This window comes from Varroa destructor, unplaced genomic scaffold (genome assembly GCF_002443255.2).
Source record: "Varroa destructor unplaced genomic scaffold, Vdes_3.0 BEIS01000006.1, whole genome shotgun sequence".
Taxonomy (NCBI): domain Eukaryota; kingdom Metazoa; phylum Arthropoda; class Arachnida; order Mesostigmata; family Varroidae; genus Varroa; species Varroa destructor.
The window spans coordinates 10,573,522-10,717,700 of NW_019211459.1; the positions used below are offsets into that span (position 1 = coordinate 10,573,522).

General features: G+C 42.5%; 1 protein-coding gene across 5 annotated transcripts; it reads right to left on the reverse strand.

Annotated features, from left to right (window-relative positions):
- Positions 1–2,373: 2,373 nt before the first annotated feature.
- Positions 2,374–88,655, reverse strand: LOC111252724 (N-acetylglucosamine transporter UNC93A-like). 5 transcript variants are annotated; one of them, XM_086992544.1, is made up of 10 exons: positions 88,128–88,655; positions 72,113–72,182; positions 62,629–62,870; positions 53,586–53,832; positions 50,742–50,985; positions 43,118–43,337; positions 42,388–42,558; positions 18,542–18,697; positions 11,296–11,575; positions 2,374–9,925 (listed from the first exon to the last, which is right to left on the reverse strand). In XM_086992544.1, the coding sequence occupies exons 3-10, from the start codon at positions 62,866–62,868 to the stop codon at positions 9,696–9,698; spliced, it is 1,788 nt and encodes a 595-aa protein (XP_086848670.1). In that variant the 5' UTR covers positions 62,869–62,870; positions 72,113–72,182; positions 88,128–88,655; the 3' UTR covers positions 2,374–9,695. The 5 variants fall into 5 exon arrangements, with proteins under 5 accessions (XP_086848670.1, XP_022666782.1, XP_022666781.1 ...); XM_022811047.2 differs by lacking the exon at positions 72,113–72,182 and having other exon boundaries at positions 88,301–88,655; XM_022811046.2 differs by lacking the exon at positions 72,113–72,182 and having other exon boundaries at positions 88,128–88,652.
- Positions 88,656–144,179: the final 55,524 nt, after the last annotated feature.

The window sequence follows — 144,179 nt, forward strand, 5'->3', positions numbered from 1 at the left end:
AGCGCAAGGCGCGGCTCGAACAAATAGCTTTTATGCTGATGCTAGCGCCTCGTCACTCTTCGATATCGATTGGAAAGGTGGGCGGGGATGGTTGCTAATAACGTTCAGTATTTCATTGGCTGAAATTGTGCGGGCAAAAACTTGTTTTTATTCAAAAGTAATTGAAAACTCCACTGCGAATTTATGAAACGGTCCGTTATTACATTAATTTTTTAGTTTGTTTTCTACAATACTGTTGAGTAGTTTCTCATTGCCTTATTCTGGAATTGTAGGTAACAGCCTTTACAGGTTGTACGAATTAAATGACTGCATCCACAACTCGAATCTGTGGGTCAAAATAAAATCAAACCACTCCGTATGCGTGTACTTGTCTCCAACTGAACGGATCTCCTTTCTAAGATCGACATGTACATTGACTTAAACATGACCTGTATATGTTCTGGTGAGGGGCCGAGATTGAATCTGTTTTTTTCTAAAAGGTTTTAATGGACGACTCTCCTCAATAGTGTACCGCTGGCAATTATTGACCAATAAACTTAGCTGTAACTTAATTCGAGGCAAGCTTCGATCGAGGCACCCTATATAATATTCGACAAGCTTGCAATACAAGTGTTCATTAAGTGCCAACTAGATTTTAGACGAATGAATTGGATAGAATATTGATAAATCTTAATATATTTTCTGTGAGATATCGGCAATCTAGGATCAGGTAAGTTTCTTGGTTAACATTTTTCCTGATTCCATCTTATGCCCGGTATATGTAAATACCCAAACCTAAATGATACAATATAAATATTTAACAGGTTGTAATAAGATAGTCAAGCTTTTTTCATGGGCCTGAATTAGTTTTACCTACTGGTGACTCGCGGCAGTTACTGTTACGGAAATTTTGCCAGCGTCGACAATTCTCAGTTTGCAAACCCGCCTCGTATACATATAGTTAAGAGGATTGTTGTTAAAGAAAATTAGTTCGTCTACTGTGCGAGAAAGGCTAAACGTTAGGACCTATGCGAAATAAACTGTTCGTTTCCTTACTAATGTTTGTTTGAGTAGCTAGATAGATATCGAACCCATCAGAGCTTGTGGAGTCAATGGTATTGTACGGATGATAAATACATATAGTATACAGGTTTTTTAAAGCTCAAATCACTGTAGAACTGCCGAGAATAACTGTACGTTGGCCTTTTTTTTTTCGCAGTATTATTTTACCTTTCGATTAATCGACATACTGGACATTTAGCCATATCAAAAATTCTGCGCAATATTAAATAGCAATTGAATCTTGAAAGTAAATATGAACATATCTATATATAATGTCTCTTATAGTATGCCGAAACCCGAATTGCATGCGGTCCCATTGATTTCCCATCTTTGAAAAGGAAACGAATCCTGCAACTCCATTTAGCGCGGCATGCAATGTCCTTAACTAAATTCTCAAGGTTTGTCATCTAGAATAGGACCTCGGTTCTTCTCAGACCAGGAAATACGCGTAGACAGAAAAAGTGTCAGGCACACGTATGCTGTTCCGATTGTAAGAGGCAATGCGAGTGGACATCTTTCCCAGATGCTGTCTTGTGCTGGTTAGTATAAACGGGTTAAGAAGCTTTATGTCTCTAATATGGCATAACCTGTCATTGAAGGGGTATGTTCGTGGGCAAATTTACTGAAAACGATGGCAAGAAAGGCGTTTGCCCTATCAGCGAAGGGTAAGCCTTAGGAGGAACCATCTTCCTTTCAACTATGATATTTTCCGGATGAATGAACTCCATAGATGAACTGAATTTAGTGAATAATATGAAACGCATTCTATTACATTGTGAGTACGCGAAAGCAATCAAAAGAAGCCGTCAAGCTATTGAGCTTACAATACTTTGACAAAGACCTGCCGGTTTTATGAGTCATACCCTTTGTTACGGGTACAAAACATAAAACGCGAATACTCAATAATTCGTGCCTACGGAGCACGCTTGCGTATCTGCTAATGGTCCTAGTACTAACATCTCCTACATCATTCCATGGCCATCGCAGCCCTTAAACAGCATCACATGCGTACGCAGATAGCACAAATCAATACGATTTTTTGATAGAGGCATCCTACCTATCACAAAGACAGTACCTCGAAGCAATATAAAAGCACAGATTATCTAATACGACGCTCAGTTTGTGGCGGCCCTCTGATCTCTATGTGTGAATTTGGATTAATCAGACGCAGGAAAGATGGTAGTCATCCGCGTTGGGCTGATCAGAGGCCTGCATGAAGTTATCTGCAGAAGCAAGGAATGATTTTTAAATTTCTCGCTAATTAATGGACTTTCTAGTTAAGTTGCTACTTTGTACAGCTTATCTACATCAGTAATAAAGACAAAAAGTATATAAAGAATTGCTAGTACACAATGTATTTCACAAGAACAGGTTTAAAATTTTCTCTTTAGTCCTTTCAGTAGTCCGTTGATCGTAATCAATACATAGTTCCACCAACATTGTTGCAGATGACATTATATTGTATTATACATAGTCTCATGGTCTCTCATATATATATGAGAAGTTTTTTATGTGCTTTTTGGTTTGCATTTATATAGTACCCGACTCATCCTCTCATCATTTATGCGCCGCTATCTTCGATCTTCACCCTCGATCTAGGCATTTTCTTTGTTTCTATATTTCCACAATGAATAGACACACAGTAGAGCATATATACGCATGCCCGCTGTCCTTTTTTAAACACACAATCAAATAATTCATCGCCTTGTAGCAATTAGCCAACTCCTTTTTTCCAGTGCAACTATCATTCCCGTTGACTAACGCTACTCTTATAAAGCTGCTTCTGGCCCACGCAGTTCCGGCGAGCAATGTGTCAGCTCGATGCAGTGTTCTGACATGTGTCAGGTATTGTGACATCGCCTGTGTCTTCCTGGTCTTGTCGTTGGAACGGCGTCCGATCATCATGGTTCTTCTCAACGTGTACAAGACACGAAGCTTATCCCATACGGCGCCATGCTCGAAAATCATTGCAGTATTACCTAGCGTGACTGCCTCACAATGGTTTAATGTCACAATGTTAACGCCATCTGAACAAAATTTTGTATGTGTGTTTTGCTGCGTGTGCGTAGTGTGGGATCTGCACGTAGAAGTCTACATGTTTATATAATCTATCCATGTGTTGTATATTGTCATAAAGTATAATCATATGTTCAGCTCTCGAAATGCATTTATTTACAAGCCGAAATCGTCTGCATGCCGACGCTAGTCTTCCCTTTCTCGCTACGACCACCTGCCCATCCCCTCAATAGCAAGAGCCAAATAAGTCTGTCTGCTATTGGTTTACTGGTCTTATGATTATCTGCACATAGACTGCATAACGCTAAACATACAATAGATTCGAACCGTTACACGTGGCTACACTTTGCCGACACGTTTTCTAAACTATACGTTCTTTTGTTTTCTGTTTTGTTTCTGCTGCACCGTCAAGCTCAGTTCTAGCCGACAAATGAGATTACGACTGTGTATCGTTCGTCAGCACAAGACTTATCCAATGTCGACATGCGTAAATATTTTACAATAGTACACCTTGTATTTCCTATTACGCTTCAATTGTTTCCTATATACAATAGCTAGCTAAGATACATTCGACAGTCTTTATGAGATACAGCGGTAACACGGATCTGCCTGAAAAACAAAACTTCCTAATGCATAAGTGAATTTATTCTTCTATTAGGTAATGGACCCTGGGTCACTAGCAAAACGATGGCGACAACGATTGACTCAGAATGGTGCGTAAAATAGGTCCCGTAGTGTTTCAGTCATCGCTGCATTGAATGAAAGATATAAAAATTAATTTGAAGTAAAATTAATCTGTAAGTTTTTTTCCGATGTTACTTCTAGTGGACTTGTCCGCTACGGTTTGTCCGCTCAAATATACGGCATTAATACATACACTAAGAGGGACTCTCGTAAATGCATCAAGGGGCATCCCATACGTTCGTGACACTAACTCAAATACACGTTAGAACATAATACAAATCACATGGTAAGGGTATTGACCTTTCACAAAACACTGACCCACAATGTTAGCTAGCTATTTTAATAGCTCACAGAAGAAAGGCCCAACTCTAAGTCAAAAAGAGATTACTCATGGAGCTGAGAGTGTTTACTCGCCTGGGAGCTAGCTATATATATATATATATATATATATATATATAGTTTTATGCATTATCACATTTATGTGTTTTCCTGGGTTGGGCGGTCGCGCAAAGTGAAGCGCGTCATCGATCGTAGCGCACACGTCACGTTCTGATGGCCAAAAGCGGTACCTTAGGTATTCTCAAACATGTTTGCCGGGTCTCGTGCTGACCGTCCATCATCACGCGCTCACTTACCTTCTAAGCGTTTCTGCTGTCTGCTTGCGTATTTCTGTAGTTATAGACCGTTCAGCCGCAATCTTCGCACGTGCCAGTGTACCAAAATATAACTGCGTTGTACATCCTTCGCCATCACCGTACTGTGCCATATGTATAACCCTCATCCACACCATCATAAAAAGAATCTGCGTAATAATTATACGTTGTTTTTTTTCTAATATCCTCAGCATTAACATTAGAAAAAATCAGAGTTCATATTGGTGGCCAAAACATGTTTCTATCTGCGGTTGAAGAGCAAATCTGTTTGGCTTTTGCCTATTTTCAACTTTCCAAATGAGCGAACAAAGGCGTCGTGTCAGCATAATTGGCGCGAGCAGATAAAAGCAAGTTTCTTATCATGGCAACAGTGTAGGTAAACCACCATAGAGCGTCGGTTTTTCTCATTGTAACGGAGTTACTGCAGTTCCCTTCGTAATGGTTGTTTTCGCTGTTGCATCAATGTCTTGTTCTGCTATTCTGTATCTAGCATCCGGTAGTCGTATGCTGTGAACTATATGACCTTGCGCCACGTTGCGAGGGCCATTTCTTGTATTCGGTAATGAATAATCTTGATTGGAGGGCAAAAACTCTGAACTGGACGCGGTTTTTCGGTAGATATTTACAGTTTCTCAATTTCCAGATTAGAAGCTGTCGACAACATCAAACAGCTTTCGTTCGAACTCAAATAACCGACAGAGCCATTTATACGCCGTGCCTATCAACGTCTAGATCAAATTATCTAGGAAACATGATCGAGTCCACTTCGTGTAAAATATTGGTTCATCTTCGGATACGGAAAGGGAACCTGCATGTTCAGTCTGATCTGTTTCAGCGTTGACCGTTATTTTGCTATCTATTAGGAAGAGAAAACGGAAAAAAAGGAACAATTTGTTACACTAATGCCGAAGGTCCTTTGTTAGTTTTTCGTTGCGGCGCTTTAGTAGAAGGGGTTTACGTTTAGTAGAAGGGGTGTCTTGAATCAGTATTTCGCTGCGATATTGTTTCCTCCTGCTTATTGTACTGCTATTTGGTAATGGCTTGAGGTTTTGAAAGTATATCTCATGTATGTCTCATGTACAATTTAAGACAGTGTGTCGTAGAAACGTATAAATAATTGTAATTTTAGTCTTTGTTTACATATAATTCATATTTAATTTGCAAAATATGTGTACATAAAGCCTATATGTAGTGTAAATATCCAAAATGAATGATTAGGATTCGGGTCAATATACTGCTGATGACGGTGGGCTCTTGGTTCACAAACTTCAACAAAAACTTTACTTGCTTTTTTGCTCCATTGAGGCTTCCTGGTCTTCGAACATCGTTGGTTTTCAGACGTAGACTTCATCTTTGAGGTATTCCCACAAAAAAAAGGTTTATTGGCGTCAGGTCCGGGGAACAGGCATGGCATTTGATGAGACCTTTCCATTCAACCCTTCTGTTTGAAACATTCTCATCACGTCATCATTACATCACGTTAATAGCGTGCAGGCGTTCCGTTCTGTTGAAAATAAAATTTGCCATGTTCTCCAAAGTCTTCCCGAATACGTGGTATAATAGATTCTTGTAGTAAGCTCATTGGCGTTAATCATCGTACTACCGAAAAGGAATGGTCCGTTTCACCGAAAATTGCGGAACCAAACTGTGAAATTTACGTAAGGTTCGTGTAACGTATGAACTTATAGTTGCTTTCGTTTGCGAATCAATTTGAATGTAACTTGATATTCCAAGTAATCTTTCCCGAAAACTGTTAGTTTCTTTGGTCCGGATCATAGTTTTTGAAATGTAACTTTTCTATTCACAACGTCTTAAAACGCGATGGACACTTGATATGCCGACGCTAAGCTCACTTTGATTGTCTTACAGATTTTGGAAATGTCGCCGCGATAACTTTGCCGTAACTTTTTTTGCTCGTCGATGTTCTTGCTCTTTCGGGACGTTGGTTATAAACGTTCCGTTTTAGACTTGTCTTTGGTCTGATTAATCGTATGTGGATCTGCCTGAAACTTCTTGTAATATTGTCTTTATACTTACGCTACATGTTCATACCTTCAATAAAATAAATTTTCTTTTTTCAAAAGTTAATCTTGGTCCGCTCGTTATCTCCAATGAATTACATTCTAAAGAGAATGAACAATGAGAAACTTTTAACCCGTTAAACCGTATATATACATTTTGGGGCACTATGTATTCTTAATCGTATTCAGCCCACCGCGTTCGATTCGATGTTGTTCTACCACATCCATAACTGCACCAGGAAATCCAGCTGCTATATATAGAAGCTAGTCGGGCAGTTAATGGATTGAATTCTCATTTCCTTTGACCTAAATCCTTATCGTCTCAGTCATGATGCAGCACCCATCACTATATCGTTTACAAGATGCCACTGGCTTTTTCCGTTTATTATCATCATTCGAGTAAAAGAACCTGAACGCAGCAACGTAGAGTTCTTGATAAGGCTATTTCCGAATTGAGCAAAAAAATGAGGAGACCTTATCATTTACAGCCGTCAACCAGTGTGGCTCGTATTAAGACGCGTGGGCACGGGGGCGGGTCTCCGCTGTGACACTGGGACTTAAATAATGCATAAAAAAGAGGTTAGTAAACGGCAAGCCCCCCGCCCATTCTGTCGAGTCACATTCAGAGGAGCTACTCTCGACTCGGTCAGCCAGCCTGGCCTGCTTGCTTTTCTATCTTGGTTATTTGCGGTGGTTCCATGGGGAGCCGTAGATGAGCTTCATTCAATGTCTGCCAGTGTATTAGGCGCCGACCTTCGATGCTGCGCTGCGTCTTTCGGCTCAAGTACTTCTAGATTGCTTCTCCTCCATTTTTACGTCACTTGCTCTAGGACGCTCTTCATTTCTTATGTCTTTTTCATCCTTTGGCTGCCTCTGCCGTGACTGCCATAGCTACAGTTCCTGGTGCGGACAGCGCCTTTGCAATTTAGCACTCAGATATCGCGGCAAAAGTTATCAGTGTCATAGTAATCCTAGTAAGGTTAATAAATAGGTAAAAGGTAGTAACAGCGCCAAGCCCCAGGCCTATCTAGTTAGGACGGAGCGTCCATTTGCTTAAGCGTCCACCGACTATGACCGGACTACGTCCACGCTTCATCTAATGTTAACGAAACGGCCGGCGAGGTCGGTTCAGGCAGCAACTCTTGCGGCGGCTGAGCCATCACCTGCTCGCCAAAAGCCTCTTTCACTAGAGCTCTACAATAATGTTCTATTCGTCCCTGTAGACGCTCTGTGTCTGGTTGACTTTACGAGTGGAAGATGTCCATGTGGGTTTTCCTTGCTGTCTTTGAAAATATCGTCACCGAGGCCATGCGTTGGCCGGCTTCTGGGTTGGTTTTCTCTTATCGCTACCGCGAAGACTGCTTACCGCTTTCAACTAGCTCGCTCTGTTTTCCCATAGGAACGTTCCTGACTGTTTCCCAACAACTTCTCCAATAGTAACGTTCCTATGGCTGTTATCACTCGGCAGCAGCAGCCGCTTTACCGACTGCCTCCATGGGCTTTTCTCAGTCCCCCTTGCTCTTTACCCTTCTTTAATTTGCTCTCATCCAGTTCACTCTATGTACACATACGCCTACACAAAGAATCCTACTCTCCGACTGTCCCCGATTTCGTATTCTTCTAACCGTTCGGGCAGCGCTGCCGGTCTCGTAACCATACGACCGACGCTAGCGGCAAGAAAGCCACACGACTGGGGAGCACCGAAAGAGCCGGTCAGAGTGAGCATGATGCGACGTGGGTCGAATCGGCGATTCATCGACGTAAACGTCGGCTTCTTTCGTTCTTTTTTCTCTCTCGAATTCTAGTGACCATCCCGTGAGTCGTGGCGTTAAGGTCGCCCGGGAACGGACCCTCCAATGCTACAGATCACTGGAAGCTGTAGAAGGTGGCAGCAGGCCGCAGTTTCGGTAGCACCGTCGCTAGTGAAGGTCCGCTGCTCAGTGCTTGCTTAGAGACGGCCACGCACACTTGTACACGTACATACAGACAAAGACTCACAACCCCAGAGGCACACAAGCAGCTGGCTGGAGTGGGGACTGACTATACTACCGTCACACCATTTACCGTTCACATCCACCGACGGTCGGATCAGTAGCTCGTTAGTGTCACGGTGGTGCGAACAAAAGGACGTTCGTCAGTTTGCTCGTCCATCCCCGGGGTAGCACTGTCAGCTCAACTTCAATCCAGACTTCGAGGGCCAGAGCGCTCTCTGAGGGCGCCCTGAACCTCCTTCTACCAAAAGTCTTCGACCTTTTACCACTGTCATCAACCCGCAGTTTCTCTGGTACCTGCGCGAATCGGGGGTGCTTTTGTCCGCCATGCTCGGCCTTACTTTGTCTGCCATGCCCCTGACCGCCGTCATTGCAGCCTTCTTGCCATCACCGACAAGCCATTATATTCATAATCACATACTGTATTTTTAGGAGACTAGCTTTCGCTAAATGCCTCGTGAGACATTACGAGGTTTAGGGTGTTACTCCATTCCTTTTTCGTCTTCGTTGTCCTTTAAAGCTCTTCGCCGTTCTCCTTTTTTCCCGTTCCTTTTTTTCACCGCTGTCAGCTATTCCACCGTACGGCGTTTTCCGTCCGTTTGTTTCTACTTTTATGCATTTGATGTCCGAGACATTATTCGTCTGCGTTTCGTAGATCATCGCGTCGTCGCCAGTGAAGTAAATGCCAAATGTATTCTTCGTTCTCATTCCTTTGGATCGTGTCCATGGCAATGTTAATCACTCGAACAGACGTTTTTTTTCGCTATATTATCTCGTTTTGTCTTTTTTTTTTGCGTCGTGTTTACCTTTTTTTTTTTTACTTTTTTTATGGCAGTTTGGCGACCGGAGTCACAGAGAGGCACGAATCTTTAAACATTTTTCCTGACCTTTGCCGAAAATCATTGTCCTCATATATCCAATACCGTCCAATATCGTCAACTTACGTGACAGCGTCTCGACCGGTAGATTTTACCGTCGTTGAACCATTGACACGCGCCCTCCAAAAGCATCCTTCTCCCGTTAAGCTTTTAGAATACATGTTGGTTCTTTCCTGTGTTCAATATATGTGTGTACTCTGCGGTATGATTATCTGTTATGTGCCATTTACCATGAGAGTTAATCCGTAGCAGACTACAACCTAGACAAGTCTCTCGGCGAGACTAATTAGCCCTAAATACTCCTTATCTTGTAAGGTTAATTGTGTTGATGACTTTTATCTAACATATTTACGGTCGGTTACTGGAGCATAATTCATCGAGCAACGTTGAAAAGATTAGCTAGTTGTTGTTTCAAAGATGTGCCACAGTTAGCTTTGCCAGCATATCCTGATGATGCTTGTTCTCGAGCAGCGCATACGGTAACGAAGCGGCTAGCAGCACAAACGACAGCACAAGGAGCGAGAAGGAAAGGCACAACGTCGACGAGGCGCCAAAGGCGACGGTCATACCCACAAAATGGCTCATAAACATTGCTGAGAACGGCGCTTCCCAATGCCACTCAAATGATCCGCTTAGATACGCTGAAATAAAAAAAAAAAAAGAAGAAGAAGAAGAAAGAAGATAAGCAACGGAAAGGAAAACGGTAAAATAAGAACGGTTAGTTAGTATAGCGATTCAGGTCTGGTCGACATGAATAGACGGCTGCTATTAGTAATTGTGGTTAAGTTTACGATACTGAAACGACCCATCGCATGCACATGCACATTGCCATGTTAGCGGCTGAAACAGGAAGAGTGCCTAGAAAACCGATGAGCAGCGATCTATTCTGCGCTAAGTTTGATGGTTCGATAGTCTGACGGGTCCAATGCGGCAGTCACATAGTACAGAGGTGCACGTGTTTGTTCTTTATTGAGAGCAACGTGTTCACGTTACGAGCGATCACTTATGAAGTTCAAAGGCACTGAAAGTTGAACACTAAAGTACGTATACAGCAATGCGTCACAGGACGAACTACAGCCTGTTATCTGATTTGTAGAACACAACGTATGTATAATGATAATTGTAAGCGCTATGTTCGCAAAACAAGCATTGGATAGTGTTTCTAAGTGCCAACACGGCAAACAGGACGTGTCTCCCTGTCAATATACATGATCATCAAATCAGGACTGATTTACACTATTATATTTATTGAAAGAGAAACAGGATCGTAGCTTTGGTTCGGGTAAAAACTATCTCACAATAGCCACACCGCACTGTTGGCATCTTGTTGATCAGCAAGCTGCACAGGCAGACGAATTACATATCAAAAGATGACTTGACGACGATTCAACATGCTCCTATAGTTCTGTTTTTGCTTGAACACGGCTAATATAAAAACGTATGTACTCTCACATCTTCTCCCGCCCTGTGCCCTCCTCTCTCTAATCATACATGTGACGCCTCACGTCAGGAGTAGGTTTGCAGACACTTATTTGGTAGCATCTTCACAGCGGCATGAAAAAGTTTCCGCCTAGTTCTTTTTTGCCCAGGCCACATCCAAGGCCTAAGCCTGCACGCAAAACCCAACAGAATGGTAGCTCATCCCATGCGAGCCATGTTTCGCATCTACTTAGAGCTCTACAACCTCATATACATGTGAGGATAATCATGAAAAGGCCTATGCAAACAGAGTAATTGCACGTGTCTCGTACCGGTCGCCAATGTGAAGGTTGCCTATATACACATGTCACGGAGATACTGTACGGGTTAAGACGTAGCCCGAAGTTTACGTATAAGGTATACAATAACAGCAATAGCAACAAAAGAGTAGTGCTCTGCTTATATTGTTATAGTAAAAAGTATCCTGGTCTATAAGGTTACAGCCTCAACCAAGTATTGCAGGCCACGTAACGGGCATGCACAAGATAAGTTACCTTTACCGTCTGCATATCTACCTTTTCATAGTACTTACTGATCATAAGAGTCTCCCACACGCCCGAGCAGAAACCCCACAGTGACGAAACGATAAAGAAGAGCGGATTGCTGGCTGCTGTATGTTCGCTTGCTTGTGGACTCCACGAGGACATCAATAGAAGCATGAGTGCGTTGAGAAGGAGGGTGCCGAACACGAGAGCCGGCCGATTTAGGCCCGGACAGGATAACAGGACCAGCGACGTTAGTAGATGTAGAACAGCTGCTAACAGGACGACGAACGACAACGCATACAATGATGGAGCACATGAAATATACAGCTAATGTAATCATCATGATCATCATCACCGTGTTGAACGAAAGCAAATATTTGGTTGAATTCCCGCGTGTCAAGAAGCGGTAATGGCGTCAGCGGCGAAACGATGGTGAAGCACGCCGTCGGCGTGGTGAAGCCAGCAGCGTGAGAAGAATGGTTGATAAAAACGGGTAGATTATGACGATTCACACAGCGGAACCAAATAGCGCACGACAGAGGAGAAATATCCAAGGGCCCGGTGGAGTATGACGGAGAAAAGAAGCAGGGGAGGGAACATAGTGTTTAATAGGTTAGTTGATGTTATTAAAGAATAAAAATTGGTTTATTTCGTCGTCGTTATCACTGACAATTTCGGCTGTTGGCAGCGTAGTGTTTTCATTTTTCTCCTATTTGCACTATTGTTTAAAAGCCATGTATAAGCTTACGTAATAGACTTACTAAGCCACTAAGTGAAATATAAGCTAGTGACAATGTGGTGCCATTGTGCTCACATAGGACATCCAAGAGAGAACGGCAGTCTACAGCGTTAAAAGGTCAATACATTGAAAGCCACTAAAGCAAAGCTTCAGCAGAGCGCCCCGTTCGTTCTGCCGGTCACGTTAATCTGTTTGTCAACAGATGCCTACCATCACGGAATACTTCTGAAAACAGATCTACGTTTGATATTCGTGACGAGAACTTAGATACGCAGTATGCACAGCAAGCAGCTTTGCCATGGACTACTACTGAGACGCGCGTGATTTAAACTGATGAGCAACGGAAAGGATAGGGTATCGTCGAGTTGTCACCGTAAACAGGATGTTTGTCGGCGGGAGTTGTTCGGAAATGCTTTACGTTTCGCTTTGATAGTTTTGCGTCAGCGAAACGTCTGTCGTTTCGGCCTACATTGGAAACACGCTTTATTCTTGAGGTAATCTGAAATTGACATTATAGCCTGGCAGCATCCGAAGTTAGCTGAACGAAACTATTGAAAAGTTCATGCTAATGCCAACAAAATATTTAACTCATATTCAAATCTGTGTGTTGATCTGCATTTAGTTAATAATGGACCTAAGCGTTTTCTTCGATTTGCTACACATTTGCTAACTGAAAATCGTTATATCTAATATAGGCTGATACTTTCAGAGATGGCGTAGCTTTGAGGAGCCCAGTGACCACACTGATGGACCGCGTCCAAACTTGCCTATTACCACAATTGAAGTTCCTTTGAAATTACATAGAGACAAGTGACCTACTCGAGATGAGATCAGCAAATGTCGATTATTTGACTAACTTGAAATTATGTACGCTTAAAAATAATTATTTGCATTTTTAAGGACCCGGTCATTTATTAACCTTTGTACTTATTTTTGAATTTAACGGTAAGCTAACCGATTGGCATATTTAGCCAAAATGGCTATCAAATAGTTTGTAATTTTCAGCAGTACTAAGTGGACATATTATTTATACAAACGGAGCTGGTTAAGGCGATACCTAGTTCGTATCTGGGTTCTGCGTTGATGTCGACATAGCCCAGAATATATCCAATGCGTATTATTAATGTAGCAGGATCAGTGTCACCCGCCAATGCAGGTCTTCGAACTAAACACGTAAAGGGAGTCGGTAGAAATAGAAGCATACACCATACAAAAAAACAAGCAATACCACGCTATACCAGGCCGCTATAGCGATTCATACCTGTGCATTAGCCTCCTCACTAGCTACTGTTTTCCCCACAACAGACTCCTGTTATCCGACAGAAAGGACAACGACCACGGTATATAGCTAAGCTCCATGTAGGAGCCCGTGGACAGTTTTCGACTTTCATACCCCCCACACTGTTGCCCAGTGTGCTGAGTCCCATTCGTTCTGCTGAGGTGTCGTTTTCGGTCTAGCCCCTAAGAAACGCTTGGGACGTCTCCAGGTAGAACGGGCGACGTCGGCGCAGACGCCAACCTACAACGGGGACCCGCTTTACTGCAGTCTTAGCTTTGTGCCAGAGGCCATTGCCTGTTCGCATTGTCATAAATTATTTGCGTGTACACACGATCGCAATCATATAGCACGTGCGTGCATAGCCAGCACCGCCAACAGCAGGCACGATTCCTCTGCGCGGCAATTCCTCGACAACGGTTTTTCGTGCCTTACGTTGCTGACCGTTCCCATCTCGCTACTGCCGCCACCACTGCCGTTTTATTTGGCGTGTGTCATGCTGCACTCTTCATCAAGTTAAGGAACAAGGGAGGAAATAAAAGAAATGTAAAGAGAGGAAGAAGCGTGACACGCAATCAGTGCCACTGCTCCTATCCTAGGTAAAAGAACATGTCTAACTGGATGCATAGAACACCGGATGCGAGTTAAACGTACATCTGAGCAAAGATAACTGGCCAGTAAGTTCTGTCAGGGTCAGCAGTTCAGATTTGTTATCTGTAAAAACGTAGTAGCTACAAAAACGATGAAACACATATTGCGCGCACAGACATAGTGCGCGCATGTAAAAGGGCAACCTTGTCTCACTGTTACTGCATTCTGTGGCCCTTACTTCATTTTCAATGTCGAAGAAGGACTGTGCCCATTATTACTCACCCATGACTACGTTAATGCACGACATTCAAAGATAAATCAATCGTTGCCGCTCGCGTTCTTGCGATTCCAACGCCTCCAAGAACTATTCCTGCCAATACGGCTTCAAGCTTTGAGGTGGTAGGACACAAGAACCTATGTCCCCCAATTTTCGAGACAATTCTCATTCATCAGTCTAGGATGACCAAAGAAGCAAAAATTTGTTTTTTCCAACAAAAGAACATCGCTTCCTTTATAAATAGACATTATTTGCCCATTTTCTTCGTTCCTGGTAAAGCAAGCACTTATATCGATGGGTCCGAGTGCAATTGCACTTCCGTACCAGTTGTTTATATGCAGGTTTCAATGTTCATTTTAGTTAGATTCAATCAGCGACAATAGTTTGTCTCTACGAATAGCACATAACGCCGACCCAGCCAAAAGGAAACATCGTCCTAACAAAAAGGTGGTCCTATGCAGTGAATGAACGTATCCTTCATCGCTTTCTTTACCATCGCTTATCCAGCAAAGTGGAGCGGCAGCAGACTCCTGGAGGGGTTGCAACACGGCCTTGATTAGGCTGCCTTCTAGGTCTTTAGCTTCTGATTAAATCTGTCCTGTGATGCCTAATCAGAAAATAATTATGGGCTCATCGACAACGCTCTCTCCTAAGGCCTCGAATCTGAGTAAATCACTAACGTGGCAAATGCATAGAAACATTTACGAACCTTATTGTTATATTAGGAGAAAGAAAGAGAGTAGGGTCATGTTGAATATATATTATGTTCACAGATGTTGTCACCTATGGTCGCTGTTTACCTATTCGTTCTTTTAATGTTTTTGTTTTTTCCCGCCCACAGGTCGTGTTTGTTGTTAATTTCTCAAGTGAATCTGGTAAAATGACGATTGAAGATTGAGGTTATTCACAATCAATAGTTATGTTCTTGGAAATTTTAGGTATATAAGAGAGTAGCCTATAAGTCGAGAATTCAAGCAAAAAGGATAACGGAGCTGCTTCCTAGCGGCATACAAGACGCCTAGTGACGAGGAGGAAACGAAGGATAAAGATTCAGCTCAGCAAATAATAGCGAACATTTTAGTCTCGCTACAATCCAACACTAAAAACGTAGCAGACAAAACATAGTGCTAATATATATGATAAATGCTACATGGTAACAAACGTCTGCATAAGAACGATTGGAGCAATTATTTTCTCATAAAATTCTACTGCACTGCTTATGCCCTGTAACGTTGAGTGTTCCTGTCAAATTTCTTTTTTCTATCTACTTATGTTTGTTGTCCTTTAGGCTCTGTCGAATGGCTCCATGAGGTCGAATAGTTTTGACCTGTATTGACTGGCAGAGCAGTTCATGTTGGATGTCAATCGTCAAGGAGAGATCGAGCTTAACGGTTAGTTACAACTGACTGGATTGGCCAGCCTAGCAAATGGGTAAAGGCGCATCATTAAACGATATTGACAGGCCACTCTGCCTCGTCCACCCTCAGCTGTTTCACTTGATGCATGAGACGTCGCCCCAGGAGAGGTACACAGCATGCGCATACAGGTTCAAAAAACGCTTGAGGACGATAGCGCATGCGTTTCAGTCGTGCAATTGCACCATCTGCTATCCACTGTCGTCTGCTAGTGCACTTGCCTGTTCGATTGATTTCGAGAGGTCAAAGCTTCGGGTTCACCCGTGCGGGGCTGGACTCTGCAGCCGGTAGATCTCATGGTGAATTTGCCGAAGCGAGAGGCTACTTTTGAATCAGAAACGGCCAAACATCTCCTACGCTGGATATCAAAGGAGTCCAGGAAACGCTGAGCCGCACTTTAAAATCTCCCTGTCAAGTCCCGGACAGACTCCGCGGGAACGCTGCATTGTACTGATAAGGATAGCAAGCTCGAGATTGCCCAAAGTTCTGTGCTATTTTTGAGCAAGTCGTTAGTGAGCTTAAAATTGGGATTGTACTGTGGCAAAATGCTCAGATGTCGCATTATTTCGGACGGTTATATATTAGGTTCGGACGCACGACGTAAAAGACGCGTGACTCAGCTCGTGGCCGTGTACAACCATCAGGTTCCGATTAGAATAGAATGGATTGACTTATCTGAGGTGTCCAAGGCATGGCGCACGTGTTACACCAAAGAGTATTCTGCTTACGCTGATATTCACCAAACAACAGCAAGAAACGAATGGGTTGAGGGCTCAGAAAGTGGGAAATACGTATATTCTGGAAATGTTTCAGATCCCTATTTGCCGTGTCACATGCATGTTAATAGCAGTATGTAGTAACAAGGTAAATTGTTAATGCCTACTACTATTCTCTATTCTAATTCAGAAGACTTCGACGTAGAGTACGGATATCTTCTGCTCATATTCGATCGTTTTGCTTTAGGCTAGGAGTTTAATGTTAACCGTTCTTGTGCCATTATGTGGCTACAATGATACTTCTAGCTCTTCCGCTCGCTTCCAAATATTCGCGTGCATGCCTCGACTTTAACAAGACAGGATAACGAATTAAAGGTGCTGCTTGTCCAATCATCTGAGGTTCCTCATCAGTTCATTAGGTCTAGGGAGTTAAGACGGTGCAAAATCTCAGAGCGTCTAAAGAGGATGGCCCAGCAATAATATATCACAGACAAAAGACCACTGCTCGTTAGCCTTTAATTATTAATGGAATTCAGCAGCAAAGAAACAGACGAAGCGCTGGGCCCGACGGCTCTCCTATTCTGATAAATTATGGTCTTTCGAAAATTTGGTAGACCGTAGGAATAGATTAGAGGTTTTTTGAGGAGACGCAATCCGAGAAAGCCGTAAACGAAAGTCGATCGTGTGAGACAGGACTTGTGGACGCTATGACTAGTTCGATAACGAAAAACATACACTGTTTAGCGCTCATTCTAGATTTCGTTGGCCTCGTAGTAGTTTTTTAATTGCTTGCCGCTAATACGTATGAGCTGAGAGAAATGCGTTTGGTGCCTCAACCGCAGCCACAAGTCACGTTCGACTTTTACAAAAATCAAATATTGTCTAAAATTGTCTAGCGATAATTGTATGTCTCTCAGCAAACCCATTACATATATTCGTTTCAAGGTAACCAATGAACGAAAGTTTCTAGGCTGATCGCGCCAGTAGTTTGTATGGTCCTGTTCCTGGCAACTGGTCCGTTCGGACAACTACCTATTGCGATGTTAAATGTTACATTACGAAAACGAACACGCTTCCTTGTTCACACCTATGGTCACTTAGCAAGGTAGTTCATCTACGAACTTGATCGGCATGAAATATGTGCCACCTTCAAAGATGATGGTGGCTGGGGGTCCGCACGCGGTTGCAGGGATCGTTGCCCAGCATTGTTCCTTAAGGCAATTCTGAACGAATATTGAAACCAATGTAGGTGAGAGTGCCTCCTCCTATACGTCAATCGCAAATGAAGTCGACTGGAAGTTCGGGCTTTACAACAGCAGCCCAGTTTGCCGTCGCAATGAATCATAATACTTTGCCATGATTTCTGCTACCGTTGCTCGCTGGTCACTCACTGAACGCTGACCCGAGTTAGCCGCCATTTGCACTTGAATAAATACCAGTTTTAGGTCAGGGATGGCCGATGCTGGTAACAGCTCTAATGATATTGTCACCACCAACAACAGCAAAAACACAATAGAAACAACGATGCGCACGATAATGCAGCGGTTCTGATGGAGACAGTAGCGCGGTCATCTACTAATTTTTCGTTGACCATTAACTTGATGCTAGGGCAACGATTAAGTTTTGCAAAACGAAAAGAGCTGGTGGCTGACCCAGTCAGTCTCCATAACCCTAATAGACTATAGGGAGGGATTCCAATCGCTTACTCTTTATATATATATATATTTGTATATAATATTATGTGAATATGCAATAAATAAGAAAATTAAACATTATATTTAGCCAATAGCGTTAGTGCTTTATAGGTACATGTGTGTTCTATATGTTTATGCGAGTTTGTCATGTTTATGATTATGTGAGGCTTGAAATAAAAGAACCAAGCATATCATCGTAAGTGACCTTCAATGGCAACAGACTTGATGGGGGTCTTAAGGGTCATGCAGAATAATGCCAATTATGTATATATATATATACACTAGAGTAAGTAGCACTTAGAGACAGTACCGAACATAAGAATAGAAACACTTGGTTACATGTATAGACTTAGAAATGTAATGGCTGACCTCATAATTTGTGCATGAAGGCCGAGGTAAATTTTTGAAGGAACGTGAACAGTGGTTCGAATCCTGGCACGCAGAAGCGACTGCTATCAGAAGCAACAGTTTCAAAAGGCTCTCTACTTTATTTAAGCAAACGTTTGTAAATTATAACGATGTGAGAATACTATATATAGGAAGCAGCGCCTTTTGATCTATTGTTATCGTACTATAGAAGCACACCTGCGTGAAGTCAGCATTCATGACTCCTTGTTGAAGACCACTGAAAAATGCCATCGGTAACAGAAGTCTCAGGCGCGACTCTGTCAATGAATGTGCGACGGCGCGTAGCCAACGTCCACATACAGCGCGCTCCAGTGGGTCTTGATACTCGAACATCTACAAGCGGGAAAAGACACAGGCATTAAAGACAAGCGATCAAAAAAGCATTATATAACAGATCTACTATCACAACACACCCGTGCAGCTGATATAAGTGAATATATGTTCACTATGCTAATCACCAAAGGTAGCATAGAAGGATGCCTGCAACCAATTTCCTAATTGTACTGCAGCTTCAAAGTCCAGCGGCATTGTGCTGATTAGTTTTTCGTTTTTTTTTTTTTCCAATCCTTATTCTAATTCTCGCACTTCGAACTGCCAACTTTTCATCTAAAGATAACAGAGTTTTCGGTTGCGGTATTGAACGATAGAATCACAGGACCAAGAGCTAAGGACCACAATCATCTAACCTGTTGAATCCTCTTAGTCTCTCTTTAGAATCATCTGCAACTATAACTACTAGATAGCTGCCCTACTTAAGGCATTGTTCCAAAAATGCAAATGATCGTTAACTTAACGCACAGAATCGGCTTAACTTAGTTGGGTACTATAAGGGATATCTTGTGTGCCATAAGTGCATTTCTGAGCCCCGCTATCTTATAGCTGCTACAAGCGTCCTCTCGAAAAAAGACACAGCGCAAAGTTAACACAAAACGCTGTTAAAATACACTAAGACTCTATGCAGGAGCTGCTTTTTTCATTGGCGGTGGGAAAATTTGCGCCTGCGTTGTGTCTTACCCTCGTTACTAACACCACTTGCTGTGAAGCTGTGTCTTGCATCGTGCAGGGTACAGAACACCGTAATTAGTCGCGTTGTGAGATTTTCGCGTGAGTCGCGTAATTAGAAAAATCCTACAGAATACTGGGTTACACTGTACTTACAACCGTCGATTATTATGGACAAAGTCATGCAAGGGATCATTCCTGTGTTCTACCACGTTTGGCTCTATCCTTAATTGCCGACACAGACATATATATAGTATATGTAATGGTACAGCACGTATATATACATATATGTGGGGTCATATAGATTCGCGTTAGGTCAGTGTTGGCGTCGTTTGAAAGCTGAAGCCTGATAGTAGAAAATGTCCCAAATTGTTGCATTTTCGTCATTTAAACATAGAGTAAATTGAAATTTATGCAAAACCTTGCTATAACACTTGCAATTTACAATTTTATCACTATAAAGGCACAAATGCTGCTTCGGCCCGTAAAAAATGCTTTATGGTCAAGGTGCGCCCTCGAAAGAGATGGCTCGAGTATGGTTTTGTCGCTTTCATTCTGAAAATTTTCATGTAAAAAATGCTCTTCGTAGTGTTGTTTAATTACGAAGAACGCCGACAAAAACCGTCGCGTCAGGAGCCATGGTAAACTTTCACCGTTGAATAGTTTTAAGCCAGTTGAAGAAAGCTGGCTATAAAAAGAAAACTCATGTTTGGGTACTGATACAAAATAACTCTCACGATCGTTTTCTTAATCTGCCAACGCAACGAAATCGGCTTATTTCTAAAGTGGTTGATTATGTGTAGTAAGAAGCGGGTCACATACGGAAATTGTACGGAACTTATTATAAATCTGTGCCATTGTGCGGACTGACGCCAAGAAGATGGATGCTATGTACTCAGTAAAATTTGAAAGGAATCATAAATTAGGATTTGCTGCTAACTGGCAAAATGAGCGTTTCAGACTTCTATAAAACGTCATTAAAAATTGACCGGAATCAGTAATAGAAAAGGTGTCGTCTTCCACCATGTCAATGTTAGACCACGTATATTGTCCGTAGCTTGACGAAGATTGAAAGGACTTCGATGGGAAATTTCAATGTGTCCGCTGCATATTACACTTTTAGGCTATTGTTTCCTTCGGTTTCCATAGAACCTCGTTAACGGTGTCCATTTAGTTTTAATAGAGGAATTCAAAAATTATTCGTCACAACTTTTCATCTAAAGATCTTAAAATTTTTACAATGATTGGATTATAGTGTTATCAGAAAAATGGTAAAAGGTCATCACTTAACATGGCGTATATTTAGCTTAGTAATATTACTGTAAAGCAGGACAATTATATATATATATATATATGTTTAGTAGGTGGCCTTGTTAATGGATCTTGTTCCCTGCGACAAGCTAACTCCATAAATATAGTAATCCGTTGTCGAGTTTGTCGCTATTAAAAAAAATCTCTTTTTTCTTGGCTATGTTGTTTCTACATGCGCATCGATAGCTGAAGTAGTCTGGTGGGTCAACTTCATAAATGGCCACATCTAAATTCGGGGTCCAAATGGATTAATTTTATTATAGCATAAACAAATTACCTGTGTTTCTTTACATATAGAAATTTTTTTTACAATAAAATAAATAAGTTTGCCTGTTTTTATTAGGTAACAATGTGGTTTGTTCAGATACGAACTTACGAAATAAAGTTAAATATTGTGTTGCTTATTATTACAGATAATGAGTCGATGTAAGATATATTTTTTGTATTACGCTAATCGAGCTCTAAAAAAGCGTAGATATTCATCACTGCCCGACCACCTTCAGGTGTTAGTCGTACCGCAATCGCCTGCGTTAAATTGGTTTGCGGGTAATCTAAGTGTTCACGCATGGATCCTATGAAAGTTCGAGCTTGCGCGTAGAAAAATCCGCATTTACTGAAACTCCATTTCAATACAGTATTTCCTAGTGGTTAGCAGGCCATCAATGTGAAGGTAATACATTTCTTCATGGTTACGGCTCGGGCACTCAACCTGGCCAAGAATAGTCAGCTTTGATCGACAAGGGTACAAGAGTTCGGGAAAAAACGAATCAGTACTTTCGAAGGAAGGCCAATTTCTCGCCCACCATGTCAGATTCAGACCTATGCAGCCCTGATCCGACTTTAAGGCTAATTCTTAACTACATGAAATTTAATTGAGAGATAAAGCTTTTTTCGTCATCCACGAAAGGAGATGTTTGCATCTGTCACCTGTCCTATATTGTCTCGTACATGTAAGCCAATGCAACAAGTTTTGCCAAGTATTTTTTTTTTTTATCATATATGTGATATTTTATAAATTTGGTCTTTCTATTGTCGATTATCACAACAGTCTTTTGTTCAAAGCATTCATCTCGTCTACTCCACTAATTTAGTCTACAGTGGTAATGCAAGTCCGCTCTTTGTCCTTGCAGTTTTTACCACGGTTATTCTCCTTGCCAGCTACTGATTAAATAAGGTTGTTTTGTTCAGCCTTCTATAGATGAGATCGGCCCTGATCTACTATACTTCTTGATCAGCTAAGAGTCGAAAGAGCTACCAGGATAACGTACCTTGGAAACGCTGCACATGATACGAGGCAAGAACTTATCTTGCCTTTACTGTCGCTTTTAAGCCTACTGGCTCTTAACTGCCTTAACCCGTTGTATCTTTATACATACACACCCAAACACATGAAAGACGTTGCCTAGCCTGTTTTCCATGCATACACGAGCCGATACGACGGAGATCCCGGCAATTAAGCACAAGACTCAGTTTATCCCAAAAGTAGGTCGGTCGGCTTTGTGACGATGTCCAGAACGGGCGCATGCCATACCAAGCAGGAATGCTGCTCTGAATACTAGGCGCATCAAAAGGAAGGCAAAAGCACTCTCGAAACAGTTGGCTATAACGGAATTTACACCTCTCAGTACCAGGAGGCTGCATGATCTCTGCCACGTCTGTATACTGAGCACGCACAAGGGGCGTGAGACGCCGCCGTTGCAGCACTGTGGAGCACTTCCTTGCTATCTATATAAGTTCTTCTTAATTTTCTATGAAGAAAACGCAGCATGTGATACTCTGATGGTTCACGCCAGTGCAATTTTATCTCTGCCTCCTATCTCGTCACCTGGTTTCACCACTTTGTTCACTACTTTAAGAGCGCCAAGTTATTGTCGGGCAACTCTTAGGCTCTTTGCTTCTTTGTAGCCTGACACAGACGCCTGCTGGTTCGTATCGAAGTCTCCACAAGCGGAACTGAACGACACCGTTGTGCGTTATGCTCCATAAGTGATCTAAGATAATTTACTGAGGCGCCTTTTGCCTGCGTCACAAGCAGCCTCCTGTGTCCTTTGTGTAGCATGATACGAAAGCGTGGCCCCATGTTAGTTCACCCCTTAGTCGGTCGAGTCGATACTAGACAACGTTGACATCGACGTACACATAACGCCACAAAGCATCGTAGTTCCATAGATTGATCGCCGTCTAGTCATCTTTCTAGAGCTTTGTGTAGGACTTACTCTAGGAAGCTGCACAGAGTAGAGTACCGCCTGACGGAAAACGCGTAGGCTTCGTCGACCCTGACGTCGGCACTTTTGTAGTGTATGTGCGTTCATCGTGTGCACGCGACGGCAGCTTAATACCCCAACTACATCTATTGCTATTACTATTACTGTCTAGACATTTTCCTCTAGCGTGAGTCCCCTGCGTTTTTCTTATGGGCGGGCTCCAGGAAATGAATGCTGCTGGGAAAACTCTTATCCGCCTGACCATCCTATTATTATAGAAACAGCATACCAGCAGCGGCTGCGAAAAGTAAATTCTTTCCTTACTTCAGGTCCAGCGGTTCCGACGATTTTAAGTCCTGCAGAACTGTCAAAGAATTGTTGTCCTTGTGAGAACAGCACTAGCAGTTGTGTGGCCGTGAGAAAGATCAAGGGTCTAGGTGTCCTATTTACCGTTGGCTCTTTTCCCCGGTTCGTCGTTGCCTGCGTTCCGGAAAATGACATCCAGACATGACGATAGACGACCTCGACTTTTCGTTTTGACGCGGAACCGAATGACTCAATCATCAACGGTCCCAAAGGTCCAGTGCACAAAGCCTGCTCCTAGCCGGCCAGTAAGACGAGCAAGCCCACTAGCCTTTCAGCGCCCCCTTTCAACAACACCGCACTACCACGAAGCCGTTTGTGTCTATACTCGCTTGCTCATCCGGCCGTGTACCGTCGTGTGACACAAAGCACGGCTGCTGGATATGAGCCCTTTCCTTTGATACCATACAGACAGGATACGTCGCGTCCATCAACTGCCGGAAAGGCAACAGGGGAGGACTTTGCTGAAGACGAAAGGATGTCTTCTTGCGCAGTACATTTGGCCTCCAATCGATATTTAGTGCAGGAAAGCTAGGATCTTGTTGGTTAAACCTTAAATTAGCCTAGCTGGTAATAACGCAATCAACGGCCAATGGGAAAGGCTATTTAACGATCGATTGCAACTCGAGACATATGCGGGCAAGACAGCTATATCTAAGATAGTACATTAGTTTAGCTCAACTGTGTATAGCTTTCCCGATGTATGTATGGTAATAGCGGGTAATAGTGATAACGGCATGAGTTCAGATACAGACGCTGGCTTTCTTGATAATCAGTGTGGGATGTATGTCACCCTATTGCTTAATATCTGCTTCATTGTTTTTTGACTTAAGCACCTTTGTAGGTTACCATATGTCTCCCTGAAATTATGTATATATGCCGTGCAGCAAACCACGCGGCCAGTGAGAGGAGCCCTCGTGCCGCTTCAAGAAACAGCACGTGCAACTATATAGATTTAGACAACTTTGTGATTCTGTACTCGACGGAACGCGGGCCGAATCGTTTACCGCCGCTATAATACTAGACAATTGCGACACAGTTCGTGCGTTACATCATGACATTACCCTCTAAACTCTACTAGATTTTACTCTATGAAGCTTTATTTCGCAGTTACATTGGGTTTGTATAACTTATTTACCAACTGAAGGTCTCTCATATCTGTTGTATCAGACGCATTTCTTCGACCATTTAAACATTTTAGCAATACTGTAAGACTCATTTTAAGGTTGAAGTTTTTATTTCTTCATAGTTGCCTAGACTGGAATTTATTGTGGAGTCCAACCGTATTCACACAGACGAAACAACGCGAATAAATGTTCTAGCATTTCGAATTTGTAACGGAACTGTAGGTATTTTCGCGCACCTGCCCTCGAAAAATTGCGCCTCTTTCTTTTCTTCCGGCTGATAGTAGACGCCGTAATCAGTGTACGCGTTGACCTTCGTGCGCGCACGTCAGCACGGAGCCTATCAATGCTAAAGAAGCAAGACGCGAATTGATACTGACTCACATTACGACTCATCTTGTAACACACAGCAGGTCTACACGTGATTTGAACCTATGCTGTAAATACTCATTCAACTGAACCTCCTGGTCGAAAGATTAGAGGCCCTGCTCAGCCAATCAATACGCCTGTATGGGAGTGTGCGCAGTGAAAACCACGTACTGCATACTTTTAATAATATGTAATAAAAACGTGTGTATAGATCTTTTCTATGTTGAATCGCTCTGTGGGCCTATATCAAGCGATGCAATTTGTCGCTCTAGTGTAAGTTTTATTCTCCAGTGAGGTCGCAGTCAACGATTTTAGCCAAAGCTGTCGTTCACATGTCGATAACACGGTTAATTGACAGGCGGTATCTCTGCTCAGTGTTAAACTAACATTAAGAGAGCCGATGGTCGACATGAGTTGTATGCCCTTAGTATCTACAAAACTTGTTAGAACAAACTCGTAAACTAACATTGAAAACAGTCTAGTCTATACCTGCCGCAGCGCCTTGTGCCCAGATGGAACGAGCCGTCTTAATGAGTCCGTGAACCATTCTGCAATGCGGACTCGTCTAAGCTAGCTAGCATTCGTTATTAAAACAGCGGCTCAGAGTAGGGTGAAGCTGAAGATTGAGTTGATCGTATACAATTGAAGAAATCAAGGTGCTTTCATTAAAAAAAAAAAATTAATCGAACGACGCGTTCTCTTGTCGGCCTCAACGCTCCCTAAACCACCAATTAGGAACTTTGGCCATTAAATAATTCAACAAATGAACTCAGTGTGAGGATTTTTTTTTAACCTAGAATAATTATAGTGTAAACCTGCTCATTAACTTGCTAACGCAATTGTCAGTTTCCTGACAGCGAAAACAACCAGCTGCCGCAGATCGTTCAAAGGTGTTCTGTAGGTTCAAAGGTTGTTTAATGTATTTGAACATCAGCCATTATCCGTAAGCAAGTAGATCTTTCTATATATGTATTACATATTGCAATCTCCTGGCTTTCGCTGTTACTTGGATGTTTTTTCGTGTCAATCATGTTAGGACACGTTTGTATCATAATGAGAGGATGGTCGCGCATCGCCTACAAGTAGTAATAGGCCGTACGATACCGACCCATCGTTGTGCCGTACGGTAGTACTGGATGGGACACGCAGACAGAGCAACTGACTGAGCATTGTTCAGGCACTGTTGTTACTCGAGGAAATACAAGCCCAACAAACTCTTAGGTTAGCCAGCAGAATTTCGTACGGTGGTTCGCAACCTGCTTCTTTATCTCCCTTCGGCAAAGCCGCAAGCCTGCATGCGGTCATCGGTGAAGCTAGGTGAAAGGATGCAGCTCCCTTCTTTTGGTGGGGTCTGTAGGACAGATTGTTGACAAACTTGCCTTGCCTTGGTCCGGTTGTTTGGCCGACACCTTATGTGGCAATGCCCACTGAATGCCTCTAGCCGCCGTCGAAGCTAACTTCGCCGCTCCTACTAGTCCACTGTCGAATCGGGGATAAATGAAAGGCAAAAGCACACAAATAGTATCACGGTGGTTACCACAACTACTATTGTGGTTACCATAAGACATGCTATGCGGGCACCAATACCAACGACTGAACGGACAGACTGGTTTTGGTGTTTTTGCGAACGCTGGACTATGTTTTGTCGGGGCATGGTCTTGATCCTATACGAACACCTCTCTAATACAGTCTTTGGTTTGGCCACCCAAAATGCCAGCTGTACTCTATCTCCCGACCCTACTGTGTGAAGTTCTGGAGTATTCGGAGACCCCTCGTTTCCGACGTTTAATGTAAGTGCACGCAGAATCGCTGACACAAGGAGAACGAAAGAGAGAAGGCCACGAAAAGACATCAGATCCCTGACTACCTCGACGTCTGAGTCGACTGAAATGCACGGAACTGTATTACATCTTGGCGCATGCATCAATAAGCACACAAATAAACTTGCAAAAAAAGGATCTGCGAAAAGCAAACCGTTGCAAACGCACTGGCAGTGTCGTGAGATAGGACCCAGGTTTTATCCAATGACGGCAGACAACAACGTTCTATCCAAGATCATTACGGTTATTTCCGACGATAATCATCATAATGGTACTAGCACAGTGTCTCTTTGATAGACATTTCTACGTTTCCGTTCAAATGGAGATATATTGTATATTTAGGAATACTTAACGGAAGCTTTCGCTGGCATGTACCAGGATCATTTTCTAATCATGTAAGTGTTATTGCTTGCCAATTAGCGATTTTGAGGCCTAATTGGAGGCCTTGTCCATAAAAATTAGTAAATATTGTAAAGTAGTAAATTGTCATACTACTTCCCTCTATACGTCCTACAATACATCTCCAAATTGATCCACATCAGGCCACAGCTGCCGGGCATGCAACAGGGCTATTGACGTTGTCCTTTCTAATTTTTAATAAAAACAATATGCTATATGGCAAGGGTGATTGTCTCCAGAAAAAACGCCCATTATATGATGCATAGTGAAACAAACTTTATCTATTTTTATCACGTCTAAGCGTAGTGGCTCACGTATCCTTTACATAAAGCTTCTGAGCGAAGCTTTCTATAGATGACACACACCGCAAATCATATTAGTGATCGCTAATGAATTTATGCCATATTTCAAGCAATGCGTCTCGTCAGAATTCCAGGTACAACCGTGTGGCGTAGTCAAACACACGTGCATACATCAGTCTGTCACTAATATCAATCTACTCATGCCTTCCCATCGGACGTGGGTCCGGTTTATAAATTAAGCTAGGACTGCTTGAACAGCCATGGCCGTATAGGACTCCGTGAACCGTTTTCTTCCCTATACTATTTTTTTATTTTGTCCGCTCACTTTCCCGCTTTGTCTCTGTTGTAATCTTGTCTTCTACATAAGCATTTCAATTGAGCCCAGCGCGTTCCGTAGACTGCTTTGTCCTCAACGACCCACGAGCAACGTACGTATCTTCCTCTTTCATCCTCAACAAACGAATCTCACTGAATGAAGCTCCGAAACGCTAGGGTAATTTTCGGATGGAAACACCTAATGGCCAAGGAAAATGTCGATAGTTGACAAGCAAAAGGAACATCGAATCCTGCCGAGCTTCGCCGATAGTCGTCGCCGCCGTAGGATGTGTATCCAAGGGCGACTGCGCAAAGGAGCCGAGTAGAGAGCTACAAAAGGGAAGCATTCTTTCATGACAACACGCTTTTGACAAGATGATGAAGCTGACTTCCGGAAAAGCGGGTGTGTATCGGCACCAAAACGGCCATAGCGATGATAGTGGCCGACGGACAGGAGGTCCAGAAATGCGTCCGACGAGAACGAGGAACGATTTCAAATGAGGATGACTGGAAAAGCTGCTAGCCGCAAGAGAGCTTTTGCGCCTACAATCGCCGTCGGTGAGCACTGGCACGGCAATGGGAACCTGGGGACGAAGCCGTGCAGCGCTTTCAAAAGGCAAATCATTATATTTAAAGGAAGAAAGAAAAGCCTTTCTGCTTGGCTGAGCAAAAACTGCTACCAGTGGCCAGTTAAATCGACGAGAACAGTAGCGAAAAATGGGGGCTACTGGTGTAATAAATCAACTGCTGCACCGATACAAGGTTGATGGGGGGGGAGCAGGTTCGTCAATCCACTATACAGCTTATACCAGCCCGGTTGGGATAAATCTGTGAGCTTCTGTTTGTCTTAAATATTGATTCTCCAATCAAATAATGCGCATCGTACATTTTTTTGGATATTTTATATCATATAGAATAGCAGTATCATGCATCGTGCTACCACCTGAACATTCGCTCGCTTGCGCGACGCAGCTCATTCACGTAGTAGGAGCTCGCAGGGTCCGCAGGCAAACTGCAATCCGACTATGTACCTTTTTAAATATGCTACCACCATATACAATAGTGTGATAATTTTCATTCTGTAAATCACACGAAAACTGTGACATAACCAAGGGTCCTCCAAGCGTTTCTAGCGTCATGGGACATTAGCACCGCGTAGGGCTACCCATTGAGCGCACGATAATTTACCTATGTAATTGGAGTTTTCGAGCTACCGTTACTGTTAACTGCGTGACCGTGGCAACTGTAATGATGGTTGCGCAACCTGAAGAACCAACGCAAGGCGGCCGGTTTGACTGGCCTTGGCGGTGCGACTATACATGCTAAGCAATAACACGAAGCTCGCCTAAATATCTTTTTTAGGCGAAAGTTGCAGGACTTCGGTGCAGTGCACTGGGATGCCTTCAGACGAACAGAAACAGGTGAATTGTACAATTATGATGTCAGCACTAAGCCGCTGAGTCGTTGAGAGCTTTCTCAATATTTTTTACTACTTGTGAATCAACTTGGTTTGTTTGAGCCATGTAATAAGTATGCAGGTGAATGAGACTAGATGTAACAGCGTTTAATTCCCTTTTCTTTTTGTTAAATTTCTTCTTGTCTGCACCTTCAGCAAGTTTCCGTCGGCGTCGTAGCCTAGGCGTCGGGTGCTAGAAAGGCAAAAGATGATGTGAGCTCAACCGAGTCATCTGAGGATCCCCCCCACGATTCTTTGTTTGTATTTGCAAAATGATCGCAGAATTGGAAAAAGTTAGCGATGGTAGGACTCTTGCGGGAGAGGCTTTTGCGAGTTGGGTGCCTCCCATACGAACGGCCGGTCAACATCGCGAACCTCGCACAGACAAACGTGGCCCGCTTTAATCAGCAGTGCCCGTTGGGACCTGTTTAGAGGCAGCAGGATCGTTTCGAGGAGAGGCAAGGGCGAAGGCAAAAACATGACCGAATCGACGAAACGGAAACTCTTGCTCAAACATGGAAAAACAAGGTTTGGCCTCATTGTAGATTGTAGTGTGTGGGGGCAGTTTCGCCGCCGTCAAGTGTCATCGCAGGACGTAGATCGCTTCAAGGCGTTCCCCTGGAGACTTTCCGCAATTAATACAGCGCGGACAAGCTCATGTGTTGAACTTCCTCAGCAAAAAAGATAAGCGTATTTTAAAACTGAATGTTATATAGGTTAGTTAGTGTCAGGTATTCCATTGGTCCCTAGTTGTATATATAGTTGTATAGTATATGGATAAGTCGAAAAACCTGATGTTTAAAGAATACACGTAGGGTCAGGACATATTAATTAAAATCAGAGATGCTTTCCGCAATGTAAAGTAATTAACCGCATTTATTTCTGGCAACAGTATATAGCAGGTCGGATATAAAGCAATGCTCACGTGTCTCTTATTTTTCTAAAAAAAGCAGCGGTACTCGTTATTCTTAAACATCGACTTACTTCGGGAGTCCCTCAGCAACGGTTAATTAGATAAAGTTAGAGCTATAATGATATATATATATATATATATATATGTAATAATGTAGATCAGAATAATATATAGAATAAGATAAAAATTATAATTACTTACTCATAATTTAATTCACAAAAGTTCGCCAGTTAAGATTTTATGATCTGGTCGAAAAGGCCGTTGTATCTGAATTGTCGAGGCGAACCGTGAAAACTTTAGTGATAGAAATACGGAAGCTGCAGAGAAACACCCGAATCCGTTGACGTAATTTACGGCTTATATAGTTTGCTTTAGTTCGCTTCCATTTTGCCGGCGGCATATTGTCTGCCCACGTGTCGAGTAGTTCTCAAATTCGTTTGACATTAGATTTTTGCGCGGTTTTAGTAATGGCCACTGGCGTCGGCTGAGAAAGAGGGAGGCTCACGACGCTTTCAACTAAACACGTAGCCATGTCAGCTGTCGTTCCAACGCAATAGAGATTTCCGTTATTATTTTAAACTTTACCGGGTATAGGTTAGTGCGGAGAAATGAACCTGTTTCAACGATGAAAATTGAGGGTAAAAATTCGAAATTCGCTTGCACGGCCAAACACCTCTACTTGAAAAAGTGAAGTGGCACTGCCTTAAATTCCGCCGATGACACACACCTCGTCATTTCTGCATGTAGAGAACGTTATAATCAATATTGATCTATTATATTTTGTGACTGATCGGTCGCAGTTCGTTTTTGTTCTAATGTCGAACAGGCTAATAAGGTGACATTCTGCAAAGTATTGCTTTGCCCCAGATATGCACATTGGTGACGTATGTTTAGTAAGTTAGTGTGGTACTTGGGGGCAATATATATGTATATCTTCATTATCATTTATTCAGCTAGTATGGTTTCTTGGTAGTGGGCTTTGCTGTTGCCGTAGTTGGTGGCACCGAAATTCGCTCTGCGATTGCACTGTATGCGTCGAACTTGAGAGGTTTGTTCGCGTATCTAAGTAAATTATTAAACTAAATAAAGATCGCTGCATAATCGCTCTGATATGTATATATAAAGATAGGCATATGCGATGTTATTGAAGTATGAAGATGCTTCTTCTAGTCTCATTGCCCGCGGCGTGTTCCAACGTATTTACAGACATTATGTGATATGCCTGTAACAGATCTCGGAGGACAAAATAAGCTAGTATTTTCTATTTACGTTCCATGTGAAGTCGCGTTGAGTGTCTCTCAAAATTAAAGTAGATCGGAAATATTTGACTAATTAATAAACAGTTATATATACTGAACTTTTCCTTTAGGCAGTTGGTTTTAGGGAAACGTATATGGGTAGCTACTTACGCAAGACCTGAAACAACTGTTGTAAAAACGTGATAAAACATAACAGGTTGATTGGACCTGCATAACATCTCTGCACTCAGAGCTTTCGTTGATGTATACTCATTAGAATTTCTTTGAATCAGTCGCAGTAGATTTAGAAGCACTTCTGGCGTTCTCTACAACTAAAGTGATGTCTTGCAAATCTTCCCATTCGAGAAAAAAAGTACTGAACGAATTTCGGTAACTGCGACAGTTCTGTGGGTCTAATTATACCTCGTGAAAATACTTCGTAGTCGTAGTTTGATAATGCAGCGCCTTTGCTTTGAACGGTACCTCATTATCCCAATGATGAAGAATATGAATAGGCTTTTGTCCGTGCCAGTTAGCTAAATTGCTGCTGGCTGGTAAACAAAGCAGGATTAGCTGTGATAGCCTAATAGGCCAACCAATTCAAACCAAAAGTAGACAAATAAAAACAAAGGCCTTAGCTAGGACGGAGGCTGCTACGTGGGATGCATTCCGTTTACCCAACCTACTTTCTTCTATTTGTCGGTAACCAATGCCGCTATGCCATTATTTAGATCGTTCCGACGAAAACTTCGCCCTTTCTTTTGAATGTAACATAGACCACCTTTGAAAGATGAAAGCCAAATACGAATAGTTTTATACGAGTAAGTGTATTTTTCTCTTTTAAAAAAGGCTCCGCTACTGTAAAGCTGAAAACAGAGAGTTCGCGGTCTGCGTTGAGACAAAAAAATTATTCTGTTTTGCCTTGCACCTTTATAGGGCCATTTAATCTAACTGCATCTTTGATGCTTTTCAGTTTTGTGTTATCACTTTACTAAGAGCAGCTGGAAAATTAGGCAAATAAATTGGTTAGAAAATATTTTTTTTCTATACCGGGTTATTGATTAAATATAATTTTTACCCTCCGTTTCTCATTCCGTGGGTGCATAAAATAAATACGTCTGTTTCGTTTCATCTGTAAACCAGCTTGTACGTGCCTCGTCAACCTAAAACTTAGTCGTCTAGACTAATCAATATTCATTAGATTTAGGGCCGCATGCCATTCACTACTGAGCTGTCTGTGTCTGAGCGATCATTATTTCCTCAGTCATACAAGACTCGCTCAAATACACATGGTTTATTCTTAACCCTTTTACTTATATTTTTTTTCTATACACTTGCTTTGGTGAGTTCTCGTTCCCTCACTACCTCTGTACCATTTTCTCCTAACTAAGCACTTCAACGGTGAACTCAACGCTTTTAACCCACTTAGTCACAGTCACAGGTAGAAGAAACAGTGACTGAATCAGCTTCTACCACCAAATCAGAGTAATCGGGGCAGAGTTCAGAGCTGAGCTTGAGGTGAAAGCAAAGTTGGAGGCCATGACTCTTACTACATAATGTAACAACGCAACTGAATTTTATTGTGGTTGGCTTAGTTTCTAGAGTTATTCCATATCCATGCCAGCTCCCTACCTCCTTCTGGCTCTAATACTTCTCTTCGTCCTTATAGCGTTTCTCCCGTAAATATCTCTTGCCCCACAAGTTTGTCCAGTTGCAAAGTTGTGGGGCTCTCAATCCCGTAGTTGGTTGCTGATTAAAGCAACCCTTGGGTATCAACGTTCTCAAACATATTGAGTTTGACCTGCTTGTACCACTCCGAGTACTGCCCCCAAAAACCCAGTCTTTAAATGACGTCACGCCGTGATGCTCGTAAGCCGAGTCACCTGAGCTCTGTCCGGTTTGCTCCACATCCAACCACAGAAAGCGCAGAAGTGTGTTCCCGTCCGCTTTAAAGAAGGAATGAGACGTCGACAGAATTGAGGAGACGCCGACCAACAGAGACGAAACTGTAAGAGAAAGGGAAAGATCAGGACGAATCAAAACGAACTAGATCTTCTTGCCCAACGTTTGCTTTCCTCCGACATCTCTATGTCCTTACCCCGAGCCACAAGACCAGCAGCCCTACTTTCGCCGGTAGCCCCATTCCGAACCGTATCTATTTGCGAGCGCAGTCTTCAGTACGTCAGCCTGTTCCACCTCGCGCACTTTTCCCTTGTCACGAATCACAGCAAAGCAAGCAGGCGTGTCTCTCAGAGCAATTGGGGGTGCCAGAAAGAAGGAAGCAATAAAGGTATCGTACGCGCCGTGTTTCGTTACTCTTTGTGCCGAACGAAGCAGAAAGACCTGTGCTGCCCAGAGCTACTTCCCCTGCCACAGGCCGCGAACAGGGATGATTTTTTATTGTTGGGGGGAGTGAACTGCGTGGTGGGCCGAAGCAGCCACCACCCGAAGATTTCCATGCGATGGATGGTTGATGGCCCCTCTTGAATTGTGTGTCGGGCACTTCTTGCCGAGAGAATGAACGTCGACGCCAACAATGCGCTCCAATCTAAACTTCTACGAGAGTGTTCCTGACAATAGCAATTGGTCGAATGGTCGACTAGCCCGTTGACTGCTGCCTTCGTTAATTGTAGCTGTCACTGCTGCTACTGAGGGTGTATATGCTACGGAACCGAGAACAACAATAACAATTGCGATAACGCAGACCGACGCGGCGCTGCTGACGACTTCGACAGCACAGCGCATACTGCTATTTTTTGGCTGCTTGAGGTCGCGGCACGAGCAGCGTCTGCCACTGCTCCTACTCGGTTTTACCTTTCCGGGCACTGCGTCAGTTATCACCCCTATGACTCACAATTCTACTCTTGCTGGCGCTGCTGCATGGTTAATCCATGCAAGCGAAGAGGTCGTCCTATTTAGTGTCACTGTTGCCGTCGTCTTCTACGCTGACTGCTGTTTTGGTCGAACAGAAGGAGAGCCTGTGTTTGGCGTCCGCTCATTAGCGCAAGTCGGTAGTGATTAACCTGACCGGGCGGTTTTGCACATCGCGAGCCACAGTAGACTGTATGGTGGACACCTCGTACACGTTTTGGTGAGTTTCCCTTCGGTGGGTCGAGAAACTCAAAGGACAAGATGGGAGAATGAAGAAATGGGCCAGCCACGAAAACGAACTATCTTTCTGTTCCTTGCACACCACTTTTAGTTGGGGAAATTCATTCTGTCTTACTAAGACCGTTGCGTTTCAGATCAACTCTTTTTTCTCTTAGAAATGCAGAAAGAGGACATGTTTAGAGAAGGGACGTGCGCACAAAGAAGGTGGAGTGGTTTATTCGGACCTTATTATTTCGTTATAAAGATAATGATTTGATGTAAATTAAGTCATGTCTTAGAATTGGCACCAGCCGAGAACACAGCTGAGTACCAATAGACAAACTGGTGAAACTTACAGAACCGTGTATTTGCCACGGTCTACAGCTGCATCACTTTCATGATAAAGCAATTGTAGTTTTAAAAACAATCCTGATTACTAGACTCTATTCATCAGTTTACATCTGAGTAATATGCTGAGTCATACGGCGCGATGATATACATTGTTTAGATGTTTTTGAAGCTCTCTTATGTATGCTTATACGATACAATTTAACTATAAATACCTTTACTGAACTGGATTTGTCATAGAATGGCACAGGATTTAAAACATCTCTGTCTGTAGACAAAAATTTAAAAGGGATAGTCTATTTTCTTTCTAATCGTATAAAAGTATAACATAAATCTCCTCGAGGCAGGATAGCGGGCAGCGCTGTTAAAGCCGAAAGATCCATGATAACTTTAGGACCTATTGTTAAATGTGAGATTATTCTCCTGAATGGTTCTTGGGCTAAAACATTCGTGATATATATATTGGAGCTATAAAACCATTTCAGATCTTAGTTAGTCTTCCCATCGTTATAGAGCCCTTTTTTGCCTGAAATAGTAATGAGTTTATGCTGACTTCATCGGGCGATTGAAGAAAAACGGTGGAGACAGCACACGCAGGCAACGGCAAAAGTAAGCGCGCCGCGATGTAACCCTTGCGGACTAGAAATTATACTAGTTTAAAGCTAACAAATTTATAAACATGCTTACGTTTGGCTTTCGGCTAAAGCTGTAAAAACATTTACATACAAAACGGCTGTGACAATAGAGTCTTTTGTCGAATTCGTTACATTCGACTTTTTTCTATTTACTACACTAGAAAAATTGTAGCAGGGTAGAATCATCTTAAACCAGCCTGAACGAAGTACACCATTAAATAATCAATGCGACACAGCAATGTAAGGACGAGGTACTAAAGACTTACTGCACAGACGCGCTTATATAGAAATCTACAAGCGTGTATTAATCGGCATAGTTTACTATAACCCAATTCGTCCATCCATGTCACGTTCTTTAGTTACTCCTTATCTTTGGAATTTCTCACCATCGCCCTTATTAAGGCTTGCTTCAGCTTACTTATCAATCTCCACTGATGATTTTTTTTAATAATATACTTGTACACTGACATTATCTACGCTTACTTAGTAATTCGTCTGACTCAGAATCTGCCAAAGTCCATTTGTTTATTGGTTTGTATGCTTGTATTGCTTTTGCTCCATTGTCTCCCAGTGCTACCCATATATTATAACACGTGCGATAGAAGTCCTTTGCCCCACATTATGGCCTTATCCGGCAACGATTCCTAGTTCCGTTGTCCAACTTCGCCATCACATGCCTGTCCCTTTGCGTATTCTCCTAAGACCCTTCTATAGCTAAACATTCCGTTGTTTTTTCTTTTTTTTTTTTTGAATTTTCGCCTAGCTCCTTCCTTTGGCCGTCGTCAAGCCGCAGCTTTTTAAACTCAAAAAATTTTAACAATCAACCAGCGCTGTCATTGTACTGTATCCTTTACACCGTTACTACTACAGGGCAGCGGTTTAGGTGTCTTTCATTCTTTAGCTTTGTTTAGCTATATTTCGTCATTCTTCACTCGATGAATGGCGGTTAAGGAGAAAAGGAATACAAAGCTGCATCAGCGTCAAGGAAACGCCTCTGCCTTTTGAATTGATTGTGTCAGACTGCCGTCGCTCTAGAGTTACAGCAGCAGCAAAAGCAGCCGTTGTGCGACGATTTCTTCGTTGGGACAAAGTGCTTGCCCTGGGTGCCCTATTCTTTAAGTTTTCTTTTGCTTTTGCCTCTTTTTCTCTTAGCCATGTTTTTGCTTCACCGGTCAACTGGCAAACTGGCTGGTGCTAGCTACCTGTATTGTTCCCGCCAGCAATCCACCAAAGTCCTGCAAGGGTGCGGCTTCGACGGCATCGGTCTGCCAGAACCGATCAGGAACAAGTTTCTCTTGCACCTGACGACTATCCTTACTACCCGCCTCTTATAGAAGAGGAATGTAGTCGGAGAAGGTTAGCACAGCAGACCATAGGCTGGGATATTATGCGCGCGATGTTTCGCGGTACCGCTTCGGCGTCGCTCGGTACACGGCGGTAATTGTCCGGTTTTCTCATTTTTCCCGTCGCTTTCCCAACTCAGACCTTTCCGCCACAGCAAAACCATTAAGAGACTTTTGCTCACTCTAACTGTTTCTAACAGTTTCAAGGATCTCGTTGGCCAGATCTGCACATTTGCAGATCCAGCTAGTGATTTGCCGTCCACCTATCTAACCCTCTATCTTTTCCATGCTTTTAAATATTGAGCCGTCGCTGTGAAATGCGCGCCTATTTGGAATCAAAAGCAAGGTAGACAACAGCAGAAATACTGTAAGGTGGTCCTTAGTGTCCGTCGCTCGAAACGGTGTTGCAGCTTTTTGGGCTTTGATAAGAACTGTGTTTGGCTCGGCGATTAAATTGCTCTAAATCGCTGTTCGGAAGGGGACGCATAATAGAATGATCACACTCTCGTATTAGGGCTTCTGTTGTCTCCCATTTCCTCCAGGCTGCTCTGAGGTACAGGCAGCAATAGCTGATACGTGCCGCTTTGACCGGTGTTTCTTCACTGGTCCTGGATGTGCTAGAAGCCCTGCCTAGTTACACCTTTAGCTCCCTTGCTGCCTGTTTGCCTAAAACAAAACTCTAACGTCTTGGCTTGGTTCCAATCCTTTCCTTGATGGAAGGGTCACTTATTATATATTGTGGTTATTCTGAAGTATTGTTTTAAGCTTACCAACCTTTGTTCATCTATAGTTTTCGCGCCTCCTTTTTAAATAAGGAACCCATAGAGGGAATTTTTATTGTGTCGATGCAGCTCCTAAACTACCCTTACCTCAGATTATGGAGATCGTTAGCGCAGTCAAGTTACCCTATCAAACAGAGAACTTACTTAGAGAAGTACTGGTTTGGCAGGCTGAAGAGTTATGGTGGATGTGTAAAATTCTTAGCTTGTTATACTACTTGATCACAGGCTCACACTGTGGCTTTCAAAGAGCTTTTCTCTAATAAATTCGAACTATTGAAGGCAAGGCTGGCGGGAAGTTATTAACCTTCGTTTCTCGTAAGTTTTAGTTAAACATCGAAGCAGATGCAGGATACAAACTAGGCCTACGATATTTGGATTAATTGGATTCGGAGGCGCTTTCTGCACGCGATACATGCATTGTTAGCTTCATATTTGCTGATACTTTGTTAATGCGCACATGCATAAAACACCGTATTGTGATGTTTCTCTTAATAATAGCAAGTATTGAAAAAAATCACAATTGTATATAGATATAATTTCGTTGATTTTCGGCATCTCTGTTTTGGCAAACTAGATAATGGTAAAAATGGGTCACGGGTTATTCTTTTGTTCATAGCCTTTACGCTGGCTTATAACCTATGTTTATAATTTCGCAAAGTTACGAAGTTTTTTAACGAATAGAAAATTGGATCAGTTGACGTTATCCGCGCCTACAATACGTGATAAAACAGCGACCCTCCAGACAGTTGAAATAATAGACCTACTTTTTATACACTCGTTGGCTAGCGATTGTTTTCTGGCAATCAATTGCGCAATCACGGATAATGGTTTTTCATTACCTTTAGTTGGGCAGTGTACGACAAATGCCGCACAACGCTTATTTTATGGCACACGTAGCACAATAGGTGTATCCTACCAATATAAACCCCTTAAACTTGTCGGTACCAGGTCTTCAAGTGTACAGCTGAATAAACGGATCACAATTGTGCGATAAATAGTAGATCCCTTTACACGCTGTAGGCATTCATTCCGTTTTTATGTTGACAAAAACAGGACAAACGATACTGGACTTGACACTGACATAATGGCATAGCAGTAAGAATCTATTATGTTATATAATATATATGAATTCCCACATAAACCTGCTGCCAGCTGGCGTTTTCTATTGGACAGTGTTAAAGTATCGTAACCGAGTGATCGATATAACATAAACAACGTTGTTGTTCGATTGGTACGTGAGGACCCATGGTTGCATACAAAATTCGATATGAGAGGGATTTCTTTCCTGCTTTCCATCTCTCGACCTGCCTTTCTCTATACATCTTACCTCCTTCATATTTCCAACAGGGCTCTGATCCCCCCATAATTCCCAATGGGTAGACTCCCCTAGTGCCAGGTTTCCTTATTGGTCAAAGCCATCATGCCAAGCTGCCGGCATCAGAAATAATCTATTCGGTCTTTGGTGTTGCTTTGGGCTGCTGGAGCTTCTTAATGTGCCTTCGCTAGCACCACGTTGCGCTTCCCTTGCTCGATTTCATTTACTGGCCAACCGACCCAACTGTCGGGGGACTGACTCAGCGAAGTTGAAATATGAGTTGTAATATAACGTCATCAGCCACTACGCTGAAAAAGGGGGAGAGACAAGACCTCCAACGTCGAGCAGATGGACGGAATATGTTAGATTTAACGGAAGGCAGCATCGACAAAACAACGTCTTGCAACTTCACCCCTTCATTCCTGATTGCCCCGAGCTTCCTCAATCTTGGCCTCGTTCCGTCGACTACCCTGGACTTCCGAGATCCAGCGACGGACAACCGAAGGCCATCGCCGCTTCGACTACCCGAAATGGTCCTACAAAGCCAGCCGGAGCAGACGAGCAGGCCAAGCTTGCAAAGGACGTGAGGCAAGCAACGCACTATCGACGAGGAGCTATCAGAATTGCATGGCCAAAGTATTAGGAAAGATCGTTTACGCTAACACCAACAATAGCGGCAAAGGCAGCGACATCTGCTGCGGAACAACTGCAGGGGAAACCAGCTTTGGCGGGGACGAGAGATACTGTCAGGACGAGGAAAAAGAGCCAATGGCAGCAAACCCGTTGAATGGAAAAATAAACCCAGACATGGCCGAAGCATTGCAAATCCCAAATGCAGCGAAACAATGTTTCGAGCTAACGGCCAAAGCAGGAAGATGGTGGCGACAAAAGCCTTTAAAACGGCAGGCAAAGACCGCTTAACCCAAACGTCTGTTCGTTACACTCGATGCCGCATTGAACCCTTTTCAGTGCTGCCTTATTTAGCCGAAAGCGAATAACGATAAAGCGGGGGCAGCAATGATGGGTACACAGATAAGGAGGTTTCGTACATCCGTGTCTTCGGGATGTTGTCGAAAGGCTCAAGAGGAACAAAGCTTTAAGGGAATGTTAAATCTGAGTGTGGGAGGACGGCGGTTGGGCCGGCAGAAATGTGACATCAAGCCAGGCCTTCGAAGCTGTTTGCTACGCGACAGTGGATTTGCTTCGATGTTCCACAACGACCGGCGTTTATCCGCCGGTCGCTCGTTGAATTGAAGAAGGCGGCTTTGTAATGGGCAGTTCCATCATTCAAAACAAGCGAAGAGGAGAAGGCAATCATAAATTTTTGGAACGTCAATTAACGGGCCACGTAATGTCTGGTGGTCGACGCTTAAACGAAACCTAATACGCTAGGTGACATGCTAACGTCACTCGATCATCTAGCTGCTCCCTGTGTAGGTTTGTCTGAGAGGCCTACTTGGCAAGTGATATCTCTTAGTAGTTATAAAAGGACAGGCAAAGAATGAGAGATCCTATTCTAAAGCGGACCTTAAAGTAATGACCACCAGACGCGACCTATGCCTAATTATCGTCCATTTTCTATAGTTGCCTGTATGTAGGGTTTGTTTTCTGAAAAAAAGGTCAGCATTTTTTGGTAAACACGTAAGTAATTCTGAAATCGAAGCAAGCCTATACTTAACGCTGCCCTATTTTGCACAGTAAGAAACCTCTCCAGTTACTCTTTTAATTAGGTGCTCAATCTAACTAACGCAATATGCCTTTTTGCCACGTACCAACTAGCTAGCCCACCATTCCGCTCCTTTTCGTAAATAGTTCCTTCCTTTGGCGTACTACAGAGCTTATAATAGTATGTGAGTGCAATGGGTCCAAAAGCATATCTATGACGAAGTAAGAAGGAAGAAAACCAACGAGAGAAACTTATTATTAGCGCGGACTTCTAGCTTTGCCATGTTTACCTCGCCCACAGGTTTTCACTCAAGCTCTTGACGGCCTTTTCCAATGGAACAACTTGATATCTGCGGCATCCCTAACGTTCCATTTGCATTCCCACATAACAACGTACCTAAGGGGGCGTTTCGTCGTCGCACAGTAATGACTGCGCATGTGTGAGCGTTTCACGGGCGGGAAAATTTGTTCTCGCGCAACATTCTGCTCGCATATGAAGATTCCAGTGTGGATTGTTCAAGCCAAGCCCGGGACTACAGCCAAGGGAACGGTGCTAGCGGTAGTCATGGGTAGAGCAACAGTCTCATCATAAAGAAATATTACTCGCACCAGCCGAGCGCGCTCCATGCCGCCACCAACGCGATGATATGGTCTATACTTAGACTTGGCGTATACTTTGACTAGACACCTGCATGCAATTTAAATATGTATTCACTTAAAGCAAACCTGCAGGTGGCAGTCCATTTGGTAATTTGTAGCTATCTGTCCTGATAGATATTGCCTACTGATACGCACTACAATCCACAACGTTGCAGAGCGCAGAATGTATCGGGTTTTGCAACGAATGTAATCAAAGCGATGCCACAAATGGCGGACAAATCCACAATGGGCTCTCTAATGCTTTGAAGGAAAGCGCCGCTAGTTAAGTGTGACAGGAAGTGAGACCATACGAGGACTTGCGATCTCGTTTTCATTGTACCGCAGTAACAGAGTAAGGATAATGAAACGTTCGGAAAAAAACAACGCCCGGCAGTAAAATTAAGTAGAATTTTTGTTCTTGAAATATTCAAGACCCATTTCAATCATTGGTGACATTCATTGCCTAAAGCTACTTCATAGACGTGTGTTTAAGGTTAATCAAAAACACGAGCATTATTTCAACAATTCTCTCGTACTGCTAAATCAATATTATTCTAATAATTCAACAAAGATGAACCCAACTTAGTACCACCATGTGTAGCGGATAGTTATTGGTTGCTCTTCTATAGACGATTCTTTCGGGATTTCTTTCTCTCTCCGTTTTTCCCCTCCCTTACTTGCGGCTTGTAAGGACAAGGTCCTCAAAGCATTACCGATTGTCTACATGCTTTCGTCCCTTTTTCGACCCCAACTCTACGGAATGAGTTTCCATGGTTTCCGCTACCGGTCCTTTTCCCTCGACTCAGCGTGGCCGCCATCGAAAACATGATGGGAAGCGACCTGACCAAGTGAGATACAACGCGATCCGGAGAAGGAGCGGCTGTGAATCAGGAGGCTTGCTGCATTGATGATGCTGTCGATAGCTACTAGTCGCCGCTGGGGAAGTATGGTTCTTCAGGGCTGCCTTTTTGTCCGCGCCACAATGACGCCATCAGAGAGGTCTGCAACACCCTGGAAGAACTATTGGGCTCGCCATGAAGCAGGGGTGGCAAAAGGAGTACATCATGTGAAGAAAGCGAGCTGCTATCGAGAAACTGGGAAAGAAGTCGTTTCAATTGTGCCTTCAGCGGGGAGCAGAATCGAGGTGACTGTCATCCATTTTACGACGGTTCAAATTTTTAGCAACAAGACGTTTTCGTTGGACAGCGGCGCCTAAGGTAGCAATGTCAGTCCCGCGAAGTCTCGTGGCTAACAAACGAATGCGCGAACTGCGAATCGACCACGGCCCCACATTGGGGACAATAAGAAGAAAAGTGTGAAGGCTACAACAGAGAAACAGAACCCCAGCAGTTGCGTCTTCACCTCTCGTAAGACGAGATTTAATACTTACCTGAAACTTGTCCAGTAACGACATGACGAGAGCTATGCCAGTGAAAACGAGTCCGAGAAAGACGGAAACAACAAATAGCGATACGAGTGGTGATAGTGAAATGCTAAAGGTGGGTGGACTCCGCACCACTCGACCCGATGGACAAGCCGATGAACTGCACATTACGAAGCCCTGCAACGTGCACACAGGAGAAACCGACAGACAGCAAAGGTCTATTTAGTATATGCTCGTATGCACAGTAATGCGACAGCGAGACTACTGCGATGCAGATACACGGGGTTCATGGTGACACGATTTGTCACAATGATCGTGACGAAAGTATAATTGAAACCTATGTATTTAACCAACGGCTAAGCCACACATAGTTACACTTTCGCTAAATTTATCGTCGTTTAATAATAATAATAATAAGGGATAGTAACCTAAATGATAGCGTTTGCCAACCAGACGGTGGTTTTTACGCGATCAAGATGTAAACCTGTTATGTGAAACATGTAGGCAAAATCCATATTAGCATGAGTAGCAGCAAAATGCAGCAGCAAAAAGGAATACTATTAAAAATAACTTTTCGACGAACAAAACGCCTCAACTTGTTGCATTCGTTTGATGCAAACGCTAGTTCCAACTAAATACAGCACTCATTCATCATTTTCGATCTGTTTCAGTCTACGCGTATTTGTCGAATCCCAAACCTATGGAAAATTGTCTAGTGTCTTTGCTTTTTGCCTACCTTGCTAACTCTTCCTGCCTCTACGTTGACGTCATTGAAATACTCGGAGTGCACCGTGTGACTGTGTGGACGTTCGTATGTTTGTACGTCCGCCGTACACGCGACCATGAACAAAAGCGACACGGTTCCGATGACACGGGAACAATTCGCTAACGCGTAGAACATTCGCAGAAATCGGCGCTCGACTCCGGTTCGAGCACCGTCCGTCAGGGCGCTCACCCTGCACGTGCAAACAGACCAAAAAGAGTGAATTACACACCAATTGCTAATACAAAAAAACGGAGACAGTGACAAAATTCAATGTTAGGTGTGGGCCTAAAACGATGAGCAAGCACGCCTTACGTACTGCACAGTTCGATGCTGCCGTGAATATATAGAATCTGACCACCTACTACGGATCGAATATTAGTACTGGAAATTATTAGAACACGATAGAATATTGGTAGGTTGTTCTTAAATGTCGGTAGCTATTGCTTTATGCGAGTCCTATAGGAATACAGAACAGCGAATCTTTCACAATTGAATTTTTATCCAGGACACTCAAAGGTTTATCTAAATAGGACTCGAATGTCTCGATAACTAAAATGTAAATGCTAAAATTAGAAATTAGGACGAAAGAAAAAATGAGAAACACTGTTTGCTTGCTTGACCTCACCATAAACCAATTTGCTTAAAAAGTGCGGTCGCAAAACAGCAGGTTGTTAGGCGCGCATTGTCAACAGGCATTGTTTACAGGTAGATAGAGTTCATTTCAATGAGCTTCACCCAGGGAAAGGTAAGGCCACCTTGAAGATACTCTACAATGATACAATGGTGTGAGTTTAAAATACATAGAGTATAGTAGTTTAAAGTGACGACGGGTTTCCCTAACCAGAGTCTAACCAATCAAGTAAACTAACGCGATATGCCGTTAGAAGACTCAAAAGTAACATGCTTACTCGGAACTTATAATGCGCTTTTGTTTATTTCTGTATGATGCAACTGCCTTCGAAACGTTGGCAGTCACTGCTTGTCGAGCTGCGATACTGGGCTGCGAAGTCTTGAATCTCATTTCCACTGGTGAGTAACACATATATGCAATATACATACGCAGGATGGTAAACTTGCAGAGGGGATGTTTTTAACTGGTCGTTGAAGGTCTGGGCTAACGCGTTCATCCAGAACGGGTATTATTAAGGAAAAGCTCATTCAAAGGGGGATGTAAATAAATTTGCAGCTCTGGCGGGCAATATGGCGTTGTTTTTGTAATACGAGAGAATCAACTACGAGCGAACTTCTTCGACACGTGGGCCGAACCACCGCCGAAATTATCAACTTCTATGGTTACTCCATATCGATAGTGCACTGCATCGCGAACATGTATACAGCCGTAGAAATAGCACAAGCAGGCTTTAGGCCAGCGCGGACTTCACAATTCACCTACACCTTGCAAAAATATATTCTTGGATTATTTTCCTTTTGCCCAGGTCGCTCAAGAGCAATGTCGTGTGAGTACGCCTACCAGGCTTATTGATTGTTCAGAAAAACCTCGGCTGCGCGTTATATGTGATGACAGCCAGTTATATGCTTTTCGAAAGCGATAGAACCAGGAAATTGGATTGGTGTCGCTTATACCTCGTTTCCCTCAAGGATGAAACAGCAAATCGTCTTTGATTCTTCTTTGACGGAGAAATGTTCGTCACCAATGCAAAAATCAACCTGCCGGTGACACGGTCAAAATTTAGAGGATGCGCCTATCGTGAGTGAAAATAAATTTCCGGCCGAACGTCGTGTTTCGCGTGTGGTATCACACAGAAAAAGTGCGCCACGTCATTATGCTTTTTTCACGAACGCGAACGCATCGTTGAAGAAGTTAGCCGGTATGTTCTACGCACTGCTATACGACCGTAGAAAGCTGAAGCGTCAAATTAGGGTCATATCTCTCTCCAATAGGATAGTACGTCTGTTCATACTAACCGGTTTGTGCGAGACCGCGCGTCTTCAACTACGAGCATGTTCTGGAGTAAGCTAATACAGTCGTCGTACAGTGCAGATTTAGGCCCGTTCGAGTACGATGGATCGAACCCGATTGAACGGAGGTCCAACAACGTGGTCTAGTTCACTTGTGCTTTCAAGCCCTTCACATATTTGGAACAAGAATTTTTAAACTAGCCTAAAAGTGGTTTAGTGGTAGGCCCCGAATCGGAGCTTTAATCGAATTGAATAGAAGTTGTATCGGATAGATAACACGAACGTTAGAATTAGCTTTTTGCATAAAATTCGTTCAAATATCTTTTTTGTCTAAAGAAAATCCCAGCTTGAACAGATCTTGTGTATATATGCACGCGTTACATGTGAGGAAGGTCAGCTACATGCTTTCCGAAAACAACTGGATTGGTATATGTATATATATTTGCCATACAAATATTGGTCTGCGGAACTATCCTGTTATGCTCTTTTCTCGTAATTACTGTTAAGGGAACCACACATGGAATGCCAACTGGTATACGCCTATAGATAACTTGATTAAAATAATCTTGAATTAAGCGTGCCAACGTGTCCATTTATATAAGTCAGCGCACTTTTCAATAAAAAATTAGAGTGTTACATGCGACTTGTGTATGCCGAATAAATAGCGTCCATCCACCGGCTAAGCGGCTTAATATAGGGCCAAAAGACTGCGTCTACCACTCCATCATCATTGACAGAATCAAGCAAATGGGCCTGCATGTTGCTGGCTTGTGATACTAAAGCTCACATAGGACTTCTGGCCAGACAAAACTAGTCTAGTATTGTCTGGTCAGACTCTCGCTTCTGCCTGAGGAGAACCGGCCAAGCTAGAAGGCGACGCACGAAGGCTCGCCTACCGTCACGCTAGCAGTAGTAGCCTTATCTTGCGATAGTGGTCGGTCTTTCCTGCTCCTAAAACAGCCGGACACGCACGGCTTTCTTCCGCCTGTACTGCTCGTACCATCACACGTATAAGGCAAACACGGTGTTGCTGCCACTACGGCAATGCCTAAGCCTACATCATCGGCGATGTCGGCAGCAAGCGGCTATGGGAACTACCATTTCTACGACACTTATATTTTGCGTTTCTTTGGTGAGGGTCGAATTGGCTGGGCTCGCCTATATCATACTGCCATGCCTCGGCGCTAATCTATCGCGGGGCTCTTGCTCTTCGTAGCGCCGGAGACGCTATGAGACGTAATGAATGGAAGGCAATGATATTGTCGCCACGGGCTACGCCCACGATTTGATCAAAGAGAGGCTCCCCCATCATCACCGCTCCAACGAATACCCGCTATTGTGTCGGTATAAGCAAAACGAAGGTCTTTGCTCGCAGAGGCTGTGGCTGCTAATGGTCCTGGGGCATCAGCCAAAATTGCTCCGCGTTGACGAATTTGCGAAATGAAATGGTTCAAGATCAACTCGAAACCCGACTGTCTATGTTATCATGCGATCTAATTGTGTCGCCTCAAGTTCTAGTTATCCATGACGCGACGTGAGGCTGCGCCCATATGTAGTTTGGCGACAACTGCAACAGCAACAAGCGGCGAAGGGAACATGGGCAGAAGCCATGGAATGCGGCGTTTCCATGGGACAAAAACGCACGCAAATTCCGGAAAAGTAAGCAAACGCAAGCCAGAGGAAATTCCTCCGTGATGATGAGTACCCCAAACCCCTTTTAATACTCTGGTTGTTACGGATTTGCCAGTATAAAGAAGGCCAGGTGTTAAGTGATACATGATTGAAGTATTTGTGTAAATTAAGTCGATAGCTACTGTAGAGAAAAATCGAACTTTACCTCAAAGAGAGAAAGGCCGGAAGAGAACTAGACGTTACCTAAGAACATGGTGTGAAGGCTTAGGGAAGGAGGAAATCATCTTGTAATTACCGTGTTACGCCTATACTATACATACTAATGAGTCCTTGGAAGTAGAATATCAAAGTTGAACATGTGACATGCCTACCCGCTATTAATGTGGCTTCTAACACCTGTATTTTTCATGTTTTTCTCCTTTCTCTGACTGAACTGTATTTATTGTCAATCAATCAATCAATTGGTCAATATTGGTGAACTGCTATACGTGTTATGGCTTTTGCGCGTAGTCGAAGCGCAACTCCACTGATTGTGGTTGTTTATCTAGAGCCATCTTAGGATGCTCCTTACAATTTTCACTACCTCCATTTTGCCACCTAACTTTTATGTGACAGAAAGGAAAGGCTAGTCTACTGTAGTGCCGAAAACGTCTTTCTTACGGAAACGCTCTTCTGCAAAAAAGACTTCCTTGCGCGTCCTTGGTGTGCTTGCCGAATATAAACCTTGATTTCGTTCCTGCCTATCTGCCTAGTAAGTTGACGATGTACCTAATCCAGTAGATTCACACTTATGAAGGTAACAATGATCGAAAAAGATTGGCGTGAATAGAATTTGACGCAATTTCATACGCAAGTAGCATTTCTTTAGACAAATCTCGTTATAATAGTTTCTCGACCTTCGATTGTTCTTTCAACCTAAGGGACGACAATGGTTAAGAAAAATCAAGACGTAGCTGCCTTCTGTAAATCAATTGGAAAGGTTCTTAGTCAGGACCGTCAATGCTATATGGAGCGTGGAACGCGTAAACGTTCGCCTAGCTTGTATCACTTAGGAAAAAAATTATTTGAAGTCCTCAGATCACTTCTGCTTGTTTGCTGATCTCTCTCGGAAACCAGTATAGATATGATCTAGAGAAATACGGTTCATGGAAAGAAACGGCAGTAAATGGTTTGAATGTTCCGCTTGATATCACGGTAAACTCATAATGTAGTAAACGGTCCAATCTGTCTAGAGTATAACTGTAATAGTTTTAACACTTAGCGTTCTTTCTTCAGATAAAGCGTTCTTCAATCAAGATAAAAACTCTTTGTAACGACAGTCCGTTTTCTTTGTCTATTTCGGCAAAATTTTAATATAGAGCTGAGAATGATTTTCCTGAAAATATGTCTAGCGATGGTCCAGAATTAGTTTTTCCTAGCTATAAGCATTTCTAGACTCGTCCTCAAAAACGTCTGTCCCTGAAAAAGCGTCTGATATAAACCCAAATAGGAATAACGTATCGGAAATTCTATAAACGGGAGTGCGCGAATTTCTCGATTGTTCGACATAGCCTTTGAGCTATTATGTTTTTCATCGACAAAACCTTTAAGGCTACTAACGGCCGCTGGGTGTATGGCCTTACAGAGTAACACATTATCTACTCTGAAGGGGTGTTTTTTTTTCGCAGAAAAACCTAAACCTGAATCCCAGGCGATAAATGCACAGAATTATAGTGTGTCTGCTGGTAACGGTTTTAATACCTCGCATTTTTATACAGGTTCGGCGCTTTTAAATATTTTAATTAGACATGAAAATATAGCACCATTTTGAAGTTTATGAGAGCGCCATTCATCAACGTCGGCTTGTACAATAGGATCTTGATCTACAAATTATCTAGAAGGCTCATGACGCTCAAGGAAAGCTTTCAGGTACTTCTTGAGTAATGTTTATACGGTACTTCATTATCATCAGTTCTGTCATACATGCGTAGAAACGATTTGAAATACATAGTCCATAGAGCTTTCGCTTTATTTCTTGCAAAAAGATTTACGGATGCGCCCGCACGTCCCGTCTCGGAAAATATAAAAAACAAAATGTTCTCTATGCGACATTGCTTTTCAGTCTTTACATTATAATACCCGTGAGCTATGCAATAAACATATGATTTTCCACAGCGACAATGGGCAGATACCGACACAATTGTACGTAAACAGTATATCATTAACTGAACTTGCAAATTAAGTTCACTTCATAGGTCTTTGGCAAATAGTGCCAAAAGTTTACTAGCTAAACGACCTAAACGTCAAAATGTCTCGGGCTCTTGTTTGCTTAAAGAATGTCTCTATATGGGTAAATCGAGATTCAGCTCTAAGGTATATTTGCCGCACACTACCACACCTATGCTGAATAGCAGAATGTTATTTTTTACTAAAGGTATAAAAACACGATGGTCGATTGAGCCGCCTGCACGTAGGCTGTCGCTCCACTCTTCTCGATAATGTGTTCTATCCTCGGTTGTGGGACCTTCTCAATGTCTTCTTTGGCGCCTTTTAGTAAAGATTCTGGTGAGCAAACAGCTTCTTTGATCCCAGTTGATCCTTAGCCATGGCTAACATTGTCTTGCACAGTGGCGAAAAAAATCTGGTCGGGTTAAAGTTCTTCACAAAGGTGGCTAAAGTTGATATTATTGAAAAGCTATTTTACAAGTGTTAGATTGTATATAACACTCTATAATGATGGCTCATTTTTGAAAGGTTTTTTTCAACACTTGCATTTCATTATCCGATAGCTTGTCTTGGCATCTGTTGCCATGTTTAGCTAGTTCAAAGTACCTACGCCATATGCAAGTTCCTCCCACAAAGATTTGAACACGAAGTGCTTCTCTATATCCTTTATCTTCTAAAATGAAATTCTATGACTGTCATTTCTATATCTCGATAACGATAAGCAGAGCCATGATCTAGCTTACCCTCAGTGAAAGAAAAGTCGTTTTAGACGTTTCCTTAATCATGATCCAATGATCCGAAGTCCCACAAAAGACCTTTTCGGTTCGTTATTAAACCATTTGAAGAGGACAGCTTGAAGCCAAATTTAGCTGCTTCGCGATCTGATTAGAATTAATAGTGGGCATTAATTAGTAGTTAGGTTAATAGAGGGTCGTAAATATTAACTTACGAAATTTATCGACTTTGTTAAGTTTTATTGAGTTGAGAAATGATTTATTGTATTGAGAATGAATGATCATACGACCTCGTGGATGTACACTTTTAAATGTTTCAAGTTTTACCGTCTGCCATTCAAGCCCCACTTCAAACAACGTCTGTGAATGTAAATGTTTCTTTGATGAAATTCAACTTTCTTAATGCTGAATACCTATAGATTTCCGGTTCTACAAAAAGAAAACAGCAAATACAAGCTTCGGTTTTTATAATTAAACGTGAAAGCATTACCGTCTTCAATGATTTTACACGCTTTCTCGTCGGAACAGCAAAGGGTGAAATGAGAGAGAAGAAGGAATGCATGCCTCTGCATGTGTCTCTTTTTTTAAATTAGAAAACTTACTCCTTCAGTTAGCCACCGGTAACCGATTATATATATGATATTTGTATATATGCAACTTCTATTTTGTCGTTAATGGGCTACAAAGTAGCAGCGGGACTACACGGTATTTGGTAGCAAGAACGCTCAGCAGCGTTAGAATGTTTAGACAGATTTCATCTTTGTTTGTTACCCAGACCCAATGTTTCTCAGACACGTCATTTCCAGTAAAAAGCTTTTATGCAAGTTAAAATTGGAACCGTAGGTATATAGTACCCATATTAATTTCGTAACGAAGTATAGAATAGTAAGATAAGAATATTAAGCTGGGCTTGCTTTCGTTTTATTGATTATTTTGCTTTATAAAGCTACAGAGGCCCCGCTTTCTCCTAGCTATATTTAGTCACGTCTATTTGAGAACAGTTATTGCTGCAGACACATCCATTGTCCAGCCGTTACCACCGTCTCTGGGATGGCCTGATAAAGCAATTAGCATGTTATACTTCAGTGTCATTTCCTACTAACCTGGAAACGAGATGCATCAAAAACGACGTCTGCGCCGAAAACAGGGGTCCAAGCGTAGAGCCGGCTAGCACGGCAGACGGGAACAGTGTGAAGGATTTCGGATAAAAGAATGTCGACACGTAAACCGCTTGCGTCACGAATGAGACAACGATAGCCCACGAAGGCGAGAGGTGTTGTACAAATGCCGGCGCGTACCAGCAGGACAAGGCTCCCGTACCATACAACAGAGCTAAACTGGTTGTACCTGCTCCAAGTAAAGATCAACAAAAAAAAAGTTCATTCTGTCGTTAGTAACAACAACAAGAACAATGACGAACACAATGCAGCTAACCTGCTATGTTCACGTATATAGCGGATTTGCAGAACGTATTCGTTCATGGTGTTTGTACGAGGGGCTGCACATGGTACTAAGCGTCAGAAGCTGCGGTGTACATGTTACGACATTCAGGGATAGGAACTTCGGTTGAAAAGTAAAACTCTAGTATGGCCAAACCGATCAAATGCTGTTTTCTTTCTCGTATAGACTCGAAAATAGTCAACATATTATCCAATTCGTTACTGCAAGATGTCAATGACTGTTACATATGAGACACTGAAGTTCATGGCAGTACGCGTACGTATAAGGAAACATTTTACTAGCTTAAAGGCGTGCTCTCTTTAATTAATCGTAATTAACTAAATTCCACCATTTGTACTCCGAAAGCCGTACTTGACTTACGGAACTAAATGGTGAGTAATACCACAGGTGTCTCTACCGGACTAGCTGGCTTGTCGACTTCAACATGATCAATTTTCGTTTTGGGTTTTCGCTTTATAGCTAGCTATTCGATAGCTTGTCGAGCCAATGCTGAAAATATACTATATATATATATATATATATATACGTTTGTATACGGATGTACAAAACTGCAGCGTCAGTCACTTTTTCCCTCGCACACCGAGGCTTTCTTCAAGCTGCTTTTAGATTGTTCGAGTATCGTACCATCATGAGCACTGCTGGTCGATAACTGCTCATTGGGCTTGGCTATAAAGCGTCAGTTGTAAACGAGAGGGATCACGTTGACCTCTGCGACGCCTTTTGCAAAGATGAAGCGCCTCTTGTAGATGTCACACTTCACAAAAGCGAAACGAAGCGCCTCGCCCTCTGTGGTCGTATTATATACCGAAGGTTAATAGGTTCTCTGTCTGCCTATTTAAATAGAAAGCAGAACTCGGAACCAACAACTTACATACCGTCTACAATGACCTGCGTCCATAAAGAGGGTCCTGCGTAAAGCACAAGGCACAGCCCAAGCCTCCAAGCGATATTTTTATGTTGGTTAATCATACGGAGCTTAATTGCGCTAAGGGATGTAGCTAGTTATTTAGTATTAGTTGGTATGTGTCCTTGTAGCTATCGCTATTAGCAGAGCCATATTTTAGGGCCGACAATAAGATAGGATAATACTAACGCAAAAAGATAGGAAACATCTGGGGTGTACGGTGCACGCTCCCTGCACGCAAAGCATGCGTGCGCATCTTCTAAAGTATACCGTTGCAGTGGGCATTTGCGTAACAGATTTGTCTAAAAGATATATTTCATAGCTCATGTCTTTGTGCCGCTACTGAATCTCGAGCTGTTTCCGTCCCTCATTACTGCTTCCGCAGTCGAGTGAACCTGACAAACTTCGGTTGATTAGTACTTTAAATTGGTAAACTCCATTTTACCACTTCTGTTGATACGTAGTCGTGATTGTTTGCGATGTCATGCATATGTCGATAGTATTGTTCTGCCCGACCAGCGCGCTATTCCAATAAAATCGTGGAAAATCGTCTTAAACAACGATTTGTTATATGGTGAATATAAAACTATAATGCGTCAACTTGTACACCCATATTCGCATTTGTGCTTAGCTGAATCATGCTCTCAGGCCACTTACTTCGTTCAGTTTCTCGGCAGAATAGATACTGACAGAACCCAGGCTCGAAATGTGGTGGCCCATGTAGTCCAACCTCACCCTGGCCTAGATAGCATTCGGGGTGGTCATGTAATTTACCATAATGTAATGACTTTTGTCAAAAGCAAGAGCCGGCGAAGTTTTTAGAAAAACGAGCCACTATTGCTACTTCTTTGTCGTTTAATTAATAGTTCTATAGAATGTAAGTCAGCTGTCTCGGATTGTTCGTGCTCTGAATGTTGGCACCTGAACGAAATCCCATCGCGAGAAAGAACATTTCGAATATATATATATATGTATGTATAGAAAGTAATATTAAAACTTTAAATCGAGGTTTCCTTGCTAAATAAAAGAGGTCGCCCGTCACGTTCCTTTATATCTAAATAATATTATTATAATGATAAAGCCAAATGATATTCGTTAGCTAGTTAATCCTATCGCTACTATGTGATATGTTACACAATTAGGCTTTTAGTAAGTGATAATAGAGCGGAGACAACGTAATATTTTCAATGGGTCGAAATCATGCCTAAATACAAAGGGCGTGTGCTGCTAGCTCCATAGACCCATCAACTTCTGCAAGGACCTACTTACAATGATTTATAATTTGTCAGGTCATGTTAATTTACTACACTATCATCCTCCAATCAAAAAACATACCGACTGATTTCACATCGCAGCATACGAAACTATCAAATCCCTCAAATTATTTAGTACCAAATTGCTGTGCATCGTAGCTATCTATAATGTTATATCTAAATGGAAAAATGTCTAAGCGATCCGAGTTCATACAGACGGTTGTCGTGTATCGTTACGTGAATACGTAGGACATGTACAGGGTAATACAGCATAAGTTTTCCTTGCACAGTTTACGTAAATCGTCAATATCTGTACATAGTTCACCCACCTAAACCCGTTTCGATGAATAGCGGTGTCTGGATATAATGAAGACAATAGAAAGGAGCTAGAACACATGTGAATGCCAAGCCAAGCAAAAGCACACTCTTAAGCACGACCCGTTCAATGTACACCGGACTGAGTTTACGACAATGACGGGGTGTTACTTCGCCGCCCATTACAATCCCTGCTGTCGTTGGGCTGTTTGAAGCCGTTTTCTCCAAAGTCGCACAGATGCTACCTGCTCGCGATGTGCTCTGAAACGGATCAGATAATAAATCGGACAAAATGGTCAGTATCTCTGCATAAAATAGTGAGACAAATATGATACATCACTATACGTATGTATAGTTGCGACTGCAGTGCTAGCAATAATTTTCATCCGACACTAGCGCATTGATATTATTAATAGTATTTATAATAGTAGACAAGATTTAATTGTGAAAATATTTTGCTCATCCTGATGGATTGATGCTAGCTAACACAAGCTGTCCCAACGTACAAAGCTCGTTTTTCAGGATTTACGAAGGCATACTGGATTGTACAAACATCTGCACTATATCAGATGCAAATATATGCGTCTATATAAACCTTCCGAGATTATTTGCTCTGACGCATCGCTTGATTATCAAACTCGGGCTTGCACTAGTAGCATTTTTTCCTCGGATGATTTGAACCGTGCTAGACGAGCGTTTAGAAGAACACTTGGCCAGTAGCTCCCCTACTATTTGTAAATCGGTCAACAACGGTGACAGCTGCTGCACCAGTAGCCTGTACCGTTAAGTTAATCTTGGCAAAAAGATGACTGCTTGAGCAGAGCCATTGATTTGTTATCACAGCTAATGCAGGACGCAACAGGAGGGATGGCGTGGTCACCCCGCGTCTTGCACTCCCGAAACGTTTCGTCTGCAATCTGCCCATACAAACAATACGTCTTCTTCGCTGACGAAGACGAAAGCGCAGTCTGCGGCGATAGCGGCAATCGTGGTAGTATTGACACTCGCGCTCGGGTGAAGTCGCGCGGCGTTTCCACACTTCACGCTGTGAAAGCTTGCAACGAGAATCCGGCCGGCGATCGCTTGCTTCGTTCAATGGAATGCGCCTGCGGTGCCCGCTAAAGGCGAAATGCACCGCAGATGCTAAATGGTAGAGCGCGGTTCGTTGTAGTTAGTCAGTTAGCTAAACTAATGTTGCCTCAAAAGTTTTCTCAGAACTTTTGAGTAACTAGCATCCTTGCTTACTCCTAGGTCGAGCGACTTGCAATCATCTGCTTCGTTACAGGTTCGTCCAAATGGCCAGAGAGATGGCTGTAGATATACGTCAGGCAAACATACGTCAGGCCCACCTGGATCGAGCATATACACACGTATACGCACAAGCATACTCAGCACAGAAAGAGCCACTGCTTTAACGCATCAATACCTCTGAGTGCGGAGGGTTTCAATGATGATGGATATGTAAAGTAACAACGTCTGAAGCGATTCATATGGTCGCGAAAAGAACCTGAATTTTCAGGCAAGAAAGGACGCCGCAGACTAATGATGTCGCACAATTAGGCACGTTTTATGCGGCCTGTTGAATTTTCAGTGAAAAAAACAGTGAATAACGTTGGCAATCTACGTATATCGATGTTTTCATACATGAGTGTAGTGCGTCCTTAACAATGGTCACAAAATGTGTACAGTGACTCAACTGTGTCCCATTTGTATATGCTCAGAAACAAAAATAGAATATAACAGATTTATTTATTATTTAAAATTGGGTAGATTAATTTAATTTTTTCTAAGCATTTCCTACGCTTTGTATACCTTTGCGCAACTTGCATGCGGGTTATAGGTGCAACGGTTATAAGGCTTTTGTAACTTATCGGTGCGGTGATCATGCAGACCGTTTTCTATGTCGTTAACAGAAATTGCCAGCAGGCGAGAGTAATCTACTCTGGAGTAAACATACGCCCAATTGAATACTTCCTTTATGCGCTTCCGATTCGTCAGAATTTGAGGCAATGAAGACAAAAATAGCTATATGGTTTTTGCCTCATATGGACGTCATGTAGGAGGACTTATTAGGTAAACCTAGGGATACAGCTCAAGCTTGTATTCATTTAAATCAGGGTGTGCATATTAACTATTCGTAATTGAGTAAAGTAAATATAGTGTTAATGTCAAACATGCGGCATCGCGTCAATCCTTGAAGTATTTGGCCGCAGATCCCAGGATACCTAAAGGCAGATATAAGCCAGCTATAAAAAATGAAGGTAAGAGTTCTATCGAAGTTCATGAAAGTCCTCAGACTTTTTATACAGAAGCAAAAAATCAATAGCTTTACGTACGCATTCGTTCAATTGCATCCTTTATCACTTTTTATATCCAATGCATTTGTAATTTCACGGTAGATGTTGATATAAATGATAAAAATCATTTTGTAATCCGTCGTCTCTTCATGGCATTTTCTGGTCTGGAAGGTAATATGCATGGATTTATTACGAAGCTGCCCATAGATCACATCCAGTACGTGATGCTGTTAACAAAAATCTCGCTAGTCGTTCTGTCGGCATCGTCAGTTGCTGCTGGACAACGTGGCCAAACCTCGGAGGATATGCCCGCCAACAATTGTGGCCCTTTGTCGTCCGTCACTCAGGAAACTCCTCGTCCACCAATATGTCTCGTATCATCCAATTTCAAGAGTCCTACTGACACTTAATGCTCTGCTCGTAGTAATTTTGAAGCCTGTGCCAATGTGAGCTTGCCAATAACTAAAATTTGTTACGGTTGCGGTCGTTCAACAGTTTACGAGTGTCAAGCTCTACGCGTCATTTTATCGTTCCAAGTTCGACTCGCTACTTAACTCAGCGTTTCGTCGTATTGGAACGCTCGTGATGTCAATGAGCACGCAAGTTCGTATCTAAACACGCGTACACGCAATGTCGGACATAATTATGGCGACCGTCTATGTTTTGCCCCGGGGGCGTCCCGCTCCGCCGAATAGGAGCTTTCGCAGATAGATACGTAGGTTCAGCTGATACGCATCAATGCTAAAGCGGGACGCATTGTTTACAGGATGGTTTTCTAAGTGGCGTTCGACAATGGCACATCTGGGTATTAGTACTTGCAGTAACATCAAAATGATCATACATTCAAGCTGTTAATAAATAGTCAACTCAATCAATGAGCGCAACAATGCGGAACGACTGGCTCGGCTCAACGCCGTAAATACGCGACAACGATACACGTCGCTGAGCAGAAGCTAGCAATAAAAAGATTTCTTCAGATTGTTGCAGGTGTCGTGTACTATATGTCACGAGTGTTAGAGGTATCGTTTCCAGTTTCGAGCTACATTGTTTCAGTGAAGTTAACGTGAAAAGAGCCTGATCAACTACCTTCAGTTAGTATTATTTTCAATAAATAAACAACTACTTCAAAAAGAGTTACTCGTCTATGTACCTAGCAAATGTTATTCGAAGTCCTTAAGCAGGTAGGCAAGATATGACTTGACACACGACTATAGCCGCTATTTTGTTTGATAATCGTCAGCCTTGAGACTCATCTCTCCCGTTCGTTTTGTTCTCCTCTATTTCTACGGTGCTCACCCTTCGCAGCTCCTCAAGACAGCATGTTTTCGATTCGGTGCTAAGGATTATATAGAAGCAATGTGGCGTTGGTGGTAAACCTTCGGGGCGAGGAATTTTCGCTACCCCGTCACCACTATTGCTATTGGTGTTTGACACCGATCGGGTTTCCTCCTCGTTGTCGAGGCTAAGAGCAAGCGAAACGAGGACATCATCCAGCTGCTTCTATCTAATGCTGATACAGCCTCGTTGGCGCACGTAGTGCGACTAGACATCCGTTAGGGACTAGCAGCTTCATCCGCCAATTCTGCAGAATGCATAATGCTGCACTACTATGAGGCAACTGAAAAGTTTACTGCTTGCTCACGCTGCTCCCCTCCCCTTTATTTCTCCTTTAGCTGGCGTAGTAGTTGATTGAATGTATGTATATGCATATGTGGTCAGGCTCTAGAAGGCAAGCCTTTATGCTTGATCGTACTAGCACCCCCTTTTCTGCCTTTGTATTTCCCGTTTAACTGGTGTTGTGTCTGCTAAGTCGTGCGTATATGCGTGTACATCTAGGCTCCGGGAGACAAGCGGCAGTCCGCCATTGCCAAGCAAATTTGGCCTGCACAGCTTGGCGCATAGCCGCAATAACGGGAAGTATCCGAAATTTCATCGGTCGACCGATCGAACTCAGGCTAAGCGGCGGCGCCCCGAATCCTCTTCGTTGAGCAGCGAAGTCTTGGCATGAACAGACATACAGAAGAGACGATGGGAACGAGCAAAGTAAGAAAAGGGGGACAGATTTCCAGGAGAAATTTGGAGCTGCAGAGAATCTCGGAAAGCTTTTGTAGTTTGGGCTTAAGCAGCCCAAATATGGGCTGGGTTTACCAGTAGCATGAGACCGTACTAGCCGTGAAGCCTTGCTGCACCATTAGATACTAGAGGTTCGTGCAGAAAAGGCATTCGTCGCCAATTTCGCGTTGATGGAGGGAAGCCATAGCAGACGAAGCTGCGCAGGTAGCGGAGATGGGGATGACGACGATGGTTCCATTTTGTCGCTTTTGCCGCGTTGAACGAAAGGTTGTGTCGTGTCATTCATGACCTCAGACACGAGCACGGATACATAGGTGGAAACCATAAGAATGGCCCCCAACTTTTTTCACTCCGCCACCGCATAGCAAATCATGCGCCTGACACAGCTTAACGCCATCAGACGAAGCTGTGCAACGAATATTGACTGCCAGCCAATGGCGAAAATTCAACCAGCTGTGAACCCCTGCTAGGGGCTTCTACTATGACGAATTACCGATAATATCGGTGCACGCACTAATCCTACCCTCTCATAACATTACTTATCTCTGTTTTCTTCTCCCACTTTGACGTTTGTTAGCTCTATCGTGTTGTGGCCTACTAAACGTTATTCTCCTAATTCCTGTTTGAGAAAGCCATTCCTATGATGTCTAGACGACTAAACGAGGGAATCTGAGGAATTTGACTTGTGGAACGACTGAGGTAAAAAGCGAAAGAAAGCGAAGGAAACGACGACGACAACGACAAGAAATGCGCGCATCCGGTTGGTACGGCTACTGCAGAAGATAAAAACATAGCATTAGGCGGCGGGCGCGATGATGAATTAATCCGCGTTAGTCATTTATACAGAAAGAGGAAACAGTACACGGATTCAGTGCTGGCTCTTCTGTGCGCACACCCAAAAAGAAAAAGCACGATGGAGGTTTTCAACTTTTATAAGTAGCCATCATAGCTTGATGAAAAGCTATGATTTAAATTATGGGAAGGCCGCTTATTTAAATAGACAGCGGAAAATTTGATGAAAACGTGTTGCTCTTATGACCAAGCGCGGCTGAAGCTATGACTAAATGAGTCGGGAATCAGAACTCGTTATCGATATAGGTTAGGTAAATGATGAAGAGGGTTTTTTCAAGTGCCCGAACGTTAACGACGACACTGTAGCTTAGTTAGAGAACAGCTAAAATCTGCGCTAACAAACAGAATACGCTAGGACATTCTGACCTAATCGATGAACGCATGACTCACGAATCGTTCTTGGCTGAGCTTTTTTGAGGAAAACTCAAACTAATTCCTTGGTAGCATAGAGTCCAATCTACCGTTACATAGTGAAAAGCAATACTTTTTAAGTAAAAGTTTTTTTTTTTCGTTATCATCGTTACACATCTTCCTATTAACCTATGCAAAGTGGCTATCTATAGATGATACGATATGACTATCATAAGAGGCATGTGACACTGTTTGCCATCGTACCGTAAAAACGCAAGACGTAAATATGTTCCACAGCCAGTACGTCCATTATCGATGGGAAACTCAAAAAATCTATCTGAGATAAGCTTAGGACTGCGGTGTTCCACTCAGCCTGATCGTGTCCATACGCATTGTGCTGATGAGATCACATTTTCGCCACATCTTGTTGCGTTGAACCTGATCGTAATAGCTCCTTCTAGCACTTTATACCTTGATCGCCGTAGCTATAGAATAGCTAGTGAAGCACGTCTTATGGATGAATCGTGCCGTTATGTAATGACTTTGGTAACTCCATCTTATGACGTGTCGAAGAAATATCCAGTCGTCAGCAGCGACCGACGGGTATTTTCGCCACCGTATCTCGCTGGTACTAGTGTAATGGCCACGTTTGATCGTCCCTCCGTTTGATGAAATGGGATTCAAAGGAGCTGCTCGTAAGCCTCCTGCCCTGAACCAACTTGCAGAGCAGAAGTTGGGAGTGAAGATTATAGCTGATCAGGCTTAATGGAACGGCTGCTTTCAAAAAACCTATCCCGTTTCTATCATACCATAACGAATCGCAGAGCTTGTTTCTAGAATCATTACAAGTATTCTAGAATAGAATACGTATTGTGCTAGTGTATATAATGGGGCGAAGTTGTGTGTATTGTGTATGGTTACGGTACACTCTCCCGGGAAGTTGGGTGCCGAATGGAAATATAGGTGGATCTTAAGAAATTAGCAGAGTATCTGTCGTGGAAAAGTCCTGGTCTTCGTGCTCACGATAGCTGCATCAGGTTTCTGCAAGCAAAGTCAGAATTAGCTAAGTCGCTCTCTCACACTCGCATAACACCTACAGACTCCTCTAATATACACACGAAGCTTCGTCTTCGTAGTAACTGAGGAGGTTCTGTATGGTTGAATCTTCTTGGCTGCTGTTTTGAAGTCCTTCACACCCAGTATACTGTCGTTCAATCCAAGCAAGTCACCTCGATGTACTCTCCCGCGGCAATACCCTGATGCCGTTTCTGCCACTGTGGATTTTTCGGCTTACTCAACCCAGCCCTTCTTCGTAGGTAACACTCGCACCCAGAGTGCACTCGTCGACGATCAGTTGGCTTTCGCCGCTGTGCTATAGTTGCCTTCAGTTACCTTTCGTTCCTTGACTAAGTCGTCTCTTCAGCCTTTGAAAACGGGAAGCATGGTCTCTCTTTAAGTTTTCCGTTTCGAGCACAACGTGCCAACTCCTTGCCTCTTGGATGTCCTGCAAAAATCTTGAGTCTCACAACCGATAAGGCTGGGGTAAACTTTCAAGCCGCTAGGGCTTGTAGTGGCTGGTCTCGCTCGACTATCGGTAGTCAGGGATTTAGGCGAAAATTGCTTCAAACCTCCCCACACATATCTGAGAGGCGTCTCGGGTTTGGCAAAGGACTTTTTATATGTGTGTACGTGTTTTCCTTGTGAAAGTGACGGAATGGCTTCTAGTGGACGTCGTTGGAGCGAACGCCCGAATGTTTGTCGCGTCAGTCATGTAGCATAGACAGGCCCACATTGCAGATCGGTCCCCTCGCGCCGCTACCATAGATACAAAAGGACCAAATTCGTCGAATGTCTAAGATTGTTTCGCCACGTAGTAGCGTAGATACATAGTTAATGCAGTGCGTGGAGGAACCGAAGCTTTGGCCGTCGGCAAGTTAAAGGGACTGCTACATCCCTCTCATCGAGAAGGACAGAGAAACAAACAACAAACGAGCAGGAATACGGGACGAGCGCGACGTTGGCTGTGGGGGAAACGAAACTGGAGCAAAGGTATTTCGGAGAAAGGAGATCGATCTCATCGACTGTTAAGCAAGCGGGTCTATACGGAGACGCTCTGAAACGCTGACCACGATAACTGCCAGTCCAAAGATAGTAGCTTGGAAAGAAGTTGTACTATAGTGTCTAACGCCGCGGTGTCTTTGACCCGCATTACGTAATTATTATTCACCGCCACCCCGTCCGTCACCACTCCACGCCTGCTATGCTATACTGAATCTGGATTTTTATTCATCCTCTTATGCTTAGGTCTATCCGCTTATATATGAATTGATCTGATTATTGAGTAAATATTGTTGGCGTGAGAGCAACAGTATGGAAATATAACAGTAGCGTGAATGCGTATTTTTTCAGATGCAAATATCGCGACCCCTTCTTAACGTCTTTTCATTCCCAATGTTCGTTTTCGTTATCTTGTAGATATAGATCGAACCGCGAAGCTCGTGATCTGCAATGCCCTAAGCACAAAGTGATGCAAACAGATAATGCACAGTGTGCAGGTAGGCGTGCTACATTTTTACGATGAATTGGTTCATTTTTTTGCCAAATATTGTGTGTAGTCCGTGTAAATAGTAGAAATATATTTCAATTATTACGTAAGCCGAGCTCTAAAGCTGCTCTAAAAATATTTCATATTAGAAAATCGCTTGACACAGCCAGCTCAAAATTCCGCAGACTGAATTAACGTAGCCCTATCACTGTAATTCCTGCATTGGCCTGTAGTCATTTGGGCCGCCATGCTAAACTTTCTCAGCCTCGTAGCCTGTCATATTGAACTTGCCTCTCAATTCAGCGACGTGAACAGTGGTTGAATAGAAAAACCCCAGCGGCCAAGTACCTTCCATCGAAATACTCCCAGATAATCAATAGTTGCGTTTTGCTTGTTCGGTAAAGGTCGAACGGATTAATGGGTAAAGGATTTTTCCTGCCGAAAGTAAGCTTTTATAGCAGTTCCCCATAAGACATGCGTCCTTTCTACACTGCTGATCGCTGAACACGCCTAGCCTCGATCTAAAGTTATAATAAAACAACAACTTTGTCAATAGCTGCGACAGCAAAGCAGTTTGCCCTTTAATTGTTAGCATTATATGTTTTTTTACGCTGAAAAACGATCCTAATACAGAATCAGGTGCTGCCAAAAACAGGCAACCGCTCTTGACTCTGCTCGCAACTGCTCGTATTCAACTATTACATACCAATACCCACACATAGGATAGGTCGTTGAACATTTGTCAGATCTTATCCAGAGGTAAACCTCGGAATCGGAAACCAAGTAAACAGTCATCTTCCATCAACTAACAACAGTATTTGGTTGTCATAAAATGTTCTTCGTTCTGCTAAATGATCCATCACTGTTGACATATGCTATTGAATTCAGTCTGCTTGGGGCTGTAGGATCACTCCTGAAATTCAACGAGTAATCGCTTACCGGCACGCAGGCGTGTGAAGGAAATCGGCAGCATCCAGCTAAAGGTGACTTTCTATGTGTGGCCAGATGATGACCACTCCCATTCACTGCGCTACACGACATATCATCGTTATCTCCGATGCTGGCCATACTCTTTGAGGTGCCTATCAAGCCATCCCCTGGATCGTCGACTGCCCGGTATTGATGCTGATGCCCTTGGGAACTAGCATATTGTAGCAGCCGTTGCTCGTCCGAGGTCATATCTGTAACAGCCAAGAACGAAAACGAACGAAGAAAATTGTTGTCGGCCAATAAACGAATCACCACAGTGAGTTCAGTGATGATGCGCACTGATGTGACTAAACAGAAAAAAAACGTGCATTTAATCACTAATAACGGTTGATTACAGTCGGCGACAGGCTTATCGGCGCATGTCATTTTGCGTTACGTATGAGCTGGAGGGTAAGGCAAAGTGCCGCAATTGATTCGCGCGATGATGTAACGCATCTTCAACGATCAGAGTCGGCCAAAAAATTTACTATACGAGTGAACTGTTCATACAATTTCAAAAAGTCATAGCGATACTATGCTTAATGCCAACCTGCTTCCAGGGTGAAGTTCCGCTGAATGTTATAATTTGCTAAATTTCGAAGAAGGCGTTCGGGGGCGCAGTGAAGTAAAAAACGAAGGCGAGTAAACTGAGGCTCACGTTTCCTTTCAGCCCATCGAAACGTCATTTAGTAAGTAAGTAAGCTTTTTGGTCCCCGATTGAGTTTATGAAGTCGCTCCTAAGAAGTGCTGTCAAGCCAAAGTTTTCTTTCGTATGTCTGGTGATAAGCGGAGAGAAGGAAGACCAAAATTAGGCAAAAAGAAGAATAATTTATTTCTATATACGAGTCGACGCAGCCATTCATTAGAATTAACTGGCGAATTGACATAGCATTTTTATATAAATTGTAAACCTAGACGGGGCATTGAGAACAATAAAGCTAATTAATTCGTTTAAGCTACTATTATAGCTGTCAGTAAATGGATCCTTAGGATCGTTGCTGTTATCAGTATTAGGGCATCGCCATGGCAGACCGTCAGCCAAAGGTGTGAAAAGTTCATTTCGGACCTTACTGCTTCCACACGTTCGGCATAATCTGGCGTATTTATCGGCAGCTGCGGTGGCGGCCTGGCTTGAAATCTGTGCGCGGACTTGCTCTTCTAGTCTGCATTGCCTGGTCTGTATAAACGCGACAGCCTAATCATTTTACGCCGTCACGTCAAGTCGTGTCATTCAAGTGTGTGTGTGTGTGTGTGAAAAAAAGGTTAATCATTGACTATAAGGCCTAATATCAAGGCACAGCTGCGGGTAGGCAAGAGAAGGTAACAAAAGTAGAGTCGGAATGACCTCCGTTTGACCTGATACGTCCTTACATTTAGGTATGATCGTTGAACGTTTCCAGGATAGCAATGCAGGTTCTCCCATTGTCGATCCTAGTTATTTTCATGTGTGCTCTAAGGACAACACATGACTGAGCGTACGTATTTACTCGTTAATTGCTATAAGGTTTACTGAAACGGACCATTCGGCTGGTGGGATCGTTTCAGCCCCATAACGTATTACAGAATTAATAAGGAAACGGCGATATTCTATGGCATATAGGTATAATTAAGCTATTGTCGACGTATTGATTTACGTAGTCTAAGTTTTTTTCCATGAACACGCAGGCCAGTTGACGGCCTGTCGCATCACCATAACGCAATAAGGGGTGTTTTCCGAAGCCAAATAACAAACGACTTGAAATTATTCAACAACTTCCCTGTGTGATTAATTAGTTCTTTGCATAATTACGAAGATAAGCTCTTCATCTGATGACTATTACGGCCCTGAATATGTGTGAGATAGTACTTTGCGTCGAACAATAACGGATGCATAATGCAGAATTGACGTTTGGCGTTGTTGAAGTTTTTCGAAAAATGATCGCTTCATTTCGGAACGCGTATGCCGTACCGCTGTTGAACTGGGCTGAATTGAGCTGAAGAAAGCATCTGAGAAATCGTAATATCGATAGTTGTATCGGATTCTTCAGCTTTAAGTACGTGACATGAAGACCTCAAGCATTTTGGTTGCCGCTGCAGGCTTAATAGCGCTGACAAAGAGATCGCAGAGGACCAATTATAGGACGGTAGCGTTGGGCTGACAGTAATACTGAATGTGAACGTATGTAATATTTTTAGATAGCTCGCATCTGACGATTCTGAACAATAAAGTATGCTCGCCAAACGCGGATCAGAAACATGGAACTGCACTATTTTAAGTGATCGTGTCTATGTCTGCTGTCGAATTGGAATGATGTATATTACTTTCTGTAACAGCAACGTGTGAACGGGCGACCATTGGAAGTAGAGCTTCTCGTCACGCACTGGTGCAGAGCCACTTGAAAATTTGGCTTCGCAATGGCTTCCGGCCACCTGAACTACAGCAATTAGTGCAATTACTACTAGGACCACAGTCGTCTACAAAATTAGGAAAAGTAGCACATTAATGAGCCAAGCGTGGCGCAGTTCCATAGCAAGCATATTGGCCTATTCCCAATAAAAACACGGTTAACCTATCCTTACTCGTAATCGGCTAAACTTTTCGTCTGAGCAGTAACTATACTGGAACAAGTAATTGTAAGATACTCATACGTATACGATATGCATATAATAGATCAATAGCACTTATTCCACAGTTAATATATCGTCATATAAGCCCACGCCATCTTAGTTCCTACTATTGTAAGCAAGGACATTCTGAAGTTCTAGCAATATTGTAGGAATCGAAATCGGCACTCAAATAGTAACACGAATCACAGATCTAGTTACTAAAGAAAATTCAAGTTACCGGTTCCTCTACTAATAAACTGTAATAGGTAATCAAGTTTTAAACACATTTAGACCTGGGCATTAACGATATTTTGGAACATATGATCTTATTATACAGTTACTCGCCTTGCCGATAAGATAGGCACGGTCTATGGCTTTTTCATCGTGAATGCTGCCTGGCGATTCTTTAAAAGAAAAACAAATTATTTATCCTGTTTTGCAGTTTGAAAGGCTACCTGTTACAAAGGTCGCTTAGTCTAATGTGGAAAAGACTTTTGACGTTCACGGGGAACGCGCCGTTTAAATGGACAGAGCATTTAGAGTTCCATTTCGTCGCATAGTCTTAATAGAGATTTGAATTCAATTTACTTTACTTAATCTTCGGAATATCTTTGCTAAGGCTAAACGGTGTCTTCAAGTGCGGACGCCGTATCCAAAAAGCGCTAGTGAAGCCGCTTTAGCAAAATTAGATTCTTGGAGAAAGTAGATATCCTAAAATGTGTGTGCAGACAACTTTTTAAACGTAAAGTACAATTACGAGTCTCGTAACTCTTACACAAATAGTCTTATATAAATATTTATATATCATATATTCAGCCAAAAATTCTTTCAAAATCTCCAGGTATATGATTAAGATGCCGTACATCTAATGGGCCCAGAGTCAAGCAAAAAGCTTAGTTTTGATGCACAGAGGAAAAGACCAGTGTCTTTACTGTTGATCTTTGCTTAACAGATCATAATTTCAGTCTATAAGTTGATCGGTTTTGAACAGAAACACGATTGATAGGTCAGCGTTGTGGCTCAATAACCTGCAAAAGCACATAGCGAAAGCACACAAGCCAAACTATTTCCCTATTCATATGATGCACGTCTTCCAACCTCGTACAGCGTCCTTATATAGCTGAGAAAAAACATTCGCGGACACGAGGCTAACTCTCGACAAGAACCAAAGAAACTCACTAGCCCAACGGGCCAGACCCATCGCATGACTTCCCACGACAGCAGGAGGCCGGTTGCGCAAGTTTCCACCAAATTGATGCACTCACCCAAAGCCGAGACAGACGGACAAAATTGGTCATGAATATACTGTTCTGTGAGAGAACGCTACGCAGTGCACTGAAAGTAAGGATTAGCTTCGAAAAAAAACCTTTGATTGTAGGGCTTCTGACGGCGAGCGGCACATGATAGCGGTATGCTTGACCAAACAAGTACGCTGAAAAACTTGCTTCACGAAAACCACCGCACTGATGTAAGAGAGTGCCATGACGCACGTATGTTTCCGTGCGCTTACTCTTTCAGAGGTGACCCGTTCTAGGTTCGCTATCTGTGTCAGATAGAGCTGAATGGATTGCAATAAGTGCAATGAAAGTTTTCAACGATATTTCGCTACCTCAATAACCCAATAATAACGAGGCCGTCGTGTCGTGTAGCTTGACAATGGAAACACGAAGGATACAATTTGCAAGTAAAGGGAAATTATGCTGAATGGAGGAGGAGGAATGTGGTAAATTTAATAATGCCGTAGGTACGCGCGACAAAATCTCAGCGTCGACAAACACTTTCATTAAGTATTAATAGTCAGAAAAAATAAAGGATGAAGCAGATAAAAGTAACCGAAGCAAACAAGGCCTTATTATTAAGGTTAATAGATTCTTGTGTGATTACTATGCCGTTTAATAGATCTGTTGGAGGAAAAGTTCAAAAAAAAGGAAAGGAAAAGGCCTTTTAATGGGAACGAGTTCTCGCCGCTACACAGGAAAATAAGTGATTTGAAAGACTTATTCGCACAAAATAAATAACTTATAATAGTAAAGAACTATGCCCGACATTTAACGATAATGAACAGGTGTCTATTTCCATAGATGCAGACTTATATGGTTGCTATATACGGACGGCCTCGAATCCGATTTCAATGATGATCTTATGCGAGGTGGCATCGTACGCACGAGCGTGTTTTAAACGGTACCATATCTCATTGCGTTGCAGTACGAACGGATGTTTTCCCAAATCTAAAAGGTCGTTTTGGAGAAAGCTGGAACAAATATGGCTGAAATATACGTTTGAAAACATATATATAGTTTTTTTTTGTGCGTGTTAACGATAAGCGTCTGCGAAGTTAGCGCTAAGCCATTGGCGGCCGTAAGCATTTTGATAGTGTCAATGAAAAAGCGGTGATGGATACATTAGTCATAATACATCTGTTTCCCACACAGATGAATAGCCTTTGCCGGTGGCCCAGAACTGGCCCAACGGCTCAAATGAAATTCAGCTAGATTAAAAGTATTAGACTTTATACATGTTCTGTCAAATGCAGATGGAGCGTGGTCATTTATTTCCTACACATACATCTAGACAGTTTGTTACAGTGGGCTAGAATTCATTGGACGGGACAATTGCCATTTGACTCACGAAACAGCAGCCGGCCTATTTTTCCATTATACCCTTTACGATTAAACAGGAACCTTTAATCTGCGCTGAAAATACCAGGACATTGTCCTGCGCAGATAAGGCATTCTGTCTCGTGCTGCTTTGACCTTATACAATTAACATCAATGATGGGCCAGCCACTCTATTCTAGACAACAATAACACTTTATGCTTGCAAGCGCAGCTCTTATAGTTGTTAGACATAACAGACACTGATTTTTTTTATTGACCCATGTTTGTTCATTTCGTTGGTAAAGACACTACTTTAACTTTGACAACCCCGATGGCCTTCCGTTTTGTACCCTTTCTTTAATAAACTGCTGGGGCGCCACGTGGCAGCATAGCCATCTTGCTTTTGATCGCTCCTATTTCCTTCACTAGTCCGTTTCCGACGTTACCATCTGGTGCCCAAATAATTCCTTTAGCAGCTGTTGTAGCGACAAGGGTGCAGATTCTTTACGCTAATCGACTCTGTCGCGCCCCAAGTCACACAGCTCAATAACAATCTAACCTATTAGGTACATTGGGAGTTATTTTACGGTCAGTAGAAGCAGCTTCTGCATAACATGCTCCGACCTAATCCGCGTACTGGTATTGTGTACCAGATAGCTAAACTAGTTTGATAAGCTTTTAAGCAACGGTAGACAAGGGAATAACCAAACCCAGGTAGCTCGTCCATCACCGCGGTTATTCATGTTAAGGTTTCGGAAATTGATTTAAGAGTCACCAAAGCTTAAGTGGGCCAGAAATGATCAGATGGCACCATTACGGCCCTGGATATGAAATAGCGTGGTGTAGCCGTTGCTGTCATTCGTGAAGTTCGTATATATGCATGCTGAAAAGGAAGCGTCTACGGAGACTAGATCAGAATGCGTACAGCTTTGTCCAACGCATTCTAGATCGTAGAAGATGTCTACACCGAAACAGAGGTGTTTTCACTTTGGAACTCAGACGCTCGAGGTTCTTCAGCTTCTATTAGCCTTTTGCCCTATTTACCTATCTAATTCGCCTCAACGGGAGGCGTCAGAAAGCTCGCTGTCATGAATTACCGCTTGCTTCATCCTTTGCCAGCCAGCGTTTGCTTTTGTCTAATCAGCAGATTGGCAGCCAGCATCGTTACCGTGCTCATTAATGATAGCGAGTCTCTCCACCATAAATGGCTGACTTCTTCCATGGCCGGAGCACCCTGTAGTCGGCGCACACGATACACGGGTGGCGCTATCACGGTCACCATAGCTACTCATGCTGGCCCTGCTTCCACCAGTCCGGAGAAGACAGGAGTATAAGAATATGGCCAGGCCAATCGGCTCTTATAGCTGCAGTAGTTGTCTCTGTTATCCCAAACTCGCTGACCATGAGCGCATGGTACGTAGGAAATCAGCTTCCATTCGGTGCCTTTTCTCTTCTCAACTGGCACCTGTACAGTAAACGCCTTCGGCGACCCTGCATTCTTGGATGGCTAACCCTGTCGCTCCTAGTTCGTACGTTTGCAGTCCTCACTACCGATTCTAAGTAGCCCTGGAAATACCTGCCAAGGTCAGCTCTATCAGCTAATCTTGTTTTGCCTTCGCCTTCATACAAGTGAACTGCACATCGCAGTCCATTTACTAGCTGTGATGTTGGCTATGGAAATAGTCTTGTTAAATAGCGTAAGCCAAAAGCGTATTGACTTATCAAGCCGAACGAGCGTAGACGAGAGCGGAAAAGATGGCAGTAGCAATCCTGAAGGCGACATAAACCTCCTGCTGTTCTGCCATGCTCGGCTTCAACTGTATACATGACACATCGAAAATGTTACGTTGAGGCTAGAGTCGTGGAGAAGGTCGAGGGGGCAGGAAACGAGAATCGGCATCAAAGCTTGAAAGTTCTCTAAATTAGCTATCGATAGAATCAGTGAATGAAGCAGGTTCATCGAAATGCAAACGAGCACCAGATCCGTATTTCTCAAAGCAAAAGCTAGATCCAAGCCTGTTATTGGGAAGACATTTCTGGGATTCACTGAGTACTGATGAAGATGACCTAAACGGTCGGTCGTGCCCAAGACATGCTCAGCAGAGGTCCTTCAATCTCGTTTTGCGATTTCGTTGTTTCGTAACGTAGGCACAATGTCACTCTCACTGTGGCTAGTGCCTGACCACTAGAACTCGCACAGCCTAGTAATGCCGACAGGCAGCAAGACTTTTCGCTACTATTTCGTTATTGCTACCATGACTGCTCTCGTTACAGCTTTCAGACTAACTAATAGACAACCGAAAGCAGCTTTCATCCACTCAAGTACGAACGATTGCCGGTTGACGTTCATTGCATTCTCTTGTCCCTTACCCGCTGCGTAAGTGTGTCTGTCTGCTCACGCAGTTGTCGCAAACAATGCCTACGAACCCCCTTGAGTAAGGCTCGCCGCTATAAAGCCTGTTTTGCCCACATTCGTCTCGCCATCACTGATCCTATCTGTGCGCTCTTACATACGTGTAGCGTAGTGGAAGCTGCTAGCGGAGGCCTAGAAGTAGAAGAACGGGGCAGAAGACAACTGTGGTCTGAGGTCCTGGCTCTGGGGTTTCGAAACAAGATTCGTAGCCAGGGAGGAGCGCTAACCTCAGTTTCGCGCCAGTGATAACCCCACTTGGATTGCGTTCTGTGTGCCTGTCACGACACTGGAAACTGTGGTTGTTTCTCTTTTCGACGGCCATGGGCAGCCCTACGAAAGCTTGGGAGCAGTGACGGCAGTGGCTGCGGTGGCTTGTAGGTGGCTTTGGATTTGGCCTTCCGCCCCAGTGAAGCAGGTTAGTGAAGCCGGGTGCGAAGGCCCTGGCGATACTACGGTCGACACGATCAAGAATTCTGCTGGCGAGGACCGATGTGATAAGCAGTTCGTTGAAACTCAACTGGTCAGAGAGGCCTGTCGTCTGACCTACTGGAGCTGCCGGTTACGCTAGTGCTCAGGGTACGTAGAATATATCGAAGCGATACGATGTTAATACAGAGTAAGGCTTAATGAAGAAGGACGGAAAATGTCATAACAAAAAGCCTGAGTTTAACTTCTTAAATCGATATACTACACTATGATTAAATGACAAAAAAAAAAAACACAAAAAGAGACGAAAGGTTGTATATGTATCACTTAAGAAAATGTTGACGAGATAGTTATTGTCATGTTTCTTACACTGACTAATTCAATGCAGGCTAGCTTACATTTACATTACAGAAGTTTAATAACTAGCTGTAAATTAATAAACAGATTGTGGTAGCATCCTTTGTAGACCTGGTAGGAAACACCGTCGATTCAGCAACCAATGACTTGGATGATAATCAACATGGTACTTCAATGCAAATAACTAAAGAATCCTGTACATCCAGTTATTAATCGATATATCAATAATAAGAATGTCGTTAATATGCATATGTTTCCCGGTAAATGAGTGCACATCTTTGAAGACCAATAACATAAAGTACTTCACAGCTTGTTCGATCTGGCGCTGTGAGTCCAACGTGCGTCGTTGTGTGTGGAAATTCCACGTTTTCCAATGGGAAATCTGGGACAGAAAATCCTGCATATGCGAATTTTTTTTATTCACACGAAACTGTGTAATATATGTCGTTTGTTTTAGAGTACGCAGGTAATTAGCTACTAACATTCTATTTTTTACCGCTTTCCATCGATTTTTGTTTGTTTCCTTCCATGGCTATGGCCGTGGTGAAGGTATACCATTTCCAAATTCAATTAATACAGAGATGCTTAACTATGCCAGTATGGCAATAAAACATTGTGTACACGACATACATATATTAGTTATAAACTGGCTCGCGCAGGCCCTGAACCTACTTGTCGATAGCATTTTGTAAAGAAGTTATGTGGCCACCGGTCAATTAAAGCAGGGCTTCGTGAGCAGCTCAGATCCGACAGATATTATTAGATCGTTATCGCATCTTGTAATCAGATTTTTCACTATCGATAGATTTTACGAACGTCTGTATAAATACAACCGCAATGCAATCTAACAAAGCCGAGCGCTTGCTCAACCATTGCGCTCCATCGCTGTTTTTCTTATCTACTTGCAGAAATTTTACTTCAGCACTATTGTCCTGTCCTAGCAATTCATCCCCATTTGATTAGACTAATTGTAGCTCTTCTGTCGGCATAGTACTATATGTAGGTTTGCGAGAAGTAATCTCGAATGGAGCACGAGAAGGCCTATTGACAACTAGTGAGCATTCAGCTAGCTTACCTGGTCTTAATTCCTCTTTTTCCTCCCCCGTTTTCTTTGGTTCTGCTTCGTTCTCTGCGTCAGCTGGGACCTTAATCAACGGAAAACGCGCGATTAATAGCAGCGTTTATCAGTAACTCTCCGTTCTTTTGTGGAAACGCACACACACACACGCACACACATAGACACCAATTATTTTTTTGCCGCCTCCGCACATCCGAACCTTTACTAGTTCTGTGCAACCAACAGCGGCCAGTCAGACCAACAACACCTAGCTATTCATAGTTCCCACATTAAAACGTTTCGGCTATGTCCATCGAGCATATTTAGATGACTGCAAGCAAGAAAATTTAACTGATCTGTTTTCTTGATTTAGCATTGGACCTTTGAAAAGCCTAGTTTTTGCTGCTGTTTTTATTTTATTGTTCAAATATTTCCTGAATTTTCCTTAGGTGATGCATGCGCTGTAGAACAGTAGTAGAGAACGGTTCGCAGTACAAGAACTTCTATGCCTATGTCTATTAATGTATTTAAATTAGTTTTCATTTTTCTAAAATAACGTCATGTAACAGATAACATTTTAATGGCTATAATTTAGTACAAATCTAGAAGGATATAGCTTTAACTGTATTCGGTTCCATTCGTCTTCGGCTGGATGATCCTTTCTGGGGTACCCTACAAGGCTGTTTTAGAACAGCTGCGATCTGTTCTGCTATTTGATATGAAAATGGCATATATCTGCTCGTTGGTTTCCGATAAGCAGGTCGTCCTTGTTGGCAGTAGCTTATCATTGCACAACTATGTTATCTATTGGGGCTTGTAATATGGTAGAAACTCCATGGACCAATGTAGACAATGCTGCCGCTGGCAACCGCTGAGTGGAATTATCCACCTATTTTCCACAGGACGAATCTGAGCTATAATATGTGTTCTTCAAGTTGCTATTTTCTAGCCGGGTACCTTCTGCATGGTGAAACTTTCACTGGGCGAACGCCGAGCTAGCGTTCAAATTGCGATTGATAGTACTCTACTCCGTTAAGTCTTTTGATGCCTTGAACACGGACCTATTCGTCTAAGCAGATGGTACAAGATCTAAGAACGTAGGGGGCAAGAATCGGTAACAATAATAGGCCTCTATCAGCCTAGAAAAGCATGTGCGAGCATTGAGATTTTTGTCCTCTAATAGCTACGGAGCAACGCAGAATTTTGAAGCGGGGCCACGAATAGTACGTATGCATGGCGGTGAGTCGTACAAAAGGGTGTAAAATGAGTGTAGCTTCCTGACCTAGGAAACGCTTTCAATTACTGCTGAATGTGAAACGATGTTTTTCTTCTGATATAGCTCACACCACATCTCTTTTTCATTTAGTCATTGTTTATAGTTTTCATATATAACAAACACTGCATAATGTCACTGTATTTACAAAAAGACCTTCCCGGCCGTCGCAGCTTCGATGAAAACGTATCCGCTTTTCAAAACTTTTTTTTTTTAACAGAACAAAGGCAAACAAGACTTAGATAAACACTACTGCTCTCTTATACCATTCATATTATACTATCATCATTGTTTTCTTCAAAGGTTAATTACGAAGTTCATTTTCGGATGAAAATGCATAGATGTCGAGCAGACTATGGATGTCGAGAGGGTCCACCTCTAGTCGTCTTCCTAGGGACATACTCCCTCAGTCCGACATAGCTGGCTCGCTTCCGAATAGCCACCATAACAACAATCATTACCAACAGGTCCGATGACAAATAATGGAACGTTGAAGCAATATAGCAGTAATAGCTCAAACTAACTTTGTTCCTTACCTAATGCTGCCGCTGGGTTCTCTGTTCTCAGCAATTCGATCCGGCTCTTCGCAATGTCTGGCAGCGCTGCCAAACCGACCGACACATTCCAGCATCAACATACCAACACGCGATTACTTCCTTCCATCATTCCACATGTGGAAAGCAGCGGATTACCTCAGCTGCCTGCCTCACCTTGTCGAGCCACTAAGCTTTGACTTCTTTGCATGCCTTCAGGCAAATTTCTGCCTTCAAACATCTTTCTACCTCAAAGATGCTCTTCAGGCGAGTAGCGTCATCCTATGTCATTTCCGTAGCATTATTTTGCCACCTAGTTCCCTTTTTCGTTCGGGCCTTTTCCCGCCTTTAATTCTTTTGCCACCCCCGCCACTCTTCTTTCAACCCTGAGCGGCTTTCATCTCATGCAGCTGCAGCTGTTACAGTAACATACATACGATTAGAGCATCACAATATGCTTCGCAAATGCCACAACGTTTGCTGTCTAACGAAAAACGCACGAACGTAAGTGGAACGAGCACGTACAGAAAGGTGTCAAACGTAAACGTGCTGTATGTTAGGCCGGTCAGCCAGATGCAGTACCGGGCTTAGTACTGGAAAGACGACAGACCTTATACAAATGCACAGGGCCCGCTATAGCATCTCAGATCTCCGGGGATCCGATGAATAAGTGAGGCCTGAGAGATCTTTCGGCTAAGCTAGGTAGCGGTTTGCATCCTGACACACGTGGGGGACAATGAACCGCAGGCTTTTCATGACACATTAAGACCGTGCAATGGTACCCTTTAGCTGATATGCGGCCACATTAACCCTGTCTATACAACAGAATACTACTGTTCGCTAGACTCAAACGTTCCTCTATTGTACTTTTCATACAAGCACAATATATACGCGTTAATATCGTATACGTAGAAATAATCATGACGGACCCGAATTCTCCGTAAATCACGGGTTGAGAATGCTATCGGCGCGTTTCTGGCTTCTAGCGAATTGTCACTTTGCAGCTGGCGTCCTTTTCTAATGATCTAATCGAGTTCGAGCGGTGCCGATTTATCGAAGGGGAAAAGCGGAAATGGAATGGCTTAGGTGGACGTTGTTCATCAGGACAGATAATTTAGACGAATCTTTCGCTTCAAATACAGGAGAGAGGTGAAGACTTACATGAACTATGAATAACCAATGCCCAACAACAACAGCGCAGATAAGACGGCAGGTAGCTGGTTCAACGATCAGAGGACGTGAAGGACAGCACCAAAAGGACGCTAACGTGCATTGGCAGTGTCCTCCTCGAGAGAACAGGGGGTTAGCGGGGGAAAGCACCCCAATTGTCATCCGACTTTACGGTCGAAGACCTTCGCTCACTCCGTCAGATTAACAGCTACAGTAAGCAGAGACAAGAGACAGTACACATTACGCTGGGCAACGCTTGTAATCACGTTAACCATCGTCCGTGAAGAATATCGATTTTTCAACCAAGGAGCTTTAATATACACTAAGGCTAGTAATCATGATGTCGATAGAGCAAATTGCAAAATGTATAGATGAGCGTGTCTTTCGGAGCGTGTATGTACGTGCCATCTGTTAAATGAGTTCCGACGCAAAATCGAACATTTCCAATTAGGAGCCCTATAATTTAAACGTATATCCTTTTGACCTACTGTAAAATTTATATATATATACATATATATATATATATATATATATATATATATATATATACAAAATATATAAAAAACAAAAGCGACTCGCGCCCTTTGCAGTGGTAAAAATTGCTTTAGCCGATTCATGCCAATCCATGGCTGGTCCCGTAAAACTTTGCTATATATCTACTTAATACGCTAGAACGCCATTCAATCAACCACCTGAAAGTAAACTTTCGAAGCATTTTACATAGAAATTGCAGATATGTAATAATACTTCAAATACTTCACTAAAATGGAATATCGTTCCTTATCATACCCAGCTTTAGTGCAAACATATTGCGTTATTTAGATCATATATGATGGTCCCCGTGATAGCTTAGTTGGTAACGTATGCACCTGCTAATAATAGAAACACATTGAAGTTAAAGTTCGAATCTAGGTATATAGATATACTTATTTCATGCTGGGAGCCAGCCATGTGGTGGGATGCCCAATGGCAGTACTGGACACCAAATTCGAAACATAGAGATCACTAAAACCTAAATAAAGGAGGCGTAGGACAGATTTTTAACAGGCCTTTTTCACTCACCAGTTACGAGATGCACTTCAGAAAACAGCAATAATACAATCTACATCGCACAGCGTCCATTTGATCGCAAGCTTTGCATACAGCTCTAACGCAACCAAGGGTTATGTCTCAAACAGACGTATCTAAATTGATTCTCTAGTTACAGAGTCTATATTCTTGTTAGTCTCCATCAAGTATCACCACGGAAACGGATTGTCCAACGATGGCGTTGGCTGTTTCGGTTTTTCATCGTCTTTTTTCTACCTTGGTTTGCTTATTTTTCCCGGCTCATTCCCACATCCCGCAGCCTTGGGGCAGCTCCCCTTGGCAATTCGAGTTCGGAACGTCATTAAATTCGGCTTTGAGAAAGAACGGCCTCGGGTTTAAGCTGGATTACGGCAAAACTGTTTCTGTCCTCTTTTGTCCGGGGCCGTTGTGGCAGTTGTCGCCGCGGTCGTGGCCGACACGTCTTGTTTGTCTTGGCTTACCTCGCTTCTTCGGCTCTTTCCTCAGCGATAGATGTACACGCGCGCGCTCACACACACACGGGGGGGGGGAGAGAGAGCGAGAGAGAGAGAGAGAGCACAACAGAAAGGGGCATGGGTCTATAGTAGCGGACACCAACGCCACCAATGATCGGCCACGAGCATGACGCTCTGACTACGTAGTCTGCTAAATATAGCCTCGGCTCAGTTTCCTCGAAACACATGTACGTACATAAGACTTTTAATGGATCCCAACACAAAAATCCAACTGGAAGTCAAAAAAGGGACCGCTGGAGATGAATAAAGGTGGGGCAGATCTCGTTCTCTGTCTTTCCCTCATTGCCCATTCTCCGCAATAAACATGGACAAGGTGTGTAGGGAAGAAACGTAAGCGCTGTAAATTGGATGGACATCATCACTATCATATCACTAGATAGCATCATACTGCGAAGATGATTTACTACCAGCATGAATTGCTAGACGAACTATATATCTAATGTGCGTCCGCCTATAACGACGTCGACATGGGGAAGAAACAAGACGGTCAAAACACAGTACCTGCGTTTTCTATTCAACGCAAAGCTTTGTGCAAATTGCACGTTTACCTTGGAGGTAAATTTTGTTTGCCACGAGAACTAGCTTTCTTGTAGCGGTATTGTCATTTCGCCACCGCGAAACGACGGAAAATTTTCCCGACTGAACTGAAAAGAACTTGGGCGATGCAGATTGTGGATACTATACGGCCACTGGTTGCACGGCCCAAGAAGCCATTGTACATCATTTGGCATCGACCACCGAATCGAATGGAGAGAAAGGGTAGACCAGGCAGGCAGAACGTACGTGTATCGAGATAGCATGTGTTACACGCCTCTAATACTGTATATTGGGGATAGAGCAGACGGCGATGTTGATAGTGGAAGGGATCGTGAATGGCAACTACTAGACAGGGCCTTGGTAGACGCTGTCAACTGCAATGCTCTACACTTATACACTAAGTATGTTCTTTTGTTGGTGCTGTTATTGTCGTTCTTGGTTGTTTCCGCTGACGTCGACACGGACCGATTGATCGAGCGAGAAAAATTGTCGTCTTCATAGCTGTCCTCGTTGTATCGTCGTTGGCAGGCGGCCTAAAGGGTTCTGCCACCTTGGCTGTTTAGGGTTTAGAAGCCTGTTGACGAATTTATGGGCAAAGCGGGTTCGGGAACAGGGAGAGGTTGGTCCAGACTAAAGTAGTGTACAACATGAAAGCGGTACACTAACTGCCCGACCGGCTCGAGAGACCTCTTGAATGCGACTTTTTCCGCCAATCACCGCTTACTTGTATGTAGGTGTCGTGCGACAACACCGCACGATATAGGGTAGCCGGACGAACGCAGTAAGAGCTCGATGCAGGGGTGGAATGATTCTGATGCTACTGCTAGGAGGAGCCCACTCAATGCTCACGTTGAATGCAACCCCCAACCCTCTACAGGTCACGCTCAGATCCCCAGCGCTTCTGTTATACCTTCGAATCCCTCACCAGTCGACTCGTTCGAACCCTTAGTATCCTTCGTCGCTTCTTTATCCAGCTAAAGCTGGGCTGGTGGGTGTCCATTGAACAAGCCCGGGTACGGGTCTGGAGGCATCAGATCCACCTAGATCTGCTCTTCTCTCTTTCCTGGAGATGGACGGCGAACGGTCTGAACAGCCTGAACGCTGCGACGTGGTTCATTCGCTTTGAGAGGAAAAAGAACGGGTTGAGAGAGCGCTACAAGCTGAAAACAGGGCGACAAGAGGTTCGGGCAACAGACATGTATGATATGGCTGACTGCTGAGTTGGCGTACCTAAAGGGTCCGAGTCAGCGTCCCCAGCCGCCGGCCCGCACGGCGAGGAAGCGAAAAAGAGAGGCCAAAAGTTATGACTTTTCGATAGGACGGGGTCGGGGTTCGATACGAACCTAAGGGGTGGGAAAGTCAAGGTGAAGAAGCAGCGAGACGGGTTAGTTGTCTTGCACCGCTTGCAAGTCGGTCGTACGACGGACCTACCAGGCTGCAAGGCGACCAAACGAACATCGGCTGCTGGCCAATGTCGGTGGCGGAGACGGAAACCATGGCAAAGACGAGGCCAAAACAGGCAGGAGACCAACAAAGGCGACTGAAGCTGGGCTGGGATGTCAAGACGAATGCCTTTCCAACTCTCCCAGGCCTCTGCTCACCTTTTCTTTCTATAGAAGGTCCATACGTTTCTTTTAAGGCGGTTCGACTCGGCTGTTTTTCCAGTAACTATACCCCGGTCGCCGTACCTGACCCTCAGCTATTTGCCTGTAGTCCACTGCTAAGACTGGTATACATTATCCATACGTCGAGACTTCTATGGCGCGCCTAGTGGGTGAGGATGCAACTGCAACGCCGAATGTGTTTTTCTCACCTGGTCGCAGATATTGGTTTGGAAAGGCAGACTTGTGTGTTTTTGAGGTCGCCATATTGTGTAAGAGTAGGAGACATTTGAAACCTATATCCTATGTTCGTATAATTTAACTTTTCTAGTTAAAAGATACCGCTGGGGTCACTGCTTCAAGCTTCGCAGGCAACACATAAATACTTGGCTCTTTGTGTAAATAAAGATAGCTTTTTGAATGAATATTTTTGGATAACATATTTTGGGTCAATAACTGCCCGTCAAAAATATATTAGTAAGATTCAGCGTATTGACCACCCCTTTTTTTAACTTAGTTAACTTAACGATAGTACCTTAACACATACGCATAGTTTAATGTAGTCTTATACTTGATTTGGTCAAACAAACGTACAGCATTGCAAAAGCTATTATGTACCTAGAAACCTACGGACACACGGCCTCACCGCGATAAAACTCAAGCAAAGTGACTACTATTGCTCGAAACGCCCCATCAGAACTTGCTGTCAGTATTAGCAAATACTTTTTGTTTGGTTTCGTTCTAGCGTATCTATACTTTCAGTGCCGCACAAATGGTAGAAAGCTAGCAAACGAACACCCGAAGACGAGAACCTCTTCGGCTTTTTTCACCTAAAGGATTTGGTGGCGTTAAAGTCATTGTCCGGAAGACAAAAACTGTATAGCTTTGCCATTCTAACGAACATTCGAGTAGCAGTTGGCCCTACGGAGGTCACTCCACTATGACAACAAGTATTACCAGTATTGAGGTAATGGTAGCGGAGGCGATGACGGGAGCTCACGTGCGCTTCATTGTCCTTAACGGGCCACCCGACAGCGACGGCAGCCACATCAGCTCCTTGAGATAGCTAGCTCTTTCGTTTTGCTGCCATTTCTTCTAACGAAACAACGTGAGAAATGCTTTTATATACACAAACACTCACAGCCTCATATAGCTGGTCTCCGCTGACTGGGTCATTGTTCTGCCAGCGACCCAGTCCGGAGCCAAAATGCCCGAACTAACCAAACGGTCGGCTTCGATCATGGGACATCCGTAGCGATGAACTCTAACAGGACGTTTTATTGCCGGTGGAATACGATACAGCGCTGCCATGGGCTAAGGAATATTCAACGCTGATACGAAACTGCGCTACCATTCCTGGAACTAAAATGGGGCTGGAGTGTTTAGTGCGCGCGAGCTGGGAACACTTGCGCGTTAGAAAAATATCTGATCACGTGCTGTGTGCTATATACGCGTCGAGTAGCTTTGCCGCTGCCTTTTAGGCGTTTGCGAGGCATCGGACGCAAGAAAAAGCTGAAAAAAAATTACTTCAAGACTATATGCTGTTTACTGTATGTTAAACGCGTTATGTGGATTATCCTAGAGAAAAGCAGTCGCAAAGATTATCACTCCGTTAACTACTGTAGATCGATTGACGCTGACGGGAAAATCAGTGAAGGACTGCCAAATTGTTCACTAAGCGGTACTGTTGGGTTCAGTGATTTCTTAAGAGTGTAATAAAACACATGTATTGTTTATACTATGCATAGCTTTCACACAAATAGGTGTGACTCCTCAATCTCTCTGCCTAGTAATTTTGGAGCTGTACACTTATAAGGATTAAAATGAAACGCCTATGTATGTCTACCGCTCGAAGGTTAACTCTGTACCTATTGTCCGCATCACTGACATCTTCATGGCGATTCGTCCTGGCCGATATTGGTTCTGTGCTAGGTGCCGCGAAGCGAGTGGTGCAACAGTATTGCTAAACCTATATGGTAATCGATGTATTGCAAGTATAATATGTAATCTAATGCGATATGCAGGTCCACTGATCTAACGGAACCTGCTGTGGAGGGACAGGAGATGAAGTTAATAAAAACGGTTCCGATTCTTCGGCTATTTTGACCTTCTCCTGTTAATTGGGGGATATTATGAAGGCAAACACTGCGGTATAATCAAATTACGAAAGGTGCTAGAAATGCTAATAAACAACGGGTAACTTTATTGAAAAATAACGAAGAGCAGATTATTAGTTCGGATGGGTTTTGTGTAACGGGGATGGAAAAGTTATGGCACCGCCCCTACGCTATCCCTATTGAATGGATCTGCCGTTAAGTTCAAAATTAGGATATTTTTTTTACTATTTTCTGTCTGAGCAACGCTGCCCGAGCATAACATAGAAGGTGTTTCGAATTATGCTCTCGGTGCAGCCCCTAGTTAACGACAATGACCAATAGACGACTGGCCGCTTTTGCCACGAAGCGAAATGCGCATAGATCAGTCTTCGCACCCAGATCATTTTCGGTGTCCTTGAGTTCCACGGCGATATTGAACCATCATGGGACTAAAAAAAAAAACGTGAGATCTGCCGTGAACCAGCAAATAAACAATCGATCGTACACAGTAATTCTGATGTGTCAAAGAGACTGGGTTAACTATAAACCATCAACCACCAAAATTGCACAGAGGTTAATAATGCGCTAAATAAGCGCACGTATCTCTGGAATAAACTACTTACTAACCCACTTTGTTTATAAAATACGGCGCGCAGCGCACTCTATGTACATCTTTTCTGTCACAATTAAACTATTTTGTCTTCATAATAAGCTATTTAATACTATTAGCGGTTATTGTCGGACAAGATATTGAAGAAGAAAAAAAGAAATTTACACGTAGGCAAATTTCTCCGTCCACTCGAAGAAGATCCGTCATCGAAGCGTACCGCGTATCGTTTGACAGCTGCTTAGACAGATACGCTGCGGATTTGAATCTGAATTTACAAGTTTTCCCTTTTCGCCAGTCGTGTTTTGGCAGCTCCGTAGGTTGCTCGACATTCGGTGTCTATCGATGCTCTTGGCCTGATCTAATTGACGCCACATTTAGCAGGTGCGGTCGATGTAACTGAGTAAGATGCTGTCTATGCATCACCAGTACGTAAACGAGGCAATGTGTTGTGTGTGTGTGTGTGCACGTAAGGCTGCACAAGTCCCGGGCACTTAGAATTAGTAGTTAAGTCCACAGGCGACGTCTGTATATAATAAACAAATCCCAGCTTCGAGCTTTACGTTTATGTTTAATAAATGGCCGTCGTGTTAATAACATATTGACTGTTTTGTTATTGCTTTGCACTAGAAATACCACTGTGTTAGTTCGATTGTGAAGCGTACATGTTCGGTACGCAATCCATTAAATTTTGTATTTGTTCAGAGATTTTCCCCGTATGTTTAGTGCATATGGCTTGAACAGGCATGACTAGCTCAAAATTCTGTTCTATTACACTTACGTTAGCAGCAGTCTAATATACACACACAAACACAGTTGTGTAGAGCTGGCATAGGTATATACAAGTGCTCCGGAAAAAGAGCGTGTGATTTTTATGTGCATCATTGTACGCATCATAGGATTGGCGTACAGTTAACGTGCATCAAAAATACTGTTGCGGAAGGACTGTCCTTAAGGGTATGCCACGCCTCGATGTGCCACGACCAGGTACGGTGGCGCATCACATAAAAACAAGGGCGGAAAAGAGGACAAGTTTCTTGTTTTCCGATGGGGCGAGGCAGCCACTGGTCGCATCATCTAGTCGTAATTTTCGAACAGCGGAAAAACGCTAAAAACGACAGCATAGAAGAGAAAGCTTTTTAAGAAATGCGCCCTTCTTGAGGTTGATTTTGCCGTGACTGATCTATTTCTTTATACGTACTGCTTAATACAAAAGAAACGAAGATATATCTGAAACGAAGTATCCTGTATTTTATGTGCAGATAGTAATATGAAGGCGGGTAATCAGGTCAATCTAACAAAGATCTAATTAGGTTAAGTTGTGTCGACGCCTAGGCATTCAGGCCGGTCCTTATCCGCTTAGGTTAAATATGTAGAGTTATTTTAACGAATCTCATCCGATAGATACAAGTGTTCGTTCATAAATCAAGTCTTTATTGAGTACATGACACTGCTCTGCCCTACATTAATCGTGGTGAAATAAGTTCTATGAGCCTACGTATACTTCATAATTTCTTTTATTGCGGTTCTGCCTTTGAATAACGCGAGAGGGTAAGAAAAATGAACCGAACTAGCCCTTACTTCTTTGTGAATCGCTCTGCATCGCACTGCCACATCCAGTGATCTTCTGTTTCAACTATTTGTCCTACTAACGCAGCGGTTCTCCATTGTCGTAAGAGCGTTGTGGTTAGGCTGTGGGGCTTAGTATACAGAGGACATAATGGCTTAGAGACTGAAGACCGCTGAATGAAAAGAACCAAACCACATCGAGATGGCGTTCGTTCATTGACATGCCTAACAAGGCAATCAATACAATTTGGCTTCGAATCGGCGTTTCTTACTTAGGAGAGATAGCACGTAGAAGGTGTCAATTATGTACGGGAAGCAGCGTATGAAGGGCGATTCGGAAGAGGCAGGGGGTGACAAAAACAACGGAAAGGTTCACCTTGCCACGGCGGATGGTGGCGGGCGCACAGGAGTTTAAAGATTATGTGAGTGGGATAACTCCACGTTCTCTTGACCTAAGCCTGCAGTGAAGGAAGCCCAGCGAAGGAAGGAAGGAAGGGAGGGAATCACCGCTTTGTGCCTCATTTGAATACGAAGGATGATTGGCCATAGGAATAAATATATAATAATAAACTGCTAATTGCTTTTTGCACCTTCGATCCCTTTCTTTGGTTCTGTACGAAATAGCTGATCGTCTATATACGTTTTCGTCAATATGTAAGAGACAGGCAAACTGCTATTGGTACACGCATTGTATTGTACAAAGTGAAGCCAATGCATCGCCGAACGAACATATAGTGAGAATATAGTGTTTCCTTACGATGTTCTTAAACGGGTAAGAAAGTCCTATGGGCCACCGTAATACGTACATGGAATCCTATGTATTATGGCGTAAAGCACTAATTGAGTATTGACCCCTAGAGTCATAGGTTCGTAACCTACATTTCCCTTTCAATAGGTGGGCAGACGAAATTCAATTAACTTCACTAAGGTAGATTGATCGAATAGATAGATAGATGCTCCTGCTTCCTCGTTTTATCAATATCAAGACATCGCAGCCGGTACAGTTGGGCTCAATATATTGAACCTTATCGCTTATTATATGTGTTATATAGAAATATCAATATAATCGCGTCCTTGAAACTGCTACCATATGCCACACGATACCAGCACAATTGAGTTGTGAATGATAAATAAACTTCTTCTGCTTCTGGTTGGACCATCAAACAAGACCGATGTCTTTCCTCAGAGCTCGTACCCATTCGTACTCTCGAAGTAGCGCTAGGTTCGACGTTAGCGCCACTAAATACTATATTAGAAAGGCTACCGTTAGTATTCTTGTGCCGTGAATATCCCCCTACTTATTGATCGTAATTGTTTGAGTGATGAACAAATTTGAATTTGTTTTATTCCACCAAAAAAAAAAGCTGCTTCTTAGTCTCAAAGGTATGCATTTCAAAGACGCATCCCAAGTATAATATTAAAACGACTGAAACGTTTCGTAGGTCAGCTATGGAAGTTCTCAAGCCACCCACTTAACCGAACGACAGAAATGCTTTGCTAACGTAGAGTATTGCTATAATGTTGACGATACACGACATTTTTCTTACGGGATAGTTCTTGAACGCAGAAATTATCTGTGTATTAGTAAGTTAAATATGGGACAGGCACCGGCAATCATTTCGAAACCTCTTACGTATACTCGAACGTACTCATCATACCTGAAACTCCTAGTTCTATTTACAATAACTGATGGGACGCAAGTAGGGATAGAAGTATTCGATAGGGCATGAGAACAGTACACTGGCTTCTTTTTGTGTTTGCAAGGGTTTGACTGCTGGCAACTGACCACAAAAATTGCAGACGGGTTTTGCTCGTTTCCCTATTTCTCCAGGGATATTTACCAAATTGCAGAAATGTTTGGTGCTCGATTCAGGCAGAAAAACACAGGAGAGCTTACGCTGTGTGAAGAATCGGTAGAATCTATTGTCTGAGCGAGTCGGAAACTTAACCAGTGTATTGAAGGCCTTCGTCAGCAAACGGTCACTGGCGGTTAGGTAACGGGGAGCTGGCTTTGGGAATTTTGACTTTCCATTTTTCGCTTGAGTGACCGTGGATACGCATATCACCATTTTTTTTGTACCAGAAGAAAGCGTCAAACAAGAATAATAACTTAGCATTGCGCCCAAGAGAAGCTGGAGAGAGAGAGAGCAAAATCAAAAAAGCATCTTTTCTTCCAAAGTTCCTGCCTCGCAAAGCGACCCTTGACGCAATCAAAGCAACAGTTCAGCTATTGCAAACGGCGCCACGGTAACTTACGGTTTACTGTTTGTAGTGAGTTCGGGACCATGCTAACACCACGTTTACGCCCTGGCGATGCTTCTCAATTGGAAAAAATAGATTTCGATCTGATATAAATTTATCTTAACATTTTTTTCTACTAACTTCTTATATAAGTAGAAATATTGCTTGCTTGCTTCATTCTAGTATTTTGTACTTTTGCTATTAAAATGATTTATTTTGTTTGTATTATTAGCCATCATGTTGATGATTTCTAATCAGTTACAACAGCTCATCGGTTAATACTAACCCAAAAGTAGGTTACGTCTGTGTTACGCACTCGCGAAGCATGTTCTCCCACGGAACGAGACAACGAATCAGCGACTGCGTTTCACGCATCTTTGCACGCAAATACGAACCCATAGACGGTCCTTCGTTACGTTCGTGTTCTATCTACATTATGCTTTTGTTCATACCTACTGACTGACTTCATTCCGTTGCTTGGCTCTGGAACACGCCACGCTCAAAGATGCTTCGTCTACGGAGCATGGCAAATTGTCTAACACTCTACCGAATTTATCTATGACGGCATGTCTCTTCGCAGATGTCCGCTTACATACGACTTGATTGTTGCTCTATATGTAACCCCATTGCTTACTTTTTGCAACGTGCCTGCTCACACCCTATCGAGCGCTGCAGTTGTGAAGACCCTATGGTTGAGTGCCAAATATATAGAGATGGTGTATGATATACCGGAAACAGCCGCGGGTCTAGGTCCGTCTCAAACCTCGCTGCCGACTTTGTTGGTCCCAGCGGAAATGCTAACGTTGAACGGCGTGTCGCATGCAAAGGAGCTTTCCGCTGCGTCAGACAATTCTTTGAGCCGACTTCGTCTATTCCCGTCGCTTCCATACAAACTCCCCAACAAGGTTTCCAACAGCCGCCAGACCGACCGAAGTGGCGCCTAATGGAGTAGAGGCTGTGTGAGAGCCCAATACCGAACGACACCGCTTTCTCTGCCATGAGTCTGACAACTGACTCCGACTCACCGTAAAGCGACCCAGTATTTTCCTTTGTGCTCACTCGTGTCTCAATGCGACATTGCAGAAGACAGTTCATAGGGACGCCAGGATCACGACTGTATGAGGCTGGACGGAAAAAGGAACAGTAATTCAATTGCTACTCTACGCGGGAAAAAAAGAAGATAGTTTAAAAAGGAAGGCTTCGTCTATTGCTTCTCCATTCTCTTGCTGTTTCTATCTCTCTTTCTCTGATTATTCTATCAACCTAAACTGCGTCTTTTGGGTCTTACGTTGAACCTCGGGTTAGCGTCCCAGTGTGTTGCCTGTAGCGCCGTGGCGTGAGTGAACTGCAGTGGGGGACGCAAATAAGAGAGATGGCCTCCTGTGCCGTTCCGCTGATATCTCACAAAGGATAGAGCTTGCCCTTGTGCTCCGCTGTGCTGCTCAGTTTTCATCAATCTCAGAGCTGCATCAGAGGCAACGTCTTCCAGCGCTATGTCTCTGTCTGGCTTGCTCCCTCCTTTTCAAGCTCCGCCTCGAAGCCCATTCGCATGATCGCAAATAGGACGCCGACGCTATCACCGCTACAAGAGTGACTTTGTCAGTGCTCGTGTCGCTGCTGCCTACGCCCTAACCGAGTGGCGCAGATGAACGGATCTCGCCAGTCAGTCCGTCAGTAAAGGGACTCGAATCGGTTGGAGTAGCTCAAGGTCAACCTAAGTACCTTCTAAAGCTTCACAAGCCAGCGAACAAAGCAGAACAAAGTCTAATGGTTTCTTACGAAGGCAAATTAAAACGAAGAATGTACATGTTACAGAAAAGAGTACCCATGCTCAATGCATGCTGCTATCGGATCGTAACGATACGATTTCTCAGCCGTTTATCATGATATACTAATGATAGGGATTAACAGAGATTCAAACAATGCGTAAACTGGCTACACAAAACATATATACGTATATAGGCAACGGTTAAGTTTGAAAATTGTTACGGGCTCGCGTGCAGCTTGATGCGTTATCGGGTATTTTCTTGTAGCCGTCCTATCAATACCACGGCAATGACGATCGTTTTCAGCATTAGACGGTCAATAAATTCAATACTAGAGGAACATTCTGCATATAGATTTCTTCGCGCTCAGGCGTTCTATACTAACTGGTTCCGTTCTGCGGAAGTGAAAATTATGTATGCAAACAGACTTCCACATATCTGTGTGTTTAAATAGGCTGTACAGAAAGTAGACACAGAAACTAGTAAGGGAAAGAAAGCTATAAGGAAAGCCAGTATCTAACAAGGTACAGAATCTGCTGGTGGACGGCCAATTTACTCCTTTCGTCTTAGTAAACCAACAGAATATTTTTCAAACAAAAACCGATAAAAAATCAATGAAAACATTGAAAAATATCAATAGTATCGATTTCTCTGCAGAGCACCAACTATATTAACCTGTGTGCTATCGCATGCATGACACATTCGGTCCTTGTTCGTTTGTAAACAAAACGTGATAACTAGAAGATAACTAGATGAAACTTTGTTACGGTTGCTTTAAATAGATTTCATCCGGCCTACTAGTTAGTCGCTCACGTTAAAGCTGGCACAGGCGATAGGGATTATGCAATCTAACAGCGGAGTTAAGATCTGCTTAAGTAAATCTTTGTAAAGTTACGTTCCGACAAGGACGATGAAAATTCCTTTTGGCCGAGCCCTATTTCATTATTTGTATTTTTATTTTCGCTGGTATACTGTCGTAATATGCTCGTGAAGGAAGAACAACCATGTCCCAACCATAATCTTGATTGAACGCAGCTTGTAATGTAAACAAACCTACCGTTCATATCGATCGGCTCTCGTTGAGCTTCTCGAGCAATCTTCTGTTTTTGCTGACGAGGGCGCAATAGGCCGGGGCCACTGGAGGGCCCTGGCTGACGTTGATTCCACACACAGCACAACAGAACAGAATAAGATACACACTCACAGACGCAATTCAATCGTGGTACTTACAGGAGAACCAAGCCTGCTAGTATGTAGTAGCTCAGCACACGAAAACAGGATCGAAGTTTCCCTTTCACCACTACTACCGCGGCCACTATAAGTAGAGAAAAAACGAAAGTGCACCAGGGGAATTGGAAGGCGTGCAGTTCTTTCGAGCAACTCGTGCCGTCTTGTCGATCGCGCAGAGCACCATCACAGAGGTTTCTGTAAGCCGCGGGCTGGTTCTCGGATAGACAGACCTCTTGGACGACCGGAGACACAATGACTCAAGGCAAGTGAGGGACGGCGCCCACCACGTGATCGGCGGAGATTTCGGGGGGCTCCGCTTGGGGGCGCCACCTGGGGTGGTGAACGAGGGACAAGCGCGCAACGGCGGTAGGCAAATAAAGAAATAGTGAGTCAGCTCAACTAGAAGTAGGATGATCACGCCTTTTGCTGCGATGAGATGCGGTGCTATGATGGTATCCTACGATTCTCAAGCTATAAAACGACAAAAAGTAAAAGAGGCTTAGAGATCAAGACGGACAGAAATAGGTGTGGATATGGGTGGCCCTTGTCGAGATTGAATGACCCGCTACCGAGACCGACGGAAAGGAGATCGCCGTCAGGTAAAATCATCGGTGGGGAAAACAATGTCAGGGATAACCGGGACAGCGGGGTGAAGAGAGGGGTAATTGGCCAAACCATGAAGCTTTAAAAGGTTAATAACCCTAGCGTACCTGGATAGCTTGAGAAGCAGCTGGTTAACGGGAGTAGCTTCCCAAAAATGCCAAGTAAAGTCGATCGCACAGGCGAGGCCTCAAAAATCTTCGCCAGCCAGCCCACAATTGTCGCTCACCCATAAGCCAACCAAGTGTTTAGTAGTCAAAAGCCTTAACGTTAGGCCAAGCCCGGGTCATCCGTACCCCGATATTTGCCTCGGTATCGGAGGACACGCAAACCTGGGAAGGCGTGAGAGAAGGCTACGTAAGTGGAATTTTTGAGCTTACATTGCCTTCGGTACAGGCCGCCAAACGAATAAGCGACCAGGAACTTTCCTTACACCCACTTTTGTACCTGGTTAGGTGTTCATTCGATGGCAGTGAGTAGAAAGGAGAGGTGACAGGAAAAGGGAAAACCGGCCCTCAGGGCTTTTGATGGCAGCGTCTCACACTATTGTGTATAGCAAATAACTGGATGTTAGCTGTGAATGCGATCAGCCCCTCCCCCTCCCCCGCTATATGCCACCGCTAATGGGTGCAACTTCGATTAAAACCTGGCTATTTGTGGTTATCTCCTCCTTTTCCCTCACAGGATATTCTGGACAGATACGGTGGATTGCCACTGGTACCTGCAGATAAAATATTCATTGTGGTTATACAGTGATAATCAGAAACTCATTAGCTTGAGTGAAGGCAGTATTAGGTGCAATACAAACGATTATCATACATAGTAAATCGGAAGGGAAAGGAATGTATGCTCTTCAATCGGAAAAGGCGTCTACATGCACGTCTCTTCCGCTAAACGCAAGGTACGGTTCTACTAGATTATCAGACTCAACTCTTTCATATAAAAATAACGATTTTCTAAGAAAACAAATCGTAACATTGATAATGAGTGCCGATACGAATTTCAACTTACACAGGCATATTTACGTACTGTAAAGTTCACAATTTATCACATCTAATACGCTCACTATGCATCTAATTTTTTTTTGCTTTTGAACATAAATATGATATAGGGAATATTCTGGCTAAAGCAATAAGAAACATTGACGAAAATAGGCTAAATTGCAGTGCATCAGTATCTCCTAGCCTCTCTCAGATACATTGTCTCTTAAACACACATACAGCAAACCAAGGAGGAAATTTTAATTGGCATATATCTTAATCACTTTAGTACCTCTCACTGATTAAAGATCTAATCTAGAGAAACGAAAATTGAAAGCCTGTATTTCTAATTCAGGAACGTGTAGACTCGGCCTCGATCAATCCAAGAGGGATAACGACCGCCATTTTATGTTCGGACGCATCGATGTTTGTTGGCCTATTAAGAGGGACGATTGTTGCCGTTTTTAGTAAGATATTTTTTTAACTGAGGAGTAATTTTTCAACGTGCCTAGTGCAAACGGTGCGATAAGCACTACACAGGTCATATCGACTATGCTGGATGGCACGGCATCTTTCGTCATTAAAAATATATAAGAAAACGACCGGCTTAGATCAAGACATTAACTAATTAATTAAATTGAACTTACTTTTGTCTTATTGAAGTCGAAGACGCGGATTGCGGCCAACATTTTCGCTCGTACGATATGACGACATTTTAAGAAAGATCAACCCGTTTCTTTAATCTCAAGAAAAATTAGAATCTTAGGTTACAACGTACGTTTCTTTAGTTAACTTTCAATGCAGCATAATTGAATCATTTCTTCGGAACTAAGGCTAGGTCGTCTCGTATAGCATGCTAAAACGTACAAGATTCTAGTTTTCAATAATAATAGCATATCTCTATTGTTAATGCGGCTTCCAAATACAGATACTGAATAACACCGTGTTTATTATTTGCTTTAGTTTTCTGATTGAGCGATTCCTAAAATGAATTGCAAAGAAATGAACAGCGCTAAAACACGAATCCGGCCAAAGCGCCGGCACTGTTCCTCAGACGTCAGTTAAGGTCCTTCGCATGGTAGTTGCGCAAACCTTAAACTCCGCAGAAAGGAATATCGAGATATTGTAATGCCCAGGCCGTATTTAGCGAAAGTAAGGAATAAAAGCATAATTACAGCGCACGCGCCTATGCGTCTTACAAAAATGGTGAAAAAAGGAAGGAAACCTTTAAGGGGGCGTACGACCGCCATCTTCAACGAAGCCGAATGCCGACCCAGGATTGAGCCTTAAGTCGTTCTTAGAGGGAAGCGATTATGCATGGCCTATGTACAGCGTTTTCGCTGTTCTGCTCCAACCTATTATTAAGGTGGATTTGGAAACCGGCCTTAGGCATCGGTGGTCCGTAAGCAAATAAAGCAGGTCAACTCGTGCTTCTTTTTTTTTTTTTCGCTGCCATCGCTGTCGCCCCTTCCCCGCATAATCTCCTAATCAAAATTGAACTGTACATGTAACAATTGTATACATTATTCTATGTATCATGTGTAATAATGTAGTCCACTGCTAGTTATTGCAACCGGGTAAAAGTAATTTGTTTATTGAATTATGTCATAAGTATTATCATCTAGTATGACGCGTAGCGTAATGGAGTGTACGCACCACATCTAGTCGTACGGATGAGGTGCCATAAATTAGGAGACGTATAGCAGATATAGACTATGTATCTTAATAAGGCTAGGTATATATAGCAGAAGACCATATTTGAAAAAAGGGGAAAACACCTTTATGTAAGAGACCGCTACCCAACGTTATGCAGATTATAGAGAACGACTTATTGTATAGACCATGTTATGCATAGGAATGCGTGTAACCTTCAACGACTATTTAGATAGGGAACATAGAAAAACCATCGTAAAAGATCTTGCTAATGCTTGCACGTACGTACTGAAACAGCTGTTTGTCAGAGACGGTGGGCTTACTGGGTATGCTTGAAACCCTACATCGGCATTAAAATATCATAATATGGATATATGTTGTGTGGAAATGCATATACAATAAGAATAACTTATGTTTTCACGATGATACAGTAACGTATTTACCTAACAAACTTCAGATCGACTTTGAATAAACAAACGCCGTGCCTAGAGCTAGCGGTCCGCAACAGCGTCCAGCAGTTTGATTGCCAGACATAAAACTCGAAACATTTAATAAGAACAGATGACTTATAGCTGCGGTACGAAATATACCAGTTATGAAGTTGTAAAAACAAAAGTTACACTTCATATACAGACGACAATGAGAAAACTCAGAATTTCTGCACTATAGAATTTTCCATTCATTACAAATGCTCATCATAGTACGTATTTTATTACTCAATGAATCTTAATACAGATTTCACTAATACTGTATTAAATACGCCAGCTAATGGATCATACGAATTTCACTCTTTGCCCTTCCTCCGATCGTATGTGACGTTGTCGTGAACATCTAGGGAGTTTGACATTAAGTCGACTCCATGACCGGTGCATGCCACTTAAGCCGCTTACCTCAAATAGAGAGTGCAGGCATTCTATAGTAGTCTAAGATAGGCCTGATAAGAGCTGGTCGGCTACCTCGGCAAAACAAAGCTTTCATTCACCTGCAGCATGGTGTCTACATCGATATGAGACTGTTACGCATTACTAGACGGACTAACACTCTTTGGCCCGTTTTTTTTACAGCGTATGCCTATAGTTTAAATAGGTTGATTTCTTGATGTCACACCCTGTCGAAGTTGTACTGTGGTTCCAGTATACACCAGCTGTCACCATACTAGAGCTACCCTGCCCGCTTAATGACATTATCCGTTTACAGTTCTTCCATACTCTAATTAGAATATTATAATAGTTACGCCGGGTTGAATGGCGTACTCTTGTATCAAGCACTCAGCTTATCTAATTAACTGCAGTCCGATTGCGCGCTCATAGTTAGACGCTCGCACTTTTTTTGAGACAGTACCGTTATTTAACTTCAGCTATCCGGTATATAATAATTGTTATGCCTTTGAATTCGTTAATTTATCTGTCAAATTACGCTGTTCTACTGATTGGCTGTTTTCGGCGTACAGTTCCGCTACGATTGTCTTGCTGCAAGAATCCCATCGCCATATAGGAATTATGTTCTTTTTTTCTAGTAGAATATTCCAATAACAACCTCGTTACTGATGCCCCCAGATATCTATCATCGTACCCTATGTGTTCTACTACTCGAGGAAATAGCTGATCTAGTCTCAAAAATACTCGTTAAGTTTCGGTCTTCCACTTAATGCCAGCATATCGTTAATAGTACAAAATTTCTATTTGATTGCGATCATCCCATTGTCCTGCTAATGAGTAACTCCGTTCTCCCGTTGAAACGGCCTTAAAGTCTGCTTTACCCATGTGGCTTTCCCATTGCTATGAACCGTTTTCCGACTTCAAAGAGGGACATATTACGTAAATCTCGGAGCAGTCCCACAAAGATCACTAATTCATCCTTCGAATCGTAGAAGTATGCCACATTGTATTCCTTCCGAAAGTCCAACTTTGTAACGATGTTGACAGATTTCGAAAAAAATCAACTTTACAGTATAAGTCTTTCGCTTAATGCTTCGTAGTAGTTCCGATTTTCCGTTGTACGGATCTGGTATTTGCATTACGATGGATCCAAATTCAGCTTTAAAAACATTCTACTCATTTTTAACAGTTCCAAAAAAAAAGTCTAAAGAACTTGAATCACTTCTGGCATAAGCTTCAGAAACTTTTAAGGTACCTAAACGAGTTGCTTCGAAAATCAACTTGGCTAGCAAAAAAAAGACTGTTCGTTTTTTTTTTTAACCTTTACTTAATTAATTAGTAGACGCACAATTTCTGGAAAAAACGGGAAACTCTGTGAAAACCATTGTAGGGCCACAGACAATGTTTATGATAATAAACTGACGGATCAGTGTTTGCTTTTCCACAACACAAAAAGCTAGTGTTTAGGTACTCCTTTTATGTGTACCTGCATGAAGAATGCAAGAGGCACCTCGAGAAACGGTAGGAAAAGAAAAGAACAAACGTTTCATTTACTTTTGTATGGGTAGTTTCCGTTAATTTGCAAATAACAGACATAATTAAGTGCGCATGGGTGGTTTTAGGGCAATCTGGTACTTTGTTTAGCCCTCAGCTGTATCATCTTAACATTGTTGGCGGTGACAATATTTTTTGTTTGCCTTTCACTTCCGTGTTCAAAATCTCACATGTGTAAGCTGCCTCAGCAATAGGGGGCAGATATTTCTGCCGACTGAAATTCGGGTAAGTAACGTTCCAAGCAAATCTGTATATACATGTAGGTGGCAAAAGTGTTTACTGAGCCCCAGTCTGCGTCTACTAAAGTCTCCTGGGAATGCGTATTCTTAAAGGTCGTAGATTGCACGAAGCGAAGCTGTCTGTTTCAATATAGTGAGAAAGCGCTTTGTTCCTACCAGCAACATCTTGTTTTCAATAAATGATAGTCTGAAAATCACCCTGCATTTACCACAAACCACAACCTCGGTTACGTTTTCTAACTATTTTTTCAGACAGACGTATCTAACAAACAGCCTTGAAAAAAATAATTACATATGCTGAGGTTTGCCTTCAGTGAACGATACAAACGATGTTTAGTGTGGGTATTGAGGAATACAACACAAATCCACTTTTATTATAGGAAAGGGCATTAAATATAGGAAACATTCACTGGTGCTTAATTGAAGCACTATTTGTTATCATTTATTAGCTTTATTATCTCGATAGTCGAATCCCATGGCGCGTGAAACAGCGTTATTAATGCTTTCGGTAACAATGACTTCACAAGCGCTCATGGTGCGGTAAATTGTTACTACGAACAATTCAAAATTGATCGGTTATATTTATATTAATTGGTCTACTGAATATTCTAATATCGACTGTCTCATTGTGTTGGTTTGTCGGTCCAAACACAAGATATAAGTTCCTAGTTCCTAGTTCGATCTGCACAGATTTGAGGAATGTATAACTTTCGCAATCAGTAGTATTACATCGAAGTAAGGGTCTTCATCAAAACATATCGAATATTTTGATACATACAACTTCAGTAATGAACGAACTAAAGAAAAGAAAAACTTATAAGAACTACCGCATTGAGCTCAAGGTATAAGATCATCATCAAGAGCATAGACAGAATCAAAACTACCGAAAGAAAAAATCGCACTTTTTTGGTACTGAGATTGACAATGGTTTTACTTGTGTCGCTTTTCAAGGATATCGATTGAAAGCTACAGAATTTTTTGTTTACGCAGGTATTGACATAGTTACTCTACAGTTTGACTAAATTCATGTTTAAAAAGTTTATAAACAATGCCCTTAGGACTACATCTTTGAAAACATAAAAGTAAAAGGGAAAAATAGTTTTAAAAAAACAGTCCTTGCAGAACCCCTAACAGACAATCACTAATGGGTTTTTGCTTAATGCTTATTCTCTATATTTCGAGTTTCACGTCCGGCATCACCATTAGGCACAGGATGTGATGGCTGTCTCCGACACAAGGTATGTATATGTCCGGATTCGAACATGTGTGTCTCTCTAAGACTACATTACCGCTAAGTTATCATGGGCACTTACATTGCTAATTCTAACTGTAAGTTACTTCTCAGTCAGACAGCTGTGAAAACCAGCAATAATTTTATCATAAATTCCAAGCTTATATTCTTCGAATATTGGCCGTGAGACAAAGAAGATATAAATCACAGAGATACTGAAGAGGGCCATTATGTATATGCATGCATGTATGTATGTATAGAAATTCCAGGTACTTTCCTTTTCAAACTATTTGATGTGTTTTTATTATCGCATTATCGTAATTTGGTGATGCAGAAGATAAATTCTGGAGCAATTCGTGGCTAAATAGAGACGATTTAAAATTAACTTGAATGATTAAAGTGAATAAAAACGGTTGGAACTTACGGTTGTCTCTGGTTTTCTAATAGCAAGTCCATTAGTTGCAATGGATCTACTAAAACATCATCTACATCTGCTCGTTGTGAGGAAACAAAGCTATTGGGCTTCTTTTTGCCGCTCCAGATAGCTTTTCTCAAGAATCGCGCGGACTATTCCTGCTATAAATCGGGTAGAAGCTTTTCTGGTTTAGGGAAGTCGCCAAGTTAATTGCACCTATAAACAAAATACCTACTAGAATACATATATGTGTACGCTTTCACTAAGACAGATAAAGCTTAATTTGACTGTTGTGTATAGCCAAACTCATAAGGACCATTTACCTTAAGAACTAACGGCGCATAATATAGAATGCAAACGTCTTTAGCACTCGCCAAAGATGACCGCGGCCGCTACGATAACCCTAACTCATGTTGGAGTGCTTTTTCGTACAGATTGCCAGTGGATATTACGAGATATATTGACGGAATAGCTAATGTGTTATTGCGCTGTTTTTAAAACATTAAGAAGCTGAGTAATATTAAGTATGTGTATGTGTTTAAGACGTTTAGTTTTTTACGGCCAATTAATGAACGATTGCCTAATAACGATCTATATACATACCGGTCTTAAATGTCCGGTAACGAATGTAGGTTTTGCGGGCCTTCTCTGGTTACTCCTTGCGATCCATATAAGATGAAAATACTGTAACTTACTTCATTAACAAATCTTCATGTTGGCGTCTGCTTCAGTGAGCATGTGCTCGACGAGACTGGAAATCTTTTAGTTTCAAGTTCCCACTGCTACAGGCTCCTCTATCCCGCTGTAAGGTTCAGCAGTGCCCTAGATCAGCACCGGAACAACATAAATCTGTGACGTTCAAACTTTACTCGGTTGTTCGTTGGCATTCCGTTATCTGCATATCACTATGAGATAGAACTAATTAAATGAAGAGCGCTACACATAACTGGGCATTGACGCAGTCTCTTTTCGATCGCTAATATTAATCGTGAAGTTTCACGTATGAACTCCTTATGACGTCGAGGTCTCAGGTGCTTGAATCTTGGCTCATATCGAAATAACCGTTACACTTAGTAGCTTGAACTCGATATAAGCTAATTCCGCTCACTAGTTATCCCTATAGTGGCTTTTCTTGAGATTGTTTCCAAAAACGATACGATCTTCTTCTAGTTGAGTTCTGCAAAATGTATTATTGCTACAAATATAAAATATGGTAATAGTGCGGAAGGTCCCACAAGAACCGCGCCGGCTTTCATCAAAAATTGAATACTTCATCGTATTTGTCGTATGTGGTACTGACTTGTAAATGTACGACAAAGTTTCTTGCACTCAAGTTACTGAAAACGTTTGATTCGAATGTTCCCATCTATGGGAAATCACCCATTTCTCTGGTCCCATCGGTTACACATTAGCTAGATAAGGGTTACGGTGTCGTTTCTTCTATAGTAATAAATGGATATGAGGTACGATTTCTACAGTAGTAGACATGTTCGTTTCATAACTTTTAAAAATTACCAACGGTGCTGGTAATTCTCATAATTCATGGAGCGTCTTGTTATTGTTGTTGATGTACTGAGAAATATGTCCGCTATTTTCACCAATACCCTTTAATAACTATCAAGTCTATTCGTCACGCCCTTAAGACCTTGGGCCATTTGGCTAAAAGGGGTCTGGCGGCTGAGGTCGCAAATGCTGGCTGAAATGTCTGTCAAGTTGTTTGTAGAACCAACGATGAATACGATGCCAACCCACGACTTCAGTCCTTGTTCCGAACAACTTTTGCGTGAAAGCTTAACGAAAGCAACACGGTCACCCTCTGGTTGTCATATACAACGAATAACAAAGCGTAGTGCTGATATAGCTTGGAAAAAGGCAGACGTATTTAAAACAGGATCTCTCAGAAATGTGAAGCGTACAAATGGGGTACGTACTATAACCCTTGCCCATCTCATTATAGTGTGACCTGCCAGTCTTGTTGCTGAAGCTCGTGGAAAACTGCAGCAACTGTTGATGGCAAACTATTTACCGTTGCTTCATATATAGAAAAGTTCATACTTCCACTATAACAAGAGCGCTTTAAACTTCTGTAGAGCCATGATAAATAAGGAACTAGACAGTAGTTACTAGTATATACCTCTGGGGTGTCTTTGACATACTTAGGTAGAGGAATCTTTACAATACAGCAAATAGATGTTCGTGGTCTTGAAGGAAGCCACCTTCAATTCTATTTCTGACCACAATGTATTCGGCATAATGAACGACCTAACAAAAACCCCAAAGCCATAGATACATATCTGAAACGACTGGGTCATATAAATCTCAGAGCAGGTAATAGATGAAAATATTGAAGCTATTTCTTGTTCGTTCAGATAGCACGCGATCTATTGAAGGTAGACGTCGTTTAACCTGATGTATATTCAAGTGCGATTTCCAGACGGCGATTACTATGCCATTCCCTTTGCCTTTTGCATTGAATATACTTTTACATTTACGCATAACGTGTATCTACAAAATAAACACCACTTGACCAGCTAATACACGGAAGGATTGCAACGGAACACGGATTTGGCATTAAATTTTCGTAATGTATGTTTTTGTATCCAATAAACAGCATATTGCTATAGAATGCTTTGTAGTTCGTTGTAAATTGCTTTGATCGATACCGCCTTGCCTCTTTTTGATCGTTTTTCCCATTCTGCCCTGCCTTACATAGTTTATACTACATCATGCAGGACGGAACATTCTATGACGTAATTTTGTCAGCAGCAGCAGCATGTCCGTCATAGTGGCTGGTGGGCTTATAGCCAATACCGCAAGTGCCACATTAACCCAACTGATCTGCAAACCCTGCACCTACCTTCGTATAGTTCTTCTTGGCCTAACCCCCCTTGCACGAAGCCCCAAGGCAAAACATTACCAAGCAAGAGGACTACCGTGAGGAGAAGACCTAACGTGAACGGTTAGCGGGATAGCCAGTCGACTAATCGTCCGCTTGTCCGACCGACCGACGAAGTAAGCGCTGACAAGCAACGAAGACGACGTTCTGCGTCCAGTGAAGCCACGCCCTGAGATAAAATGAGCACGGTGGATCCTCCCGAAAAGAAGTGGATTTAGGACAGAAACCCTGCTAATAGGCGCTTGCAAACAGAGGAGACGGAAAACAGTGAGCTCTAAAACGTAAATCCAACCGAATCTCTGGGCTCAAATCCAAAACGCCTTGCTTTTTGTTTGTTTGAGTCCTTCAAGGCCTTCAATGGTATAATGAGTAATCATTATGTAGCCAGTGTTTCTTTTGCTAGTCCATGACCGCAGCGGGCGTTTACTGCTGCTGCCACGGCAGCAGCAGTTGTGTAGAATACCCCCGTTATCAGGCCAAGCATGAAAGTCACTCATGCTTTACTCCTCCGATTGCTGTTTCGCTGCAAGACCTCCACCCCAGAGTTTCAATATGTAACAAGAAGAGCTATCGAACGTTTCGTTGAGCGGCGTCAGAGAAGGGGCGCGGTTGGGGAAGTACAGGTCGTATATACTCATACGGGTATACACTCACTGCTAATACGTAGGTCGTTTCCTTGTGCTAATGCAGTACTACCGCGAACAGTAAACATTTATCTGAAGGCGCACTGTTGTGCACTCAGAAGAGACAAAAAGGTTGATAGAGGTTTGACCCACTAAATGACTCGGTTGACAAAAAATCGGTGAGGAGGAGCGACGGATAGAATAAGAGATCATCAAGCTTAGTCGTTGACTCGCTGCTAGGTTATCTGAGTCTTTTTTACGCACGGTACCTCATGGCGGAATGGTCTAATAAGTTAAGATCGCTGATTGCTTCATAACTAGTGTCTTTGAAAAATGTTACTTGTAAAAAAAGAATGTTCAGTATTGTAGTAGCGTATCGGTCGGACCAGTAAGCGTATGCGCAGCAAGTGGCGTTTAACGTCATCAGTGTTGAAAACGCTGCGACAGGCCATTGCGTGCCTGATCACATGAGTTGGAGCGATGTCACCGTGCGACTTGTCCAATTCAATCTATCGATCTATAGCGGCCGTAAAGTCGCTCAGATACATCGATGATGTTGCACTCAACAAGTGTTTAAAGTCGACGAATAAAAGAGTGAACAGATTTAAGTATTTTGTAGCTTTTACTCGTAGCGAGGCCGTAGGGATGCACGCGAGCCGGTCTATTATTGTTTTTACTTAGTTTTCGATCTATTTTCTGCTTCGTCTGCTCGTTATTCACGGACTCGAAACCTGTGCTACCTGCGAAAAGACCAGTCGGACTATGAATACTATCTCTAGAAGAACGCGGTTTGAGTTAGTTTTCAGACCATCTACGCAATTAAATTTATGAGATATTAATGAGTCAGAATATGACCCCAAAGGGCTGAGATCAGCAAAGAGCGGAATACACCCGTTGAATGAAACCAAGCTGTACATTAATAGAAATTGAAATTTCATGACTACGTTACAAAACAGTTGGTATAAAAATATCTATTTGGTATTTCTACTTACCTGTAATGTTGTGGTTCGAGACGCTCCACTAAAATGTGTGATTCGCTGAACACTTAATTAAATTAAGCCGATCTTTAACTCCATAAGCCAGAACAAAGCAGGAAGAGCTGACTGGGCCAAATTGGTCCCCAATCCGCAAGTTTATTTACCACTACCTTTCTAACTTTACGTTGTCGTACAACGATTACAAAACTTGTACGCACCCACGTTCTGCTCGTAAAGGCTGATGCGTTGTTTTTCTCGATGTGAACGACCATGTCGGTTCTGGCCTTGGCTCTGAATCCCTCGTTGGCCCTTCTTCATGAACGTAAACACGACCAAACCTTGCGAAGTATTGTCTTTCACTACGTCGACAAAATAGCCGGCTGGTCCGATAAACACACCACATCGTTATCATTTTTCAACAACGTCCTCTGTTCCCGTCCCATTTCTTTCTTTGCTAGGCCTCGTTCGACCTTTAGATGGTATAACAGCTGCCGCTACTAACTGGATGATCTGGTCATGCAGTAGAAAGCAGAATCGAGCAAAAACCAGAAGGAGGCAAGGAGAAAGACCTGTCAACTGCTGACTACCTTTAAACTGCTCAGTAGGTCCTTGCCGGGCTGGATATTTTAGAACTGTCGGCAATGCTAAGTGACTCGGACGTCCAGGTTGTAGAAAACAGGAACACGGCCGACAGAAGTGGTCTAGGGGCAACTGGCGCAGATGGAGGCTTGGGACAGTTGAGAACAATCTGGATCAGCTGTCAGGCTCTTTAGCCAGCATCGCCTGGCTGGCTCACTGGCGGATCTGTGGTGGCGGGTGTCGGAAACGAACAAAGGAACGTCGGCTGTGGTATATACGAGACGAGGATGGTGTACCGAAGCTGTTCGGAAGGCCATAGTGTATCGGGATGTGTCGCTCGGGAGGACAGAGCCACCAAGAACCGCGAACAACGTTGCGACATCGACCTGCCTTTTCCACGCAATTTGGTGCGATGACCAGCGGTATCCCCTTCGTGCGTAACGGAGTCGGAGCAAGAATAAACCGCTCCAGGGAAACAAGCGGATGGACCGATGAAAGAGCAAGGCTTCAGTGAAGTAAGTAAAGGAAGACGTCACTTTGTGGCTACGAACTTATCTTTGGCCAACAGCTTCTTACTGATCTTCGCTTTCACCCCACCCATCACGCCCCATCTCGATTGCTGCCACGTTGCTCTTATTTCTCGTTTTGTGTGACGATGACAACGGCAACGAATAATATCACCCTGCTAGTTGTGGCAGCAACAGTAGCAGTAGCGGCGGCCGATTCTCCTACAGCTTTGGCCTTTCAGCTTACACATTAAGTTCAAAGAGCAAACGAAACCACTTTTAAACCGTATGAGCAAGAACCGCAAGCGCTCGCCAACCCATGGTCGAAGGTAGCTTCGCCTACGCCCGTTCTATGGAATCAAATAACAAGCTGGCTAGCTGCTTTTCTGGCTACAGTCATAACTCATAAATCACCATCAGGGGGATGAAGGTTGGTCAACCTATTGGGCAGACTTACAGCTATGACAACCCTCGCATTGGCAAAGGCGGTGCCGGCGAACTTAGCCACCAAAGAATGCCATAGACACCACAGAACAGCAAATGGCCCGACTTTTAAAGCGACAAACGCGTTCTAGAGAGACGAATATTACCGGTAATTATAGCGTTACGCCATAGATTGGGGAAAAGGACAATTCTGGCAACGCTGAGTGGTAACATGCACTGCCACATAGACGTAGAGTGGATAGAAAACAGAAAGGTGGAGGGGTACGGCTAAAAGTACTAGCAATAGTTCGTGGCTTGGATGTACTGCCTTCGTATAATAAAGCGGCGCGTTGTGTGCGTTGCCGACGCGAATTTCAAACCAATGAAAAGATGCAGTAGACACTTATACGCCAAACGGAAGGGGATGATAAAAAGGGAAGTGACCTCGAGACCCTGGCAACTGCAGTACAGTGCAGTGCAAGCACGGGTATGGAAAGCGTAAGGAAAAGGAACACGAAAGTTTACAATGATAAAGAATGCAGATGCAGGTTAAACGAAAGCGGGCGCAAAAGGTTGTGTATATGAGACGTCCACTCCGAAGGTCTCTAGAAAGGATTCTGAACGGAGAGCTTTCACTTTTCGAGATCGGTAGCACCCCATAGCTGGTGCCTTCTCCGGCCCTTTTTAAAGACACGAGTGATTTTCCTTATGATGGACTTACGGAAGCACGTTACAAGAGAACACACCAAAAGCCTATGAAAGGCCGTAAGCGTGACATCGTAAATTTCTGCTGAAGTCGCTGGCGTATCAAACACTTGCATTCAGTCACGCTTAAAGCGCGATAGACAGCGCGTCACTGTTTGTCTCATGTCGTCTATTTGCCACTATAGGCAGTAGTAATTGTTCCACTACTGCTTGCTTCGGTGCAGCTTTGAGTTTCAGCCTACTTCCACTCGCTCAACCCGTATCAGGGAATGTTTGGTGTACGAAAGAAAAGGTAGAAAACATGATCGGAAGAAAGCAGTTTTCGAGGTAAAGGTTGCAGGAGGCATACGTAAGATTCATGATTACCCCAATGGCTGGTTATGTTTCTCATAATCGTCCTGTATTCGGAGGCGAGCAGGTCGGACGTCGCTTGGCCTAGATTTCTCAGTCCGAGCCTCGACGCTGCTTTCGCCTCCTGCCTTCATCTTTGCCTATTGTTCCGCGGCTTCATTCTTCTCTGGCTCGCTGATACGCCCGACTGCGACGCAAGACCAAAGGTTGGAAAGCGAAACGAAGGTCAGTTTCGTGCGGCCTTCACTTGAGACGACCGTCGCGCCTGTGTGCATTTCAGCAGTTCATTGCCCACTAGCATCAAAATGTTCTTTTATTCTTCGGTTCTATCCCTCACGGGCTATCTTCGCTATGCCTGAACCGCTAATTCCCCTCCTCTTGTTACAATTGTATGGATCTATGCTTCTGCTCTATCTTGTCGTACCCTCCTGGTGGCTTCATGAACCTTTGGCCTTCTTGCAGGTCTCCCAGCTCTCGCCGGGAATCGCCAATTACACTATGCTTTCTATCTTCCCCTCCTCTTACTGCCTATTCATAATGGAGCTATCCGCACCGTTAAGCTGGCTCTTAGACCGCCCTGTCCTAAAAGCACTTCTGCTGGGTCAGGTTAATTTTTTTTATTATTTTTTTAGTGACCCGCAATTTCAGTGGGGGTACACCCAGCTAATCTTGCTACCAGCCGTGGTTACACGGCGGCGCAGTCAACAACACGAAGAAAGACAGAAAATGATGAAAGAAAGGAGGCCACTGGGTACTGCGTCTTGCCTCTTTTATGGCCAATGTAAGCCGCGAGCGTTACAGCACCTCCGCCTAATTTTTGTTGCTTTCGATGTAGTTGATGATAGTAGAAGTGGAATGCGAAGAAATAATACTAGTAGTTCTAAGCGTATATTCAAAGTAGAGGGTTAAACCGCTTTTGTGAGAAGGTAAAATCGAGGCCATTTTGAATGATGGAGCACACGAGGACGTACAAGGGACGTGCACCGGGTCCCACGCATGATGCAATCGAGTAACGACAGCCGATTATAGTGCTAGCAAATTTGCTTCTGGCCATAGAGTAGCGGACACGCATCGAAAGATCGACCTACATGCACTCACGTAGTACCTGCGAAAGCCTTAAGGTGTCTTTGATTGTAACTGACTTTCCGCTGAAAGATGAAGACAGAATGAAAACGTAAGGAGTTAACAGATGTACACATAAATTCTGCAATTATTAAAATCCACGCATATACTTGAAAAATAATAAATGAATATGTTTACACGCAGGGAAGTAATTAGCTTCTTATTAGCTAAGCATAGAGACTCGGACCTTTCGCCAGGAGGTCTATGCAGATATAGTCTCGAACAATATTTTTAGCTGCAATTCCCGGGTAGACTATTGGGATTACGTACCAGAAAGGTCACGCTCCCTAAAAAAAGGTTGAAGACTACGCAAAAGGTATATTCGTGCAGTGTCATCTGCAAATAAATGGTGTATGTAGGAACTGGTAGCGACAAAGTGAACTGGAATCTGAACGTAACAATTACGAAGTTCTCATTTCGATCCCAAAATGACGTTTAGTAATTATTTCTTTATTTCACCATAGATAAAATTTAACATCCATTTGCAATTTTGGAAAAGTGCCTGTTTAAAGCTTTGTGTAATGCCATCAAACAAAAAAGAAATCAAAACAAATAGGAAACAGGCATAATATAAGCTATAACAAAAACTGGTTGCCAGCAACCTTCACGCTTTTACGTCCTATCAAAGATTTCAGCGAAATATTTACAAATTTGCAATGGTATAATAGTTTAGGACTTCTTCTAGGGATCTTCCAGTCGTAGAGCGAAGAAAAACCCACCATTTGTAAGGGGCAGCCTTCAAAGCATAATTCAGCGTCTGCCACATTTGTGACGATAGTAGAAAAATATCATAGATCTTACGTGCTTACATTTGTGCATGATTAATGGAGACCGAGACTCATAGCGTGAGTATTTGGTATCAGACGGCGGATCGTTATGTATTTCAAGCGTCACGTACTTGACGGCGTGTTTCGGCCTATTATTTGTTTACATATAGAACTAAATCCATATACGATTTCGACACAATATTAGATTGCCCCCTGTCGAGAGCATTGCTTAGATGTCCCTTTAACGAGCGTCTATTGTCAGCGTTGAGTTTAGCATTTCCCTAAAGCGCTGACCTCTATTGATCCATCGAATATAGAAACAATCAGAATTGTGATTAAAACGTTTAGCATTATATATATTTGTATTCTTTTTTACGAGCTATACCGTGTTTACCTTCTCATCTCGTAAATTCATTTGTCCTTCTGTTCGATTTGCCGAACTACGAAATGGTCGTGGTGGAGTGGTCTGTTTCAGAAATGTTCTACGATTGGAAAGTTTGTCTCACATCAGTAATGTTGTTACACTGTATAGTGCATAGGCAACGGTGAAGGAACCGCTTGACTGACCGATCTTGGTCCAGTGCCGCGATACGTTCATAGGCTTAATGACCGAACGTACCTACAGACGATTTCATAGAGACTTGCCATCGGAACACATTCTCAACAGGATATGTAGACAATGTGCTCACTAATCAATGGATAGATTATCTCTTTACCAAACGTATGTCACAGAAGATTTAGAAAGTGAAGACAATTAAAAAATGATTGCGCGACTGACGCGTGTGAAGCTAGCCACTGCAGATCTTCGAAGCCCTACCGAGACAAAGTACTTTGTTAGACTTATCTAAAGCAGAATTCATAAGATTGTTGAAACGATTTGCGAGCTTAATATCAATGCATCTGCAGCCAACAAAAGATACGACGGACGCAATTTTGCTGGTAGGTCTCATCCAAAATTTTCAGTCCGTTCACCCCATTTCACGTATAGTCGAACGCCGTGAGGTTTAAATTATGTGGCAGTAGTCATCGTCGAGAGAACGCAAGATGAATTGACCTGTTCAATATGAATGCTCAAAAGAGAGGACATTAAGTTAATCGGAGACGTTGGACAACTGACGTGTGGTATCATTCGTTTAATAAGACCAACCAAAAATCTTCGGTAGCGCTTTTGGGCCGATGCTGAAACCCAGTAATGCAAAAATGAATAAGCCAATAAATACATCGCACGTTTTTGAAGTACGTATTCCGATAGCAGGTCAAGTTCATTTAGGTGTTATTATCTATATCCATATTAATCTAATATGTCTTTATTAAAAAAGGCAATTTATTGCTGGCCTTCAGAAGCGGCCTCAGTGCAACGGAAGTGACCAAACTTGAATCTGGGATCATATGGCTAGACCACACGGACACATAGTGGTGGGGATATTCTGTACTAATTTTCAAGTGCTTGATCTCGACGAAATTAAGAGTTACACTCCACTTTCAGTATTCGTATTTCTGATCGGTTCCATGTAGATTTACTTTGGGTTTGTCACACAAAAATATCTATCATTATATATCGGTGATATTCTACATGTATTTGATAGCACCTTAGGGAAAGTGCCAACACCTCGTTCACTTCTCACAATTGCTCTAGTTGTAATGATTACTAGAACTATAACATTGTCCTGCATCGATCCGCTTCGCCAAAAATTATATCCCAATGATATTTGTGTCTCATCCCCTTTGGCTTGGTTAAGGCAGATATCATTGATAAGTGTGCGCATACGTTTGCTCATAGACTTGTTCGTTAAACTACGTCGAAGCTGGGGAATGGATGCACCAACGACATATCAAGAGATAGTACAGAGTTTTCTGGTCCTTTTCTTCGATAAGATAACTATTAATACACTCGAAGTGAATGGACCCCCATGCTCTGCGTACGTAGCATCAGTAGACGACAATACGAAACGTGAAAAGGCCGAGTGGTGCAGATCTCAATTCATAGCAAAGCAGCAGCAGCAGCAGCAGCAGCCTTTATCTAGACTCTTACTTCATTCTTTTTCTTTACATTGTTGTATTCTTTTTTCTCTTATTTTCCTATATTTTACTCGAAGCTATCGACTCTAGTTTTACGGTAGAACCTCACAACGATCGGCGACGACAGAAAAGACGATTCTTTATCCGCCGGCTTCGGTCTTAAAATCGGAACGTCGCCTTCATTGCCATTACGGCAGCCAGAGATCCGGTTGAACTTCGTCATTCTTCATTACCGCTGATGGCTCTAGCAGCGCTTCCGCTTCCCTTGAACGTGCTGTGCTCACTATTGAAGAGCGACTCGAACTGCTACTATTTGGATCGTCGGATTTAATCGGGAATTAGAATACGAGCTACTTAAACGAATAAATCGATACTGATTTAATTTAGATATGCAAAACGGACACAGACAAAAGCGCGTAGACAGACAGTTCCGATATATTCTGCCATACGATGACTGGCAACCGGAAGTCGGAAGCCGGAAACAGGTTGACGGCCGTCGATATATTGGAGATCTGGTTAAAGTTGAAGGAATAAAAAAAAAACAAGAAGTACAAATAGAAAACCGACAAAGCAACAGGGAGAGAGAGAGAGAGAGAGAGAGAGACAAGGAAAATAAGTACCGAAAAGATAAATTCCTATAAACCAGGTTAAAAATTACACTTATTTAGTGTTTATCAATGCATATTATCGTGTTATGATTCAACAACTAGCAAATTACAGATAGAATAATACTTATATATATATATATATATATATATATATATATATATATATATATATATATATATATACGGAATTATTTTTTAACAAGTCGACTAAATAAATGCAATAAAAGGAACACATTTTGGCCTAAATTAGAAAGCATCACTATTTACAGAAGATTAAATGTATACATCAACATATTAACAGTGTATAATATTTACACAGAGGTATAATTATGTCCACTTACATATATCGTCATTCGGAACACGGTGAGTGTTACTGAATAGGTTATTTTTCGCGCAATCTTCAGAAATAACAAAGCACCTCCGTTGAATATTATTCGTTGTTGCCTAAATAAATAATATTTAATAAAATTGCCCTATTACGGTTGTCTCAAAGATCAAACTCTGACCCTTTGATAATAAGACGATTAAAGGCAACTACGCAGGATTATTATGCAAGGGACAGTTAAGCAAAAAGTACAATTCAAATGTCTGTGAAAACGTTTGTTTTTACAGAAACTTCGATAGAAGCACAACACCAACTTTTAGATAAACGATTAAAAATCACGACATAATCATCCCAGCGAATATGTACATTTTTTAGTTGAATCATATGTGTGTTAATTATAGATATATAGGCTCTTAGAGGAATTCGTATTTTAGCGACTAGTAGATCAGTGGTTCCATGAAAGAGAAACTTCAAAGGCATGTTTGGACATGAAAAAACGTATAAATTTAAATTATTTTTTTGTGTTTAGGAAGGTTCGTGGCGGCACTTATCAATAAGAAGCACTTTCATTAGCTGCTGATTAAATTTTTCACTAAATAGCAAAAATAAAAAGCAAAAACCATGGTCTACGTAATTAATAACGACAATCCAGCTGAAAGCCCGCTAAAAATATTCGCCGCTTGACGATCTCATTTGACACGTCTCACAGTAAGGTGCATTCTCCGAGACTCTCTGAGAAAAGCGTCCTCTACTTTACCAAATTTAGAAAATTTGTACGTCTATTACTCGTGTTGTAACAAGGGCAGGCCGATAAACTTCAGTCATTTGCCAAGAATCAGAATTAAGCGACTTTCTTCTAGATAGACTATTTTTAAGAGGTATTTTAAGTGTGTGAACAATAATATAGTTATAATTATGTAGATGGTAGATCATATTGTCAGCTAGGTTGTAATATCAGGTCATCTATGTAATATTGAGAGTTTCACACGATAAGCTACTTACCTATGGAAACCCTAATAACTTGTCTTTAATGAAATTCGTTAACTTTTTGTTGTTTGATTTCTTTCCGGCATGACGCTTGTTCGCATACGCATCATAGTCCATTTATTTTCGAAGTAAGGAAACGGCAAAACGAATAGGAAACTTTAACTACAGAGTGCATACACATGACCCCCATTGGAAGCATTCGTTTGGTTTAGCCCAACTAACAATGCGCAGCTCGAGGTCCTTTTGCGCACGCAATACCTAACGTATCAGATGTAAGAAAGAATTTTCTTAAAGTATTCAATTGCAACGTATGTATCTTAAATCAGCTAGAAGGATTCGGCATCATAGCACGGTGCCGTCTGCGTCTACCATGGTCAGGCTCGCGAATTGCATAACCTCACCGTATGTTGATTGGCACTTGTCTGCAAACACTTATTTATGGACTAATTTCGGTTGGGTGGGGGCGTGAAGATATGGTGGCTGTTCTTGAAGCCTTCAAGTGTGCTACAAGGGTAGATAACGCCCCCTATTACTCTAGCACTTGGCGATAAGGGTTGTTGTGTCTGGAGACCTCGCTTGGTGGCGCCTCGAGAAAGGCCAACGACGTGCTACATGACACAAACCTTCATGTTGAAGTTTGGAGGCACGCTGCTATGTTGCGGCCAGCCACTCGAACACATTTCTAAACACCGCGAAACACCGGCGAGCCAACAGCGCCATTTGATCATTTGTGTTTGCCCAGATAATGCTGAAAGCAAGGACAGCGGCAGGTTGACGTGCCACTGTTCAACACACAACGTTTGGCCTGATGGTTCATAGGGGTCGGCCGGCGCTGGGGTCTGATAAGAGCTTCTTCATAGAACGCGCGAATGCCTGCTGCCCTCGAGTACCGTTTTCATTCCCCCATCATGAACAAGACTCCACTCTCCAACCGTCCGATCATTTCTGGCCCGCTCTACCTCTTCTTCTACATTCTCCTCTTAACGAACTTACAAAACGTTTTCCAGCCCCTTTTCAATAGTTTGCATTTTTAGTGAACGTCGACGCCACAAGCTGATGGGCCATAACGTACACATACAAATCGGTAAGTTCATGGGTCCCCCAATTCGGCGTTCTTTTCACACTTTTACAGCACTTGCTTAGCCGCCTTTTGTATTCTACCACCCTGCGGTATGTGTGCATGTATTTTCGCACTCCAGGTTGTTCTATCGATTGAGGGCAGATTGAGATCAGCCGACGCAGAGAGGCGCAACAAATCCAAGGACTCCCATACGGCGATGAGGGCAAATGGAGGTAAGGAGAAGAGCAGATACAAGCACTATACTTGTTACCCCAACTTTTGCCGAGAAAAATATAGTATGGATGGAAAAAGGCCAGCCAGGAAGGTGCCACTTACGTAGGACCTTGTGGCAGTAAGCTTCATAGACTCACCTCGTAACGATCAAAATATACAGCCGATCAATGCCTTTAGGTGTTTTCGAACAGGCTCTACATAGGCCATCTTATATTTGTGCGTTTAATATGGAATATGATCATCAACTTGCATATACATATATATAATATAGATGAATTACGTTGCTAGAACATTTGTTAAATCGGATTCACATTGCAAACTGAATTTTACTAGGGCAGAACCTTAAAAACTATTTAAACAGCGAAATATCTTGATACACAGTTAATACCATCGAAATTTGCAGCCACTGACATCTATAAAGGTCAAATATGGTGCCTATCTTTATGTTTCTTTACCGGCCCTTATAGTCGTCCGTAGAATTTCAATGTCCGTATCCGGGATCAACTGCGAAGAGTGGACGCTATATACAATATATATAATAGGCTATATATAGATATATATAATGGGCGAAGTATGCTAAAAAAAAAAAAATCGGCGTTCATTGAATTAGAAATAGATACGTAACGGCCACAGAGGCGAATAAGGGTCTAAAATTGGCTTAACGACAGATTTTTCCAGCTCCTATTTGGAAGATTCATGACAGAAATGCTCATGATCAAATCACCTATTACGATACCAAACTATGATAAATCAGAATTGAGTAAGAAGATGATAAAAAATTACAAAAATTGATCTTCATGGTAATTTTATAATACTAACATTTAACTAATACTAAACACATTTAACAATTAAAATGATCAAAATTGTATATATATATCTTGCAGGAAAATTATCAACCCGAACGCTAAAGAACGATTTGTTTTAAATTGTGGTCTTGATTAAATAGGAAAGCAAGTTATTTGCATTGTTACTTCGCTAGAAAACAGGGTTGAGTCTGAATGAAATTGATTTAATTTCAATGGAAGGCAGCTTGTTTCGAGGTACGACATATCGGATATTGGTAATCCGTCTCAAACAACAGCAGCGTTTACGAATTTAAGCCTGTTTGAGCAAGGCAAGCATCTATGTCAGGCAGATTCGTTACATCAAAAAACTACTGTGAGCTGTTGAGTCACGAGGATAACAACTAGCAACAGGTACATAACTAAACAAGCAATATGATTCCTCTTTTTCGCATTGTAAATCCATGCCAGTATCTACTTTTAATTACGCTGTAGTATAGTACTCGACCCGTTAGTCCCCAACACATGGAATCACAGGTCTCCAGGCTGAAATCCGCCAGGAATATATATATATATATGTATATATGTAGATAAATGTAGTAGTCTTGTAGGGATCTTAACAAGGCTAATATGAACTTTAATAGCAAAAATCAACAAAGATCTCACTTCATTAAAGGCCTCTAGTCGTTCAGAAGGGAAGATCTTAGCTTGTTAGACCGCATTATTATACCGCAAAAGCCATATAATTTAAATCATCATCATCATCATTTAAATCAGCATAACATAAATCATATAAAATGATTGCTGTAGTCTTCTATCTAGAAAAACGGGCGCCCAGTACGATCGTCTGTGTTGTATTGAGCCGCAATGGCAACTGTATCTCCACAAACATCAATGACAGCAGGAACTGCGCTCAGAGATGCTGGCCCTGCTTTCAAAGCTTGCGGAAACAACTTACTGGCCACCTGATGACGTTCGCTGGTCTGCTTTACTTTAAGCTGCTTTCGTCAATGAAAGGGCCGTGTTTGATACGCTAGTGGTCTCGTAGAGAAACGGGAAGAGAACGATGCGTACTGCAGTCTCTTAAAGCGACCGTCACAACTCGCCACTTGCCGAGCAGCTTCGACAGAGAGGCTTCGGCTTTTTCGCGTCTTGAAGGGGAACCTCCCATTTGCTGCCTCCCCCTGGCCCCTCTGCTCTTTCGCTTGCTTCGACGTTGCCAAGTGAAAGCGGATGATAGGAAACTTCGGTCGACGTTGTTTGACACCGCAAACACGTCATCAGACGAAAAAGGAGACGAAAAAGGCTTGTTTTTGGGAGGTCCTGTTAGCGGCGGCTCGAGTCGACGAAGCCCTACTCTATTTTCACTTCAGCACGCATAAGCCACGATCACGTCCCAAACCAGTAGCAGGACACTGTGTCTGACAAACTCCCTACGTGAACAACTTCATTCGGAGCCAGTGGAAGATAAATAATGCTGTAAGAATGGATAAAGTCTTTCCTACGATTTACGATACGTTCATAATTCGTGGTCTGTCTGATGTTCGATAGCAGCCCAATGGATTCGTGTTAATTAGAGTGAAAAATATGTTTTCTCCTATGCTAAAAATAGGAAAGCCTGAACTTACGGATTCCAATTTGCAACCCTTTTAATACCCCCGGCTTACGGAATCTTGAGATTTAAACCATGGAGTTAATACAGTGCTGTAGCCTGAGCCTAACTGTATACACTGCAAATCGATTAGCTGTAAGATTAGACGCGGTAGGCATATTTATGGCCTTATCGGTACAAAGTAAAATTAGTTACGATTAGGCGCCAAAGATCATTGCCTAGACAATATACGAAATATCATGAAATGTGTTTTTATCATGAAATGCTGGGGGCCACAATGGTTTCTTTTAATTTTCAATTTGTGTAGAGTGGCATATGAAGGGACGGATGCAATAAACGAAACCGCGCTATTGTAGAAATACGTAGGGTTCCGGTTGCCGTACTACCGTAGTAATACATTTCCTAAGAAACTACGTTTCAAAAAGAAGATAAGCAGCGTTTTGAGTTTACTATATTTCCAAAAATTGGTAAAACCCTTGTTCAACCGGTGTGTTTTTAGGTAACTGTATCTTCGTATTCCGACTACAGTCTAAGTAGATTCGTGAACATATTAAAGACATATTGAAGGACCAAGAAGTAGATGCCCATATAAAAACTAATTTTACTCAACAGTCGGTACGACTTTTGATATATCTCTACCAGATTTTGGCCATTTAATTTTAGTAAAAAAGATATTAATGAAGTGAACAACGCGTCTGCCTAATTCCTACTATTCATGATATGAAATGAAGCTGCATACGTGACCATTTATTCCGCGCGACTTTTGTTCTTCCAAAACGATAATGTGGGTCCGCAGAGATCTTGATGTTGTCCGTCGCTCTGTATAGAAATTAACGCTGACAAAAATTAAGCGTTCGAGCAACGTTGGGAGAACCGGCGAAGATCAGAGAATCGGAGGGTAGTGGAAAGAGAACAGCCCCAAGGGAGCCACCGACACAAGTTATATCAGCAGCAACGTCCGGTACATACGTCTGCTGTGCGATTACATGTGAGCATCCCCCACACTTCCCCGATGCCCTTTAGAGAAGCATCCAGCAAATCTTCTCTAGTGGAAGCAGCAGCAGCTTCTTTTATCACTCCGTGTTCCGTCTATGAGCAAAGCAGAGTGAGAGGAAGGGTTTCCAGAGAGCATTCAGTAACTGACAATTTAGGCTAGATCAGTGAGTAGCCTCTGCTGGCAGTCGGTTTTCGGTAGACAGGACCTCTGCAGAGCACGGCATCTGTCACTATGTTCATTTGTAAATTACCACTGCTGTCCGTAACTAACCGTTGTTGCAGTGAACACGAAACACCAATATCAACGTTGCACATTAAGTGCTTATCGGCCACTAACCCGGGGGCAGCCCTTATATCAGAGCCGGGTATTGTGGGGCTATTGGGTAAAGGATCAACAGACGAAAAGACGAGTTGTATGTTCGCAAGTCAGTTGCAATGACGGACCCCTTCCGGAAAAAGGCCCGCGAAACCCGGAAATCGTACCCTTGCGGCCAGTTGCCAACTTTTAGCTGGTTGGAAGGCTGTTCTATTCTGCGCTCAGCACAGTGAGCGTAGCACACTCAATTCTGTTAGTCCTATCCAGCTGAAAAGGAACTAACCAGCACAAAGTTTCGATTGAATATAGGGAATGAGTTGATGGCGGCATGATCTCGAAGGAGGAGAATATAGCCGCACGAAGAAGGAAATTTAGCGTCGGGGAACGGCAGGGCATGGTGGCAACGTCCTCGAGACATACCAATGGTTGGACCGTTCCGCTCACATCACAACAGTGCTAGGTTCCAAAGGCCTAGTGAAAGTGACTGTAAGAGCGCCGGCTGCTACTGACGCTAGAAGGAAACGGTTGTAAGATTTCCTGGGTAGTCGTATAATGTAGGTAGGCAGCGCGACATGAAGTGGCCTTAGTTGCTGCGGTGAAAAGGAGAACTATGGGACAGTGGGGCGGCGCCGACACAACAAATGTCCGGAAAGAAGACTTGCATAGAAGCGGCACGTGCTGTTGCTCCTAATGTTGCCGTTGGTGATGAAACCGCCAAAGTCACAATGCTAACGCCTACGCTCCCCCATGCTACTGCAGCTTCTGTTAGTAGCAACACACTAAAGCCATCGCCGCAGTAAAAGCAGGAGCAAGCCAAAGAACCAACGGACCAACAGAAGCCTAACGCAAACGGGTCAGCGCGGAATGGTCGGTCGTCTGCAGGGGGACCGCGTTGACGCCCCTCAAGGTCGCCTCTTTCTCCACCCCACGCCCCCAATAAAGCCACGTAAGGAAACACCCACGCCTTGTACGTCCACTAGTAACCCAGCAGCCAACCGCCAGTTGCTTCATGACCAGTATACGGCCGGAAAGCAAGCGCGCAACGGGCCAGCCGCATGAAGTGTCTATACCATCACTCTATTGCCTATGCACCAGCAGACAATGGTACGTCTACAACTAGTACGATTTAGTAGGTGACAGCATGATATATGATTATTAATATTCATGGTTCACCCAGATAAACAGGCAGATCGAGACAGACAGGCAGAACAAATCGTTTCATTGCGTCTAGGTTCGAGGCGGTTCGGTATAAGTTTCAAATTTATTTATTAAAAATGTATCTGACTGCATGCGAGATAGCAGACCTATTAAGCTGAATTGTTTTCCTGGTAGACTGATTGTCTCTCCTCTTTTGCACACGTATCAGCAAAATCTCCGTATACATGCTACAAAAGATACATAGTTAACCCATTACTAAGTGCAACCCAAGGATCTATTAAACCTAAATGAACATTTTCATAAATAGGTTCGGCTGGCAATCTTATTTAAAAAATATGCAAAAAGCTTTCATTAGCTTTTTTTTTTTTTTATTTAGGGGGCATATCTCTTAAATTTATTGTGGGAACGTTTTTTTCTGAACTATTTCAGTTGTATACATCTTGATACACCTGTCTGCTGAGCAGAACCTGTGATATAGCCCGACACTGTAACGCAAATGATCTTTTCTCGATATCACCGACCTCCCTTCCTAGCACCAACAACACCTGCTACCGTTCTCGAATTCACTTTACATAGCACCTTTCGTAACAGACCCCTCAATTGGAAAGCATATCGTCTCGATATCTTCGCTTCAGGGTAGCGCTCACATCCGCGTTATCTTCATAGACAGATATCAGACCGTATTTCGGATTCGGTTACGCCCCTTTGGTACTTCCTCATTACGTCTCACCTTCTGAGGAATTCTGATAAAGCAAAAGCCTTTTCTTCCCGACTTCATTCTAGATCGTTGGGATCGTAACGCGTTTTTGTCGCGCAAGTATCTTTTTTTTTTGGTCTTCTTTAGTTGTACTTGCCCTATTCGTGTGGCCTTGTTCCTATTTCCCTCCAGCCCTTTCTATTGATACCCTTCATTCTTTCTTTTCAGTTCGGCTTTTCTTTTTTCTCTAATTCTGTCGAGTGTCATTGTTAGTTGTCTTGTTACCTGTGTTGTAAGCGTTCTTGTGCATGACTTTGTTGTTGGAGTTAGGGCGTCCTTTCAGCGCGCCGCCAGCGTAGTGGCCCATCTCGATCGCCTTACAGGCTTGTTCTCCCAACCTCGATGCGTCCAGCCTTGCAGCTTCGAATCGATCGCTTGCCGATGCTGTTCAATTCTCCGGTGTACAGTTCGAGGCGTTGTTACATTCGACTGTAGCTATTTGTCGGCCTCACCGAAGCAGATCAATGCAAACAGGAGTTCTCCATCGAAGGCCCTACCAGTCAACCTGTCGACGAAGAGAAAACTGCACGGCGGGACCGAACACACAACGCAAGTTAATGGGCCTATAAAAAGTACACGTAGAAAATGATTACTTTGATACGCGACAAAATGATCTATTAAGACAGCCGCAATAAGCTCTCGCGTTGGATGTATTCGAAAAATGTACGTTTGCGAAGATCTTTGAAGATAGCTTCCTGATAGAGATCGTGTCGGTATTTGTTTGTTTAAATCATTTGGGAAACTATATGTCAAGTTAGTTATTAATATCGATTTGCCCGAATCGTTCAAAATTTATATATATGTATAGATAGATTTCAAAATACTTGCAATGATTCTATTACATGTGCGGCTTAAAAAGATTCTAGGATTATATAGCTGTGCTGCATATGGAATACAAATAAGCTAGCAGACTGTATTCGAAAAGTAAATTTCTGATGACAAAGTCAGCGCTTTGCCCTATATGTTTGGAGTAACACTCACTAACATAGATTATGCGCGCTGAATTTTTGTTATTTTTTGCGCGCCTTCGACAGGCACTGTCCGACCTATCTAATACATACCAAACGCTGGAGGTACTCTGCGAACGACTCGAGAGAGAAAATTAGGTTTGTTAAGGGCCGGAAGCACTGTTCATCTTTATCGGATCACTCAGAATCATTTGTTTGGCTGATGATCTTTTTATGGTCTATTATTACCTAAGCCGGTCACCAAAGCCGGGCTATCCCTGGCCTGGCAGTTTGGATTTCCATGTCTTTCCTTATCAACCACAATCGTTTTGCAGTCTGTATTGTCTACCATATTGGAGCGACCTACAAAGACCGTCTTTTTTCGAGGTTTGAAATCGGATCGCGAAGAAGGCCTAGCTTCACGGAAATAGTTAAAATAGCGTTACGAGCATAATGCAATCTAAAGAGCCGGCTACACTGTCGGCGTGGTAAACTTATACGCATTATAGTGAAGTATTGTCTGTGTAACTTACCGACTTGAAAGCCAAATCGATACCCCAAAGGATCACAAAAATTATTCTTTTATTAATCAAGGAAACGTTGCTATCGAATCAGTCAAAGTTAGACGAGCGGTTTTTCGTTTGACAGCTCAATTTATTGCTTGAACATTTTTATTGACGTATTTGACAAATAAATCAGGCCAAAGCTAAAATAGAATATATGGAAATATACTCTACACAACTATCTGGTGACAAAAACGCTTTCGATAGTTAATTCTCAGCTGTCCCTTGCATGGCAGGTCTCGGTAGCGTTGTTGTAAAATTGTTTTGAGGATGTGTAACGACAAATGTCAAAATAACAGCCATTAGTGGGAAAAGAGTGGAAAAAAATCTATGCATTTATTCGACGAATGTACCTAAAAATTTTAGGTAATTACTTTACGCCTAGACCCGGATCCTAACCTACATTACTGCCCTGCCATAGGGGTGATGGCATAGGCCTACTTCGTTTACAGGCAAACACGTTTTCACTGTATCATCGACGGAACAACGGACGTACCCTTTGTGCGTCTCTGGGGGTGCTTCACTCTACTACATACATTCGAAAAATTAAAGCCACATCTCAGGCCAGAGCTCAGGGCGTTGTTAGTTGAAATCTAACTACTATTTGTATTGAATGACTAATTACATACTGATATTAAGTGTACACATTTTTCGAAATCTCTGTACGTTTTCGCTTTAATTACTCGCTGTAGAAGTCAACAATAGAAGAGAATCTTTTAATACGACAATGTTTCAATGTAAAGCTATGGGCACAGTCAATCATTTACGTGGGGAGCCATAGAATGGCTGGGCCTACTTCAAGAAGCAGGCTTACGAAATGTCAGCACCGATGTTAAGAAGTTGTCTTTTATCGGTTGTTGGTTATTTAATCTATTGCGCCAGTGAGATATGGACCCACATAGCCTAAAGGAGACGGGACGTGGTGCTTATTGCAGTGGCTATGATCGTCGTCACTGTTCGTGTCGATTGTTATCTACACAATCAGTAGATGCTATTGAGGTGAGGCAGTATTAGGACTTCGAGATGTAGCATTAAGCTGTGTCTTGCACGATCAGCAGAATTTCCAATCGGGTGCAGGACGGTCGGCCTTCTAGCAACCGCTGCAGGCTTCGACTTCGGTTCACGTCTGAATAATAATACCTTATTATTTATCCTGTTTCTCAATTGGTTCAGTTGAGAATGGATCAGCAGACTACTGGCAATTGCAAGAGAATGACTCCGTTCCCCTAGCCGCATTTACCTGTCTTCTTGTGGCTTGTTTCGTTGTTCGTTTCATCTGCTTGAAGACTGATCACAAGAGGCAATTAGCTATTATTGCGGCGTACCACAGTAATTATTAGATTTTGCACTTAATAATCAAATATTAACCACTACGGCCATTATAACTGTTTGGCTTCTGGGTACTATTTCTATTGCCATTATTATTTATCTAATGAAAATTAAGAACGATATCTCTCCGGTTCGGAAAGAGAACCCTGCTCTATGACAGTACATCCCCTAACCCACTTCGACCAGTAATCGTCTCCAAACAGCGACTTCGTGCCCATACGCTATCAGGAAGACATAGTACTAAGTTCAACAATACCGAAAAGAACCATCATTTTAATTTTTGAGTATTGGCCAACAACAGCTCGCGAACGCAGCCGCAAGCTAAAGAACCCCCACGGAGAAACAGCGGAATAGGAAAAGAAAAGGCATCTCCGAAAATCGCTGACGCCATCTTGATTAACCATAAGCGAATCAATTACCATGCCGTTGCGTTATCGTCAACGCTTCCGTGAAGCTAGCAGCAACAATCTCAGTTGAACACAACTCATCTAGCCAACAACATAACATTTCGTTAATTATTGTAATGGATATTGTTATAGTATTTTTAAACTTAACGCCTGTGCAAAAAACGGTGCGCATGAGCGCTACCTTGAGAGATCACATGTAAATTCGTTGACAGCTGTTGCCTTCGAACAGGCGACCTACCATTAATTTCGTTTTTCATCTATTTTTTTTATTGTTTTTACTCACTTTGTAGCGTCTGTTCGTTTCCGCCAAACTACTACATACTATTACACTTAATATATATTATTAGCCCAACTATTCTAATTATTTGCTGTATCGTATAGACAGTCATTTCTTGCGTGTGCGTATATTTGTGGACGTACATGCGCTACCTATGTAACCCATGTACCACAAAGATAATTAGCGAGCAAGGGAGAGCCTACCGGCCGAAGACGGGGAAAATATAGAAGCCGATCACCGATTGCGAAAACCCCCAAGAACCCTTACTTGCTTCTTTGTCCACCTTGGTCTCTCTTTCTCCTGTTCTTTAAATGAGCGAATTTTAATTTGTGCTTCTACATAAAAGTTAAGAACGACGTCACACCATACCGCTTACGACGCAGAGGACTTATGGGACTGGGTGTGATGCATAGACAGAGAAACGGAATAAAGCTAAGGAAGAATGCCCGCACGCGCACCAGACGAAGGAATTAGAGACCAGGCCCACAAGAAGAAACATGTAAGAAAGAAGATCGTTTAAAAGACGATGAATTCGTTGCTTTTTAGTTGTTTTAATGCCCCTGGTATTTGGCAGTTAATGCGTGTGCTTCCTAACGGTCCTGACGTTCAATATACAGCAGGGGGCAGGCATCTCTAGCAAACATGTTCAAGTAGCAGGAGGGTTTTTTAAATAGACCGTTTAACTGTAGGCAGAAATGACCTATTCAGGAGAAGACATACGAAAAAAATAATACTTCACTGAACAAAAAAGTCCGAGCCCTATATTTCTGATGAATGAATGAAGAAATGAATTCCAAATAATATTTAATAGTGAAGGGGTTTGCGACACACGCAGATATCACATGCAATGCCAATATAATTCAAGTTTATCTTGGATAATAACAAAGGCGAAAACCGCAGGGAAAACTGAAATGGGGTGACCAATGGATGGGGGAGTGGAGCTACATACGAGCGACGTTCGCTGTAGGTGGCAACTCTTTAGGTCTGCCACTTGCGCGCTTCTAATGTATGACGTATTTACATATTTTAGGGGTTAATTGATGCTGGTGTAACCAAACTTGCTCGCTTTCAAGAGAAAAACAAAGTTTTGTATCTTCATATAAAAGAAGTTATGTTTACACACACATATATATGTGTGTGTCTAAATGACAATCGCAATAATAATAGTAAACGATACAGAACAGTACTCTATTAGTATGAAAAGTTACGTTTCGCAGTATGCGCTGGTGTTTTTTTCTCTAGTTGATTCGTCTGCGATGTATTTTGTTATCGGTAACCAACCAGTAGAACTAATCACTCTGGCATAAAACTATTGAATAGGCTTTTGAAATAAAAAAATTGGCGAAGGTTTTTTATTTATTGTACAATTCAAAATATCTTACCTGATAGTAATAGCATATTCATTATATGCATCTATCTATTTGATTTAGTTTTCTATATTTTTTTAATGTTTATAACGTTATCTTGCAGTATCCGCTATACTCAGCTTGACCGTTCGTTCTGAACAGACACATTAATACCCAATATAGGTTAATGGTGATGCGATGCCTTTAGAGACACGTTATTTACTCATGTTGTAGATACTCATATTTAAATGTTCGTTTGTTCTCGAGTTAAATTCGTTTTCCCTTCTGCGAAAAAGCTGGTCAAACTCAAAGCGCTCTACTTATTTAGTCTGGTAGCTTGGGAGTAGCCTACTAGCATGATTTACAATTTGTTACGTAACTTTTCCCCCTCCGCATATCTACGTCTAATAAGACACTAGCGAACACCGCTCAACCGTCGCACTAAGGGGAGTTGTAATGGAAGTTGAGGTAACTAACCTTTCATACAGCCGCACTGGTAACTTCAGCCAATTCCGCCTGAGGCAGATTGCAACTGATCCTGAACCAACAATTCTACTACGAGTGTTGCTCGTGGTGGGCGTCAGGCATGGACATAGCAGCATACATCAACTCAATGCGAGCGCGCACAAACCGTACCGGGGACAGCGGGGCGCCATAGGCTAATCAGAGAACGGAACCAGGACTGAACCAAGCTAAGCAAATGACAGTCACATGCATATGCATCCTGATGGTGGGAAATACGAAAATACTTTTAATTTTAGAGCGAAGCGACGGCCTACTGGTTTCCTCGCCAGTTCTCAGAGGACAGAAAGACAACTCTGAATGATCGACCTAGTGAAGTCATAGACCCTAACGGCCTACTGCAGATCGCACGGTCGGATGCGACGGATCTCGGAGCTCATCTAGCCGTTTCCTCAGTCGACGCACAGAGAATATGATACCGGCGTTTTGCATTTGGGTCTGCCTTGCTTGCTACACGCGACAATTTGTCTCCTGTTGTTGTAATTTGTCGCAGTTGTTAAACTTGGCTGATAGGGCAGGCTCACATCTACGTTGTCTGGATTTGCTCGTACGGTAGATGCTAGGAGCTGCCACAGCTGTCAAGATAGGCGAGCCTATATAGGTGATCGAGCTTCAGAACTTCAGCCTACATGAAAGCTCTAAAGGTGGTATAGAGGTAAGTCGATATCTTGTATTAATTAGCCGATGCATTGTATAATGTACAATTAGATTTTAAAATCGCGCTTACCATATATGTATTTTTTACGAATTGGCGACAGCGGCCTTTGCGTTTAAAAACGCAGAAAAAATCATATATGTACAGGCTTTCGATAAATCCACAATTCATGTGCTTAGTGCCTGGCTGCTGTACTTTTAGTACATTTAGTCTATCGTGTGAATCTGGCCTTTTTCCGCTAAACGCAATTCTGTATCTCGCGGCATTTTGGCAAACATTTAATTTACACGTACGGGTTATCACGTAGAGGTTCGAAAACGGATTCAGTAGCTTATTTATTTCCCCTTTTAATCATATTTCAAATCACTGGGTCAGTTGTCGAAACAAATCGGGTGTATGTCTTAAACGTGAACGTTGTTTTCTAGCCGCTGTATCGAACTGTTGAGTAGAGCCGACCTGTCTCAAGTCGGCTTTTTTTAACACGATGACATCATCTTCATGATATCATCACGGAGCTTCATTTACAATTCAATCGACCATCGTGTCATTTTATAATTGCACCTCTTACAGTATAAGGCTGATGCATAAAGTACAAAAAAAGTGTTCACTTAACGATTGACTATGGGAACAGTGTACACCAAGCAACATCTTCCATTGGATAAATCGGATAAACCCCAATGAAAGCATCATCGATGGCCTCGATTGCACTATGCATGATAGACATCTCTTGCCAGGTCGCGTTAAATTAGGCTTATCTTGATGGCCTATTTTACGCTTGCTCTCAACGTAACGCGGTAGTAGCTGTTTCTCTTGCGAAGTCACCGTTCTGTCAATCTTTATTTTAATCTTGTGTCTTGCTCTGTTACCAACCGATTTTGCCAAGACAATGGTTTTTTTATTAAATATTCTGTCGTCAATTGAAACAGCGGTAGGACGACGTCGTTTTGTGTCTTCTCTGATAATAAAAACATTGATTTGCCGTTATTTCGGCCGCGCAATCCACAGCGTCGAATATGTGTGTATAGGACAGCTAAAGAAAAGATAAATAAACGAATCTGAAAGTTGCAACACATCGGGGCTCAGAGAATACGATTAGAGCTCGTAGCTCAGGGCATAATAAATAAGGTAGATCAATTTGTGTCATGTTTCCTAGTCAGAGATTTCATCGTTTTGTTCAGAAACTTTCTGAAAGTTCTGATTAAGCAGTCGCAGGAAAAATATCGTTTAACTTTGTCGTCCGTGAACACAGTGTTCGGACTCTGATACTATCATAGTTGAAGACGTTAATAATAGGGGTTGTTCGTACAGGACCAAAGCCTCTCAAAGACTGAAAACGTCGCAGAAAGGCAATGTCTGTATTGTATTGGAACCCTTATTCGTCTTTTTTGCTATACTTTGTTCAATAACGTTTCTGTTTATCGAACAGAAACTGTACCATCGGCTGATGTGGTTATAATGCTGTAGACTTTCTTTTATAACGAACGAATTAACGGAACGGAAAAGTTACAAGGCTTACTGCATTTCAACCGTGTATCATCATACCGTCTATCAAACGCAATCAAATTGGCATAAACGATCTCAGATATTTACTATTTTGGTATACCATTTCGGCGTATGGCTCACATCTTGCCACTGAACAATGTTGGTCTAACTTGTAAAGTAAACATGAAGTTTCGAAACTAGTAGATTTGAGGAATCATCTTATATTTTGTTTTCTTTTTTTTGAAAATCCTGTTGAATTTTTCTTAACGATTAAAAAAGGTAAATTATGGAATTTGTTGCGTCCCGCGTTTAATGCATCGGGAGCGGTACCGTGTCCCTTTATTCCATGAAATTGATGTGTATGTATGATTAGTTTTTTATTTTTGTATTTACATCGTTACCCGTGACGTCCGTGACTAACTGCTACTACATCCTTTGATAAGCAAATTCTATGACAAAGTATATCTAGATCCTCCTTATCCTAGATATCCTTTAAAAAATTTACTGAAACTTTACAGTAGTTCAAAATTTTGAGTTTGAGCCAACAACTATATATATATATGTAATGTTCGCTATTGTAGCATACTGCACGATCTCAATGCCTATTGTCGTCTACTCTAATAGAACGAAAAAGGAATGTTATATGATCTAATTATCTCCCAATGCTTGATTATAGTGGTTATATTGATGGTTATGGCGTCCTCTAATGTCCTCGAATAGTCCTATTCAGCAGTCGCTATTATAATGGATAGCTATGGACTTTGCTATAGTATGCACGCAAACTCCATTGATATCACCAAACACTACTTCACGGCCTACCCAGGTTCTATGACTCCATTGTCTACCTTTATCAGAGATCATGTTAGTTTTTTTTAACGGTGTCGACGTTTTGAGTTGACAAATGCAGCGTAATTCTCATTAAAGAGAAGTTTTTTTCGTACTACACTAGGGTTGGATTCCCTGTTGTTGAACTAAGGTCGACCTTGAATGAGTGTTGCTACTAAAAGTAGGTTTTCCGAAAAAGGGAATCTTGCGCCTGTCGGCTTTTCCGTATAGGACGGTTATAACAACGTGCGCTGTGGCCTCTTGTAACCTCACTTCAAAAAAGTGTTCAGAATCGTTGATGCAAACGCCGTTTGTTTTAAGCGAAAACAAGGAAGGCGAAACCCTCTAAAAGGGCTTTCGGGAAAAGCCCTGACAAAACGATGCAGTGTGACAAATCGTTTGTGTCGGACATGCAGAAGGCAGGCGAAGACAATGGGTGAGTTTTCGTCCAAGCGACCCAGGTTCGAAAAATGCTCAGCTCTGCGAGGCGGCGACTGGTACAGTTCAACGCAAGTATGAAATAAGCCGAATAAGGGAATTACACGAGACACATTTGCATGCGACTTGCAAGGCGTAAAATGTTACGTAGTTAGTTTTTGATGTACAGGAGGAAAAGCCTAAAAGGTAGGTAGCGATCCTGTATGAGAGACAAACATGGCGGCTAGCAAACCCTTAAACGACCTGGCTCTCCAAAACGAAGAAAAAGGTAGAGGTTGCCAAAAGCATGGAAAATAAATGCTGCAGCATATCTCTAAAGTGCGATTCATTTATGAGTGTTAGTTATACACATCGGCGCCATGCCTCCAAGTAAGCTTCCTCGATTCAGAGTGGAACTCGCTGTGCAAAATCTCTAAGCACAAGGGCATTACACTATATTACGTGTTGTATGCAGCGCTTGGATGCATTTTTTCCTGTGCGAGAAAGTACAAGCGGGAAAAACAAGCCAACACAAGTTAGAACGGCTTTCGTGTTGAAGTAAGTAAAAATGATTATATACATTTATTAAATAAATTAATTTTTCCTCAAACTTGCATCATCTAGATGTTGTTATCGGTTTGTATTGGTGTACATTATCCATTTTTGAACAGCCTTGAGCACCTCGATGTTGAAATGCTACATCCTAGCAACTAACTTCGTAGCTTGAACCACCCTGGAACACTATTCGAATGGCATGCTACAAGAGAACTCTTATAATCACGTCTAAAGTTTAAATAAACAACAGCTACTCAAATGCACCGCAGCTAAGTACATCTGTAATCTACGTTGTTTTTGTTCATTTACGATGCCTAACAACCCCAACACTCTACCCCACAACTCTGTGGGTACAGCGACACTCATAGTTTTTGCTTTCTGCAGCTTTTCAAAACGACCCAATTTTCGCCAATCGGATCCCGAAAAGTAACATGTAAGTTAGGACCAGCCAGTAGACATATAAATATTGAATTCTATAACAAAAAAATTGTGGAGAGTTCTAGGGTTCGATTATTGCCACTGTCGGTTCTGATTTTAGCATGGACTGTATTAAGAAGGACACGCTATTAGAAAGATTGTTTTAGAAAAGTTGTAGGGTGCTTTACGAGTGGTCCTCGTGCCTCTGGTTTATCATATGTCTAGTCTCTGGACGTGACACGAATTGGATAACACAGATCCGGAAAAATAAACTGGATCCGCTGTAAAAGGTGATAGCAATATTCTCTTTCTTTTTTTCTTTCGCAATTTCCGCTCAGCAGGACAACAGGGCAAGGCCTAATGTGTCGGAGGATCACTGGACGAATTCTGCAAGGGGGTCATTCGATGTCTATGAAATTCTCAACGCACCCTTCAACGAAAGGCCAGTTTAATTAATATCAAATGAAAATGAACACATTGATTCTAGACAGAAAGTTCGAAAGCTTGCAACTGGCGATTATAGCATTTTGGCTTTAACCTTGATCGCAGAAAACTTATGCGAAAAAAACGGCTCCACAAGTACTGCGACAGCTTTCGCTGCAAATAGTATGGTTAAAAGCAAACTGTTATATATTCTTTCGGTGCTCAAGAGAATTGTACTTCATGGTGTAGAAACCTAGATACCGTAGCCCTTTGAAGGCGGCCTGAACGCGCGGTACGCCCAGTGGTTTATTGACAATCTAGCAGCATTCTCTTACTGCGACATCACTTAGTCTATTTTTCGCAGCTACTATATATTAATATGTTTTAAAAAGCTGAATAATAAAAAAGGAAAGTTTCCGCGAGGGTTGTACAAAATGCCGTGACGGCACCGTCAGACAGGACTTACTATCGATTTTGAGAGCTCCGGCAACTCGTCCTCGTAATGGTTAGGTTGGCACCACTAATAGCTTACGGCAGACTGCTATATATTCTTATAATACTCAAGATTTAAATGAATTTCATAGAGACGTATAAAGCCAGACGCTTAATGGAATATTACGTAATTAGCTTTTGCATTATTTTTCTAAAAGAACAATAGTAGCAGCCCCTAGATCTCAAGTTGTTCACTACTATTATAACAGTACACTCAAAGACATGTATTAGATTTTCAGACGAAACCCTCCTCTTCGTAACAATAAGTATATGTTTAACCTGAAATAAAGTTACTAACGTATACTTACAAAAATCAGTGCAAGTTAATCATTGTCGTCTACGTTGAGCATGTGCATCTGAGTCAGCCAAATACCGTAGATCATAACCCACCCATATTAGGATGTAGAGCAAAAAGTAGTTGTATTATATATTTTTTTAGCGTGTTTATATATGTCGGCGTATGTACGTGGCAAGTAGCTCGATTTTTATATAACGGTTTTAATGATTTTCGTTATTGTTAACATCATATTTCTCATATAAATTGAATGGTAAACATTTGCCACCCTCCAGGTCTACATACTGTAAATACACAATTTAACTTTCAAGAGTGCTGCTATTACCCACACTATAAGCTCTTACACAGACTGGACACTGCGAACTTTTTTTCTAAGGTAGCGGCTCTCGCCGCTCACGGTTTAGCTACGGTTACAACGTAACACAGTCGTATATCATATACGTTAACTTACTCCTCAACTAACAAACCACTGTCATTATTACCGTCCCCATAACATTGTCAATGACTATAACATTGCAGAGCAAAATGCAATAATAAACCTGTAAAACGTAGATATAAGCATTACATACATCCTTCTCAAAACTCAATGTTTCTGGCTGTAGCTTTGAGATAACTTGTATAAAAGGTGGAATGTTTTTAACAAGCGAGTACCCATCGATAAACCTAACTGCCGAAACTATACAGGCAGCCTGCTCGATCATTTGGATGTTAACGTTGAAGGTCATACTAGACGATTTTCAGAACCTTTTCACCCGAAAAATATGTAAAATTTTATATACGTAAAAATTATAACGATCCCGCTGGTTAGTTAAAGTCATAAGTCAGCGACTTTAAACGAGTCCAGATTTTATCATTAATAGGTGCAATTTAAAAAAAAAGGAAATAGTAGCAGTCTCTCAAGTGTTTTCGATAAGCAGAGTAGGACTGAATTAAAATAATCTGTTACTATTTGAAGAATATAAAATTGCATTATAAGATTACGTACGTAGCCTCGACACGCTATGCGTTTTAGTGGTTATCTTAGTACAGAACGTTGATTTCAAATGCTTGATGTTCTTGCTCTATTCTCTATTGCTACATTCAGTTTTTCCATCTCCGTTTCTTATAGTATATGTGTCACAGGCGGGACTTGAACCATTAACGTAATAATAATGAATGTTAGCAGACTCAGATCGGTCATACTGCTATAACTACTGTTACATGTGCAGAGCTGTTTCTCTAAGTAAAACTTCTAACTTAACAGGCTATCGTCGTACTTTCCAACTGTAAAATGTTTCAAGATTAAAGATTTGAATCATTTAGCTTCTGTCAGAACAACGAAAACTGCCAACGTGATTTACCATTATTCTTCACCAAGCGAAGAACGCTTCGGTACTATTTGGAAAGATATCGTAAATAAAACTTGATTCCACTTTAGGGAAAAATCATCTTCGTGCTTACTCTGAATAGAGTTTGTAACTTTATGCAAGGATCTGTTGGTATTTCAGATGTTTGCTATAAACTATGCTTATAAAAGGATGTTATAGACATGAAACCCCAGAAGCACTAAGCCACGTCATCAAGCCTGCAACCTGTACAGATTTTCTCAAGTTAGAAAGATTGTGCCGACCGCATACTATCGCGTACGGCGAGAATTAGAAAATTCAAATGTATCAATTTTGCGTTTTAAATTTTTAATAGCCGTCCAGGTTTCCTCTTTTAGGCGGTTCCGTAATGACGAAGTAACGAAGCTATATTGAGTAAGTCTCAAAACAAAAAAAAAGGGAGCCTTTACATTAAATGCAGTTATGTAGGCCGGTATAGGTAACTGATACTTTTACACCGGGTTACTTATACTTCAAACGAATATCGCATATCCACCATTAACCATACAACTCTCCAGTTATTTTTATGACTATTAGAACTTTGCTCGGATGCACTCGTTCGCCATGTCACTGAATTTGTGTACGTAAACAGCACTTTTTATGCCCTGAGGATCGAAAACAGGAAAAGGTACCAACTTAATCTAAAAAAGGTAGATAGTGGCCCTATTCCGCAAAAACGATCCACAGGACTGCTCGGAATGGCCGAAGGCATTTGAAGGTCTCACACTAACGTGACGACTACCCAAATATGAGATCCAATGCCAGTATATGTGATTTACTTATTTCCGATTTTCGAGTACACAAAAAGAACAGACATTATATCAAAATTAGATGTTCACTCGATTTACTTGATGATTTTCACAGGGCAACTAGCTTTCGTCCTGCATTTACGTCGGTTACCGCAAATATAATAGACTACAAAGAAGCATAACGTAGTGTTGTCTTCGTTTGAAATTGTTACTTATACATGGAACAGACCAAAAATCGAGAGTATGTGGCATCTACAGCAAGTGCAGCAAAGTCAATTTGTGACACATTGCTGACTATTATATAGGTTACTTGACTAGAGGGTCACTTCCTAGGTCTACGGAGGGACTCCATTAAACACTTGTTGTATGATTCGAGCTTACTTCGTTTAAACCATTTGCTTAAAGGAAATAGTTCATTTTCATCCTTTTTTTGATTTTATCGTTTTTTTTATTTTATACTATATTATAATATTTTTGTTGGTTAAATGCGGTTTACGTAAAGTATATATACAAGGACAAGGTGACTAGCTCGCAACAGACGATCAAAACACAAGTCCTTTTTGTCACCTTTTTTGCGTTACTGCGAAACTTACTGCGTTATGCTCATACATTTATAACAATATAATTGCTATTTTTCAGAATACTACTCGACTTGCTTAACTTCCTTCAAAATAATTTGAATTTGCCCAAATTTGCATAACCTGAATTTTTCTGACTATCATCGAAACCTGTGCGATAACGTTAATTTTCTTTGCTAGAATAGGGTCAGAATTTTTTTTTTAAATCAAAAAGATCGTGTACTTTCAGCCTTAAATATTTGTCCTTTTATGCTCAGCCGCTTTCCGCCAGCGTTTCTGTTTTCGCCTTTTTTAAAACGAACATAATCATTTAATTTAAAAAAAAAACACATAATAAGAACTGCATTCAGTAACCCGTTAGTGATGTTTGTGCGTATCGAGTTATAACAATTTTTCTAGCTTTTTTCTTCACTGCATTGTTACCGCTCACATTCATCAATAAATTGTGTTCTGCCTGCATCTTTCATCTTTCTATTTTATTGAAAATTAAGAACAGTATTTACCTTTAATCCATTGAATTGAATCCAATTGAATATTCAGAAGCTTCCTTTCTAGAGCATAAATAGTTTGGATCATATATCAGAGGCTGCCATTTATGTTTATTACAGCGGGAAACCTAATTTTTTCTTACTGAAATTATTAGATAGGCGTGGTTTATATATATGTTCTGCTGTTTGCTAAGCCACTAATGCTTTTTCTGTTTAATAATAGTAATTTCTGTTTTAATAATGTAACAGGATACATTGATTTCTTTTATCGTTCTACAGAACCCCATGACAGGCAGTTGGACACCTAAGATATATCAACAGCCTATTATACAAAATTATAAGAGAAAATTACAAAGTAATTACGTAATAAATTTAACAAAAAAAAACAGGACGTGATTCTAATTTTATAGACTTTGTGTTTGATCAGTAAAACCAATTACACAACGCGGTCAGCTCCTAATCATGACTCACCTGAGGTGAACTTCTCAGTCCACAATTGTGCGTTGGTTTTTCAAAGTATTACGCGTTTTTCTACTTCTTTCATCACTGCAATCTTAAATTAAAAAAAAATCTAATTTGCAATGCACATTTTCTGTCGAGAGAAGACTAAATATGACCCCTTAGACGGCACGGCAAAAGTGTCTGACACGCTTGCCACTCTGGCGGACTGCGTGCTTAATCGCAAACCGGCAAAAAACAAAACATTTCTGAAAATAAATTGTTTATTATTACCATATAATTAACTTGTATAAAAATAATTTAGCAGATGCCTAATACTACCCTTGTGTTTCCACGAAGTACGTGAAACGTTTGCTTTATGTACTGTCTTCTCGGTCGATGCCTCATTATGATTGGCAATCGTAAGTGGCCAGCTATTTAACTATTCAAATAACCATTAAAGCTGTCCCCAGTTAATACGTTGTTGTATTAACTTTTTTAACTAGTAAACTACCTGCAAACTACATTCGTTGTCGCCTAGTGAACTCTATTACTCTTTACTACTAATCTAATAAAACCAGTTTTCTCCTGCCTATATTCCTACTTTCTTGTTCTGTCATATGTCCTGCATTCTACCCTTCTACATTTCTATTGTGTTCTGCGACGTTTTAACACGAGCTTACTTGCTCTTTCGTTCACGTTTTCTATATGCGTGTGTTTTAAATTGCCCGCTGTTGACCGCGCGCGCTCTTCTGCTCTTCGCTGCCGCCGTTGATGTTGTTGAGATCCTCCAAACAAGAGAGAGGGAGAGAAAGAGAGAGGGAGAGAAGGCGAAAAAACGACGAACTACCTGGTCGGCGCCGCCGGTCATCGTGACGAGTGGTCCGCCTTGGCCAGAGAGCAGACAGGCATTCACGGTAGGCTCGTTCCGTGGACGTTGTTACCCACCATAGCCTTTTGGTGGCCGCTAACTGCTCCACTCACCCTTGCTGCTGCCCCAGCCCATCGTCGCCGATGTACCTCTTCCCCGTTCGTCGCTGGCTCGACTCGTTATACCGCGCACTATTCTATGTACTTTCATCAACATAACCGGTGGCGGGATAAACTCAACGGTCAGTCAGCCAGCCATCGGCAAAAGGATTCTTGCCATGCTATCGTGCAAACGAAGGAACAGGTACTAGTCAGCAACCTGCACAGCCAGAAAGGAGTCACTAATACTGTTCTCTGGCGAGCCAGACAGCAGGTCAACCGGAAGCAGCGCCAGCACCGCTCTGCCGTCTACCCTTTCCGACGCGTCGGCGAGCGGCCCTCTCTCAAGCAACGTTCAAATCGTGTTCTCTACATTTCCCTCGTCCAACTCGCTTTGGTGACTTTTCCCTCGCCCAATCGGACTCCAGGCCGTCGACAAGCATAGCCCGCTGTGGTGGTGTGGTAGGCACGCACAAGTGGCGTGTGCTTGCGTGGTAGTTTCGCCGTTACTGGGTTGAAAAGGTATTCGCTGGGTTTGTTACTCGCTGGAATTGTTGGTGAACGAAAGAGGGCGTGCTGTGGTGTAAATGGACGGTGGTTGTTTTGCCAAACAAATGCGACTGACCGGCTGCGCGTGCGTGTGATCGTAACGGGAAAGGACAACGGTTCGTTCAGCTGTAGGCCGCTTGGTCACGACGATATTCAACTTCGGCGGTCAGTTTTTTCGGTCTCTCTTGCCGCTGCCTGGTCAGTAGCCGAACCCTTACAAAGCACGAGGGCCCAGCGTTCGCGCACACAACGACAGTTCGTGATGAACAGCAGCGCAGAGTGAACTCATTGATTCGCGAGTTCGATAATGCTTTTTGTACTGCCATATCGTATTGTTGTATGAGTACTTTTGCTTGGTGTTACTGCCGGTTGGCTTTCTAACGTCGGTCGCGACAGTAATCGCCGTGTCATAGACAACAATCTTGCCTACAGCCGATTAAGGACGTAATAGTGCCAGAAGTGGAAACCGCGGGTCGAGTTGTTGCCGCCACGGCAGCTTACGATATTCTCGAGTTCGAAGATCCTCACCTGCCACTGCCGGTGTCCTACTCGGTATTGCTCACTTCGTCGTCGAGGAAGACTTTCAGTCTTGATGACTAACACTGTGATTTGTATGTTTTTGCCGCTTCGGTTAGTTGGCCGGCCCGCTATTATGAGGTGCGTATGAAAACAGGATTGAAAACGCTGATAGCAGAGCAGCGGCGAATAAGTCAGCAAAGTAGCACGTAAAGGAACAAACTAAGGTGTATAAGCAAAAACGACCAAACGTGGTAGGAGAAGCAGCGGCGGCGGCGGCAGAACAATGAACAACGTGCTCAGTTAAATACGCTCATCGTAGCGATGCCGCCACTTGTAGTACCAGCACAGGCCGAACAGGGATTTCACTACCCTACGGGGAAGAGAGCTATCGTTGCTTGTTGTTGTTGTTGTTGTTGTTGTTTTTGTTGTTATTACACTTCGATGTTTTGCACGCGTGCATCTTGAGCGGAGCATAATCATCGTAAGTATCTAATAACAGTATCAAAGGGTAGCGTTCGACGTTGGTTCGGCGGTGAAGCGAAAACGGTGATTGCTTCGATTTGCAATTCGGTTGAGCGTTGTTGTTCCGGCGTTCTTTATTGAGTCCCTCTAACGAAGCGAGTCTGACTAGTGGCAACAAAACGCAACAGTGACAACAATCAGCTAGCAGAAAAGTGGCGGTGATTCTCAGCGGCGGTGGCTTAAGGTCCGGCCCCAGTTTGTCCCTTCCGGTAGCGAGGACAACGTGCCAACGCTGGCACAGTAAACACTGCTTAGGACACGAGGCGATACGAACGCAGCACCCAACACTGTGACCAGTGAGTGACATTAACGAAACAAAACAACAAAGGAGAATGGCGCCGGCCTGTCCGTTATGGTTATTCGGAGTGCTATCGGGTGCGGGATTGTGTGAGCAAGGCAGGGTGGCGGTTCGATTCTTTGCACTTGGTTTGTCAGTCGCTCTGGAGGGACTTGCCCAACTGGCCGGTGATACAGCAACTCGTGTGCTCGCCGAAAAATGGCCGTACTTCGCTGTCGGCCACATCGTTGCAGTGCATTCCGCGCTGTTCATCAATGACTGTCTACGCCGGAGTCGGCAAGGATACTCCACAAACTATTCGGTAAGTTATCAGTCAACTACGAACTTAGGTTAGGCAGGCTAGAGTGGAGTATAACCAGCATCGTAGTAACGGGTCGATTTCGAGAAGGAGATACTACGGGTGAACTGCGATTAGTAAACTCGTGTTAATGACTGTTCAGTGTCCCCGGTTTCAATATATTTGTTCTCATTATTGTCAGTCCATAGTGGATTATTCCAATGGTTATAAACTGATGCGAGACGTGCGCGTGCCAGAAGTAGAATGGTTATTTAATGCAGTTGTAGGGACCGTTGTCACTGGTTTTATCTGCATCACAGTGTCACTTTGCTCGTTCGATATCTATAAGCGTCAGTTAGTGAGCAATTAGACAACAGATGATCATTATTTTCTTATTTTACCATATCATATATTTTGTAGAGCAAAAATGCAAACGGGAGTAAATCAGTATAATTTGGCTAGTTTTCGGTTTTCAGCGCCGTTGCTTTCTGTGTGGTATCAGAAAATGTTCGAATTGTTCTATGCCGGTCAGACATATGAAAGGATGGTTTTGCTGCGCGCCAAAATTTGAAGCGTTGTCAATAAACGCTCCCATGCCATCTAGGATCTGTACAATTAGTTCGTATTGAAATATATGAGAAAAACTATTCAGTATTTATTTATTTACTTAGTTTTATTAATATAATTAGTTGATCGGAGTAAAAATCAAGGTTCGATAATTGGGATGATTATATTAGTTATAAAGATGTCATAAGAAAGGCCATAAATTCCATGAACGCTTTTCCATCCAAGTTATTCGTCTAACTGGATCGAATGCATTCGAGACATAGCGGAGACGTAAAGTATACAGAAAACTGTCTTGGACCATAACTCATTAAGAGTAAAATATATGCTACCTTTTATCGTGCGTCTTAAATAACCAATGAGACTATGAAGTATTGAAGGAAATTTATTGTTATCTGAATGAATAAACAAATTAAATTAAACATCGATGTCTTAATGTAATGTTTCTGCGAGCTTCCTTACTGTTATATCGATACAATGTTATTTAGCAGTTAATAGACTTACGGAACTTTTTTTGTGCAGTATGGAATATCTTCTATTCAGTCTAATTTTTTGTTTATTATCTTCGTTCCGCATATTAATATTTGAGAGAATATTTTAAACATTCCATATTGCTTAGGCATGTCTATCGTTTTGTCAAAACTTAACTCGACTAGCAAACTTTAGAACTGCATAACTATTACTTTATGTGACACGTAGAAAAAATTAGATAATAGATGAACAATGTATTACTTCTTATATATCTTTTTCGCATCTCATCAATTCCTGTAATGATGATAACTGCCTCCTTAAAAGCTCAAGAGACTCACACGTATTCAATATTCATTTTGACGAGCAATTAATATCAGTATAGTGTTTCATAACATAATTTATTATAGTGAAGCATTAGTCATATCCATTAGAGGACTTCAATTCATCACGTATGTACGTAAAATGTCTTTAACGATAGCTTTTAATTAAGGAGTCACGTACAAGTACGAGAAATTATCATTTGGGATTTCTTTCATGTCGAGTATGTCATATATGGTTAATATCATTGCAGGAATTAACGATTACAATTTCTCTGGTTTTTCCGTGCGAGATTAAGAAATATCATAAGGTTTGCAGTGTTCGCAATTGGATATAGTCTGTAATAATCGCGAAACAAAAGTAAGAGAGACTTTTTATTTGCAACCATTCATGGAAAGCAACACGAGTAGTCTTTGCGTTGGGGCCAAGCATTTCATGCGTTAATCCACTGCATCACTTGAAACTTGTTCGCTGAGCATCGACTGTATACTAAGATAGTGTAAGAGATACTTGAAGCATTTGATATAAAGTATGTTGTCTTTAATAGCGACGATTGGGCCGAAGTGTACAAAAATCATGTTCTAATTTATTTTTTATTTTATGACCTTTAAAGGTACTCGTATGTCTATCCACGTTGACAATATTAATCATTGACGAATAAATCGCACTTTCGCTTTTTTTGCTGTATAATAAATGATTTGGTAAACGTTCGTAAACCTGAGCGTGGGTAGAAATATACTGCACTAATGAAAATCCATTCAGTGTAGGGTCAGTATCTCTAGAAGACGCTAATATCGAACACTATATAATATCTCTTCTACATTTTTTAGCTCATTTCCTCTATTTTTTTTTTATTTTTAGCATGTTTGGAGAAGTGTACAGAAAAAAGAGTATCTTAGAAACTGCACTTCGAATCGATTTGTTTGTTGCTCACCAATAGCTTTTTTCGGAACTGTTATAAAAAGGTGAAGGATCTTCCCTGAAGGAACAACCTGTTAATTGCATCTTCGATCAAGAGAGCATGTACGTTGCTTCTGATTTTTATCTCTCATCCAAATTTTACATTTTATTTATTTATAGTTGTTTATTATTCACATGTTGAGTGACCATCCGTTTTGTAGATTAATCAAGGAAAGGAGGTAGAGGTCGGACACAGGACACAAAAGAAATCAGGAATATATATTAATTTGAGTTGGGTTTCGCCTGAAGACAAACGCGACAGCAGACCTGTGTCATCTGCATATATCACAGAGCATAGATACCTTTACGATACGGAATAAGCCTTTGCCACACGAGACGCTCTATGTACGACGTAATCTTTTCAGCTGACTGCAGCTCTAAATGAGTCTCAGGACATTTATATCGCTTCGGAACACAAACACAAAAAATACGCAGTGACTTCTTGCGATTTCCCCTGCAATACTTTTGTGTCCTTCTACAGAGTAGCGTTTGTTGAACAATATAGGTAGCACTGAGGCGCTACTTCTGGTTAGCCGCAGCAGGCGATCTCTCCACGAAGGAGGCTCGGACTACCGTATCCTGTTGTCGTTCGTACACCTGACTCATTCACACCGTCTTTTACCTCTGCCATCTATGCGAAAATATTTCGAAGCAAAATATTTCCGGGACACCGTTTTTCTCCTTTTTTTTTCGCGCAAGAACGCCCGCCCGCAGTTACGGCAGCTGTTGAGTTGAGGCTGTTGCTTCTGATGTTGCTACTACTGTCGCCGCTGCCACCGCGAAACCGGATCGCTTGAGTTAAATTTGCGGTAAAGGCCTATTAGAAGACAACGCAAATACGCGGTCGAGTTTACCCTCACGCCACAGTCTGTATCTGTTTATGTATGCATATCTACATGCAATGCTGTGTGGCTTTCTAGTAGTAGCACTTCAATGGACCTGTTTTGTGTGAGGGGGAAAAGGGAAACAAGACAAGACGACAGGGATAGTCTACGCTTTGTGTGTGTACATCTAGTTACAACACTAGCCGTAGGGGCACAGTTAGAGGGCTTTATGAGAGCAGTACTATATTTTGTTATATAGATAGACGTTGGTGTGATTCCTTTCTCTGCACTGTTAGCTCGTATGTTCATAGAGGGGTTTCTTAAGTGTCGTAAGTGTCTTGGCGTGCTACTGCGTGTCGTGTCGAGACGTCTCACCGTATAGTCCTGTCTGCCAGTCCCAGTTTCTAGAGCTACTGGAGTGTTATGTACAATAGTGGCTTACAGTCTTTACCCGCCGCACTCACGTCGACTGTCTACCGACAGGCACACTGTTCGTGCAGAATTTTTAAGGACCTTTTCTGTGCCTTGGCTAACTCTGCTATATCACACTCTAGAGCTAGCCAAACAACACAGTGGCATATAAAACGCTTGCATTACGTATCGGTCGCTGTTCAGCGTGCTGCAGTTTACCTAGTTACTCTGCGCGGCGGAAGCTGGCCCGGCGCCAATTGTTTGCAATAATACCGACAGCCGTAGCGATAATTGTACGTATAGTCGTAGTGTCTAAACATAGTTAAGAAATAAAATAAAGAACATAATTAAATACAGTCGCTGGCCAAAGATAGTTACAGCTAAGAAGTTATTAACTGACAAAGCTTAGATCATTCCTTTGGCGGTCTTTGTTGTATGGGCACTTTGCAATTCCGTAAGCTATTTTAATAACAGCCTACCTCTTCTGGCTAGAAGGAGTATGGGATACACAAATCAAGATAATTTAAACTGAACGAAATGTGGGAGAGTTTATATTGGTTCTGAAGTAGGTAGGTTATTCCTCCATAATTTCATGACAGAGTTCCTGGTAAGGACTGTTTATATGGGAAGATCCGCTCTATCTGATCTGGTTAAATTCTCTTTAGGTGTACAAAAACTTTGAGGTGAGGCCAAAACATCAGAGTTCTTGCTCGTCTTTATCTTTTTTCTTTTTTTGATTCCTCTTTCGTTCACCTCACATTTGTTCTGGCAGGTTTCGCTGTGATCATGATGTTGTGGTAGTTTCTCAGTGTTATGCCCTGTTTTCTGTTTATCTGGTGTGGGTGCTTTCTGTGAATGTTTCAAACTCAAACAACTTCGGCTTGTTTTCAAGGCCCTTCTCTGAGGACCGGCGTCAACGACAGCTCCCTTGCCATGACTTTAAGGAGGCTGAATCGGACACGTGTGTCCTACGGAACTCCACAAGATGGGTTGGGTCTAAAAGGAATAGCGGCAGGCAAGGACTGTCGGCATCGTCAGCTGCTTGCTCTGCTAGATAAGATGTCTGGACCAGAGAATTAAGTATATAAATAGTAAAAGATCTGGGGGTTTATCTATGAGGTATCTACCAACGTCCTTGTGCTGTTGGTATTGGAGGGCATGGATGTCTGCATACTCCGTAGGCGGTAGCTGGTGTCCCCGTTCGTCCGACCTTCGTGGCCGTAGCTAACTCTACAGCAGCCGCCGCAGTGTGTTATGCCACATCAAGCTAAGGCGAGGCATAGCAGCAGCAGAAGCACCTCCACATATCTGTAGTGGACATAGCCGGTCCCTTCCACTAGCAAGTTATCCTCTCGACTGAATTCGAAGGACCAAAGTGGGTGGAGATTTGCTGCATACCTGCTTTTCTTATCCAATCGTACAATAAGAACGGTAGCGTGAAAAAAGGGCCAGAGTATACAGGTCTTAGATTGCAGCTTACAGGAGCTCCTGCCTATGGCTGGACGGGTGACCTCCGCTCGTTCGGCCGTTTTACTTGTCAGAGACGCACAAAAATATTTGATACTGCATATAGCGGAATTTCTACCTACCGCCCCCTCGCCTCGACCAAACTGTGTCAAAAGAACTTCTTCTACCTTCTGCCAAGCTTCAGCGGTTTCTATGAACACCCCTTCAAGCCAACCATCAGGACTGCGCCCTGGATAGTTAGCCAGCCAGACTGGTTCAAATAGGTAGCGACGGTTGGCCGCAACCTCACTGTTCATACTACCCTAGTTTGGATAGGAGCGATGGGTAAAGGTTGGGTAAGGGGGACGGTTAAAAAGAAATATCTTAAAAGAATTGGGCCTATGATAACCTTCGATGTGGCATAGCATCGATCTATTACTAACAGCGTATCCTCTCTAAGCTAAGTCCTGTAGTAAGGTTAAGAAGGACTAAGAATTGGCATTTAGTGACGAATGTATTGGGGTATATGGACTTACGAAGGCTGGGTATGGTAGAGGAAATAGTGGAAAGGGGACAAAAATTAAGGCGATAGCGATAACGGTAATAAGAAAAAATGCTTTTTGTGTGTGTGTGTGTGTGTGTGGGGGGCTACTTTATTTGAGTCTAGAATACTCGTCGAGTGCTAGAAGGAAGATGGGTTGTTACGCATTCTATTTATAAAATAGATAAGATCGCTCGTCGAAAAATAAATTGCTTAATTGAATAAGCTAAGCACAAGATGTTCTATGTCCACGGTTGTGGAAATGCTACAAGTGGGTCCAAGTTCTAAAGAGCAAAGAACTTTTCCATTAGATGTTTCACAAATCTTTTCTAGTGTCAAGAAAACATGGTATCTCTCTTACGGGTTAGAAAACTTAACTTTCCACCGATTTACGCCAGTCGGAAAGAAATCCCTTTTTCCGGTTAGCATTACAGGCTATGTTTTTTTTAAATATTTTCTAATATACAATCGATTTTACAGTATGTTTTCATCGGATCAAATCGACATAAAAAAATCGTAAATATCTTAGAGCCGTTTCTGAGATTAGGCTTACTGTTTTGAATCGCATTGCTTGCGGGCTCTACGTTTGAGACAGCCGACATCTGTCACTGGGCTTCGTACTTGGATTTACGTTGCTTTCTAGCCCTGGCGCTGACGCTAACCATGTGATAGTAGCAACTTTTTTCCGAGGAACTGAAGGATTTTGTCTTTCCCAAGTAAGTGTTGCGAGGCGAAAGGAAGACTTATTTCGTAATAGCTGTACCTGTCGGCATTTCGTTAGGATATGCCCTATTGCAGGCAACAACCGCTGGACACCTTCGATCTTTGCTCGTGTGGCTCTCGATTTCAGTGTCAGAAAGGGCGTAGAAAGAAATAACGCGCAACGCTGTTGAACTTTTCACAGGACGTTACGCAGACCGCTGTAACCAAATCAGCTAATGGTGAATCCATACGATTTGTGAACATTGCTGAAAAATACTTTAGAATTGATTTGCGGTTTCAGAGTGTCTAGCAATGCGTGCTTCTTGGTAAAAATTCCCTTAGCGTTTTTTCTTATTTGTAGAACGAGGGAAGAAAAGCTCGGGCGAGTTTGTTTCCCTTTAAGGAAACTGCTCGAAAAGCCTGTTCCTGAAGCTTTCTCAAATCCCGATACTTATAAACCTCGAAGTCATACCGCACATGAACCGGTCTCTGCAAATACATCCACATCCGACACACTACCTAAACGGCCAGTTTTCTTCGCCTCACGGTGAGCCGCTTGAACTTTACATCCGTTTCCAGGACCATGCTTTGTCGAACATTAACTCCATCGACTGCTTCCAATCGCTTAGGAAATCCGCTAGGGACTCGTTCACTTCGTCCTTGCCGGCCATGCCAGCGCTGCTACCATATGAGGCACACCGATTTAGGCTTTTTCTTTGCTTGCTGGGAACGAGCGTTGTACTCATGTAATTGTAGAGGCGTTCTTAGTTCGAAAAAACCTATCGTTCTATTTAGTCTATCATAATACCTACACATTACTCTTATTTGCTATAAATTACAGGGCATATAATGGTGCTGCTTTGAACGGACTCACTTAGACATCAATAATCACAATAAATAATACAGTTAATGTTAAGTGAATTAATATCTGGTGAGTAATTTGTACCTTTTAAGAAGAATAAATTTTTGTAAGAAAAAAGAATAGAATTTTGATGATTTTTATAGAACCATTCAACATGGTAGGCCTCCGTCTGGCTTCAGCAACACATTCACATTAAAAATTCTGCAAAAGTTTAATTTTTCTTTATAGTTAGTAAAAGGAAACAAAATAAATAAGTATTATCTTGAACGTTTTTTTATTATTATCATTAAGATATATATATATATATATATATATATATATATATATATATATATATATGCGTATGCTAAAAGACATCAAAACTGAAAAAAGCACTCACTGTAATAAATCTTGAATGTTTTTTTTTTGTAATAGAATGAACATGGATGAATGTAATGATTCACCGTTAGGTGTCGTTAGTAATATGAGATTTGAAACGTAATTTTCTCGGGAACTGTTTGTGAAGCGAGATATTACGTTAAATCTCAGTTTTCGAAATACATACGTTTCGATTGCTGTTATTGCTAACAAGTAAATATTTCGAACTTTACATCGAGTATTGCCGTCAAACGTTTCGGCAGAACGGCTTTCACTACTAAAACAAATTGCTGAACCAATATTTCTTCAGTAATGCTGACCTTTTGAAAACGTGAGAGTTGTTTATTTTCGAGTCCACTAAGAGTATTTGGCGGACCATTTTGCTGTGTCTCCATAGAAGGATCCCGCAGTTGCAGAAAAGGGACTATTTTGATAGATAGTTTGAGCAATTTAGAAAAAGCGCTATGATTTATTTTTAGCTCAGACGAACGTCCTAAGCTCCAAAAAGAGAAGAAGTAAGACTGAATTGGATCGCCGAGAAAACGTTGTGGAAAGAAACTTTTAGATAACTTGAGCAGAAAACCACCGTCGCAGGCGTTGCTGATGCTGTTTCCTGACCAAAGTTTCAACCCTCTTCGTGGTTGGCAAACGTGCCTGAACATACGACTCGATATTCCTCTTTTAAAGTATCTGTCTGCACACGGTTGAAACTCCACACCACTGTGTCATTCTATATAACTATATCGGCAAAATACGAGAGTACGATGCGTACAGTTTCCCATATCGCCCAATTCTAATATTATTTTTGATTTTATGAAGCATGTTATATAGCAAGCTACGACTGAAAAACAGTGCTAGTGTTGGTCATGCCAGGCAAATATTTTTATTGACAAAGAAAATTTTTGCAATGAATTTCAGTTGAATGTCAATCGGAATAACTTTTTCCTTAAAACCTTCTCTCGATTTGCTAGCTACGATCCCTTAGTAACTGCCGAAAAAGCACATTTTTTAACTTGAGTAATGGCTTTGTGTCGGCTCGAACATAGATTTACGTAATTTTAAACTGCGCATTATACATCAGTATACATAGAGGTAGTCGTCATAGGGTTCCCGCTGAGTTCGGTGAGTGTTCGGAGAGGGTCAGCATTGGGCCATGCCCTGCACGGCCTTAGCCACTGGAGACAAGGGGAGGATGCGAGGAGTTTCGGTCGGGTGATGGCCATATTCGTTGAGGTGGCCACCTCCATAGGGTCTGTATGACGCCCTTTGTGTGTGTATCTATCAGTATTTATCTCAGATCGTTTCAAATGTCTTCACTGCTGTATGTATGTGTGCGCTTCTTTTTTTTTTTTTTTTCGTCCGTGTTGTCTTCGAGGCTCTCGGCTCTTGATTCTCGACAGGGAGCCTTTTTAAAAACGAACGTAGGAAGAAATAAAGCCGTAGGGAAAAGGAGGCACTGCGGGCGAACCGAATCACTTTCACATAGAAGCAGAGAATGCGAGGGGCGGAAAACGAGAGCTGGCTGTTGGTGGAATTCAGGAGGCCGCAGGTTTCAGGATTGGGGCCTAAGAAAAAGCAGCAGTGGAGGTTGTGAAGCTACCCCGAGTGCCGCTTCTATCAAGACTGCAGTCAAGAACGAATAAAATGTATCATCCAATTCAATTGCTTACTTTCTTCCCTGTTTTGCGCAGAGTGGCGTCAGCGGGAACGACAACGGCAACGATGGTGACGGCAAAGTAATGCGATACACCGCCTTTGGCTTTCTTTTCTATCTCGTCTCGTGTGAGTTTTTCTTACCATTTCCTCTCGCTCTTCTTTCTTTATTTTTTTCTATGGCCGCGTCGTCCGGGCAGGGCACTATCCGCCAACAGTAGCACGAGACCGACACAAGCGTCTCCTCCTTCTTGAGCTTGCAAGGGCGAGTCTGGCGGATCTGATCATGCTAATACCCAATCCCGTTTTGCTCCGTTTCCATATCTTCATTTGGGTGGGCCATTGTCATCTAGAACGCCCAATGATGTTTTGCTGCGGCCGTCAAGGAAGAGAACGAGCCGGTCATCCGCACCCCCCATCCGTCACCTGGAAGAAAAAGGAGTGGTCGATGTTGTCTCTGGGTGGCGGCGGTTTCTCCATCTGCTCTTGTTGTCGCCCCCCGGCATCTCGTCCTTCCAGTCTTTTCTCTTTGACATTGTGCCTTTGCTGCCTGCTTGGCTAGCGGACAGCGCTAGCAAATGCAGCTCGTGAGAAGTGAATCTTTGATCCTATCGTCTTCCACAGAAGTCTCCCGAAGCCGACGTCGACCATTCGTCTGCCGAGCCTTTCCTTCCCGTCGCAAAGGTGTGAGGTGCGACTCTGTTTAACTCAAACATCACCATAGCGTTGTAACGAACTATCACATGGTGACGCCATCGCTACAGTGGTGTCCACCGAGCAGGCAGTATTTATGAGCAACGTTTGACGCCTTCGGAGATTGGCGCCAGTATCACCGGTAACAGTAAAAGTGACCGCAGAGATGGCTGGCTAGTTTCTCGAGCCAACCAGTCAGACCAAGGATTCAGTGAATTCATGCTGTGAGCCGTCTAGGCGGCGATCAGTCCCCAGTGCCGGGTAACACCTGCAGAGTGTTGAACCGCCGCGACTCAGGTTGCCACAATTGTTGAGAACTGGGGACTCGCTGTGGGATGGCCTCAGTTGGGGATATGGTCATGCGACTAGACTTATATCTCTCTGTGTTCGGGGCCCTCTCAGTAAAAACATGAGAGACAAAGAAGTTCGCATACGAAGGGAAGAAGGCGCTTCTGAGTGTAAACGACACCTTCTGTGGACATCTCTGGCTGAGATGTGGGTCCTTTTTCGGTTCAGTATGAACCTCAAAGCCAGTCAGAAAGCGAACCGAGCTAACCAGTAGAATATTGTGAAGCTAGATACTCTTGAGTATTGTGGGTTATTGTAGGAAGCTCGTCAAACGATGGATGGCCTGGATAAAGAGCGTCTTGAAAAATTTTCGCTCTATTATCCATGATAGCAGAAAGTGGCGAAACATATATCTCGGCTTTGGGATACGAAGAAATCGGAATTGTTACCAGGTCGGCAGGCGCCATTCAATGCAATAAGACGGGAAAGGATGATTTAGAAACGAAGTCTTTTTGCTTTACAGCATCTCCCAGGACTCGCTCAGACCTGGGTGCGAATTTTAATGCTTGCTACTACATATATTTGAATACCTGCTGTGCCACGCAGGATCATATTATTTTCTCGGCTTCCTCTGTGGAGGTCCATAGTAACCAACAAAATGTAACTCTAGTGGGTTTTAGTTTGATGAAGCCTTTTAGAACGGATCCATAGAGTCTCTGTCGATGTTGCTTTC

Coding starts and splice junctions, on each gene's coding strand:
- LOC111252724 (XM_022811046.2), bottom strand. Junction 43,338..50,741: donor TTGATGCATCTCGTTTCCAG/GTTAGTAGGAAA, acceptor TTGCACGTGCAG/GGTGAGCGCCCTGACGGACG. Junction 11,576..18,541: donor TGAATGCTGACTTCACGCAG/GTGTGCTTCTAT, acceptor TGATTACATTAG/CTGTATATTTCATGTGCTCC.